This window comes from Macaca fascicularis, chromosome 19, assembly GCF_037993035.2.
Source record: "Macaca fascicularis isolate 582-1 chromosome 19, T2T-MFA8v1.1".
Classification (NCBI taxonomy): domain Eukaryota; kingdom Metazoa; phylum Chordata; class Mammalia; order Primates; family Cercopithecidae; genus Macaca; species Macaca fascicularis.
Window position 1 is genome coordinate 7427620 of NC_088393.1, and position 109306 is coordinate 7536925.

The window sequence follows — 109306 nt, forward strand, 5'->3', positions numbered from 1 at the left end:
GGGAGAGAGAGACAAAAGGGGGCTGCCGGTCAGCACATGTGTTACTCTGTTTTTGTTTTGTTTTGTTTTGGTTTTTGACACAGAGTCTCACTCTGTCACCCAGGCTGGAGTGCAGTGGCGTGATCTCGGCTCACTGCAACCTCTGCCTCCCAGGTTCAAGCGACTCTCCTGCTTCAGTCTCTTGAGTAGCTGGGACTACAGGTGCCTGCCACCACACCCAGTTACTTTTTGTAGTTTTAGTAGAGATGGGGTTTTGCCATGTTGCCCAGGCTGGTCTTGAACTCCTGACCTCAGGTGATCCACCCACCTCGGCCTCCCAGAGTGCTGGGATTACAGGTGTGAGCCACCACGTCTGTCCTCACATGTCTTACTTTTGCTGTGTGACTCCAGGCCAGGCACCACTAGGCAGTGTGTGTGTGTGTGCGCGCGTGTGTGCACGCATATGTGTGTATTTGTAGAGACGGGGTCTCACAATGTTGCCCAGGCTGGTCTCAAATTCCTGGGCTCAACCGATCCTTCAGGCTCCCAAGTGCTGGGATTACAGGCATGAGCCACCCTGCCTAGCCTGTTTGTATGTATTAATTCGCTTTATCTCTGCTTTGCAGATGAGGGAAACTGAGGCACAGAGAAGCAAATTAATTTTAGTCTACATCTCAACTCTTTGCATCCCTCTTTTGCAGGTGGGGAAACTGAGGCACGGAAACGTTAAGTGACTTGCCAAAAGTGTCAAAACTTGGCTGGGTGTGGCGTCTCACCCCTATAATCCCAGCACCTTGGGAGGCTGAGGCAGGAAGGTCCCTTAAACTCAGGAGTTTGAGGCCAGGAGTTCCAGATGAAGTAACATAGGGAGACGCCATCTCTACAAAAAACAAAAAAATTAGCTGGGCATGGTGGCAGGTACCTGTAGTCCCAGCTGCTGGGGAAGCTGAGGTGGGAGGATCGCTCGCACCTGGCAAGTTGAGGATGCAGTGAGCCATGATAGCGCCACTCCAGCCTGGGTGACAGAGTGAGACCCTGTCTCAAAAAAAAAAAAAAAAAAGTGTCCAAACATGCAAATTTGCAAAACCGAGAAACCAAGGCGGCATCTCGTACCTGCTGTGTGCTTCAGTTTCCCTCTCTGTTAAATGGACACATTACTAGCACCTGCTTAGAATGTAATGAATTAATATGTAGAAAGCATGTCATAGCACATAACACAGCATAAGTACTATACGAGAGTTCATTAAATGAATACAACTAGGCCGGGTGCGGTGGCTCATGCCTGTATTCCCAGCACTTTGGGAGGCCGAGGTGGGAGGATCACCTGAGATCAAGAGTTTGAGACCAGCCTGGCCAACATGACAAAACTCCGTCTCTACTAAAAATACAAAAAAAAGTAACCGGGTGTGGTGGTGGGTGCCTGTAATCCCAGCTACTTGGGAGGCTGAGGCAGAAGAATTGCTTGAACCCTGGAGGTGGAGATTGCAGTGAGCCGAGATCATGCCACTGCACTCCAGCCTGGGCGACACAGCGAGACTCTCTCAAAAGTAAATAAATAAATAAATAAAAGAAAATAATAAAATAAATAAAACTGGAAACACGTAGCACTTGTGGCCTATGTTCTGAGCAACTCTGTGAGTAAATAAGGAATGAATGAATGAATACACTGGTATGTATAGCGTTTATCTGGTCTTCCGGAGACGCCCTGACCCCTGCCCCTTGCCAGGATCCAGGGTCCCCCTCACCTGTGAGATGCGCTGCTGGGTTATTCTGGTGAGACCTTCGCTCTGGGGAGAGAGGTCAGAGGTTAGAAACGAAGACAGTGGAGGTAAAAGCCAGCCTTCTACAGGGTCATCGTGTACACCTCCTGGATTCAACCCCACCCCTTCCGGAGTGACCCAAACTTCTGCTTCTCAGGCCTGGGGGAGGGGCACCTGTGAGGATTTGGCCAGTTGTGCAAATCATATTGGGCAATTGACCAAGGGGTGGGGGCAGCGTGGGAATCATCTCGCCTCCTTCCCTGGGACCAGGACCCTGACTCACCTTGTATCAGCTGCTCCCAGGAGCCTCCGTGTCCGTCCTGAAAATGCAGAAGGGGCTTACGGTAAGAACCTGCAGTGGGGCCACGCCCTTGCATTGCTCACACGGCTGTGAGACACGAGGACCGTGGCCACCGACACCACCCTCAGACGCGTACACAGGGCCACATGCACTCACTTGCACACACACACCCCCTGCCTAGCAGCCTGACAACCACCTGGTGCCTCAGTTTCCCTCTATGTAAATAGAGTTATGAATAGTGTCTGCTTGGCATTGAATGAATTAATATATGTAAGGCATTATTACAGTGCTTGGCACATAGTATGCACTAGAGAAGGGTTTAATAGGCTGGCTGCATTGGCTCACGCCTCTAATCCCAGCACTTCGGGAGGCTGAGGCAGGCGGATTACCTGAGGCCAGGAGTTCGAGACCAGCCTGGCCAACACAGTAAAACCCTGTATCTACTAAAACTACAAAAATTAGCTGGGCGTGGCAACGGTGCACGCCTGTAATCCAGCTGCTCCGGAGGCTGAGGCAGGAGAATCGCTTGAACCTGGGAGGTTGCCGTGGGCCCAGATTGTGCCACTGCACTCTAGCCTGGGTGACAGAGTGAGATTCTATCTCAAAAATAAAATAAAATAAAATAAAATAAAATAAAAGGGTTTAATAAATAAGTAACATTGCCCAGTGCGGTGGCTTACACCTGTAATCCCAGCACTTTGGGAGGCCAAAGTGGGAGGATGGCTTGAGGCTAGGAGTTTAAGACCAGTCTGGGCAACATAGCAAGACCTCATCTCTACAAAAAATTTTAAAGATTAGCTGGGCATGGTGGTGGGTGCCTGTAGTCCCAGCTACTTATGAAGCTGGGGCAGGAGCCTTGCTTGAGCCCAGGAGTTTGAGGCTGCAGTGAGCTCTGATCATGCCACTCCACTGTAGCCTGGGCAGCCGAGTAAGACCCAGTCTCTAAGATAAATAAATATGTAATTAAATAAATAAGTAATATTTAAAAATACATGGACAAGGTCAGGTGTGGTAGCTCACACCTGTAATCCCAGCAATTTGGGAGGCTGAGGCAGGCGGATCACCTGAGGTCAGGAGTTCGAGACCAGCCTGGCCAACATGGTGAAACCCCATCTCTACTAAAAATACAAAAATTAGCCGGGCATGGTGGCAGATGCCTGTAATCACAGCTACTACTCAGGAGGCTGAGATAGGAGAATGGCTTGAACCCGGGAGCTGGGGTTGTAGTGAGCCAAGACTGCACCACTGCACTACAGCTTGGGCAATGGGAGAGAAACCTTGTCTCAAAAACAAGAAAATGCGGTCAGCGAGATGGCTGGACACATGGACGCCACCCTTGGGATATAGCAGCTGCCACAGGGCACAGACCTCAACATCGTCACAATGCTTAGAAGACACATGTGGCCTCAGATGTGTGGACATGTGGTTTGTGGTTTATGGATTCATGTGTGTCTATAGACACGGAGACCCAGAGACAAAGACACACAACACAAATACACCGGCTGCAGATAGGCGGGTGTGTGGACGTGTGGGTACACACACATACGTCCACGTGGGTACGTGGACAGGAATGTGTGGCCACGGGATCTAGACCCAGGACACAAAAGGGGCCAAGCCCACATGGGCATGGTGTTGGGCACACACAGACCCCCAGGTGAGGCACACAGACAGGCGGACACGTCCACGGCCAGCTGGAAGCAGCCCGAGAGATTTCCACAGATGGAAATGGTCAGAGAATTAATCTCAGTAGCAGTGATAAGAGTACAGAGAAGGCCGGACACAGTGGCTCGTGCCTGTAATCCCAGCACTTTGGGAGGCTGAGGTGGGTGGATCTCCTGAGGTCGGGAGTTCGAGACCAGCCTGACCAACATGGAGAAACCCCATCTCTACTAAAATTACAAAATTAGCTGGGCATGGTGGTGCGTGCCTGTAATCCCAGCTACTGGGGAGGCTGAGGCAGGAGATTCGCTTGAACCTGGGAGGCGGAGGTCGTGGTGAGCAGAGATCGCGCCATTGCACTCCAGCCTGGGCAACAAGAGTGAAACTCTGTCTCGAAAATAAAAAAGTACAGAAAAAATGCATGTGTGTGTGCACAGGGGTGTGCATGGCAGTGCTGGGGTGTCAGTTCCGACGGGTGGAGCTGGCACTGTCTGGTACCACACACGCCGTAGCATACTTCGTCCCCTATGAAGAGGTTGCCCTTATTTTGTAGATGAAGACACTGAGGTTCAGAGAGGTGAATTCACTTGCCCAAGGCTGGGAGCAGCAACCTGTCAAGCCAGCTGCTCTCAGCCTGTGCCCTGTCCTGCACACACACACACACACAGACATGCAGTGACCCACAGTGACACAGGAGAGCCCCCCTCGCCTCCACCTACTGTCAGCCCCCCGGTCCCACTCACAGGCAGGCGGGTGACCATCTCTCCCAGACGCCAGTGCAGCTGCAGAAGGAACCAGCCTTGGATGGCCAGCCCGGCCCCCATCAGCAACAGCAAGAGACCCAGACCCACCCGGGCCACACTGCACGTCTGTCTCCGGCGGCTTCGTCCCAGCCTCGTGAATGGGATGTCAGTCTGTCCATCCACCACAAACACTGAGGGCCGTACGACACTCTCCTCCATGCCCAAGGTGCCTGGAGCGGGGCTGGCACGCCTGGGTCCTTCAACCTCAGAGGAAACCAAAATTGCTCAACCCTCCTGGGCTGTGCACGCTGCGGACAGACACCCGAGGGCCGCCTTTAGAGCTGGGGTTCAGCCCCACCCCTTCCCCCACTCACCCTCCTCTTCTTCCTGTCCCCTCCGCCCCCGGCCTTGGCCCTGTCTCACTCTCACTCATGCAGACTCTCACACTTTCCAGAGGCTTCTGAAAATGTGACTCAAGTGGCAAGTGCAGTGGGGAGCCCCCAGCTTTCCCTTCCTGGATGCTTCTTTTGCTTGGGGCCACCAAATATTTCCTGAGGACTTTCTGTCCATGCCAGGCTCTGCTCTAGGTGTGGGGAATGCGGCAGTGAACAATGGCGACAAGGTTCCCTGCTTCGATGGTGCTCTTCTCCTGGTGAAGCCAGAGAGACAAGAAACCTCATAAACAAGAAAATAAAATGTTGTGGGTTTGTTTTTGTTTTTGTTTTTGTTTTCTGAGATGGAGTCTCACTCTGTTGCCCAGGCTGGAGTGCAGTGGCATGATCTCAGCTTAGAACAACCTGCACCTCCTGGGTTCAAGTGATTCTCCTGCCTCAGCCTCCCAAGTAGCTGGGATTACAGGTGCGTGCCACCATGCCTGGCTGCTTTTTGGATTTTTAGTAGAGACAGGGTTTCACTGTGTTGGTCAGGCTGGTCTCAAACTCCTGACCTCAAGCGATCCGCCCACCTCAGCCTCCCAAAGTGCTGGGATTACAAACATGAGCCACTGTGCCTGGCCTTCTGTTGTGTTTGGATGTGACAAGTGCAGTGAAAAATATGAGAGTGGAATAAAGGAGTGGATGTGTGCTCTGTGTGTGTGCCTGAGTCTGCATGCATATATGTGTGTGGTGTGTGCATGTGGATGTGTGTATTCAGTTGTGTGCATGCAAGTGTGTATTGTGTACACACTTGCACGTGTGCATGCCTGTGTATGCATACATGTGCTGGCATATAAATGTGTGTGCTCATGTGGGCAGTTGCATGCATACATGTGTGTTGTGCATCTGTGTGCATGGGCATTTGGTCCATGTACCTGCATGCATGTGCACGTGTGTGTATGTGTGTACATGCATCACATGTGCAAGTGGGTGTGCATATATGTGCTGTGTGCAGGTGTGTGCATGCACGTACCTGTGCGTTGGTGCATGTGTGTGTGTGCACGCTTGCACGGGTGTGTGCATGTGAGTGGGGAGGTCCATGTATAAGTGTGCATGCATTCATGTGTGGATTTTAAAAACTGGAACTCATAGTCAGGTGTTAGAACCACTGTTCACCCAGTGAGCTGAGCCTAAGACATGGGAGTCCCTCCCTCTGTCTTGTCCTCACATTCTACCCTGCAGCGAGTCCTGTTCATTCAACCTCCAAACCAGATCTCAAATCCCACCGCCTGTTTCCACCCCTGCCGCTACCACCCTAGCTCGGTGCTATGAATTGAATGTTTGTGTCCGCCCCACCCCAACCTCCAATTTATATGTTGAAGCCCTAATCCCCAGTGTGATGGTGTTAGGTGATGGGACCTTTGGGAGGTAATCAGGTCATGGTGGTGGAGCTCCATGATGGGATCTGTACCAATATAGGAAGAGACATGAGATGTTCACTGCCTCCTCCATGTGAAGATGCAGCAAGAAGGTGGCCGTCTGTAAACCAAGAAGAGAGCCCTCACCAGAACCTCACTGTGCTCTTGGACTTCCAGCCTCTAGAACTATGATAAATAAACGCTTGTCATCTAAGCCATGCAGTCTATGGTATCTTGAGAGCATCCCGAGCTGACTGAGACACTAAGGTACCCTCGTCTCTCGCTTGGACTGTTGCAGTAGCTTCCTCATTAGATGCCTAGATGTCCTGCTTCATCTGTTGCCACTTTAAAATTCACTTTCTACCCTCTATCTACTGTGAGCTCACTTATTTATTTATTTATTTGGATTTTGTTTTGTTGGGGTGAAAAGTCACATAACAAACCCATTTAAAAAATGAGTAACTCGGCTGGGCACGATGGCTCACGCCTGTAATCCCAGCACGGTGTGGGATGGTGGCCACCTACTTGCTGGTGAAAAGTTCTCTGGGGTCTGGGTCCCTGGAGCAGAGAGAGAAACTGACTTTGGTGGACACCCCTCATCCCTGCCAACCCAACCTGCCTGGACCTCCAGGCAACACCCCCTTAGACGGGTCACTCTTTGTCCAGAGAATGTCTCCAGTGGCTGGGAGCAAAGCCTGCCCACCATCCCAGGTGGCCCATCCCAAGCAAACAGGGCATTCCATGCTGGAAATGTCCTCTTTGTTTGATTGATTGAGATAGGGTCTTGCTCTGTTGCCCAGGCTGGTGTGAAGTGATGCAATCACAGCTCATTGCAGCCTTGACCTCCTGGACTCAAGCCATCCACCTCAGCCTCCCAAGTAGCTGGGACCACAGCCACTCACCACCGCACCTGGTTAATTTAAAAAAAAAAAAATTCGTATAATAGATACTGGGTCTCACTATGTTGTCCAGGCTTGTCTAGAACTCCTGGGTTCAAGTGATCCTCTCACCTTGGCCTCTCAAAGTGCTGGGATTACAGGCATGAGCCACTGTGCCTGGATCCTGTCTTGTTTGTTTGTTTGTTTGAGACAGAGTCTCGCTCTGTCGCCCAGGCTGGAGTGCAGTGGTGTAATCTCGGCTCACTGCAAGCTCCGTCTCCCGGGTTCACGCCATTCTCCTGCCTCAGCCTCCCGAGTAGCTGGGACTACAGATGGCCACCACCATGCTTGGCTAATTTTTTTGTATTTTTAGTAGAGACGGGGTTTCACCGTGTTCGCCAGGATGGTCTCGATCTCCTGACCTCGTGATCTGCCCGCCTCGGCCTCCCACAGTGCTAGGATTACAGGTGTGAGCCACTAAGCCCAGCCTCTTTCTTTGTTTTTTTTGTTTGTTTGTTTGTTTTGAGGCAGAGTCTCGCTCTGTCACCCAGGCTGGAGTGCAGTGGTGCCATTTTGGCTCACTGCAACCTCTGTCTCCTGGATTCAAGCAATTTTCCTGCCTCAGCCTCCTGAGTAGCTGGGATTACAGGCACCCACCACCATGCACGGCTAATTTTTGTATTATATGTTGGCCATTATATATGTTGTAACATATATGTGGTATATATATTGGCCAGACTGGTCTCGAACTCCTGACCTCAGGTGATCTGCCCACATCAGCCTCCCAAAGCGCTAGAATTACAGGCATGAGCCACTGCACCTGGCTCCTGTCTTGCTTTGTAAGTATCTTTGTAATATCCTGGATTTTACCTCTCGGCTCTGAAAGCCAAAAACACTTATCTGGCCCTTTATAGATACAGTTTGCTGCCAGCTTGCCCCTGACCTTAGGCTAAGACACCAAGTGACCTTCACTGGGGCCTCTGAGCTTGGGCCCTTGTGCTTTTGCTCACTCTGCCCCAGGCAGACGTCCTGGGTCTTTGCACTTCCTCTTCCTGCTGCTGGGGACTGTCTTCCCTAGATCTCCAAAGCCGGCTCCCCCTGGTCATCTGTGTCTTGACTCAAGAAACTTCTCCTCACAGGAGCCCTCCCTGTATTGGTCAGATGTCTCCTGAGAGACAGAACCGATAGAAGATAGACAGAGATAGAGATGGAGATCTATAGGCTGGGTGTGTTGGCTCACGCCTGTAATCCCAGCACTTCCGGGGCTGAGGCATGTGGATCGCCTGAGGTCGGGAGTTCGAGACCAGCCTGGCCAATATGGGGAAACTCCGTCTCTATCAAAAATACAAAAAAAAAAAAAAAAAAAATTAGCTGACTGTGGTGGCACCCTCCTGTAATCCCAGCTACTCAGGAGGCTGAGGCAGGAGAATCACTTGAACCCGGTAGGCAGAAGTTGCAATGAACTGAGATTGTGCCACTGCACTCCAGACTGAGCAGTGGCATGAGACTCTGTCTCAAAAAAAAAAAAAAAAAGAAAAAGAGATCTGTAGAGACAGACAGAGATACAGAGTCAGAGAAGAGACAGACACGGAAAGCTAGAGAGACAGGGACACAGAGATATAAAGACAGACGGAGAAAAAGAGAGAGACAGAGAGAAGTATAGAGTCAGAGAGAGAGTGTGTGTGACACATTTATTTTAAGAAATTAGCTCACACAATCATGGGAGTTGGCAAGTCTGAAGTCCACAGGACAAGCCAGTTAGGCTGGAGGCTCAGGGCTCGGGTAAGGGGTGGCACTGCAGTCTTAAAGCCTAAAGGCTGGAAATTCAGGCAGAATTTCTAAGTTGCAACCTTGAGGCAAAATTCCTTCTTCAGGAAACTGCGGTGTTTACTCCTTAGACCTGCAACTGATCAGGTGTAACCCACTCACAATACCTAGGCTTATCTCCTGTCCTGAAAGTCAACTGTGGTTGTTGATGTGGTCTGAAAAATACCTTTCTAGCCAGGTGTTGCGGCTCACACCTGTAATCCCAGCACTTAGGGAGGCAGAGGTGGGAGGATTGCTTGAGCCCAGTAGTATAAGACTTGCCTGGGCAATATGGTGAGACCCTGTTCTCAACAAAAAGGAAAAAAAAAAAAAAAAAGACCAAAAAAATAAAGAAATATAAAATACCTTTCTAGCAACATTTAGACTAGTGTTTTACCAAACAACTGGTCACATAGCCTGGCTATGTTATCACATACGTTAGCCCTCAGGCCACTCAATCTAAGAGATCTTCTTAACTGCTGGACCCGTCCCGTGGGTGAACTTTCCTTTTTGGACATCCTCACCATCCAAAATCCATTCCACACTGTCTTCTTTTTTGGGGAGCAGGTGCAGGGGATGGAGTCTCGCTTTGTTGTCCAGGCTGGAGTGCAGTGGTGCCATCTCAGCTCCCTGCAACCTCCACCTCCCGGGTTCACGTGATTCTCCTGCCTCAGCCTCCCGAGTAGTTGGGATTACAGGTGCCTGTATTTTTAGTACACAGGAGGTTTCACCATGTTGGCCAGGCTGGTCTCGAACTCTTGACCTCAAATCATCTGCTCACCTCGGCCTCCCAAAGTGCTGGGCTTACAGGCGTGAGCCACCACGCCCGGCCCCATGCTGCCTTCAAGGGTCCTTTCCTGCTTCCCCTTTTAGAATGTAAGATTCACAAGATCCTATCTGCACCCTTCACAGCCTCAGGTGATAAGTTTTAGTCCAAAAGAAAAGCAAACACAAACAAAAGCCCCAAACACCCCTATATGTTGAAGAAACGAATCAAATGAATCCCAAACAGGAGAAAGCAGGAGTGAAGGCCGGGCACAGTGGCTCACGCCCGTAACCCCAGCACTTTGGGAGGCCAAGGAGGGTGGATGACTTGAGGTCAGCAGTTTGAGACCAGCCTGGCAACATGACGAAACCCTATCTCTACTAAAAATACAAAAAAAATTAGCTGGGCATGGTGGCACACACCTGTAATCTCAGCTACTTGGGAGGCTGAGGCAGGAGAATTGCTTGAACCTCGAGGCGGAGGTTGCAGGGAGCCGAGACCGTGCCACTGCACTGTAGCCTGGGGGACAGAGCAAGACTCCTCTCAAATTCAAAAAAAAAAAAAAAAGAAAGGAGGAATGAATAAGAAAAGAATAAAGAAATGAGAAGAAGGATGTGAAGTAGAGTGGTGGTCTTGGCAGATGTCAGCCGGGATACCCACTGAGTTGCAGGAGGCTTTGGCATTTGGGAGCCTGAGGGTGTAGTGCAGGCTATGCATCTATTTCCCCCATGCCCCTGGAGTTGTGGGGTGTCTGAGGGAAAGAGGCTCTGGAGGCATGACTTTCAGTCTCAGTGGGTGTTTCTTGATGACTTGGTGCAGAGCTGGGAGGCTGCATCCCACTCTCCATACACACACCCTCCCAGTCCCCAGGGGACCAGAGGTGCAGTGAGAGGAGGTGCTCGGGGCCCCGGTCCCCTCTAGCAACAGTGTCCCCGCTCCCCACACTCAAGGCTGCTGCTCCCCACGCAGTGCTGGTGATGCTGTGACCACAGAGCCCCCACACTCCCTCCCTAACTGCTGACTCATGTCTTCCCCTCCCTGGGGCTCCAGCTGGAAACGCTGCCCTGCCCACCAGCCCCCTACTGCCCCCTCTCGGGTGCAGTCACCAGACATGGCTCACCCCAAAGCATTGACTCCTGGCTCAGGCCCATCTAGAAACGGGGTCTGGGAGAGTGAGGTGAGGCTGGAGGAGGGCAGAAGGGATGCAAATGAGGACAGGTGAGGATGCAGGTGAGAGGGCAGAGAAGGACTGCAGGCCGATGGGTCTGGCGAATCTACAAGGATAGATGCCGGGGGAGGTGCATTGCAGAAATGAAACCAATTCTGCAAAATCGTAACTGAGGAAATGATGACGGTGAAAGAAATCAGACCTAACCGACTCCGTCTTACTTCTAAGCTTCAACTGTCCTTGTTCATTCCCGGGCATAGGCCGAACTAACTTTGGGAAGGAATTTAGTTCATGGTTTGGCTCTGAAACAAAATTGATAACAGCCCTTTCCCGAAAAGACTCCCTTTTTGCCTGGGGACCGGTCTGCCTTTGCAGGACTAACAAATTAGCTACAAGATTAGAAATTAACAGTTTAGGGGTCATGTGTCCTCTGGCTCCAAGAGTCTGAACCTCCCCACATTGCTCCTGGGGATAACATCACTATTGCAAAACCTAAGTTCAGTGCTGGCGATATTTTGCAGACCCTGAACTCAATGGATCAGCCGACAGCACCCAGACCAGAAATGTGACCCCTCCAGTTCTGTAATCCCACCCAGGAACGGAAGACAAAAAACCTCACCTCGACCCCCTGTGATTCCAACCTCCATCTCACCAATCAACACGCCTCACTTCCCAAACCCCTACCTGCCAAACTATTATTATTATTATTATTTTGAGATGAAGTCTCGCTCTGTCACCCAGGCTGGAGTGAGTGCAGTGGCGCGATCTCAGCTCACTGCAACCTCCACCTCCCGGGTTCAAGCGATTCTTCTGCCTCAGCCTCCTGAGTAGCTGGGATTACAGGTGTGCACCACCACGCCTGGCTAATTTTTGTATTTTCAGTAGAGACGGGGTTTCATCATGTTGGCCAGGCTGGTCTCGAACTGTTGACCTCAGGTGATCCACCTGCCTCAGCCTCCCAAAGTGTGCGGATTACAGGCGTGAGCCACTGCATCTGGCCCACCAAACTATCTGTAAAAACTCTGATCCCCAAATATTCGGGGAGACTGATTTGAGTAATAACAAAACTCCGGTCTCCTACACAGCTGGCTCTGCGTGAATTACTCTTTCTCCACTGCAACCCCCGTCTGATAAATCAGTTCTGTCTAGGCAGGGGGCAAGGTGAACCCATTGGGCAATGACAGTAAGAAGGCAGGTAAATCTGCAGGTGAGAATGCTGGCAAGAACACAAGAAAATACCTTAAAAAGCGTGCAGGTGAGGACCCAGATGAAGATACAGAGAAAATACACTCGCCGGAGAGGATGTAGGGGGAAACAGGTGAAAATATAGGTAAGAGTGCTATGAAGGTAAAGATACAGGTAAGCTTACAGATTGAGATGTAGGTGTTGGGGCCAGGGGAGGATGCCAGGAAAAAAAAAAAAAAAAGCAAAAACAACCCTGGTGGGGCGCCGTGGCTCACACCTGTAATCCCAGCACTTTGGGAGGCTGAGGTGGGCAGATCACCTGAGGTCAGGAGTTTGAGACCAGTCTGGCCGACATGGTGAAACCCCATCTCTCATAAAAATACAAAAATGAGGCCGGGCGCGGTGGCTCAAGCCTGTAATCTCAGCACTTTGGGAGGCCGAGACGGGCGGATCACGAGGTCAGGAGATCGAGACCATCCTGGCTAACACCGTGAAACCCCGTCTCTACTAAAAAATACAAAAAAACTAGCTGGACGAGGTGGCGGGCGCCTGTAGTCCCAGCTACTTGGGAGGCTGAGGCAGGAGAATGGCATGAACCCGGGAGGCGGAGCTTGCAGTGAGCTGAGATCCGGCCACTGCACTCCAGCCTGGGGGACAGAGCAAGACTCTGTCTCAAAAAAAAAAAAAGAAAAAAAAAAAATACAAAAATGAGCCAGGCGTGGCGGCGTGGGCCTGTAACCAAAGCTATTTGGGAGGCTGAGGCAGGAGAATCGCTTGAACCCAGGAGGCGCGGTCACAGTGAGCTGAGATCGCACCATTGCACTCACCCTGGGCGACAAGAGTGAAACTCCATCGCAGAAAAGAAAAAAACCCCACAGAAACAACAACAAAAACACATACGTGGATACAGCTGAGGGTGCAGAGGAGCGAGCAGGTAAAGATTCAGATGAAAATATTGGTAACATTGGGAGCGGGGAGAACGTTAGGAAAAAGACCTAATGCATCCTGGACTTAGTAACTAGGTAATGGGGGGCTGGGTGTGGTGGCTCACGCCTGTAATCCCAGCACTTTGGGAGGCTGAGGCAGGCGGATCACTTGAGATCAGGAGTTCAAGACCAGCCTGGCCAATATAGTGAAATCTCTACCAAAAATACAAAAATTAGCCAGGCAAGGTGGCAGGTGCCTGTAATCCCAGCTACTCAGGAGGCTGAGGCAGGAGAATCACTTGAACCCGGGAGGTGAAGGTTGAAGTGAGCCAAGGTCGTGTCACTGCACTCCAGCCTGGGCGACAGAGCAAGACTCTGCCTCAAAACACACAAACACACACAAACACAAAACCTAGATGAGGGGTTGATAGGTGCAGGAAAGCGGCATGGCACACTTTACCTATGTAACAAATCTGCACATCCTGCACATGTACCCTGGAACTTAAAATAGTAATAATAATAAAAGAAAAAAATATATTGGTAAGATTATCAGGTGAGGATGCCGGTAAGCGAAGAGGTGAGAACTCAGGCGAAGAGGTTGTGAGCTGCCGGTGAATGTGCAGCTGAAATGGAGGTGAGGTGCAGGTGCATGCTATGTGCAGGTGAGGCAGGTCCGTGGTGCTTGGATAAAGAAGTCAGCACACTGGCAGGTGAACGTCCGGAGAAAACGCAGTGGGAACAGGTGAGGTTTCAGGCAGGATGCAGCTGAGCTGCAGGTGAGGCGGCTGGGGATTTCAGCCTCTTGCTCTCTGGCAAAGAACTCCAGACAACGTGAAATATAACTGAAGCTTTATTGGGAGTGGGGGAATGGGGGTGTGGTCAGTTGGGGCACCCAAAGACAACCATGTTCTCAGTGAAGGTGCCGAGGTCCTGGCATTGTTTCTGGTTCTCTTCATCTTGGCATTCGTCCTCCTCGGGCCAGTGCTCCACCCAGGTGTCCTTCCCGATGATGTAGCTGAGACTGGAGGCAGGAATGGCAGGTCAGGAAGGGGCGTGGTGTGGGCGTGATGCATGGGGGCGTGGCCATTGTGTGGGCGTGGCATGGGCGGGGCAGTCGGACGGTCGCGCGCACGCGCAGGGTGAGTACTCACTTGGGTTTCTCTCCCCAGAAATCGGAGGAGAGACCCCACATGAGGTAGTGTTTCCTCTCCTCCAGCTTCAGGGCTTCCCTGCACTTGATGGGGCTGATGAACGTGCGCTGTTGTCCAACCTGCACCTCATCCGAGCCTGGAGTGGAGGGGAGAGGGAAGAAGCTGAGCCGTGGGGGGGAAGCCAGGGAGAAAGCCGCGGGAGGCAGCGTGCTGAACCTGACCTGACTTGATGATCTGCTCAATGGCCATGATGTACTCGTCAAAGTCATTGGACAGCTGGGACTTGACCAGTCGGGTCTTGTACACTGTGGGGGAGAGGCGAACAGGGTGGGTGGTGGGCTGGGTTGACCATGAGGGGCACCCTGGTTTGCAGGTGCACCCGGGCCCGTGGCTCTCTCCCCCAAGGGAAAGTTGTAGAATCACAGCCAGTCACACTATGGCCCACCCCTCATTACACACACAACCATAGAGGGTCACATGTCACCATCCACACACAGTTGTGCTCATAGACATGCACAGAGGTCACAGCCACCTACAAAGTATAACAGTAACATACTATTCATACTATGCAATGACAGCGACTCATGTGCACAAAATATTGCAGCCTCATGGCCACAGGCATAACCGTGTACACAATCATAGCCACCGAAAACTATGGTCATCTACAGAACTTCAGGACCTCACACTCGCTGCCATCCACAACCACAGCCTCACACAACCATGGCCACACACGCAATGATGCACACAACCACATCCACCTTTCCTTACATAGGCATACCCGGGCCACTCACAGCCATGGTTCCCCACACAATCACGGCCCCTCACAATACCTGCTCACACATACAACACAGTCACCCACGCCCACAGCCTGAAGCCACACCATGACAGCCACACCTACCACCCACCACACAGTTGGACACACACAGCCAAACACACGTGACCCCGCCCATCACCCACTCACCATAGTCCACTCCTGGCTCACAGGCCTTGTCCAGCCGTTCTTCCAGGGTGACTTTGTCATCCAACTTTTGTATGAAGCAATTCTCTGCAAGGTGGGGGTGGAGACAGGGTCTAAGTCCCACTCCTTATCTGGGGCCTGCTGCCCATGGGTGTGGCCAACCCTGGAAGCCTACCCCTCTTGGTATCCCCTGGGTATGACTTTGGGGGTCCCTGGTCATGGGATGGACGACCTGGGGAAGTGTGTCTTGCTCAGTCGCACCTGTTCCCGGCTCCAGGGAACTCACCCTCAGCACAGCGGCACAGCTCATCACGACAGAGCTTGTTCAGCTTTCCATCCTCCTTTTCTGGGTGGTAGAACCGGGTACAGCTTTCCGCTGCAGGCAGATGTGACGCGAAGATGAGAGGATAAGGGTCTCCCTCCCAAGACCATGCCTGGGAGGCCCAGATCCCCAGTTCTCAGTCTTCAGACCTGGAGATGCTAGGTCTTCAACCCCTCAGATCCCTCGGATCCCGAGACCCCCTCTACTTTCTGATCTTTGGGATTCTCAGACCCTTGAGCCTCTTAGACTCTCAACTCACAGAAGGCTGGGACCCTTGGACCCCAAATTCATAGTTTCCTGGGACACTCAGACCTCCAACCCTCATACTCCTGGAATCCTTAGACCCTTATTTTGCAACTCACATATTCCCAGGACCCTGAGACTCCTGAACCCATCAGACCTCCAACTCTCAGATCCCTAGAACCAACTCATAGATTCTTGGGACCCTCAGACCCCTGGGACCTCCAGACTACTAATCCTCAAATCCCTGGACTCCTTAGACCTTCATTCTCAGATCCCCACAATTCATATATACCTGGGACTCTCAGGCCCCTGGAAGCATCAGACCCCAGGCCCTAGTTTGGCTGCTCACCCAGGTTGTAATAGGCGTAGACCTTGACTGCACCAGGCTGGATAAGCTCTACATTAAAATATTGGTGAACTTTGAAAGCTATACAGTCATCCTCAGAGTGTGAGACCTGAGGGGGAAGGAGGAGCTTGGTCAGCGGGGTGATGTGGAAGGGAGTCCAGCATTGGGTCTTGGGAACTGAGGCAGTGGTGGAGAAATTGAAGGATAGAGGAGGAAGTGGCGAAGATGAATGAACAATTCAGCAAATCCATTTACTCTTCTTCCTACACTCACAGCGAGACTACATTTCTCAGCTCCTCTTTCAATTAGGTGTGGCCAGGTGGCTGAACTCTGGCCAACAAATTGCTATCTATACCCATAAAAACAACCCGTACACAATCTTATTTTCATCTAGAATGAAGGAATCCTGCAGAGAACTACAAAGGATCCGAAGCATTGCAGAGTAACAGGATGGAAGGTGCTTGGATCCCTGAGTGACTGCATGAAGCAGAGGGACCCTTCCTTACCTCCCACGCCAACTGGACTTCACATGAGTGAGAAATACAAGTCTGTTGTGTTAAGACCCCATATTCTTAGTGGTTTTGTTTTAGTAGCTATCATTACCTAAGCTGACTAAAATGGGATTGAGGGGCCCTGTGGGTATCAGGAGTTAGCAGGGAGGACATGGGGATAGGAGAATGGGAAGAAATAGAGAAGGGAGAGGAGAAAGCCCAAATCATGGTTGAGATGAAAGAGTAAGAGAATGGCAGATGGAGAGAAAATAACAGAAGACAGGGCAGGTGTGGTGGTTCATGTCTGGAATCCCAGCCTTTTGGGAGGCTGAGGCAGGAAGATCGCTTGAGGCCAGTAGTTTGAGACCAACTTGAGCAACATATCAAGAACCCCATCTCTACAAAAAATAAAACAATCAGCTGGATACTTACACAGAATATTTATGAAGAAACAAGAACAAAAATTCAGCTGGGACCAGGCAGCAGGGGCTTATACCTGTAATCTCAGCACTTCGGGAGGCGGAGGTGGGAGAATCACTTGAGCTCAGGAGTTTAAGACCAGCCTGGGCAGTATAGTGGGACCCCATATCTACAAACTTTTTTTTTTTTTTTTTTAATTCACCGAGCATGGTGGCAGGCACCTGTAATCCCAGCTACTCAGGAGGCAGAGGCAGGAGGATCATGTAAGCCTGGGAGATCAAAATTGCAGAAAAAAAAAAAAAAAAAGAAGCTGGGTACAAGAGCATAATATTTATTTTAAAAAAATTAGCTGGGTGCAGTGTCGCAGGCCTGCAATCCCAGCAACTCAGGGGGCTGAGGCAGGAGGATCCCTTGAGCCCAGGAATTTGACTTTGCAGTGAGCCAGTATCAAGACACTGCACTCCAGCCTGGGTGACAGAGTGAGACCCTGTCTCTTGAAAGAAAGAAAACAACAGAAGAGAGAAATAGATGCAAAAAAAGAAACAAAGGTCAGGATTGGGCAAGGGAACAAGGCAAGAACTTTCTGTCTACAAAGAACTGGAAAAAAAAAAATCCGAAGGGGCTCTTTTTCATTGGTTAAGACTCTGATAAGAAGCTGGAGGAGGTCAATGGTCAGAAGATGAGATGTTTATAGAAGATGCTGGGTTGACCCCCTTATTTTACAAGCTCCTTCCCGTCGCCCAGCAACACAGACCTTGTCTCCTCTAGCCTAGGGCTCGTGTGACCCAGAGACAAAAGCTGAAAGGAAAAGAAAAGACCAGCCAGATAGAGGTCAACGTGCCCATGGAAGCCTCCCAGGGAAGGCTGATGCAGTCTTACCTTGTCCAGGTAGATGATGAGGGTGTTCCTATCGGAGAAGGCTTTGTCCAGCTCATACTTGGAGATGTATCTGTCAACGCCGTTTGCCAGCTGGGGAAAGGTGGAGCCTGTGAAAAATCCCTCCTGGATCCCTCTCCACCTGCAGCCTCTTCCATACCCCAGGCTCCTTTCCACTTATCCCAGCTCCTGAGCCCTTCATACCTGCTTGAGGTCATCTGTGTCTGGAACGAAGCCAGTCATCATGGATATGTCCAGTATAGACATAGTGGCATCCTGGTCTCCCCGGTACCTGGATAGTGCAGAAAGAAGGGCATTGGGTTCCAAGATAGGGTCAGCCCCAACGGTCTGTTCCTGGACAAGGAGGTCTGGTCAGGCACTGAGACCTCCGATTCCCCCACAATAGCACAGAGGGGCATTACAGTTTTTAGGAAACATTTCCCCAAAGGAAATAAAAAGTAAGGTAATGTAATGGTCAAGGCGATTGATTAAGAGCTCAGACTCTGAACCCAACTGCAGGGATTCAAATTCCAGCTCTAAGTAACATTGGATGCATGATTTGACCCCCTCCATGCTTCAGCTCTAGAAAACAAAGGCAAGAATACAGGCGGCCCTCACTTTGCATGATTCAGTTTAATAACACTAGTAGCCCGGTGACATGGTTCACTTTCGGTACCTTGGTATATTGATCATGAGTAGTTGCATATGGTATAAACTCTGTTGCTAACTCTTCAGTCTAGAAATCACTACGTAAATAAAAGATGAGCATCATAATTGAGGGCCAATTACTGTCACTCCTTTCAAAGTCCATCAGTGATTGGTCACTGAGCTTCTGCTCTTCAATTTATGTACAGACAGCAAACTGTGTAGTTGTGTTGCCTCCCTGTCTCCAGGTGGCTAACTCCCATGAGATTTTACAACAATGTATCACCAAAAGAGGGAACTGGCCAACAAAGATAAAAATGCAGCAAAGAAATGAAAAGTGATAATGCCAGAAGTGAACTTCAAAGAAGGCATAAGTGGAGTTATCGAAGAATAGCAGACTGTGGGGATGTTGACCCTGCTGCCATTTGAGAGATAGGTGGCGTACAGGAACTCAGTGAAGGCAAATGTATTAGCATAAATAAGGAAGGTCATGGGGACAAAAAGGATGAAGATGTCCCAGAGGAAAGTTCGTTATAGAATAAAAAGTCACTTTAAGGGAACTCTTGGAGGAATGTTGTGACATGGAAAGCTCGAAGGATAAAATATTGGAAGCTGATCCAAACTTAGAAAGGAGCAAGACAATGTACTAAGGCATAGAAGAGATGTTTACTCCATGTTGTAAATTATACAAAGAGAAGAAAGCAAGCATTTTTTGAACTAAAGCACTCTCTGCAAGTGTCATACAAAAAAAAAAATACACCTTGCATCTCAATGTTCTGATGTTTTAAATTACAGTGTAGTCAAATACTCATCTTACTATGTCTTTCATTTTCCTGTATCTTTATAACTGGCAGTATGATAATTTTAAATGTTATAATAGAAACATTTAGGCTGGGCATAGTGGCTCATGCCTGTAATCCCAAAACCTTGGGAGGCCAAGGCAGAGGAATGCTCAAGGTCAGGAGTTCAAGACCAGCCTGGGCAACACAGTGAGGCCCCGCCTCTAGAAAGAATAAAAAATAAAAATTAGCAAGGTTTCATGGCACACGCCTGTAGTCCCAGCTACTTGAGTGGCTGAGGCGGGAGGATCGCTTGAGCCAGGGAGTTTGAGGTTACAGTGATCTATGATTGTGCCACTGCACTCCAGCCTGGCTGACAGAGCAAGACCCTATCTCTCTCAAAAGAAAACAAGAAAACTTTAAAGGTCATGGAATGATAGTGTACTTTTCTCCATTGATTGCTGCTAAGATGCTTTGACAGTCTCAACTTACATGGTCATTGCTGTGGTCTCACATTGACATGCAAAGCAAGGACTGTCTGTATTCTCTACCTTATGGTGGATACATAGAACAGTATCAGATACACAGTGTACTTGGAAAGTATTGAATATCATGGATATTATTTGCAAGAATTCTTGATAGAGGGATGGCCAAGATGAACCCTGGTGACCTAGCTTCTTACCTGGTACAGATCTCAAGGATCATAGTGTTCTTGGCATCCTGAGGCCTCTTTTCTGGAAACACAGAAGAGAGAAAGATGGGAGAGGGTATACCTGTGTGTTGATTCAGGAGGGGGGAAGAAATTAGAAGAGGGGTAGGAGGAAGGTGACAGATAAGGCCTTGATTCCTTTTACCTGTTTCCGGTGCTGGTTTTATGGTGACCTTGAGGTCGAATTTATTACAGGTGAGTTGACCTTTGGCCTTAGCATGGTACATTGTCACTACCTGGTAAGATGGGAGAGGAGACACAGTGTCATCCCACAGGACTAGGACTACTGAGGACAAGAGGAGATGGTCCCTCTGGGGCACAGGGGCATGGGCCAGGCAGGTGTGGGTTTCTGTTCCTTACCGACAAGGTGCCTTGGCCTTTTCCTTCAGCTGTGACTGTGAAACCCTCATTTTCCTTGGTCTGCAGAGTGAAAAGAGAGAAGACAGCATGTTGGGAATTAAGCCTTCTACTGCCTGTGATGGTCACCTCTCCTCCCTCTTGCTTCCCAGTAAATCCTGGTTGGTGTAGAGGGCGACAGCAAGAGTGAGGAGGGCTTGGCTGGGTGACTGTACCTCTTCTGATCGCAGGAGGCTGGCAGATTCCCAGTGGATACGGTGGATGATCTTGGAGCTGCGACTGGGCAGTTGGAGGGACACATCCAGGTTCAGTTCCTTGTGATCAGGGACATCCTTTTGGTATTGAGCCAAGGCTTGGAACACCATGAAGGTGGCCTAGAACCCACGAGAGAGAAAGATGGTGATCTGGGAGCCTGGGAAAGTGGCTAGAATCCAGTGGGGGATAAAGAGGTTCAAATCAGAGCTGGGACATCAAAAAGTTGCCTAGAACCTACTAGCAAGTGCAGGAGTAATAATTGGAGGTTATTGAACTCTGAGGACATGTTCAGAACTCTCCAAGGGACAGAAACTTACACCAGGACTCAGAGATGCTGAGAACATGTCTAGAATCCACCAGAAAGTCCAGATGTGAGACTGAAGGTCTAGCAACCCTGAGGATGTGGTCTAGACCCATCAAGAGGATAGAGTCAGGCCAGGACTTAGAGACACTGAGAATATGTCTAGAACCCACTCATGAAAAAGAGAATAAAACTGTGGCCAGAGGATACTGAGCATATAATCTACAACCCAAAAATGACACTGTAACACTGAGAACGTGATTGACAGACCACCAGAAAGAAAGGAGGTCAACTGGAGCCTGAAGTTGCTGAAGCCTGAAGTTACTGAAACCATGGCCTAGAACAGGGTTTGCATAATACCCTAGGGTAGCTGGGAACATAGTATAGAGCCTACCAGTGGAACAATATGACATTGGGAGTCTGGTAGACCTGGGAACATGGTCTAGAACCCACCAGCAAGACAGGGTAAGATTGTGAGATAGTAGAACTGAGAACCTGGTCTAGAGCCCACCAGTGAGACAGAGTAACACTGTGAGCCTAGTGGAACTGGAAACCTGGTCTAGAACCCACCAGGTGGAGAGAGAGGCTTAGACCTGAACCTGGGCCCTGAGAACATGATCTAGACACCTGGGGCAAGAAGAAGGCTCAACACACAGCTTGGAGTATCCAGATTGTATTCTAGAACCTATAGATGGGTTTGCAACTAAGAAAACTGATTCTCAATTCCACTCCAATCACACTGGCTCGTGGGAAAGAAGAACTGCCTCGCGGGGCCTCAGTGTGTTCTCTAGGAGGCTGGTGGGAAGCCACAGGAGACAGGGATGCATGTGCCTGGGGGCTGTAGGCCACTTACCTGGGTAGAGCCATAGCCACCACCGTAGTATCTCTGTTCATTGAGCCAACGCACGACGGGAGGCACAAAGTCAAAGTCTTTTAGCTGCAGTAGGGCCAAGAGGGCATAGGATGTGGCCTCCACATTGTAGAGCTGCTGACCAGGCTCCTCCCAGCGGTTCTTATCTGCAAAGAGGATACCCCATCCCCAGTGCTCACTGCTCTGTCCAGCCTGGGGATGGCTCAGAGAAAGCTCAGAAAGAGATGCATGCTAGATTTCCTGGTGTTTGGGTGTCCTGGCTGACATTCAAAGCTCTTAGTTATTTGGCTCCTGCCTTGCCTCTCTCGTTTCATCAACTCTCACTTCTCCCTTTGAAATGAATGCTGAATACGCATTTGTTGAATGAATGATGCAACAAACCTTCTTGTGTGGTTTACAATGAGGACCTGCTAAACCTTAGAACCACGCATCCCAGCTCAGCTCAGGGTTATGCATCCCAGCTTGGTACCTTAGGACTATCCATCCCAGCTTGGCTTAGGGTCATCCATCCCAGCTCAGCTAAAAGCCATGCATCCCAGCTCAGTATCTCCTGCCCTAAACTTCAGCCATGCATCTCCCTTCACCCCTCCAGGCCATCCCTCACCTTTGGCTGTGGTCAGAAATTTGTTGAGAAGAGGTCCCTTCAGCCTGCCCATCTGGGCCAGGGCATAGGCAGCGATGGCCACAGTGTAGGATCTCTGTAGGTTCATGTAGTTGGCTTCAAGGAAGTCTCCTGCTTTAGTGATGCTGCCGGGCAGGCTCTATGAGAAAGAGGATCAGATTCTCTGGTCACGTGGGCATTACTGTCACATTAGTAAGGATCATACGAGCAGCACTTCCTGAGAATCAGGGATTTCTGTCCTTGGGATATATCTGTCTTAGATTTGTCCATTTTTGAGGATTTCCCAGGTATTTTAGCCACCATGAGCTGCCTTGTTGCTGAATATCTATTATGTATCTGGAGAAATCCATGTACCCCATGGTGTGCTGGTAAACGTTTAACAACCAGCTCTCCAGTGGGAGGGTTAACGGATCCTTGGTTTATAATGACTGACAATTTCTGTCGTGTACATACCCCGACCAGGACCAATTTCACGGTGTCAATGTGACATCACTGAACAAAGTGTTGGGGAGACATTCTCCAAATTGTTACTCATAAACTGGTATGGGACAGATTCGGTACACCACTGTGGACACCTCATCCAGTCATTATCATCATCTTCTTCATCATCATAGCTCACACTTACTCTGTGTCATTCAGATAGCCGCACATTTAATCTCATAAAACCTGTTAAGAATACTGAGCCCTGAGAGATGCAGTAATTTTGCAAAGACCACCTAGGAAGTAAGTGGCAGAGTTAGGATCCCAAACCAGCCTTCTGGGGATGGAGGAAGACATGATGTGTACCGTTTCCTCATTTCCATGGTGTAAATACTTCCATCACTGATTTCAAGCTACCAATATGGCATCATTGAATGTAGAGTTGGGAAGAGCTTTGCAGTAGCACAGTATTATATAGCATTTTCACTACACAAATCCAATACACATAAATAACCCCAAGAATATAGATTATGGGAGTAAGGCGTAAGAAGTGATGAGTTTGAGTGTTTCTAACCTTTGTGTTTAATAGAATTTATTTAATTGTAAGTTTTATAACTTAGTTTTTTTGTTTGTTTCATTGGTTGGCTGGGTTTTTTTTTTGTTGTTTGTTTGTTTGTTTTTTTTTGAGACGGAGTCTTGCTCTGGTCCAGGCTGGAATGCAGTGGTGCAAACTCGGCTCACTGCAACCTCTGCCTCCTGGGTTCAAGTGATTCTTGTGCCTTAGCCTCCTGCGTAGCTGGGATTACAGGTGCCCCCTCCACCACGCCCAGTTAATTTTTAGTAGAGAAGGGTTTTTGCCATGTTGGCCAGGCTGGTTTTGAACTCCTGACTTCCAGTGATCTGCAGGCCTTGGCCTCCCAAAGTGCTGGGATTACAGTCTCACTGTGCCCAGCCTAATACTTAGCTTTTAATAATAGTTATATTTAATGACCAGCTTGAAAAATTCCTGTAAATTTAACACTTTTTTTTTTTTTTTTTTTTTTTAAAGATGGATCCTTGCTCTGTTGCCTGGGCTGGAGTGCAGTGGTGTGATCTCCGCTCACTGCAACCTCTGCCTCCCTAGTTCAAGTGATTCTCCTGCCTCAGCCTCTTGAGTAGTTGGGATTACAGCACACTCTTGACCCCAGGAGTCTGGTTTCACAGCCTGTGCTATACTCTACTACAATGCTGCCATGCTGTAGCAGAAACAAATATTTTTTTTTTCCTGCCCACTTCCCTCTCTGACATCCACTCCTTTTGTAAGAACTTCTCCCTTCCATTCACGTGGCCACAGTGGAAGCAGCCATGTCTGCCCACTGAGACCTACTTCCTGTCCTTAGCTGATTGGTCCAGATGTAGTCTTCTGACCCAGGCTGAGCCAATCAGAGTCCTTCCCTGGGAATATAGCGGCCCTAACCTTGATCTGATATGTTCTCTAATTATTGGCCAAGAACAGAATGAGGGACATGGGAGAGAGGAGCAAAGCATCCTGGCAGAGTCCCTGAGGCCACCTTCATCTCCGTATTTGATATCTTTGGACTCTGAACATAAATTCCCCATCAATTTTTGTATAATCTAGGTCACAAGTGTGTTATATCTGGGACAACCCAGAGGCCTAAAAATACAGAGATCATTATTTATTATCCCCATTTTACAGATGCACATACTGAGTGAGGCTTAAGGGTGGAGGTGCCCGTGAGTCAGGATTTGAAGTCAGACGTGGCTGACCCCACAGTCCCCCACCCCCATGCTACTTTCCTTCTCTCTCTCTCTCTCTCTCTCTCTCTCTCTCTTGGCCTTGGTCCCTCTTGGGTGTTAGAGGCAACAGCCCTGTGTTTGTTTTTCTCTTCACTGGCCCCTCCCCCAGGAGTTCGAGACGAGCCTGTCCAACACGGTGAAACCTCATGTCTACTAAAAAGACAAAAAATAGCCAGGTATGGTGGTGGGTGCCTGTAATTCCAGCTGCTCTGGAGACTGAAGCAGGGCAGTCCCGTGAACCCGGGAGGCCAAGGGTGCAGGAGCCAAGATCATGCCACTGCATGGCAGCCTGGGCGACAGAGACTCCATCACAACAAAACAAAATAAAACAAACAAACAAACAAACACAATAAAGCCGACAAAGGCATTCCAGACTCTCAGCGGCCCATCTTTCCAAGCTTCTCTGCTTCAGAATCAAAACCAGAGGAAAAAGAGACAGTGATGAGCCAACGGTTTTCACCGTTTCCTGTTTGGAGTCATGGATCCCTTTGAAAATCACCTGAAAGATCCTCTGGACTAAGGAAACAGTTTCAGCTCTGTATCCCAAGTTTTCTTTAAAGAAGCAGCAAGGATGCAGCTGTACCGATCACGTAGCAATGATGTAGAAAGCACTTTGGGAAATGGGCGGAAAACCCTCTGAAAATGCTAAAGCAGACAGAAAGAATCCCCACCTTTGATTTCTTTGTGCCTCAGTTCTCTCATCTGCAAACTGGGGATAATAAGAGTAACCTACCTTTCAGGCTGCTAAAAGGATTATGAGACTTAACATGTGAAACTATTAGAAGGGGTCTGTATTAGATGAGTTAAGAGCTCAATACATGTTAGGTATTAACATGACTACAGTGATGCCTGTTATTGCACTGGGAGAGCTGCAAATTCCCCGAAGGCAACCTCTCATTCTCCAAGGTGGCTGTGTTCTGCATAGGGTAAGGTAGGGTAGGGTGGGAAGACGGGGGGCACTTACGTTGACCTGCTCCTCGCAAATCTCTTTAGCCTCTTGCAGCGAGATGAGAACAAAGGCCGTGAGGGCCATGTCTTTCTCGTTGGTGTTCCGGAATCCACCCTGGGATGGAGAGCAGAAAGCAAGGATGGGGTCACCGGTATGTCCACACATGCCAGTCATCCCCCCTGCAGATTCAGAATCAGGGGGTCTGGGCAGGACTGAGTGTCTTCTAGGTGTCACCCCGCTACCCCACGGAGGTCAGACTTCTTAGTATTAATTCATGCAATCATTTATCCTTCTGCAAATGTCAATGAAGGGCCTCTGTGCTGGCACAATGGGTCCAGTGGTTTGATCCATCGTAAAACCAGACATAGGCTGTCGCCCTCACAGAACATTTCTCTACTAGGGAAGATGGATATAGTCCACCCAGATCCTCAAGATATATATATACACACACACACACACACACACACACGTGTATATATACACACATATATACACACACACACGTGTATATATACACACATATATACACACACACACGTGTATATATACACACATATATACACACACACACGTGTATATATACACACATATACACACACACACGTATGTATATATACACACATATATACACACACGTGTGTATATATATACACACATATATACACATATATACACACACACACACACACACGTGTATATATATATACACACACATATATATATATAATTTTTTTTTTTTTTTGAGACAGAGTTTTACTCTTGTTGCCCAGGCTGGAGTACAATCGCGCAATCTCGGCTCCCTGCAACCTCTGCCTCCTGGGTTCAAGCAATTTTCCTGCCTCAGCCTCCCAAGTAGCTGGGATTACAGGCATGCACCACCATACCCGGCTAATTTTTTGTATTTAGTAGAGATGGGGTTTCCCATGTTGGTCAGGCTGGTCTCGAACTCCTGACCTCAGGTGATCCACCTGCCTCAGCCTCCCACAGTGCTGGGATTACAGGTGTGAGCCACCGCGCCCAGCCAAGAGATATATACTTATAAAGTGGAGGAGTTCTGTGCAGGGGAAGAGGACATATAGCAGTGAGAATGAAGTGTGGGAGTGTGACCCAGTTGGGGAGGTTGGAAAAAGTGTCCCTGAGGGAGTCAACTGTCACAGAGGGCAGGGATTAGCGTACTAGGTGGCAGAAACCGCATGTGCAAAGGTCCTATAGCACAATAGAGCAAGGCTCCTATGAATGGACGGAGCCTGGAAAGAAAAGAAAGGCTGGGAGGTTGGAAGCCTGAAAGGTGAGACCGAGGCAGTGATTCTCCATCTCAAGCACACATTAGCATCACCTGGAGGAATGGGGGCGCTTTTAAAAACTCACATTCCTAGGCCGGGTGCAGTGGCTCATGCCTGAAATTCCAGCACTTTGGGAGGCCAAGGTGGGCAGATCACCTGAGGCCAGGAGTTTGAGACCATCCTTGCCAACATGGGGAAACCCGGTCTCTACTAAAAATACAAAAATTAGCCGGGCATGGTGGACGGGGCACCTGTAATCCCAGCTACTCAGGAGGCTGAGGCAGGAGAATTGCTTGAACCCGGGAGGTGGAGGTTGCAGTTAGCCGAGATCAGGCCATTGCACTCCAGTCTGGGTGACAAGAGCAAAACTCCATCTCAAACACACATACACACACACACATAAACACACACCCCTCAGATTCCTGGGTCCTGCCCCTAAAATTTCTGATTCAGTGAGTCTGGGGTCCGGTCTCAGAATGTGTTTTGTTTTTGAGACAGGGTCTTGCTCTGTTACCAGCCTGGAGTGCGGTGGCATGATCATGGCTCACTGCAGCCTCGACCTCCTGGGCTCAAGCCATCCTCCTGCCTCGGCCTCCCAAAGCGCTGGGATTATAGGCTTGGGCTGTCAAGCCCAGCCACAAAGTGTGTATTTCTAGTAAGTCATGGGTGCTGCTGCTGCTGCTGCTGCTGGTCTGAGGATCACACTTCGAGAACCAGTGCTCGAAGGAGTTTTGTGTTTAAGAGCCATAGAGGGAGCCACGGGACTTTCTAAGGACTGATGCAACTGGATTTGAAAAAATCACCCCAGCTGCTATGTGATGAGTGTCTGAGAGCCCACAAAAGTGGAGGCCACCAGGATGACGCCCAGGAGGTGGCTTCTACACGGTCTCCAAATAAGGAGGGGCGGGGAGAGTGTTACTTGGACCAGGGGCTGGCCATGAGGATAGAGAGAAGGGGGTGACTCCTGTAACACCATGGGAGAATGCAAGTGTTGATGGATTGAGTGTGAGAAAGGGATTCCCAGGCAGGACCCCTGCACTTGGTTTAATGAAATTCTTAATAATTTCTGAGCGAGGGGCCGTGCATCTTCATTTTGCACTGGGCTTCGCAGGTCTCTGGTTTTTGCAATGCTGGAGTGACGCCTCTGGCTCATTTATCTCCCTGCCCCCACCCCCACCCCAATATTTGCAAAGGGAATTGGGCAGTGGGAACATGGAGGTAGGGGTCTGTCTCGCGTTCATCCTGTGAGACTCAGGAGCCCCTCTCTTCCATTTTGCCTTAAATCCCAGCCTCTTACAGTCATTTCTTGATGTATCACGGGCGCATCCTCCTGGAAGACCCCGTCGGGCTTCTGCTTCTCCAGGATCAGCCATTTAACAGCCCCGCAGAGGACCTGGGAGTCGATGGCAATGAGGTTGACAGCCAGAGAGAAGACCTTGACCACGTAGGCGGTCAGCCTGGGGGTGGGCACAGAGCGTGAGCCAATCGGCTCTGAGATCCAGAGACTGCCATGCCATCCAGCCAATGAGCAGGTGGGGAGGGACCAGGGCTTGGCCCAGTTTGCTTCCTTTGCTTTCCCAGGTCCCAGGACCCAGCTGTTGCGTGCGGTCCGTACTTAAGGATGCTAAATGACCGCTGGCCACTCAGCCAGCGCCTGCCTGGACTCTGCAAGTCCAGGGCTGTTTGGGCAAGGCTGGCCTAGGCGACCATCCCTGGCCAGGGTCCAGGCCCTGCTGGGGGTTGAGGGTGGAGGGTCTGCACAGCCTGAGCTGGCTGTTGGGACTCACCAGGTGCTGGGTGCCCGGTTCAGGAAGGCCGCAAAGGCAGAGCTGGGTTGTCTGAAGGCCAGCTGCTGGGTGTACCCTGCAGGGAAGAGAGAGTAACCCCCCAAAGAGCCGAGGCTGAGCAGAGGGGGCACGCCAGAAAGGGCAGGGGTGGGGTGCAGAGAGGGGACAGGGGCTCAGGGTCGGGGAGGGATTCTGGGAGGAGGGGACCTTAAAGAGAGAAGGACTGAAAGGCGGTGGGGGATCAGAGCGAGGAGGGGGAAGAGTTCTCAGAGGACAAGGGATTCAGAGAGGGGAAGGATCTTGAGGGTGGGGGGCTTTCAGGAAAGGGAGGGGTCGCAGACATGGGGTGGAGTCTCAGGGAAGAGGCATGGCCTGGAGAGGACGTAGGGCCTCAGATGAAAGTGGCTGGGAGAGGAGGTGGGGCCTCACAGGAGGGTTTGGCCTTGAGAAGAGGTGGGGCCTCAGGGGATGGGCTTGGTCTTGAAAAGAGGCAAGGTCTCATGAGCCTGGCCTGGGAGGAGGCAGGGCCTCAGAGGGCGTGGCCTTGAGAAGAGGTGGGGCCTCAAATGTGGGGCGTGGCTAGGAGAGGAGGTGGAGCCTCAGGGGAGAGCGTGGTCTTGAAATGAGGTGGGGTCTTAAGGGAGCGGGGCGCTCGGAAAGGGGTCCCTGGGGTCTCCAAGAGGGGCAGGGAGCCCACCCTTCTTGATGAGCTCCAAGGCCCCCTGCCGCTTCTCCGGGCCGAACTTCTCCCACTGTTCCGTTTCATCCAGGTAATGCACAGCGATGACTGTGGGCGTCATGGTGATCATGTTCTGTTCTCCGCAGCCCGAGGGGGTCACGATGAGGTGCTTCAGCCGTTCCGCATCGATGGCATCCTCTGTCATCTGGGCCACCGGGGTCCCTGCAGCAGGTGGGAAGAGGACGTCGCTCAAGCCGGGTAGGTGACCCAACCTGGGGTGGGGTAAAAAGGATTCCAGCCTCCCAACCAGCCAGGTCGAAGGGGTCAGGGACAGGAGAGTGCTGGGAGGATGTGACTGCGGGGAGGGGAGTCTGCATGGCTGAGTGACTGTTCGGGGGTCTGCACTGTTCAGAGTGGGACGTGCTTCACAAGGTCACCCTGGTCCCTGGGTCTGGTTTCACCAACAGTAAAATAATTCCAGTAACAATATTCAGGAATACTTATATCGCGCTTAATGTTACTTCCCAGATTGTTCTAAGAGAACACCACAGAGTATCTCATTTAATCGTCACACCAGGCTGGGCGTGGTGGCTCAAGTCTGTAATCCCAGCACTTTGGGAGGCCGGGGTGGGTGGATCACCTGAGGTCAAGAGGTCGAGACCAGCCTGACCAATATGATGAAACCCTGTCTCTACTAAAAATACAAAAATTAGCTCGGCATGGTGGTGGGCGCCTGTAGTCCCAGCTACTCGGGAGGCTGAGGCACGAGAATCACTTGAACCCGGGAGGCAGAGGTTTCAGTGAGCCAAGATCGTGCCACTGCACTCTAGCCTGGCGACAGAGCGAGACTCCGCCTCAAAAAAAAAAAAAAAAAATTGTAACGCCAACCCTTGGAGGTAGATACTATTATTCTTCCCCTATCAAAGGTGAAAAAAACCAAGGCTCTTTCCCCAAAGCCTTATAGCTTACAGGTTGCAAGGCCCTTTTTTCTCTAGTCTTCCCTCCTGGGGCAAGAAATGAGCTCCAGAATTTCTGCTCTTGTACTATGTTCCTTGTCTTTTTTTTTTTTTTTTTTTTTTTTTGAGACAGAGTCTGGCTCTGTCGCCCGGGCTGGAGTGCAGTGGCCGGATCTCAGCTCACTGCAAGCTCTGCCTCCCGAGTTTACGCCATTCTCCTGCCTCAGCCTCCCCAGTAGCTGGGACTACAGGCGCCCGCCACCTCGCCCGGCTAGTTTTTTGTATTTTTTAGTAGAGACGGGGTTTCACCGTGTTAGCCAGGATGGTCTCGATCTCCTGACCTCGTGATCCACCCGTCTCGGCCTCCCAAAGTGCTGGGATTACAGGCTTGAGCCACCGCGCCCGGCCTTTTTTTTTTTTTTTTTTGAAACGGAGTCTTCCTCTGCTGCCCAGGCTGGAGTGCAGTGGCAGGATCTGGGCTCACTGCAACCTCCGCCTCCCAGGTTCAAGCTATTATCCTGCTTCAGCCTCCCGAGTAGCTGGGATTATAGGCGTGTGCCACCATGCCCAGCTAGTTTTTGTACTTTTAGTAGAGACAGGGTTTCACCATGTTGGCCAGGCTGCTCTTAAACTCCTGACCTCAGGGGGTCTGCCTGCCTTGGCCTCCCAAAGTGCTGGGATTACAGGCTATTGCTTCTCATTTCAGCTGATTTCCCATCTGAGAAGCACAGAAGTTCTACAAAAAATTAAAATAAAATGATGTATCAGTGAAAGCTCTTTGCTGAACTAAATGCTATCTGGAGGCTTCTATAAAACCGATCATAGCAAATAATATCTGTATCCTTTAAAAAATGTTTAAAAGAGGGAAAACATGATTGGGCGTGATGGCTCACGCCTGTAATCCCAGCACTTTGGGAGGCCGAGGTGGGGGGGGGGATCACGAGGTCAGAAGATTGAGACCATCCTGGCTAACACGGTGAAACCCCATCTCTACTAAAAATTAAAAAAAAAAAAAATTTAGCCAGGCGTGGTGGCGGGCGCCTGTAGTCCCAGCTACTCCGGAGGCTGAGGCAGGAGAATGGTGTGAACCCGGGAGGCGGAGCTTGCAGTGAGCCGAGATCACGCCACTGCACTCTAGCCTGGGTGACACAGCGAGATTCCGTCTCAAAAAAAAAAAAAAAAAAGGGAAAACAGATCACAGATGGGCTGTTCTAGCTGAAGGGGAAGAGAAAGGTGTGGGTTAAACACTTCCAGAATGAGACGGAATTTGACTCCCTCCATGCCCTACTGAGACCCATGGGGTCAGGGTCAAGGGCAGCTCACCTTGCAGGAGAATTCTGGTCTCAGACTCGGTGTCCGGGACTTGGTCACTGAGGTCTGCAGGTGGGACGTCCTCTCTCTGCACTCCTTCTGCAGGGTGAGTGAGAGACACCGATGGCTCTACCTCCCTCCCGCCCTATCCTACCTCGCTAAACCCAGGTCGCTTCCCCCCCTTCACCCTGCCAGCCCCTCAGCCCCTACCCCTGCCGCTGACTCACCCTGGCCCAGGCGTTCTGGATCCAGCGTGCGAACAGCCACAGTTTTGTTCATTCTGATTCCTTCCGGCTACACAGTGTTGGAGGTGGGGGGAGTCGTTGGATGAATAAAAGAACAGACAGACACACAGATGGTCAGCAGGGCACTGTCCTTAGAATTACCCTGGCATAGCCGGGCTTGGTGGCTCATGCCTGTAATCCCAGAACTTTGGGAGGCCGAGGCGGGTGGATCACGAGGTCAGGAGATCAAGACCATCCTGGCTAACACAGTGAAACCCCGTCTCTACTAAAAATACAAAAAAATTAGCCGGGCGTGGTGGCGGACGCCTGTAGTCCCAGCTACTCGGGAGGCTGAGGCAGGAGAATGGCGTAAACCCGGGAGGCAGAGCTTGCAGTGAGCCGAGATCTCGCCACTGCACTCTAGCCTGGGTGACAGAGCGAGATTCCGTCTCAAAAAAAAAAAAAAAAAAAAAAGATTTACCCTAGCATAGGTGTCAAAGCATCTGACCCCAGCCCCTTGCCCCCAGCTGTGTGATTAGGGGCCAGTTACTTAACCTCTCTGTGCCTCAGCTTCCCTCCTTAGCAGGAGGAGGCAATATAAACACCTGCCTATTGTGTTGTGGTGTGAATTTATCAGAAAGTTATAAATCAATAAGGAAATAACATAATCTTTTGAATTCTTTTTTGAAACAGGGTCTCAATACAATAAAATGGAAAAATTAGCCAGGCGTGGTGGCAAATGCCTGTAATCCCAGCTACTCAGGAGGCTGAGGCATGAAAATCGTTGGCCGGGCGCGGTGGCTCAAGCCTGTAATCCCAGCACTTTGGGAGGCCGAGACGGGCGGATCACGAGTTCAGGAGATCGAGACCATCCTGGCTAACACGGTGAAACCCCGTCTCTACTAAAATACAAAAAAAATTAGCCGGGCGAGGTGGCGGGCGCCTGTACTCCCAGCTACTCGGGAGGCTGAGGCAGGAGAATGGCGTAAACCCGGGAGGCGGAGCTTGCAGTGAGCTGAGATCCGGCCACTGCACTCCAGCCTGGGCAACAGAGCTAGACTCCGTCTCAAAAAAAAAAAAAAAAAAAAAAAAAAGAAAATCGCTTGCACTCAGGAGGCAGAAGTTGCAGTGAGCCGAGATCACACCACTGCACTCCAGCCTGGGCAACAGGGTGACACTCTGTCTCAAAAAAGTAATAAATAAATAAATAAAATAATCTTTTGAATTGAATACAAAAAAATTATTGATTGGTGATGGTTGATGAGCTTTTTGGTACCCCCTAAAATTCTAAGCCTGGGATTATCTCACTCACTTTACCGCAATCCTGGCTCTGCTTCTAAAATTCTGGGACTGCCAAATTTCCTAAGCCAGACACTATGATTCTTACTGTCTCAGAGCCTGGATCTGCGACCTGAGTCAATAGTACGAAGACCAGGAACCCTCTCTGAAGGACAAGGGTTTGTGGGTGCCCCAAGCACTCACCACGACCTTCAGGGACTTCCTGACACCGTCACTGATGAAAAAATGGTAGACGGCAGCCTTGACTTCCACTTCCTGCTGGCCGGTCTTTAGGGGCACGATGACATAAGGAACGGACAGCGAGGACTTGGGGGGGATGGTTACGGTCTGCTGGTGACGCCTCTTGGCGGTGGCCAGGCTGCAGAAGGCTGGATTGTGGAGTAGTTCCACCCTCACCTGCCAGGAAGAGGAAGTATCAGGGCAAGTGTGTGTGCAACAGGCTACCTACCCCCTTGCAGGCTCCATGAAGCCTCTGCCACCCTGGGACCCACCTTGAGCTCTTGGTTCTGCCGGTAATTGTAGAGAACAGCTCGGATTTCCACCTGCTCGTTTCGAACAACAGAGTAGGGTAGCCGCAGGTCGATGAAGAAGTCCTGCATTACTGTGACCTCGAAGGGGTCTGCCACACAGATCCCTTCCCGGGCAGAGACAGAACACGGAGTGTTAAGGTCGGGGAGTGGACAAGGCGAGGCTCCTGGATCTCAGCTCTTAGTCCTCACTGCAGGAGCTCTCGCTAACTCAGCCTGTCTTTGCAAAAGCCTATGAACTAAACGCTGTCAATGGTGATAAGTGACAGATGATGGTGGTGGTTGGGAGTTACCATATTTTATTATTATTATTATTATTATTATTTGAGACAGAGCAAGACTCTGTCGCTAGGATGGAGTGCAGTGGCGCCATCTCGGCTCAACGCACCCTCCGCCTCCTGGGTTCAAGCGATTCTCCTGTCTAAGCCTCTCGAGTAGCTGGGACTACAGGCATGCACCACCATGCCCAGCTAATTTTTATATATTTAGTAGAGATGGGCTTTCACCATGTTGGCCAGGATGGTCTCGATCTCTTGACCTCGTGGTCCACCCGCCTCGGCTTCCCAAGTGCTGAGATTACAGGCGTGAGCCACTGCGCCCGGCTGGAGTTACCATTATTTAATGATTTGCATTCTGTTTGTAGTTTGACTCAGAGATCTACATGTAGGAAGAGAAATCTCCAAAATATATCCGCATCTCTGAAATGGCAGCCCCAAGCCGTGGGTGAGAGCTGAGCACTCAAAATGGGGTTTGCTCAAGTGAGAAACTGGATTTGTACTTTTATTTGAATTACTTGTTTTTAAATATATTTAATTTCATTCAGACGTAAACTTTAAACCTGATGATCTAGCTATGTGTGGTGGCTCATGCCTGTAATCACAGCACTTTGGAAGGCTGAGGCGGGAGGATTGCTTGAGCCCAGGAGTTCAAGGCTGCAGTGAGCTATGATCACACCACTGCGCTCCAGCCTGGGCAACAGAGTGAGATCCTGTCTCTGAAACCAAACTCAGTGAAACAAAACAAACAAACAACCAATGCTCATTGTAAATATATGAAACACCATTGAATTGTATATTTTATTATTATTGCTATTCTTTTTTTTTTTGAGACAGGGTCTCGCTCTGTCACCCAGAGTGCGGTAGCATGATCTTGGCTCACTACAACCTCCGTATCCCGGGTTCAAGCAATTCTCCTGCCTCAGCCTCCTGAGTAGCTGTGATTACAGGTACCCACCACCATGCTCTGCTAATTTTTTGTATTTTCAGTAGAGATAGTGTTCACCATGTTGGCCAGGCTGGTCTCGACCTCCTGACCTCAGGTGATCTGCCTGCCTCGGCCTCCCAAAGTGCTGGAATTACATGTGTGAGCCACCATGCTGGACCTGAATTGTACATTTTAAAAGGGTGACATATAGAATGTGAATTAAATCTTAATTTTATTAAAATGATGATTGATTGAGTGGAAAACGTTTAAGCATGTTTGCAACAACTTGGGTATGAGGATCTACCTTTTCTTTTTCTTTCTTTTTTTTGTAGAGACGGGGCTTTGCCATGTTGCCCAGGCTGATCTCGAACTCCTGACCTCAAATGATTTGCCAGCCTCAGCCTCTCAAAGTAATGGGATTATAGCCGTGAGCCATCGCACCTGGCCTGAGAATCTACCTTTTTGAACTGTAAATTTTATGAAACCTAAAATACAGATCAAAGTATTTCCAACAAAAACCTAGCATCCTGGGCTGGGCGCGGTGGCTCACACCTGTAATCCCAGCACTTCGGGAGGCTGAGGAAGGCAGATCGCTTGAGGCCAGGAGTTTGAGACCAGCCTGGCCAACATGGCGACACCCAGTCTCTACTAAAAAAAGGAGACTTAGCATCCTATTTACGCCACTGAACTCCAGCATAGGTGACTGAGCAAGAGCCTGTCTCAGAAAAAGAAGGAAAATCTAGTATCCTAAATGAGATGTACTGAATTGTAAACTACATGCTAGATTTTGAAGACAGTGCAAATAGAAGTAAAATATATCATCAGTAATTTTGATATACTAGTAGATTATTATCAAATCTTAAAAGGTTATGGTCACATTATTAGTGTGATGTGGTTTTGCAACTTTTTACAAAATGTTGAAATGATACTATTTTGGGTATATTTAAATTAAATAGAATGTTTTGTAATAAGTTATGATATGGCATAATTATAAATACATAATCAATAATAAATGATATATCATTTATATTATATAACATCTAATATACATTATATATGTTAATATGTCAATAATAACAAATGATATAATAGTAGTAAATTATAATTATAGATTATAACAAATTAAATTATGATAAATTATGGTTTATTATAATTCATTAAATTATATCAATTAAATTTATTATAAATTATAATACATATATTTTATATATTACACATGTAATATGTATATGTAATATATAATATATATGTAATATGTAGATATGCAATATATTATATATTATGTTATGTAATTATATATTATATTATAATTAAATATTATAAACATATTGCAATTAATAAATATATAAATATTGTAATTAAATTTATAAATTATTCTAAATTATAATAAACCATATAAATTATGGCTTGGGTATAAATAGAATATTTACACTTAATGTGAATTTTAATATATCTACTTTTTAATGATTCAATCTTTTTTCTTTCTCTTTATCAATATATATTTCCTCTCTTGTATCCACTCTTTGACTCAATCTTTCTTCAATTACTTAAATGTTCTGGGAAAAATAAACCTTTCAAATATACATAAAACTTGCACGTAGGTGCACATTTTTCCTCTTGGGGCAGACTCTCCTATGGCTTGACATAGTGCCGATGTCTACTTAAAATGTGGATTGTTTGTCATCCTGGATTTTATTTTTTTGTTTGCATTCCCTTTGATGTTTAAAAAGTATCATACTGGCCAGGTGCAGTGGCTCACGTCTGTAATCCCAGCATTTCAAGAGGCTGAGGCAGGAGGATCACTAGAGCCCAGGAATTGGAGACCAACCTGGGCAACAAAGCAAGACCCCATCTCAAATTAAAATAAATAAATACACACACACACACACACACACACACACACACACACACACATTGCACTAATTGCTACCAAGTGGCAGTTTGGACAAAGAAAATTTTTTTTAAGAAAATAATATTGCATTAAAATACTATTTTTGGCAGAGTACGTTGGTTCACACCTGTAATCCCAGCACTTTGGGAGGCCAAGGTGGGTGGATTGCCTGAGGTTAGGAGTTTGAGACCAGCCTGGGCAACATGGTGAGACCCCATCTCTACTAAACATACAAAAAATGAGCCAGGTGTGGTAGTGCTTGCCTGTAGTCCCAGCTACTTAGGAGGCTGAGGCAAGAGAATTGGTTGAACCCAGGAGGCAGAGGTTGTAGCAAGGCAAGATGGCGCCACTGCACTCCAGCCTGGGCGACAGAGCGAGACTCCATCTCAAAAACAAAAAAAATGCAAAAATTTCCCACACTACACTAATGTAATTTTTTTGGGGGGTGGGCGGTTACTGTTTTGGCATACTCTTAAATTTTGTGCCTGAGGACAGTGCCTCACTCTCTTCACCTGCCTTGCTGTCAGCCATCTGTACCTGACCAGAGCTAGCCAGGGTCTCACATCAGGCTGTAGATGGCGGGGAGAGGACAAGTACCTAGGAATGGGGCCACCCCTTGTCCCCAGTTTGTCATGTTGCCCAGTCTGACCACCAATGTGTTAATCACGTGTTTCATCCTGCTTCCTTTTGTATTTGTATCTTTTCTTTTTTTCCTTTTTGAGATAGGCTTGCTCTGTCACCCAGGCATGAGTGCAGTGGTGCGATCTCGGCTCACCGCAATCTCTGCCTCCTGGGTTCAAGCGATTCTCCTGAATCAGCCTCCCGAGTAGCTGGGACTACAGGTGCCTGCCACAACACCCGGCTAATTTATTGCATTTTCAGTAGCGATGGGGTTTTGCCACGTTACCCAGGCTGGTCTCGAACTCCTGACCTCAGGTGATCTGACCATCTCAGCCTCCCAAAGTGCTGGGATTACAGGGGTGAGCCACTGCGCCCGGCCCCTCATGTATCTTTTCTGAATCACTTTGCCCTCTCTCATGTCCACATCACCTCTGAAAAGTTTCTCTTGTAACTGCCTCTGTAACACTGTCACGGCATGGTGGACTCGTATCTTCATCCACTGATCCAAACCCACAGAATGTACAACACTCTCATGTGAAACTTGGAACTTAGGGTGGAAGTGCTGTGTCCTGGAGGTGCACTGCTCCACTGGGGGTGCTGGCAGGGGGGGAGGCTGTCAATGTGTGGGAACTGGGGGTATGTGGGGAGTCTCTGTACTTTCCCCTGAATTATGCTGTGAACTGAAAAGACTCTCAACAATAAAGTGCACTAAAAGAAAATTACTGCAGTGGCTCATGCCTGTAATCCCAGCACTTTGGGAGGCCAAGGTCGGTGGATCACTTGAGGTCAGGAGTTCGAGACCAGCCTGGCCAACATGGTGAAACCCCATCTCTACTAAAATTACAAAAATTAGCCGGGCATGGTGGTGGGTGCCTGTAATCTCAGCTATTGGGGAGGCTGAGACAGGAGAATCGCTTGAACCTGGGAGGAGGAGGTTGCAGTGAGCTGAGATCGTGCCACTGCACTCCAGCCTGGGTGACAGAGCAAGACTCCTTCAAAAAAAAAAAAAAGAAAAGAAAAGAGAAGAGAAGAGAAGAGAAAAGAAAAGGAGAAAGAAAGAAAGAAAGAAAGAAGAAAAGCATCAATGTTAGAGACGGTACCCTCACCCTGTCTAGCTTTTGACACTGTTAGAGTAGGCAGATAGGCGGAAATGAGCAGGCAGGGGAGCTTTCTGGGAAAAGAAGTCCCAGACAGGCTGCCTACTGATAGCGCTGCTCACTGGCAGTCAGCGAAAGGACGACGGCTGCATTAGCTACATGTGGCCTTGTGGTTGGGGTCCTCCAGCCCTGAAGGGGACTTATCAGGTCCTAGCTGGAAATAACCCTGCTAGGGATTTTCCCTGATGACGAGCATGTGCACTGCTCCGAAAACCCACCCTAGAGTCGTCTTTTGCTCATTATCATAGGTAAAAACACACCCTGGGTGGAGATTTTAGACGCTAATGAGATGTGCCGCGTGCACGCTAGCACGTACAGTCACAGAGCCTGCTCGCCCACATAGACCTCCCAAAACATGCCTGCAAGTGACACCCCCTCATGCCCCTTCATGAAAAATCATGTAAGAGTCTCCTAAAAAGAGTCCACCAGCAGTATCTGCTGCTGGCTCATTCTCTCGAGCAGCCATGTCTGTGTCATCGTTCAGAGCATACTGACACTTTTTATTTATTTAGAGAAGGAGTTTCACTCTTGTTGCCCAGGCTAGAGTGCAGTGGCACAATCTCGGCTCACCGCAACCTCCACCTCCCGGGTTCAAGCGAATCTCCTGCCTCAGCCTCCTGAGTAGCTGAGATTACAGGTGCTCGCTACCCCCTGCCTGGCTAATTGTTTAGTAATTTTAGTAGAGACGGGGTTTCACCGCGTTGGCCAGGCTGGTCTTGAACTCCTGACCTGAAAGTGATTCCCCTGCCTCGGCCTCCCAAATTGCTGGGATTATAGGTGTGAGCCACTGAGCCTGGCCCTGTCTCTTTACATAAGCATTGAGACTACTATTTTTCCAGGGGGACCAGACCAGAGCTGTTTCTTCCTTCAATAAACTCTGCCACTTAACCCTTGCTATGCATCTCTTGGCTGAATTCTTTCTTCCGAGTTAGACAAGAACTAAGGATTCCCGCAGTTCCTGATAATAACACCTCTGTGGTAACCAGGGCAGAGAATAAAGTGCCAAGAAACATAGGGTTCATTGGGTTTGGATAAAATGAGATGACACTCAGACACCCTGGGGTCCCTGCCTCCCTGGGACCAGCCAGCACCCTCGCTCACCTTTCTTGTCTGACAAGCTCACGGCCAGAATCTCCCACGTGGTGATGGAGTCTTTCAAAAATATATTCATGAGCTTCGTGGAGATTCTGGATGGAGAAGAGTTTGGGGCATTAGGAAACGTCATCTAGCAGGGTGGTAGAGGGGGAGAGCTGGGGCAGAGGGATCCCGAGGAACAGGCTGGAAGGGTCTGGGGGTGCCTCCATGTAGGTAACCCAACAAATGATTTTTCTAGGTTGGGCTGTGGGGTTGCACTGTGATTCCAGAGAAGACAAGAGATAGCAGGTGCATGCAAATTAAATGGTCTGGCTGTGGGGTGGGTTGCATGGGGGGTTACCCGGGCCTTACCCGTTTTTCGGTGCCTCTTTCAACTCTTCAATCTTCCACAGCCAACTCTCTGGGAACTCACTTCGGGAAACGATATTCTCTTCTGCGATGATGTCCTCATCCAGGTTACCTGCAGGGGGTTTAGATCTGCATTCAGAACAGACCAGGCCAGGCGCCATGGCTCATGCCTGAAATCCCAGCACTTTGGGAGGCTGAGGTGGGGGGATCACTTGAGGCCAGGAGTTGGAGACCAGCCTGGACAACATGGTGAAACCCCATCTCTACTAAAAATACAAAAATTAGCTGGGCGTGATGACACATGCCTGTGATCCCAGCTACTCTGGAGGCTGAGGCAGAAGAATCGCTTGAACCCAGGAGGTGGAGGTTGCAGTGAGCCGAGATCGCACGACTGCACTCCAGCCTGGGCAACAGAGACAGACTCCATCTCAAAACAACAACAACAACAAAAAACCAAACCAAAACAAACAAACAAAAGAGCCCACCTACTTCCTCAGCAGTCACACCTTTAGATCCTACCTCTGCCCAGGAGGGATTCCTAGCAGCGAAATACATCCCAGACATGGAGAACTGCAGGATGAATTCTCACGAGCCCCAGACACATCTGCCTTGGGAACTACTTCTCCATAAAAAAAAAACCCTAAAAATTATATCCCACAAATGTACTGGTATAAGGACATATACAATGCAGACTGGATTATATTCATTCCTTTCCCTCTGATTTTTAAAGAAATGAAAGCATTTGGCCAGGGACAGTGGCTCACATCTGTAATCCCAGTACTTTGGGAGGCCGAGGCGGGTGGATCACTTCAGGTCAGAAGTTCAAGACCAGCCTGGCCAACATGCCTCTATTAAAACCATGCCTCTATTAAAAATATGAAAATTAGCCAGGCGTGGCAGCGGGTACCTGTAGTCCCAGACACTTGGGAGGCTGGGGCAGGAGAATCACTTGAACCCAGGAGGCGGAGGTTGTAGTGAGCCAAGATTGTGCCACTGCACTCCAGCCTCGGTGACAGAGTGAGACTCCGTCTCGAAAAAAAGATAATAATAAAAGAAAGAAAGCATGTGCACGTGCCTCGAAAGGATCATGGTCCTGAGAAACCGTGTCTGCTTCCTCTAAGGGATTTGTCCATTCTGAACATGACTAGGTGAGCTGAGAACATTCCCAGACCTCGTGCAGAACATGGAAAAAGCAGTGGCCTTTAAAAACCATCTAATACAAAAATTAGCCAGGTGTGATGGCACGCGCCTGTAATCCCAGCTACTCGGGAGGCTGAGGGACGAGAATCGCTTGAACCCAGGAGGCGGAGGTTACAGTGAGCTGAGATTGCATGACTGCACTCCAGCCTGGCAACAGAGCAAGACTCGGTCTCAAAAAAAAATCTCGATAGGCTGGATGTGGTGCTATGATCCCAGCGCTCTGAGAAGCGAAGGTGGAAGGATGGCTTGAGCCCAGGAGTTTGAGACCAGCCTGGGCAACATACTGAGACTCTCTCTCTACAAATAATAATTTAAAAATTAGCTGGGCATGGTGGCATGCACCTGTAGTCCTAGCTACCCAGAAGGCTGAGGCTGAGACAGAAGGACCCCTTGAGCCCAAGATGTTGACGCTGCAGTGAGCTGTGACTGCACCACTGCACTCCAGCCTGGGTGAAAGAGCGAGACCCTGCCTCTAAATAAATATATAAATCAACAAAAGCAGCTTGACACTACCAGCAAGTAAAGGCAATTGGACTCCTCCCCCTGCCCCACCCCATGGGACCTACTCCTGGCCAGGCCCAGGTGACTGGCCCGCGCGTGCTGCCGCCGCAGCTCGGTGATGTAGTTGCAGCAGTCCAGGAAGGCCTTCTTGCACGCCTCGTCCAGGGTGATGTAACGGGTCCGGCGCTGGCATGAGAACCTCATGGGGTTCTCCCGCATACCGTGCTCGCAGCACTTGCGCAGCTCCTTGGGGTACTGACCAACTGCGGGAGCACATTCCCCCAGGCCACACCCTCAGCTGGGGACCGGCAGCAGGAGGGACTCGGGACGGACCCCGGGGAGGACTTCCCCGCCAGGACCTCCCTTCCTCCCTCTCTGGCTCCTGCACGGCCAGGCTCGGGTCTCACAGGGTGGGGTTCAGGGGCAGGAGTGGGTAGGAAAGGCACCCACCTTTGTCCATTCTCTTCTCCGCGAGCTGCACGGAACGGCGTCGGCGGGCGGCTGGCTGTGGGCACTGAAGTTCTGCAGGGCAGGCGGCCGAGAAGAAGATGGCTGAGGCACCTACTAGGTGTCCTCGGTTCACCCCTCACGATCGTGGGAGGTGGGGGTGTTCCTGCTCCCATTTGATGGAAGAGCAAACTAAGGCTCAGAGGGGAGGGGTTTACTTGGTGGTGGTGGAGGCGGGGCTTGAACCCAGGGCCCCAGATTCCAGAGCTCTGCTCCCAGCATCTGGGAGGTGGAGGTGCTGTCTGTCCCTGCACCGGCCCCTGGTGGCGACCTCACCTGCCCTCTGGGCCGTCTGCTGGCCACTGCTGCTCGCAAAGGTCAGGCCTGCATCCGAGAAAACACCAGCGTAATCCTTCCCACTGCCTGGGGTGCAGCCGATGTCTGCCTTCTCCACCACATCCCAGATCTGCGGGGGGCATAGGGGTGGCAGGACGCAGGGAGGCTAGGCTGGCAGTTGGGATCCCCCACATATGCACCTGTGTATCTCTTCCTGAATGACCCCACCCTGTCCTGCTTTCATCCCCCCCATTCCTGCTTCTGCCTTTCCTTTCTCTCTCTTTCCTTCCTTCCTTCCTTCCTTCCTTCCTTCCTTCCTTCCTTCCTTCCTTCCTTCCTTCCCCTTCCTTCCCCTTCCTTCCTTCCCCTTCCTTCCTTCCTTCCTTCCTTCCTTCTTTCCCTTTCTTTCTCTTTCTTTCTTTCTCTCTCTCCTTCCTTCCTCTCTCTCTCTCTTTCTCTCTCTCTCTCTTTCTCTCTCTCTCTCTCTCTCTCTTTCTCTCTCTCTCTCTCTCTCTTTTTTTCTCTCTGTCTCTCTCTCTCTCTTTCTTGATGGAGTCTTTCTCTGTCACCCAGGCTGGAGTGCACTGGTATGATCTCAGCTCACTGTAACCTCCAACTCCCAGGTTCAGGCGATTCTCCTGCCTCTGTCTCCCGAGTAGCTGGGACTACAGATGCACGCCACCATGCCCAGCTAATTTTTGTATTTTTAGTAGAGACGGGGTTTCACCATGTTGGCCAGGCTGGTCTCGAACTCCTGTCCTGAAATGATTCCCCTGTCTTGGCCTCTCAAAGTGCTGGGAGTGAGCCACCATGCCCGGGCTTCTCTTTTCTTTCTTCTTTCTTTCTTTCCCTTCCTTCCTCTCCCTCCCTTCCTCCCTCCCTCCTCCTTTCCTCCTTCTTTCCTTCTCCCTTTCCCTTCCTTCCTTCCTTCCTTCCTTCCTTCCTTCCTTCCTTCCTTCCTTCCTTCCTTCCTTCCTTCCTTCCTTCCTTCCTTCCTTCTTCCCTCCCTCCCTTCCTCTTTCTCTCCTTTCCCTTTCTTTCTCTCTGTTTCTCTCTCTCTCTTCTTTTTTTTTCTCCTTTCTTTCCATTCTTTTTTTTTTTTTTTTTAAAGTTGGGATTTCCCACTGTCACCCAGGCTGGAGTGCAGTGGTGCAATCACAGCTCACTGCAGCCTCAAATTCCTGGGCTCAAGCAATCCTCGAACCTCAGCCTCCTGAGCAGATGGGACTGCAGGCATGTGCCATCATGCCCAGCTATTTTTAAATTTTTCTGTAGAGATAGGGTCTTGCCATTTTGCCCAAGATGGTCTGGAACTCCTGGCCTCAAGTGATCCTACCATCGTGACCTCCCAAAGTACTGGGATTCCAGGCATGAGCCACCACACCCGGCCTCCATTCCAAATCTTATCTCCATTCCCCCTCTGATTCCATCTGCTTTCCCATCCTCACTCCTGATCCCAGGCCAACCCCACCTCCATCTTCATCCCTATTCCGGAAGCCTTCCCCACTGGATGCCCCTGGGCGTACTGCCACCAGCCTCTCAGAGCCCCAGTTGAAAGTGTCCAAGGGCCGGGCGCGGTGGCTCAGGCCTGTAATCCTAGCACTTTGGGAGGCCGAGACGGGTGGATCACGAGGTCAGGAGATCGAGACCATCCTGGCTAACACAGTGAAACTCCGTCTCTACTAAAAATACAAAAAATTAGCCGGGGAGGTGGCGGGCGCCTGCAGTCCCAGCTACTCAGGAGGCTGAGGCAGGAGAATGGCGTGAACCCAGGAGGCGGAGCTTGCAGTGAGCCGAGATAGCGCCACTGCACTCCAGCCTGGGCAACAGAGCGAGACTCCATCTCAAAAAAAATAATAATAATAAAATAAAAATAAAAAATAAAAAATAAAAATAATAAAATAAAAATTAAAAATTAAAAAAAAAAAAAGAAAGTGTCCAAGTCTCAGCCGGCCGCAGTGGCTCACGCCTGTAATCCTAGCACCTTGGGAGGTCAAGGTGGGTGGATCACAAGGTCAAGAGATCGAGACCATCCTGGTCAACATGGTGAAACCCTGTCTTCACTAAAAATACAAAAATTAGCCGCGCATGGTGGCGGGCACCTGTAGTCCCAGCTACTCGGGAAGCTGAGGCAGGAGAATCGCTTGAACCTGGGAGGCAGAGATTGCAGTGAGCCGAGACTGCGCCACTGCACTCCAGCCTGGTGACAGAGAGAGACTCCATCTCAAAAAAAAAAAAAAAAAAAAAAGAAGAAGAAGAAGAAAAAGTCCAGTTCTCTTGACCATCCCCAACTGGAACCCATGTCCAACCTCATTCCCATCTTCAGCTTCAGCCATCTGTGTCTGGTCTGCTCTGATCTCTGCTTTTAGCCCATGCCCCCCACTGTACTGCCCTCTCCAATCCCATCCATCTCCCCCAGCCCCAGCTCTGTGCCTCCGCTTCTTCTCAGCAGCCTTGGGACACTGGTCCTTACCTTACTCTGCGTCAGCTTGTTCTTCTTATTCAGCACAAACACGCCCTTGTCCACAGCCACCAGTCCCACCCGGGCCCCGTGGTCACCCTCTATCTTCAGGGTCATCTGCTGCCCGGGTAAAGGCTGCCTGTCTTCTGACTGGCCGCTTTTTACCACCAGCTGTGGGGAGGGCGGAGATGCAGAAAGAAGTCAGCCCTGGGAGAGAGGAGCACCCGGGATGGAGCGGGTGCTGGGCTACAGTGGAACGACAGAAAGGTTGGGGGGAGCCGTGGGGGTGGGGAGGAGAGAGAGAGAGAGAGAGAAAGGGAAAGAGGGAGGGAGAGAAAGGGAAAGAGAGAGAGGGAGAGAGAGAAAGAAAGGCAGAGACAGGAAGAGAAGGAGAGAGAGAGATGGAAAGACAGAGACAGGAGAGTGACGGGGAGAGAAGGAGAGGGAAAGAGAGAGGGAGAGAAAGAGGGAAAGAAAGAGAAGGAGAGAGGGGGAGAGAGAGAAAGGGAGAGAGTGAGAGAGAGAGGGAAAGAGAGAGGGAGAGAAAGAGAGAGAAGGAGAGGGGGAGAGAGAGAAAGGGAGAGAGAGAGAGAAAGGGAAAGAGAGAGGGAGAGAAAGAGGGGAGAGGGAGGGAAAGGGAAAGAGAGAAACGGAGAGAGAAAAGAGAGAGAGGGAGAGAGAAAAGAGAGAGAGGGAGAGAGAAAAGAGAGAGAGGGAGAGAAAAAGAGAGAAAAGAGAGAGGGAGAGAGAAACGAGAGAGAGGGAGAGAGAGGGAGAGAGAAAAGGAGAGAGATATAGAGAAAGAGAGAGGGAGAGAGAGGCAGAAAGAGGAGAGGGAGAGAGAAGGAAACAGAAATAAAGAGAGAAAGAAAGAGAGATAAAGAGAGAGGGAAAGAGAGATAAAAGGAGAGACAGTTGAGAGAGGGAGAAGAGAAAGGGAGAGGAAGAGGAGAGAGAGAAAGGAGAGAGAAAAGGAGAAAGGGAGAGAGAGAGAAAGAGGAGACAGGGAGACAGAGAGAGAAGGAGTGGGGAGAGGGAAAGAGGGAGGGAGGGAGTCCAGGGCACACTTACCGAGCCCACGCAAGAGTCCTTGACGTCCACCCACACGGAGTCGGCCACCACTTCCCTCTGGCCGTTGGCGCCGATCAGCGTGTAGTAGGCCACCAGGCGGAAGGAAGGGATGAAGTCGGTGGTGATGGACAGGGGCAGCACCACCAGGTCCTGGCCAGGCTCTCGCACCTGGCGTCCCACCTTCAACAGCTTGCCTTTGTTCATAATCTAGGGGGGACAGGCTGGCATCAGGCTGGGGAGGGTGAGTGGGAGGGAGCGCAGGGAGGGATCGGGATGGGGGAAGGGGTCCCAGGGATGTGGAAGAAGCAAGGAGGAGGCAGGGGGCGCTGAGGTTTCCAGGTGGCCACGGACCAGGTAGGTGTAGTAGCGGATCTTGGCCTCCTGGGCGCGGTCCATTCGCAGGAGGAAGTTGACGTTGAGGGTCTCCCCAGGTCTGAGCTCTGCACGTGGCACTGAGAGATGCAGGTAATTGTTGGAGTTGCCCACGGTGCTGTAGGGCTGAGCCTCCATGGTCCTGGTAGCCTGCTCCGCCTCCGAGAGCTCCCGCTTCTTCGTGCGCACCTGGGTGGGGATTAGGATGCATGCTGGTCCCCGCCCAAGGATGCCCACACCCAAATCCCTGAGACCTCGGAACTGGTGGCCTTTCTTGACAAAAGGGACTTGGCAGATGGGATTAAGTGAGGGATCTGGAGATGGAATCATTATTCTGGATGATGTAGGTGGAGCTAATGTAATCATAAGGGTATTTATTAAGGGGGGGCAGGGGAGAGAGGAAAGGAGAGAGAGACAAAGAAGGAGAGAAAGAGGAGAGAGAGAGAGAGGGAGAGAGAGAGTGGAGGGAGGAGAAGAAGAGGAGGAGAGAGGAAAATGTTAGAGGAGAGAGGGAGGGAGATAAAGGAAAAGGAGGGGGAAGAGGATGAGGAGGAGAAGGGAAGAAGAGGAGAGAAGAGAGAGGGAGAAAGAGGGAGAGAAGGAGAGCGGGGAGAGAAGAGGAGAGGATGGGGAAAGAGAGATACAGAGACAGAGAGAAAGGGAGAGATGCTGGAAGATGCTCTGCTGCTGCCGTTAAAGGTGGAGGAAGGGGCCGTGAGCCAGCCTTTAGGGTGCCCTCTCCACACGGCAAAAAGCAAGGGAGTCAACCTTCCCCCAGAGCCAGGACTTCTGACGTCCCAAACTGTAGACCCGTAAATGTGTGTTGCTTCAGATCACTAGGCTGCGGCCATTTGTCATGGCAGCCACAGGAAATTCACGCACATGCTGAGCAGTGAGGGGTAAGTGGGGTGCCCAGCCTGGGAGCTGCAGAGGGACCGGGAGGCCATCTGCAACCTCCACAGCTGTCATGAGACTCGTTTCCCTCCCACTGAGGGCGACAGGGCCACTTCCACGGAAGCCAGGAGGACTGAGACCACCTCACAACAATGGGCCTGTCCCGAACACTGCACAACCCTCCTTGTGAGATTCAGGCTCCTTCCCCCGTGGGAGTGGAAAGACTGCGTGGATGGAGCGCTTCTCCGTGTAAGTGGAAGGAGCAGGGCATGCAAGAGGAAGAGTCCTGTTTCCTGGAACTGTGGACCCGTCTATGCAGACAGCAGGACCCCCACTGTGCAGGAGAGAACCCCTCTATGCAGATGAGAATATCTCTATGCAAATGACAGGACCCCACTGTGCAGGAGAGAACCCCTCTATGCAGATGAGAATATCTCTATGCAAATGACAGGACCCCACTGTGCAGGAGAGAACCCCTCTATGCAAATGAGAATATGTCTATGCAAATGGCAGAACCCCACTGTGCAAACACCAGGACCCCTGTACCGTCTTCCCAGTGGGGGGGTTCTGAGGCTGGGCCCAGACGCACCGTGATGCTCAAGGGCTTCTGGCTGGGGTGTGTGTTGATGCTGAGTTTGGCCACGCCGTCTCCCTGGGTTAGAGACTGCACAGCGTCCTCGCCCTGGACTGCCACGGGGACTCGGTAGGCTGGAGAGCCATCGGGGTTCGTCACGAACACCTGTGATGGGGGGTGCAGGTGGCGGAAGTTCAGGCAGGCTCGGGGTGTGGTCAGTGTTCCTGAAGGGAGGAGGGGGACCCCTTTCCGCCCTGGGTCTCACCATGAGGTCAAAGGGCATTCCTGGTTTGAAGTACTTGGGCGTCTTGGTGAAGTGGATCTGGTAGGGAGAGGTCACGATGGGGATCCCGCTGCGCTCCGCCTGCACCATGTCACTGCCTGAGGGGACCAGCTGTGAGTGTAGGCTCCTGGGCCACCCCTCAGGATAGGAACTCCTCCCTCAGAATGGACCCCACCTTCAGACTAGGCCTCCTCCCTCGGAGTGGAGTCCACTTTCATACTGGGCCTGTGCCCCCCATCAGACTGGACCCCACCTTTATACTGGCCTTGCCTCCTCCATCAGACTGGGCACAGACTTCATACTGGGCCTGTGCCCCTCATCAACCCGGACCCCACCTTTATACTGGCCCTACCTCCCCCATCAGACTGGACCCATCTTTATACTGGCCCTGCCTCCCTCATCAGAGTGGACACAGACTTCAGACCAGACCCCACCTTTATATTGACCTTGCCTCCCCCATCAGACTGGATTCCACCTTCATACTCGGCCTCCCCTCTCAGAGTGGGCCTACCCCATCAGACTGGACCCTACTTTCACTCTGAGCCTCCCTCCTTAGACTAGGCTTTCTCTTCTGAGCTGGCCTCCCCTCTCAGACCGGCCCATTTGATGGTCCTGAGCCTGGCCTTCAGACTGGGCCTCACCTGAGTGCAGGATAACGGTGACAGACACGTACAAGGACTTCCCCACCAGGTCTTCCGGTCGGGGATTCTGCACCCCCTCCAGCAGTACCTTCCGGCTCAGCACGGCGTCTCCTGAGCCATCCTCAATCTGGGAAGGGAGAGGAGGGCTCAGAGGGGAGCGGGCTCAGAGGAGGCGGGACTGGGGGAGGGATCAAAGAGGCGTCTGTCAGTGGTGCTACCTGGATGCGCTTGAGGGATTCAGGCAGGGAAATCCTCTGCTCGCCATCCTGGATCCCGAAGATGACAAAGGCAGTTCCCTCCACTTTCTTTCCATAGAGGAACCTACGGGGCAGACAAGGAGGACTTCAGGTCCGTCCCTCCCGGAGAACGGGATCTCCCCCAGCTTCTCCTGCCAGCGCTGAAGACGGGAGCCCCCAACCCACTGCTGGCCTCTAACTTGGCCCCATCTCTAGCCCCTCATCCGGCCCCATCCCCAGCCCCCACCTTGCCCCACTCCCAGCCCCATGTCTTGCCCCACTCCCAGACCCCCACATGGTCCCACCCCCAGCCCCTCACCTTGCCACACCCCCAGACCTCCACCTGACTCCACCCCCTGGTCCACCTCCACTCCACTCCACCCACCTGGTCCCACACCCAGAGCCCCCCTGACTCCACCCCCAGCCCCTTACCTTACCCCACCTGCAGCCTCCCACCTGGTCCCACACCCCAGTCCCCCACCTGGTCTTCACCTGGTCCCTCACCTGGCCCTTACCTGGCCCCACCCCCAGTCCCTCACCTGGCGGTGATGGTGACCTCCAGGCCCTTCTGGTTATAGATGTAGTAGAATTTCTCTGTAGGCTCCACTATGACCTCGAAACTGGGCAGCACTGGCGGACAGACAGCGTTGCTGGGGGCGGCGCTGGGCCAGGCGTTCTGGGCGCTGCCTCCCCCGGCCCCTCCTCCTCTTACCGTACTCCTTCACCTCAAACTCAGTGGAGAAGACCTGTTGCGGCGAATTTTCATAGTAGGCTCGGATCTTCCACTGGCCCATGCTGTGAGGAGGGCGGATGAGTGGTCTGCTCAGGCCTCGGAGCCCCCCGCTCCCTCTCCTGGGATAGGGGAGCCCTGCGCCCCCTCCTCAAGAGCCTGACATACTTGACGAGTTCCGGAATGTCCCAAGACAAGGGCAAGATGCCAAATTGGTTCTGAGAAGACAAGGAGTCCTGCTTGACCGGGATGCCGTCCGGGTTCTGTGGGAGGCAGAAGGGAAGGATACGGGATAAAATGACTCTTCAGAGGCTGGGCTTAGCCTCTCAGCTCTCCCTGACCTCTGTGTCTGGACATTCTCTGTGCAGTGTCTACTGTGGTTAAGAACAGGGACCCGGGTGGGCGTGGCGGCTCACGCCTGTCATCCCAGCACTCTGGGAGGCTGAGGTGGGCAGACCACCTGAGGTCAGGAGTTCAAGACCAGCCTGGCCAACATGGTGAAACCCTGTCTCTACTAAAAATACACAAATTAGCTGGGCATGGTGGCGGGCATCTGTAATCCCAGCTACTCAGGAGGCTGAGGCAGGAGAATCGCTTGAACCTGGGAGGCGGAGATTGCAGTGAGCCAAGATTGCTCCATGACACTCCAGCCTGGGAGACACAGACTCCGTTTCAAAAAAAGGAAAAAAAGAACAACGACCCGAGTCAGTCAACCTTAAGTTTGAATCCGTACTGTGCCACTTACAAGCTGTGTGACCCTGGGCAAGTTACCTAACCTCTCTGTGCTCAGTGTGAGACTCCAGAAACAGGAGATAATAATGGCACCTACTGTATTAGCTTGGGACATAGTTCGTATGAGTAGGGGCTCATTTCTTCAGTGTCTCTCTGAATACTAATAACTAGTAGTATCATTTCATTTGCTGCCAACATTTAAACAACATGAGACAGCATCGCACCACTGCACTTCAGCCTGGGTGAAAGAGCGAGACCCTATCTCAAAAAATAATTTATTAGGGCGAGTGCGATGGCTCAAGCCTGTAATCCCAGCACTTTGAGAGGCAGAGGTGGGAGGACTGCTCAAGATCAAGGGTTCAAGACCAGCCTGGGAAACATAGGGAGACTCCATCTCTACAAAAAGTTTTAGAAATTAGCTGGATGTGGTGGTGCACGTCTGTGGTCCCAGCTACCCAGGAGGCTGAGACAGGAGGATCGCTTGAGCCCAGGAGGTCAGTGCTGCAGTGAGCTGTGATTGTGCCACTGCACTCCAGCCTGAGCAACAGAATGAGACCCTGTCTCAAAAATAATAATAACGAATGAATGAATAAATAAATTTAAAAGAAACTGTACAGAGGTAACAGGGATCAGGCAAGTGGCATGTCTGAAGGCCGTGAGCTGGCTTTAGGTGTTGAAACACATAAAAGTCTGTTTTGTTTTTTTTTGAGACGGAGTCTCGCTCTGTCGCCCAGGCTGGAGTGCTGTGGCGTGATCTTGGCTCACTGCAGGCTCTGCCTCCTGGGTTCACACCATACTCCTGCCACAGACTCCTGAGTAGCTGGGATTACGGGTGCCCGCCACCACGTCCAGCTAATTTTTTTGTATTTTTAGTAGAGACGGTGTTTCACCGTGTTAGCCAGGATGGTCTCGATCTCCTGACCTCGTGATCTGTCCGCCTCGGCCTCCCAAAGTGCTGGGATCACAGGCGTGAGCCACCATGCCTGGCCAAAATTTGTTTTTCCAGCTTCTGTTGGAAACAAGGAAATTTCTGTGGATAGTGTACTCTGGTTAGCAGGAGACATCTAATTGGAGCTAGGCAACTGTTGTGCCTTTAAAAGAGGTGTGTGGTCTCTGTTCCTCACAGACCGTATCGATCCCTAAATCTAGATAATTTTAAAATTTTTTCTGTGGAGATGGAGTCTCCCTACCTTTCCCAGGCTGGTCTTGAACCCTTGGCCTTGAGCAGTCTTCCCACCTCTGCCTCCCACAGTGTTGGAATTACAGGCTTGAGCCATTGCTTTGCCCCAATTATTTTTTGAGACAGGGTCTCACTCTGTCACCCAGGCTGGAGTGCAGTGGCGCGATCATGACTCACTGCAGCCTGGAATTCCTGGGCTCAAGTGATCCTCCTGCCTCAGCCTCCCGGGGCAGCTGTGACCACAGGCGCGCACCACTACACACAGCTTTTTTTTTTTTTTTTTTTAACTTTTATTTTTTGTAGAGACAGGGTCTGACTCTGTTGCCCAGGCTGGTCTCGGACTCAAGCGATCCTCCCACCTTGGCCTCCCAAAGAGCTGGGATTACAAGTGTGAGCCACTGCCCCTAGCCTTGTATGATTTCAACACATCCTCATGATAATTCTATGAGAACACCCTCCTTCCCCTTCTCTCCTCCCATCCTTCTCGCTTGTTCTGGTAAGTTTTTTATTAAACCAAACTATATGCCAGCTTTGTGCTGAGTTCAGGTGACAAAACCCTGAACGAACATAAAAATTCCTTCCTGGATGGATTTAGGTTCAACAGAGGGTGAGGCGAGGGGAGAAGCAATGATCAAATGAATAAATGTCATTTGCAGGACATGGCAGGAAGGAGGAGTGTGTGTGTGTGTTTGTGTGGGGCATTGGGGGGCGGCGCTCATGGTGGGTATTTGCAACTTTACAGCTTACTCAGAGAGACTTCATTGTAAAATTGAGACATTGTTGACATTGAGCAAAGACTCAGAGGAGGAGAGAGGACAAGCTGTGTGGATATTTGGGAGAAGAGGGTTTTCTTGAGAAGAGGGCACAGCCCGTGCCAAGGCCCCAAGGCAGGACTGCACCTGGGTGTTGGAGGAACAGGGAGGAGGCCCGTGTGGCTGGAGCAGAGTGAGTGAGGGGGAGACGGGGAGGAGGGGAGGGCAGGGAAGGGACAGGGCAGGGTGTGGACTTGTGGACTGCAGGGAGGACTTAGGCTTTGGCCCATAGGAAGGTGGGAGCCATGGAGGGCTATAGCAAGAGGAGGGATGGGCCCTGAGGCAGGTGCTCACAGGCGTCCTCTGGCTGTCATCGGTAGAATAGATGACAGAATTATCTGTCATGATCCCAATATTCAGATGAGGTAACTGAGGCTCAGGAAGGTGAAGTGACCAGGGAGGTTATCTGAAGGCAGAATCCACGGACACCTGCACTGCTCCCTGGGGTCTCCCTGGATCTCCACCTTGTCTCTCGGCCTGTGTGTGTGTGTGTGCCATATGGTGTATTGTGTGGTTGTGTGTTGGGTTGTATGTTGTGTGTGCTATGTTGTGTACATTGTGTTGTGTGGTTGTGTATGTTGTGTGGTTGTGTGTTGTGTGGTTGTGTATGTTCTGTGCTGTGTTTTGTGTGTGTTGTGTGTGTGTGTTATATGATTGTCTTGTGTGGTTGTGTGTTGTGTGTGGTGTGGTTATGTTGTGTTGTGTGTGTTTTGTGTGTATTGCGTGGTTGTGTATGTTGTGTGCATTGTGTTGTGTGTGTTGTGTGGTTATGCACGTTGTGTTGTGTGTATTGTGTTGTGTGTTGTGTTGTGTATGTTGTGTGGTCGTGTATGTTGTGTGTTTGTGTGTGTTGTGTGTGTTGCGTTGTGTGTGTGCATTGTGTGTGCACGTGTCTGCATATCTCTTTGCCTCTGTGTGTGCTGTGTGCTGTATGTGTGTGTGCTGTGTGTGTGTGTGTTGTGTGGGTGTGTGTCTGTATATCTCTTTGCCTCTGTGTCTCTGCCACTGCACCTCTTCCGGTGTGTCTTTCCCTGTCTCTCTCGATCTCTTTGCCTCTCCTGAGCCTGTGCCCCTGCTGCCCCAGGGGCCCCCTCTGGCTGGTACCTCAATGTTGACCACGACCGTCCGGCCCACGGGTAGCAGCTTGTGGTTGACGGTGAAGATCCGACAGAGAACTGGGGAGAGACAAGGAGGCCTGGTGAGACCCTGGCCCGCCCACGCCGGTGCCCCGCCCTCTCCAGCCGCCCGCAGCCTCACCTGTGGAGCCAGGGGTGTAGATGGTCTTGTCTGTCTGGATGAAGAGGTACCCGCTCTGAAGGCTGACCAGTACCACCTTCTCCACCACTTGGGCCCCGAAGGTGGCCTGCACAGTCACGAACTTGTTGTGCCCCTTTTCTGACTTGAACTCCTTGTTGGCTGGGATCTAGGCGTGGGCAAGGCATCGTCAGGGGTCTGTTCCACGGCCCAGTGCCCACGGTCCAGCTTCCGGATCTTGGGCTGGGTCCCTCCTTGCCTGCCCATTATTCTTGGTCTCCCAGGGTGGCCCAGTTTTGGGGAGGGAGGGGCATGTGAAGGAGGTGCCGGGGAGCGGGGGGACCAGGGAGGGGACTCAGAAGGAAGAGCTCACAAGGAAGAGAGAGCTTATAGGAGGAGGGGCTCAGAAGGGGCGGGGACTCAGAAAAGGGGAGGGGCTGACATGGGAGGGGCTCAGAAAGGGTGAGGGACTCAAGTGAGGGAACTTAGAAAGTGGTGGAGACTAAGAGGAGAGGACTTCAGAAGAGGAGACCTTTGAAGGGGCGGGGCTTAGAAAAGGAAGCAATTCAGTGGGAGGGACTTAGAAGGGGTGGAGTCTCAGAGAAGGGAGGGGCTTAGAATGGGAGCAGCCTCATAAGTGGTGGGGTGTCAGGTAAGGGCAGGGCTTAGAAGGGGAGGAGACTCAGAAGGGGTGGGGTCTCAGAAAAGGGTGGGGCTTAGAAGGGGAGGAGACTCAGAAGGGGTGGGGTCTCAGAAAAGGGTGGGGCTTAGAAGGAGAGGCGCCTCCGAAGGGGTGGAGTCTCAGGGAAGGGCAGGGCTTAGAAAGGAAGGAGTCTCAAAAAAGGTGGAGACTCAGGGAACGGAAGGGCTTAGCAGGGGAGGAGACAGAAGGGGAGGGACTCAGAGAAGGGACGGAGCCTCAAAAGGAGTGGAAACTCAGGGAAGGGCAGGGCTTAGAAAGGGAGAAGACAGGTGCCGGGCGTGGGGGGCTCACGCCCGTAATCCCAGCACTTTGGGAGACCGAGGCGGGCGGATCACGAGGTCAGAAGATCGAGACCATCCTGGCTAACACGGTAAAACCCCGTCTCCACTAAAAATACAAAACAATTAGCCGGGCGTAGAGGCAGGCGCCTGTAGTCCCAGCTACTCGGGAGGCTGAGGCAGGAGAATAGCATGAACCCGGGAGGCAGAGCTTGCAGTGAGCCGAGATCGCGCCACTGCACTCCAGCCTGGGTGACAGAGTGAGACTCTGCCTCAAAAATAAATAAATAAATAAAAATAAAGAAAGGGAGAAGACAGAAGGGGAGGGCTCAGAAGGAGGGAGAGTGGGCGTGGCTGTGGGTGTCAGCAGGGTCCTGCACCAGTCTGCACCCACCCTGATGGTGACGCTGCCCATGTGGCTGGTGGCAGGGGTCAGCACGGTCTTCTCACTGGACAGCACCAGTTTTTTGCCTGGGAAGTCGTGGACAGTGACAGTGACCGGAACATCCCCATTCGCGTCATGGGCCTCCAGCACCACGATCTCCTCACTCTCCAGCCGCAAGACGTTGGGGGTGATCATAGAGTACCTGTCGGAGTGGGGCACGCGAGCGGGGCTGTCATTCCCGGGGTGTGAGATGCCAGTCCTCACTGGAGTCAGCACCTGGCACGCTGTCTGCCCCAGCCCCTGGTCCTGGAGAGGATCCAGGGACTGCTGGCGCACTGCCAGTGCCAATATCTGGATCTGAATTCTTCTCTGGGCACTGCCACTGTCTCAACCACATGGGCAGGACAGCAACCACCATGACTCCCACTCTCAGCCAGCTAGGCCTGGCCTTTGAAAGCCTGGGCAACGAGGGGCCATGCATCCCACCAACCCCTGAAGCTCCAAACCAGCGTCAGCAGCTCCTCCAAGTCTCTGGACTTCCAGACCCACAATCCCCTAAATCCACACATGCCCCAAACCCTAAACCTCTACATCTCTAAACACACCAAATACATTAACACTCAAACCCCAGACAGCCTAAACTCTACATACCCAAACCCACATACACCCAAACCTCTAAACCTCAAATCTTAGAGCACCCCAAACCCAGCCTAAACCTCCAACACCCCGGTCCTAATAAATACAACCAATTCCAAATGCCCCAACCATACATGAACCCAAAGTAGCCAATCTTTAAACCCACACTGAAACTTCTAAGTCCCCAAGCTGCAAACTCCCAAATCTTGCAAAGTCCAAACCTCTGAGTCTCCAAGTCACCCCAACCACACCGTCACTGAACACCACATACACCCTAAACCAACAGATGACCTCAATTCCAGAAACATCCCAAATTCCAATTCCACAATACCTGGATTCCACAAACACCCAACCCGTGAACACCCAAAGTCACAGGCAGCACAAATTTATACAAACATTCCCAACCTGCTAACCCCGGAATCCACAAACACCCAAATGCACCCTGAATTCTACAGGGACCTGGACCCCCAAATGGCGGATTCCACCCTAGAAGCAGCCTTGTTTCTGTGTAGAGTCGTAACCACTCACATGGGAGTCGCCAGAGCCAGGGGGAGGTGGATTAGTAGCAGGAGCAGCAGGCTGGGACCTGAGGTGAGTCCCATGGTGCTGGGACAGTGCAGGGTCAGAGGGACAGAGGGACAGAGGGAGAGGATGGGGAGGAGTGAGCAGTGACTGCTGGAGTTGGCTTTTTATCCAGCTCCTGCCTTTCCCCCGCCTCCTCAGTCCCCCCTTCTCCCCATGGCCTCTCCCCTTTCGGGAGCTGCCCCAGATTTCTCAATACCATTTCCTAAGTTTTTCAGTCCCTGGGGCCAACATGTCCGTGGGGTGAGTAACCTGAGGGCATGTTCCTCAGCAGCATGAATGTAGCTGCACCCTGCCCTGGACTCTCCCAGGGTCAGGGCCAGCTGGTGAACACAGACCTTTCTCTGTCGGGCCCACTTTGTAGTGGAAGAACACTAAGGTCTGGAGAACCGCCCCCCGCGGATGTCTTGGACCTCATCCCCAGTTCACTTTTGGCCATGCGTTTATCAGTTGAACCCTTCCTAGGAATCTCTCTGTAGGCTGGGAGTTAGAGCCCCACTTCTAGAGGCTTCCATGCTGAGGGAGGGGAAGTAGGATGGGGGAGGGACAGAGCCCAGCACAGAAACTCCCAGTCTCATGAAATGTTTTCTAGCTCATGTGCAGAGCGGGGGGGGCGGGGGGGGGTGGAAAGAAGAAGAAGAAGAAATGTTTTCCCCAGTGAAACAGAGCTCTGCTTCTTGGAGGGTCAGGGAAAACTTCCTGTAGGAGGGGACATTTCAGATGGGCTTTGAGGTATGTGTAGGAGTTCACTATCCAGGTAAGCTTATTTTCCAAGGAAGCTCCCCTCACTTACCCTTGTCAGGATGCCTGAGTGACTTTGGTGGTGAGAAAAGTCATCACTGAGGAAAGTCCTCATTTCTAGAGCTTTTGTACCTGTCTTATGTCAACATCCTCTTCAGATATTAAATTGTATTGTGTGTGTGTGTGTGTGTGTGTGTGTCTGTGTGTATAATATATTCATATTGATCAACATCTAAAAGGTAGAAATGTGTATAGAGGGAAAGGCAGTCTTCCTCCCACCCCTGTTGACAGCATATTCTTTTTGTTTTTTCCTTTTAAAATTTTTTTCTCATTCTGTCACTTAGGCTAAATTGCAGTGGTGCAATCACAGCTTGCTGCAGCCTCAACCTCCTGGGGTCAAGTGATCATCCTGACTCAACCTTCTGAGTAGCCGAGACTCCATGCCTGGATAATTTTTTTATTTTTGTGGAGATGGGGGTCCCACGATGTTGCCCAGTCCAGTCTTGAACTCTTGGGCTCAAGTGATCCTCCCGTAGCAGCCTCACAAAGTGCTGGTGTGAACCACCATGCCCTGTGGACAGCACATATTACATATTATTCTTCCCGGTCTCTTCAGTTAAATCTTGAGTTTCATTTTGCTTTGTTTTTTTCACGAACAATATACTTCAGAGGCTATTTCACCTCAGTGCACAAAGAACTTCCTCATTCTTACAGGTTACAGGCCTCTTGTTATATTGTGGGAAAGTAACCAGCCTGCTATTTGTTGGGGGATATTTCATTTGTTTTTGAGGGGTTGTTTTAGACAGAGTAGGCTGGAGGGTAGTGGCGCTATCTCAGCTCATTGCACCTGCCACCTCCCGGGTTCAAATAATTCTCCTGCCTCAGCCTCCGGAGTGGCTGAAACTACAGGTGCGCACCACCCCGTCCGACAATTTTTGTATTTTTAGTGGACACGGGGTTTCACCATGTTGGCCAGGCTGGTCTCGAACTCCTGACTTCAAGTGATCCACCCACCTCGGCCTCCCAAAGTGTTGGAATTACAGGCGTGAGCCGCTGTATCCAGCCACCAGCCTCTTATTGATGGACAGACGGACATCTGCGGCTTCACACCAGGCTCTCTGCAGTGAATAAGCTTGAAGCTGCATTATTTTCTAGCTCTGAAACTAGCTGTAATCTTTGGGCAAGCTCCTGATTACCGCCTGATCCTCAGTTTGTTCATGGAAAAGGATACGCTTACCACCTACTTCATAGAGTTGTTGTTGCAATGAAAGGAAATACGTTGGGTCAATCTCTGAATGCATTGGTAATCTTGCTAGATATTGCCAAATTCCCGTGCACAGAAGTTGTATTGATTTACACACTTGCGGGCCGTGCATGAAAAGAACTGTCAGTTTCTCCCACTGCCTCATCACAGGGGCAAACTTGAGGATTTTTGCCAGCCTTGTGGGTGACAACTGGTACCCTGGTGTCATGTTTGTTTGTTTGTTTCTTTTGAGATGGAGTCTTGCTCTGTCGCCCAGGCTGGAGTGCGGTGGCACCATCTCGGCTCACTGCAACCTCTGCTTCCCAGGTTCAAACGATTCTCCTGCCTCAGCCTCCCAAAGAGCTGGGATCACAGGCATGTGCCACCACACCTGGCTAATTTATGTATTTATTTATTTATTTTGTATTTTTAGTAGAGACAGGGTTTCGCCATGTTGGCCAGGCTGGTCTCAGACTCCTGACCTCAGGTGATCCACCCGCCTTGGCCTCCCAGAGCGCTGGGATTATAGGTGTGAGCCACCACACCCCGGTGGCCGGTGTCATCTTAACTGGCATTCCTCTGATGGTCAGCAGCATTGCTGTCCAGGCATAGGAGGTGGATGGTGAAGGCAGGAGAAGGGTCTGTGGGTAGGGCCCCCTTATCCCTAGAGAGGCGGTTTCTGAAACCTCATTGAAGGGGTTAATGGGGAGTTTTCTCTGATTTCCTGTAAACCACGTTCCTTTCCGTGCCAGGGGTAGGGGGAGGCGTGGAGCATGAGAGCAAACCTGGCGTCTGTCTGCACTGATTGCAACACACTCTTTGGAAGAGGAGGAGGAGGAGGAGGAGAGAGTATGAAAACACCTGCTTGCTCTCCAGAATTGGGGTTCAGCTTTTGAAACTGCATCCGCTTGTCAGGCGCAGTGGCTCACGCCTGTCATCCCAGCACTTTGGGAGGCCGAGGCAGGCAGATCACCTGAGGCCAGGAGTTGGAGACCAGGCTGGCCAACATGGCGAAACCCCATCTTTACTAAAAATACAAAAAGTAGCTGGGCATGGTGGTGGGTGCCTGTAATCCCAGGTACTCGGGAGGCTGAGGCAGGAGAATCTTTTGAACCCAGGAGGTAGAGGTTGCAGTGAGCTGAGATTGCACCAATGCGCTCCAGCCTGGGTGAAAGAGAGAGACCCTGTTGCCAAAAAATAAAAAATAAAAAAATAATAAAAAAAGAAAGACACTGGATCTTCCAATTGCCCCATTCCATCTTCTATCCCCCACTTTCTCCTCAAGCCACCCCGTTTCCTGGTTTCATTCTAGACTCAAGCATTTGGCCTTGTGGTTTGACAACCTTGAGAAGGAATTCCTGTCTGGCTTCTGTCTAGCGGCAAACCTGGGTTCCTCTTTTCTCTGAGCCTCGGTTAATCCAACTAAACAATGGGACTGAAGATAGTTCTGGTAGTTGTGACAATTAAAGAAGCCAGGATGCCTAGAAGCCACCAGGCTCAGAGGGGCAGATGTGGTGGTTCATGCCTGTAATGCCAGCACTTTGGGAGGCTGAGGCTGGGGGATCACTGGAGGTCAGGGGTTCGAGACCAGCCTGGCCAACATGGTGAAACCCTGTTTCTACTAAAAAATACAAAAATTAGCTGGCTAGGCACAGTGGCTTACGCCTGTCATCCCAGCATTTTGGGAGGCCAAGGCGGATGGATCACCTGAGGTCAGGAGTTCAAGACCAGCCTGGGCAACATGGTGAAACCTCATCTCTACTAAAAATACAAAAACTAACCAGGCATGGTGGCTGGCACCTGTAATCCCAGCTATTGGAGAGGCTGAGACAGGAGAATCACTTGAACCTGGAAGGTAGAGGTTGCAGTGAGCGGAGATCATGCCACTGCACTCCATCCTGGGCGACAAGAGCGACACTCTGTCTCAAAACAAACAAACAAACAACAACAAAAAAAAATTATCTGGGCATGATGGCAGGTGCCTGTAATCCCAGCTACTCGGGAGTCTGAGCCCGGAGGATCACTTGAACCTGGGAAGGGTCTGGCCCTACCCTGACCTCCAAGAAGTGACCAGAGGGGAGGGGCAGGATGAGAAGTGAGGGGGTTGGAGGCTGGAGCGGATGGCAGCCTGCTGGGAGGGAGGGAGGGAGATGAGATGGGGAATTCTTCAGAACCTCGTGACTTTTTCTGGGAGACGTGCATTTGTGTCCAGAGTTTGATAGGGGGATAGTGCACAAAGATGAGCCCGCAGGGGAGGGAGAGAAGGAGGTCTGGGTGTGCACTGGGGTACTTTCCATTTGCATGTCCACCCAGCCCAGCATTCCGGGAATCCAGGAGGGGAGTTCGGCCACCCGAGCTAAACATTCATGGGTTATCTGGAAGCTACATATACTGAAAAAGTGTTTGTTATTTATCTGAAATTCAAATGTAACTGAGCGTCCCGTATTCTGTTTGGCAATTCTCGCCGGGGTGCAAGGGGAAAATGAGAAGGGGCCGGGGTACGGTGACTCATGCTTGTAATCCAGCACTTTCGGGAGGCTGAGGTGAGAGCATCATTTGAGCCCAGGAGTTCGAGACCAGCCTGAGACATATAGTGAGACTTCGTCTCTACAATTGAAAAAAAAAAAAAAAATTAGCGGGGCATGTTGGCGTGCCTGCAGTCCCAGCTCCTCAGGAGGCTGAGGCAGGAGGAGTTAGAGGTTATAGTGAGTTATGACTGCACCACTGCCCCCCAGCCTGGATGACAGAGCAAGACTCTGTCTCCAAAAAAAAAAAAAAAAAAAAAAGGAAAGACAAAGAAGAAAGAAGGAAAATGGGAAGAAGGAAGTGGGAATGATTTCTGGGTGGCGGACCCAGGTGCCCCCGCCTCACACCTGCCTGAGTTCACTTACTGCCCACTATACCCCATCCCTCCCCTTCCCCCAACAAAGGGGCAACCAGGCCTGGGAGCAGCTGGGAAACCCCCTATCCCACCGTCTAATTCCAGGTTGAGGTGACTGCTTTTCTAGAATTTTTCTCCAGGACCCACAGCCAGGCCATCCCCTTCTCCCACTCTATTACTGATTAATTCAAATTAACCTTGACCTGGCTGAATCAATCTATCTGCCTGGCAACAATGGCTCTTTCCCTCCTCTCGCTCTTGTACTCAGCAGAAACTAGCTGGGGCCCTATGGACTCCAGCCCTGGGAAAATGGACAGCAGTGGGTTTTGATTCCAGCTCTGCAGGGCCCCTGGGAAGGTCCAGCCCCTCCTCCCAGCCTTGGTTCCTAATCTGTCAACTGGAGATCCACAGCCTAGAGCCTCCTTTCTAGTCTTGGAATGAAAGTCCCGAGTGGCACCCGGGAAACAAACCATAGCCCAGTGCCCTGCACGTACTGAGTGCTCAGTACACTTGAATTGGGTTTTTTTTTTTTTTTTTTTTTTTTTTTTTTGAGACAGAGTCTTGCTGTCGTTGGTCGGGGCAGGAGTGTAATGGCGCGATCTTGGCTCGCTGCAACCTCTGCCGCCCGGGTTCTAGCAATTCTCCTGCCTCAGCCTCTCAAGTAGCTGAGATTACAGGCACCTGCCACCACACCCGGCTAATTTTTGTATTTTTAGTAGAGATGGGGTTTCACCATGTTGGCCAGGCTGGTCTTGAACTCCTGAAGAACTGTATTTTTATTTTTGCTAACACCCGCGTCTTCTACCCCAGCCTTGCATGGGTGATGGTCCCACCAGGCTTCCAAGATGGACTCCTCACTTCTTCTCATTCCCAGAATTTACCTGCTGGCCAAGCCTCTGCCTGGAATCTCCCAGTTCATCCTCCCTCTCCACACCTGTGATCTCTGCAGAGGTGAGGACCTCTGCCCCAGCTTCCTCCCTACCAGCCCATTTACTCTGAAGCAGCTAGAGACTCTTTACTTTTATTTTATTTTATTTTATTTATTTATTTATTTATTTTTGGTGAGACGGAGTCTCGCTCTGTCGCCCAGGCTGGAGTGCAATGGCGCGATCTCGGCTCACTGCAACCTCCACCTCCCTGGTTCAAGCAATTCTGCTGCCTCAGCCTCTTGAGTAGCTGGGATTACAGGCACCAGCCACCACGCCTGGCTCATTTTTTGTATTTTTGGTAGGGATGGGGTTTCACTATGTTGGCCAGGCTGGCTGGTCTTGAACTCCTGACCTCAAATGATCTGCCCACCTGGGCCTCCCAAAGTGTTGGGATTACAGGCGTGAGCCACCGCGCCCAGCCATATTTTATTCTTTTCAAAACAGGGTCTGGCCCTGTCACTCAGGCTGGAGTGGTGCAATCATAGCCCACTCTGGCCTCAAACTCCTGGGTTGAAGCAATCCTCCCGCCTCAGCCTCCTGAGTAGCTGGGACAAGGTGCACGTCACCATGCCTGGCTTGGCGACTCCTTCCTTTCTAAAATCCACCTTTGGGCCGGGCATGGTGGCTCATGCCTATAATTCTGGCACTTTGGGAGGCCAAGATGGGTGGATCGCTTGTGGCCAGGATTTTGAGACCAACCTGACCAACATGGTGAAACCCCATCTCTACTACAAATACAAAATTAGCCAGGCATGGTGGCACATGCCTGTAATCCCAGCTACTAGGGAGGCTGAGTCAGGAGAATTAATTGAACCCAGGAGGTGGAGGTTGCAGTGAGCTGAGATCACACTATTGCACTCTAACCTGGGTGACAGGGCAAGACTGTGTCTCAAACAACAACAAAAACGCTACCTTTGTATTCCTTTGACCAATCGTGATGTATAACACAGGAATGCACACTCATGTTCACAAACGCCTATGAGATGTGCGTGGTGGCAACTTGTCTATTTCACGTATTTTAACCCTTGTTTACACCACATGCTGTAGGTACTATCATTGCCCCATTTTACAGATGAAAAAACAGAGGCTTCGGCCGCTTGCCCGAGATCCTGCGGCTGGTAAGTGTCGGAATCTGAACTCAGACAGCTGGGCTGTATAGAGAGCGTGCTCTTAAACTGTGTGAGTTCTTAACTGCTGCAGCAAAAGATGACTGCAAACTCGGTGGCTTAAAACAACATGTTTATTTTCTTACAGTTCTGGAGGTCAGACGTCTAAAATCAAGGTGTCAACAGGACTGCGTTCCTTTCTGGAGGAAACAGGTGAACCCATTTCCTTGCCTTTTTCAGCGTCTAGCAACCGCCTACATTCCTTGGCTTGTGGCCCCTTCCTTGCAATCACTGCAGCCTCTGCCTCTGTCACTGTGTCTCCTTCTCTAACTCTGACCCTCCCACCTGGCTCTTATTTTTTTTATTTTTTATTTTTTGAGACAGAGTTTCACTCTTGTTGCCCAGGCTGGAGTACAATGGCGTGATCTCGCTCACTGCAACCTCCGCCTCCCAGGTTCAAGCGATTATCCTGCCTCAGCCTCCCAAGTAGCTGGGATTACAGGCGTGTACCACCATGCCCAGCTAATATTTTGTATTTTTAGTAGAGACAGGGTTTCACCATGTTGGCCAGCCTGGTTTCAAACTCACGACCTCAGGTGATCCTTGGCTTCCCAAAATGCTGGGATTACAGGCATAAGCCACCATGCCCGGCCTCCACCTCCCTCTTATAAAGACCCTTGTGATGATATTGGGCATATCCAGATAATCCGAGATACCCCCCCACCCTGCACACACACACACACACATTTTAATAGCCTTAATCCCACGCACAAAGTCCCTTTTGCTGTGTGATAGAACATATATCCACAGGCCTTGGGGATTTGGACATGCACATCTTTTTTTTTTTTTTTTTTTTTTTTGAGACAGGTCTCTCGCTCTGTCACCCAGGCTGGAGTGCAGTGGTGCGATTTCAGCTCACCACAACCTCTGCCTCCTGGATTCAGGTGGTTCTCCTGCCTCAGCCTCCTGAGTAGCTGGGATTACAGGTGCCCACCACCATGCCCAGCTAATTTTTGTATTTTTAGTACAGATGGGGTTTCACCGTGTTGCCCAGGCTGGTCTCAAACTCCTGACGTGTGATCCGTCTGCCTAGGCCTCCCAAAGAGCTGGGATTACAGGTGTGAGCCACCACGCCGGCTGGATGTGCCCATCTTTGAGGGGACGTATGACTCAGCTGACCGCAGCAGGCACATGCCGTCTCTCTGGCCGTGCTCCTCCCTGCTTTAAATTCCTCTATGGCTCCTGTGGACCCCTGGATGAAGCCCCTTGTGCCTGCCTGTCCTTAGGCCTCTGCCAGCTTCTCTCACCCTCCTCCTGCCCCCTCCAGCCTTGGGGGCCATCCCAGCCTTCCCCGCCGTGTTCATGTAACTTCCCCAGTCTGCAATGCCTCCCACTTCCTTCTTTGTCTGACCGGGCTATTTATTCATCTGGGCCCCAGCTATATTTGTTTCTGCTTACAGGAAACCTTCACCCCAGCCCTGTTCCGTGCCTCTGTCCCATGCTTGTGGTCTCCAGCGAGGAAGGCTTCTCTGAGCTTCAAAAGGCATTCTGGGTGCTCTAGTTGAAGGGCAGGTGAGTCGGGGGTGGAGACCCATCTTGGGAGCCTACCCTTAACTGTGTGCACAAGTGGATCTCTAATTCCACGGTTGCCCCTCAAGATTCAGGGCTGGTTCCCTAGAAGTCAGGCCGAGGCTGTGCAGCTGGGCGCTGTGCCAAGCCAGACACCTCTTATTGTATGTGATACTCAACACTTAGGAGGCCCCATGTTATATGCGAGGAAACAGAGAGGGTAAGCCAGTAATCCAGGGTCACACAGCAAATGCTAACAGGCTGAGAGGTTTGGTCCCAGGGAGTCTAGCTACAGAGCAGCAATGCACACAGTCGGTGTCTGGCTTTGAGCCCAGAGTCTCCCATTCACTCATTAGCTGTGTGACCTCAGGGAGGTTTCTTATCCTCTCTGTGCCTCACAGGCTTTTTAACAAATTAAAATCCACAGAAGCCTTAATATACAGTGTGGCATAGCAATCACTCTGTGTTACCTCATATTATTTTTTCTTTTCTTGAGATGGGGTCTTGCTTGTTGCCCCAGCTGGGCTTTAACTCCTGGGCTTGAGTGATACTCCTGCATTGCCCTCCCGAGTAGCTGGAACTACTACAGGCACTTGTCACTGTGCCTGGTTAGCTTCTATCATTATTGTTTTTGAGATGGAGTCTTGTTCTGTTGCCCAGGCTGGAGTGCAGTGGTACGATCTCTGCTCATTGCAACCTCTGCCTCCCTGGCTCAAGCGATTCTCCCATTTCAGGCTCCTGAGTAAGCTGGAATTACAGGCGCCTGCCACCAGGCCTATTTTTAGTAGAGACAGGGTTTCATCATGTTGACCAGGCTGGTCTCGAACTCCTGACCTCAAACGATCTGTCTGCCTTGGCCTCCCAAAGTGCTGGGATTACAGGCGTAAGCCACCACACCCGGCCTATTCCTTCTTTTCCTCTGTAGCCTGAGCCACTTGGGTGTCTTCAAATCCCCGTTTTCCCCTCGCCCCCAGCTTTCATGCCTGCGGTTCCCTCATCGGGGCATGAGCTCTTCCACCACGTTTCTACCGACCTCTCCTGACCCCCACGGCTGGGTCAGGGCCCGGTGCAGTCCCCGACACGGCGCTGATGGTCCAGTGATGGCCCTGCCAGGTGACATGTCCCTCTGCCTGACCCCCACCCTGGGCACTGGGAGCCCCTCAAGGGCTGGGACCAGGTGGGTCTTGGAGACTGCTCCGTCCCAACGCCTGGCTTTGGGCCCTGCATGCAGCTGTTACTAAATAAGTATTTATTGAATGTGCAAAGACACGGACCCTCTGCGCCCCCCACACACAGCGAAAACAGGTTTCTACATTGTAAACACAACCTCCGTGTAGACCCCAGCCCCCAAAAAGGCAAGACACCGGCGTAGCCAAACAGATTGGTCATTATTGTACATATAGCTGGAAGGGAGGGGTGGTCCCGGAGTGAGGACAGGGCTGCCCAATACTTGGGGGGAGGAAGGGACTCTTCTTCCAAATGGGCTTGTCCGGGAACCGGGGTCCCGGGGAGCTGGGCGCCTGGTCCACATGGACCCCCTCCACCTCCCCACATACGCTGTGGAAGAAGGGCAGGAGTAGAAATGCTGGGGGAGAAGGATCCTTTGGTCTGAGATGTGGAGGTGATCATAACAGTTCCCGCCCGCTGGCTGTTTTGTTGACTTTGGAGAGGCCTTCCCGGAACCCAGAGTCGGTCATTCTGGGGGCAGACAGCAAGGAGGCGTCCAGCGCTGCAGGGCAGCAGGCGCCGCCCACCCACCCCCTACGGCAGCCCAGGCCCTACTCTTCTACCCCAATCACCTAGGCCCCGCCCCCGCCACAGCAGCCCTGGCCCCGCCCACCCTACCCTGAACCACTCAGGCCCCACCCACCTCACCCCCACAGTAGCCCAGGCCCCACCCATTCTACCCCCAACTACCTAGGCCCCGCCCACCCCGCCCCCAGAGCAGCCTTGGGTGTCGCCCTAGCGGCCCTAACCCCACCCCCAGCTCAGCCTGGCCTTAGGCACTCCACAGCTGTCCAGTCTCCACCTGCACAGCTGCCCTGGCTGCCCCCATCTCCCCTCCATCCCTCCTCAACAGCAGGCTCTGCCCTAACACTGTCCCTAGGGCTGCTACAGTCCCTCCCCCCTGCCCACCCTGCCCTGAGAGCTGCCCGCCCCCTACTCCGCCCCTAGAGCCACCAGCCCTGCCATGGTGCCCGGCTCACACTTGCTCCATCTGAACATCCTCCTCGTCCTCCTGGGGCAGCTGCAGGTACGGGTTGTCCCCTGTGGGCTGGAACTTGTAGCCCGTGAGCACGAAGAAGGCCAGGGTGGAGCCTTCCACCAAGAGCTGGGGGACAGGACAGAGCGGGGGTGTCAGGCTCATGCCCCCCTCACCGCGGCTGCCCTCCTGTCCCACCCGGGCCTCAGGCTCACCTGGTATAGCCACTGCCACTGAAAGGGGACAGCCACCTGCAGCAGGATGGCGATGATGCGGGTGAAGTAGACATAGCAGATGACCTGCAGGGGTGCAAGCAGGCGTGGGGCTGGACTGCAGGGGCACGGGCAGGCGTGGGGCCAGGACTGCAGGGGCGCGGGCAGGCGTGGGGCTGGATTGATGGACCACGGGCTGGGGCGTCTGGGTGGGGGCCTCGGGATGGGGCAGCGGCCGAGGGGCTGGGGTGGGCGTGCAGCAGGTCGGTAATCGCCCTAAACTCCCCGTGAGCGAGGCGGGCTCCTACCATGACATAGTAATGCCGGAACAGCTTCAGCTTGGCCAGGTTCACCGCCACTGAGGGTGGGCACAGAGAGGGGGGTCAGGGGAGACTGAAGGTGGGAGGGAGGCAAGGGGGCTGGGGGCTGGGGGCTGGGAGAGGGGACAAACAGAACATCTGAGGGAGTGTCCAACGAGCAGAAAGTCTAGAGGGGACATTAGGTGGGGCAGAAGTCTAGAGGGGACATTAGGTGGGGCAGAAGTCTAGAGGGGACATTAGGTGGGGCAGAAGTCTAGAGGGGACATTAGGTGGGGCAGAAGTCTAGAGGGGACATTAGGTGGAGCAGAAAGTCTGGAGGGACATTAGGTGGGGCAGAAAGGCCGAAGGGGGAGATCAGAGAGGAGGGAAGGGCCCCCCAATGGGGCGGAGAGGCCAGATAGAGGCATCTGGGGGGGAAGAGAGGCCAGACTGGGGCGTCCAGGGAGGCAGAGGCCTGGGGGCTGGGCAGAGAGGCCAGGTAGGGCATCCAAGAGGCAGAAAGAAGGGCCTGGGGCAGGAAGAGGGCCATGAGCAGAGGGCCCACAGGTGCAGGGCCTCACCCTTCCCGTCTGTGCCAGACGCATCCTGGAGATGCCGGATGGACCTGGGACAAGTGGAGGACACAGGGTGCGGTCAGCACAGACATCGCCCATGTGCACAGGGCAGGGCCTCAGCCGGGGGCAGGGTCCTCACCAGACTACGGGGAACAGGATGGCGCCGCAGCAGATGAGATCCACCAGGAACAAAATCTCCTTCCACAGCACGTAGTCGCTGGCGCCCTCCTCGCGGGACTCGATGACGATGTAGGCCACGTTGGCCAGGACCTGCGCAGGTGGCGGGGGTGGGTGGGCACTGCCCGGCGCGCTCCCCTCTGCCCCCACCGCCCTGTGCAGCCCTCCCCACCCTGCTCCGGAGGCCGCTCCATCTGCACCTGCATGGAGATCACGATCCCAAAGACTTTCTTCTCCTTATCCGACAGGACGCACTTGATGAAGGCCCAGCCTGAGCCGATCAGGGCGATGGTGATGAAGAGAAGAGCACCCTTCAGCCTGGGGGGGCAGGGGACGGTGTGATGATGAGGTGGGGGGCCCGCCCTCCCCTGCCTGCCTCCCCCCAGCTGCCAGGCAGAGCGGGCGCACTCACAGGCGGGTGATGTAGTGCATGACGGCAAGGCCTTCGATGGGATGGCCCTGGCTGTTGATGAAGTAGTAGTTGATCTGGGGGTGGACGGACAGACGGACAGTGAGGCACACGGAGGGGTGGGAGGCTGGTGGTGGTGGTGGGGGCAGGATTAGGAACACAGACCGTCACCATCAGATGGGTGGTCAGAAAGGTGAATAATGAGGACGGTGGGTGGGACTCAAAACTGGTAATTGGGGCTGAAAAAATGGAGGGAACGGTCACAGTTGGAAGGGTGAATGGTTGGACAATCAATGAGACGGACGGTCACAGCTGAACCAAGGGACAGTGACGGACAGAGCTGCCCAGCAGGACTGGCGGACAGAGGGGACGGGCGGCTGGCCACACTGGTAAAACGGGTGGACACGTGGAGAGCTGGTGGATGGCCCTCCCACAAGCCCCGGGTCTGCAGAGATTTGGGGGATGGCCCAGATGGTCTCTTCCTCCCGGCCCACCCCCCGCTGCCCCCCGGTGCAAGGCTCTCACGCTGTGGAAGAGGAGAGAGATGCTCTTGGTGAAGGCCAAGGCCGCCATGAGCCAGTGGATCTTGAAGACGCTATACCTGGTGGGAGGGTCAGGGAGAGATGGGGTGGGGGCATCAGCAGGGCATAGGGATGGGGGTCTGGTGAAGGGACAGGGGGGACCCCCAGGGGCAGGGGCATTACATGTTCCTGCAGAGGACGGACACCCAGAAGATGGCGGCGGCCAGGAAGCAGGCGGACATGACCAGGTAGAGCTTGAAAAGGGGTATCTCCGCCGCCGACAGGAAGCCATCGGGGTTCTTCTCCCGGATCATCACCTGGGGAGGGGACAGTGGTGGGCGGCGGTGGCAGCGGCACAGCCTGACCTCTGGCCTGGGAGAGCAGCGAGTGGGGGTCTCCTGCTCTCCCACTTTCTACTGGGCCACTCATCCACTCTGAGCCTCAGTTGGCCCCATCTCCCAAATGGGTATAACAGCTCCTACTCCGCATCCGGGAGAGCTGGGAGAAGCTAAGTGGGGTGTGGTGCTCCAGGCCCGCAGTGGGTGCTCCCTGGCCCTGCTGTCCTCCCCTCCGCTCACCGTGATGTCGAATGGATGCTCCTTTCCCGGCACTGAATTGTTGCAGTTGTGGAAGTTCAGGCTGTACTGGCCTTCTTCCGCCTGAGAGCCGACCACCACGTGGAACTGGGCGGGGGAGAGAGGAGGGCTCAGCCTGGGGGTCCCGTGCTCTGGGGACACAGTAGGGCTGCAGGAGGGCTCAGCCTGGGGGTCCCATGCTCTGGGGACACAGTAGGGCCGCAGGAGGGCTCAGCCTGGGGGTCCCGTGCTCTGGGGTGACGGTAGGGCCGCAGGAGGGATCAGCCTGGGGGTCCCGTGCTCTGGGGTGACGGTAGGGCCGCAGGAGGGATTAGCCTGGGGGTCCCGTGCTCTGGGGTGACGGTAGGGCCGCAGGAGGGATCAGCCTGGGGGTCCCGTGCTCTGGGGTGACGGTAGGGCCGCAGGAGGGCTCAGCCTGGGGGTCCCGTGCTCTGGGGTGATGGCAGGGCCGCAGGAGGGCTCAGCTTGGGGGTCCCGTGCTCTGGGGACACAGTAGGGCTGCAGGAGGGCTCAGCCTGGGGGTCCCGTGCTCTGGGGTGACGGTAGGGCCGCAGGAGGGATCAGCCTGGGGGTCCCGTGCTCTGGGGTGACGGTAGGGCCGCAGGAGGGATCAGCCTGGGGGTCCCGTGCTCTGGGGTGACGGTAGGGCCGCAGGCGCTGCAGACACTCACACTGAAGTTATAGGAGTTGTTGAGGTGGCTCAGGCCTAACACCAGCTCCTTGTCCTTCCCGCTAGGACCCTGAAGGGACAGAGCCCCTCCATCAGCTGGCTCTGGGTCCCCGCAGGGCCCTGGGGTGTGCCATCTTCCCTCCCGCCCCACCTCCCTGAAACCTGAGGCACTGCGGGTGTGGACTTGGGCTTGCTGGCTGCAGCGGTCCCTCCTGTAAGAGACCAGGCAGTGATTTCAAGAGATGGATGGATAGAGGGGCGGCAGGAAAATGGGATGGGGGGTGCACAGGGCGGACCTGCCCATCCACCCCTGCCTGCACAGCCAGCCTGACTCACCGCCATCCACCTTGCGGGGGACTGTGGCCTGTGGCTTTGGGAGCCCTGGTTCGGAGGGCGCTTCGGGGAGGAGCCCGGGAAAGATAAACAACTTCTTCTGCTCTCCATACTTCCGCACCTGGACCCTGCGGGGAGGGTGGGGTGCGGCATGAGGCTGGGGGGCCGAACCTGGCTCAGGCACACAAGCCCAGACAAAGGACTCAGTGGCCTCTGGCACCCTCTTGCGGGGCGGGGGTCCAGCCGAGTCAGCTATCACTGAGTTTCAGCCTTTGGTTCCCACTGGTCAAGGCGGCAACCGCCTTCCTGTGCTGCCTGCACCAGCAATTATTTGTCATTTCCCATGACATCAATCTACTCTTTTTCTCTTTTCTTTAGAGACAGGGTCTCGCTCTGTCGCCCAGGCTGGAGCGCTGTGGTACAGTCGCAGCTCACTGCAGCCTCAGATTCCTAGCATCAGGCAGTTCTCCCACCTCAGCCTCCGGAGTAGATGGGACCACAGGCACGTATCACCACCGTGCTTGGCTGATTTTTAAATTTTCTATAGAGACGGGGTCTCCCTATGTTGCCCAGGCTGGTCTTGTTTTCCTGGCTTCAAGTGATTCTCCTGGCTCAGCCAGCCTCCCAAAGCACTGGAATTAATGGTATGAGCCACTGTGGCCAACCCCACTGTGTAATAATAATAATGATAATAGACAGGCTCTTGATCTGTCATCAAGACTGGAGTACAGCAGTGCAATCTTGGCTCACTGCAACCTCCACCTCCCCAGCTCAGGCGATCCTCTCACCTCAGCTTCCAGAGTAGCTGGGACTACAGGCGTGCACCACCCTGCCTGGCTAATTCCTGTATATTTTTTGTTGGTAAAGAACGTTTTGCCATGTTGCCCAGGCTGGTCTACAATTCCCGGGCCCAAGCAATCCGTTTACGTTGGCCTCCCAAAGTGCTGGGATTACACACATGGGCCATCGCCCGGCCCTAAGTATATTATTTAAAAATAAAGCATTTTGTCTACAGAAAAGCAACATGGTTTTGTCAGACCCTGGCCCCAGGCTGCCTGGCTCCAAATCCCAGTTCCTGGGACTCAGTTTTCTCATCTGAAGAGCAGAGATGATCACAGGATAAGGAATCGATGAGTTAATGTGTTAAAGCTCCAGGACACGGCCTGGCAAACCAGAAGCACTCAACATGTGCGAACAATTGTTATTCCTTCTCACAACAGCCCTCTGTATCCGGGCCTTCTGCCCTGAGACACCAACATCCTCTGAGTCCCTCTCTCCTTCCTTCCAATAATCAGAAGACTTGAAGGCAAAACTAAAAAGTAAGTGGTGTTCTCTCTCTGCTTCTCATCCCACCTGATCAGCCCAGGTGCCTGTGGGCATCACACAGGGAAACGCAGAGGAAGGATCTGAACGATCCCCCGGTCCCCAACTCACTGCAGATCCTTGGTGTTGATGAGGAACAGGACCAGGAAGCTGCTACTGTTTTTCTGGAGAGGGCAGTCCTGGAAATCCCGGGTCTAGGCGGGTGGGGAGGAGGGAGTCTTGGTTACTCCTCCCCTGGCCCAGCTCCACCCTGTCTCCCTCCCTGTCCACCCAGGGGCTCTTCCTGCTCCTGCCTCTGAGAAAGAACAGGGGCCTTTGGGTTACAGGTGCAGAGGACAGACCCCACCCCCTCCAGCCCCTTCTCCCATCTTCCCCATTCCCTCCACTCACTGAATAGGAGTGAACTCTGCCAGATCGAACCCGGCTGAGACTGAACCCCACCTGGTGGATGGAAAAAAAAGGGGAGGGTGTGAGGGACAGTAGAGAACTCCCAGCTATCCCTTTCAGTAACAATAGAAACCTAACCTCACATTTACTGAACACCTAATGTGTGCTAGATCCCACACACTCTCTCTTTTTTTTTTCAGAGTTGGGGTGGTGGGTGGACCTCATTCTGTTTCTCAAGCTGGAATACAGTGGCAGGATCATAGCTCACTGCAGCCTCGAACTCCCGGGTCCAAACGATCCTCTCACCTCAGCCTCCCGACTGGTTGGGACTACAGGTACACCTCACCATGCCTGGCTAATTTTGTAGAGACGGGGGTTCTCACTGTGTTGCCCAGGCTGGTCTTGAACTCCTGGCCTCAGGCAATCCTCCCACCTTGGCCTCCCAAAGTGCTAGGACTACAAAGCCCGAGCCACCCGCCCTGCCTGTCCCCCACGTCTTAAGAAAAGTGCCTAGCACATCCTGTTTAAGACATCAGTATTCCCAGTTACAGATGAGGAAACAGGCTCAGAGAGATCACGGGACTTGCACAAGATTACATGGGTAGAGGCAGAGCTGGGAACCCAGAACCAGGGGATTGCATCCTGCTCTCCTTTAGCAAACTCCTCAAGGTCCCTCACCAGCAGGGACTTCTCTTCTGCCTCCCGGAGGCCCAGCCGCAGGAGGCTCAACTCCACCTCCAGGGAGCCGTTGGTGTAGAAACCGAAGTTGTTCAGCTGGATGTCTGCTCGCTTCTCCCCCTGCCGGAGACCAACGAGGCAGAGGCAGTTCAGACCTCTGCCCAGCCCCAGGAGTCTGGCACGAGGATCCCCCGAAGGGCCTCCTGGTACCCCTCTGTTTAGGAAAGGCCCGGAGGATGACAAGAGAAAGTTGAGAGGGACTTCCTCCCTGCAGGGAAAGGGTGGTCCTGCATTCTCCGACTTCTCTTCTGAACCCAGGAACAGAGATCCTGGGGCACGTGGAAGTCCCCCCACTGGGATAAGCACAACCCAGAGAACAGTTATTCACCTCGGAGGGCCTGGCCACCTTCCGGAAGAACTTTTAGATTCCAGTTGAGCTCCCAGCAACATTTCAACGGAACCCCCCCAATCCCATTAAGTGCCCCGAGGACCCCACTCTATAGCACCCCCCCAGGACCCCGCTGTGCGGCTTCAGGGTCTTTAGCGCCCCAAAAGTGATTCCAAGAATTTAAAGGACTAAGACCCAACCGGGGGGGAGGGGGTGTAGTCCCCAAGAGATGGAGCCACGCCCCCGAAGGGAGGGGCCCGACCCTAGCGATGCGGGCCCGGCAACTCCATCCGGAGAACGGAAGGGGATCCCGGGACGAGACCACTCCGGGCCCGGAAACGGGGGGCGCCGGACCACTCCATCCCGCGTCGGGGGCGGGGGAGGGCGGACGAGACCACTCCAAGCCAGGGGGCTTCTCCGAGACAAAGTTGCGCCCCCGACCCCAGACCCTCACGCGGCGGGCCTCACCGTCAGCGCCAGCCGGTGGATGCGCCCGGAGCAGCCGCCCAACAGCAACAGCAGAAGTAGCCGCTGCCCCCACCTCCCGCGGCCGAGCCCCCTCCTCTCGCTCACTGCCATCTCTGGAGCCACCGCCTCCCCGACTCCGCCTCTGGCGCCCAAGCCCGCCCACCGATGAGCCAATCGCCGCACGGCGGGACCCGGTGCTTCGGGATTTCCAGTCTTCCAGCCAATCAACAATTGCCTCTCCGCAAGGCCGCCTACTTACGACACCCGATGGACAGCACCAATTCCGAATGGGTGTGCCGACAACGCTTAACCCCCGCGCTCACTCTCACCAATCGCTATAAAGATTGTCCAGGATGTGATTTAATGAGCAGTTTATCTAACCAATTGTCATGGATCTGATATCCGGCCCTTGAAGCGGAATTTCTCCACCCAGTCTTAACGGTCCGGGACTACATTACCCAGAATGCAGCGGGAGCAGACAAGGGCAACAAGGCATTAAATAAACTACATTTCCCAGTATCGTCAAGGAAGGACTTCCTCTTCTTGCCTTAGGGATGTGGCTCCCAGCCAGAGCTCAGGCTTTTGGTAAACACACGCATCTGTTCAGGCCTGACCTGTTTTCCTAATCTTCCTGGTCCACAGAGAGGCCTAAAGCTGGCCTCTGGTTAAAGTTTGACTCTAGGATGACCTATGACCTCAGGCTGAGACCCCAGCCTTAGGTTAAGCCTTTTATTCCAGAGTGAGGCAATTGGAGACCCACCCCCAGATTACAGGCTAGACCGGACTCCGGGCTGAACTCTGACCCCAGGTGAACTCCCCCTGCAAGTTGAGTCCCAACTTCAGCCTGAAATTCTGACATCCCCTCGTCCCCCACACCACACACTGAGGCTTCATCTCTGGTTTAGGCCACCGATCTGGACTAGTTCTGACTCCAGATTGGACCTGACCCCTTACTGGGTTTCTAATCCTTCTGGTTAAGCCTCTGGCCTCAGTTTGAGACCCTATCCCCACCGTGGTGCTGACCTGGGTTGAACCCCAATTCCAATTTGTATCTCTGAGCAGAGGTGAACTCAGAACTTTGCTAGGCTGAGCCCCCATTTCAGACGAGCCACTAAACTCACTGGGTTCAGTTGCCCAACTGCAATCAGTCATTTTCTAGCTCAGAAGCCACCAGCAGGTGGGGCCAGGTCCCAGCAGAGACATCAGTCCCAGTGTGGGCTCCCAAAGCTCTCCTGGGCTCACCTGTATCTCTCTGTCCTGGGAGCCTGGGTGCTCTTGTGTAAGGGGAACGTATCCCCAAGGGCCCCCCTGCAAGACGCCCCGCCTTCTCTGTAGCTACAGAGAAAGCGCCAAAGGCCGGAGAGAATGGGGGTGGGAATCCCTAGTGCCTCCTCTTTCATCCCAGCACCTCAAAGGGATTTACAAGGTGTGAACAGACTTTTATGGGAGAGGTGACAGACTTCCCTTCTCCACGGCCCAGATGTCCCAGATGTCGGGGGGAGGGGCGGAGGCGGAATCTCAGGGGCAGTACTGATAATTAAACCAGATTAAACCTTCATGGATGGGACTGGAAAATGGGCAGATGCAGGCGCTAACTGGAAGGCAGCTGGGGAAGGGCCTGGGCCTGGCGCCCCAAGGACAGCCCGTCCTCAGTTTCCCAGCGGAGACTGGGGGAGGGAAGGCAGGATGCGGTGCGGGAGCTAATGGACCCGGCCTTGGCGGAGGCGCGTCCTGGGTTGGATCGAAGCCCTCTCATCCGCCCTGTGGCCGGAGGGACCAGACCATTAGTGGGACGAACCTAGACGCCTGGAGCCGGGCCGGCTTGCAAGAACGGGGTGACCTCAGGTTGCCTCTGCAACGGGGTTGAGGAAGGACTTATTGAGTTTGGGGTTTTAGCATCTTGGCCCTTTAAGGAATAATTGCGGGGAAAGGGGAAAAGGAGATAGGAAGAACCGTTTGGAGTGGGGAAGGAAGATGAGAGGACGAGAGGCACCCCGGGGATTTGGAAAAATGGGTGGGGGTTCTTTAAGGGGTCCAGCGGAGTCGAGTGGCAACGTTTCTTTAAAAGGGGGCGGAGCGTCCGTTGGGCCCCGCCCCCGAAGCGCAGGACTAGGGCTCCGCGCGGGCGGGGGCGTGGCACAGCGTGCAGAGGGGCGTGGAAGGGTCTGGGGTGGGCCGGGCGGGGTGGGGCGGGGCCAGGCGCACCGCCCTCGGCTGAGTCTCCCCGGGGAGGGCGGAGGGCGGCGGGCGGCGGGCGGCGGGGACCGGGTGCGGTGGTGGCTGCGGCGGCGGCGGCGGCGGGAGCAGCATGGATTGGGGCACTGAGCTGTGGGTAAGTCCAATCGGCCTGCCTCTAAGTTCCCCTTTGCTGGGGTCCAGGTACCCCCCTTTTGTCCCCAGTGTATCTTAGAGGGGGCTCCGCGCCTTCCACTTCCACCAACCCCTGGGTCCCCGCCCTCCACCCTCCGCCCTCTCTCGGAGTGTATCTGGGAGTCTCAGCACGCTCAGGGGCGAAGGGCAACTTTGCCGAACCGGCATGGGGAAACTGAGGCACAGAGTTGCGAGTGAGGCGGGCAGAAGGAATCCTGGGGCCCGGCCGGGGCGGCTGGGAGAGGTCACCTATTTTGGGCTCCCTGGCCGGGCAGGCGGCTTATCTTACGGCCCCTGGGTCCCTGCCCGTCGTCCGCCTGTCAGGCTGGGAGGGGGGAGGGGACCCTCTGGTCACCCTCATCCCCACCCACGTGGGACCTAGAAGTCCTGACCGCCCTTTCCCTCGCCTTTAATCAACACCTAGGGGCTGGGGACGCTCATGGAGGGGAAGCGGGATGCTAAGCTCGGCCTAATCCCCCTCCCTGGCTTCCCCAGGCCCAGGGCGGGATCGCTCCCTGGTCGCCTATAACCTCAGCCCTGGAAGCCCCAGAAATTTCCCCCTATCCTAGCCGGACCTCTGACCCCTCCCCTTCCTGGGGGTGGTGGAATCCCTGAGTTCTCAGTGCAGCGGGGGTAACCAGACCGCCACTCCCTCCTCCAACTCTGCGATTTCTTTTGGATGTGTAGTGGGGTCAGTGGGGGAAATTGAGTCACCCATTGGGGGATCCCGGGAAGCAAGGAGATTCAGGGAACCTGGTGCCTGCCCCCTGGCCACTCAGGGGCCCCCAGTCTGCGAGGAACCCTGCCCCTCTGGCCTTGACTCACGCCGGGCCGGCCGGATTTTCCGGAATCCGGGGGGATTAGGGGAGCCCGAGCTGGGGGAGTGGCCCTGTCCCCTTCCACGCCCCTCTTGGCGGTCCTATGTCGGAGACCCCTGTCTCCCGGCCGGGGTGGCTGGGCCCTGGGCGCTGTTCTCCGGCCCTTCCCGGGAAGGGGAGGGGGTTCCCGCCAGTTTCCTGCCTCCCCCCGCGCCACGCCGGGGCGGCGCCGGGAAGCCACTCCTAGGAACGCAGAGCCTTGGAGCTCCCTGGGAGTCTGGTCGGCGGGCTGTGGGGTCCCAAGATCGTGACCCCGGCTCCTCTCTCCTCCTCCCCCACCATGTCCCCTGTCAGGATCAGTTCGAGGTGCTCGAGCGCCACACGCAGTGGGGGCTGGACCTGTTGGACAGATACGTAAAGTTCGTGAAAGAACGCACCGAAGTGGAACAGGCTTACGCCAAACAACTGCGGTGAGACCCTGGGGTGGACGCTACGGAGGACGCGCCTGGGGCGAGGGGGAGCGGTGGGAGGACTGCGGGCTCAGCCCTCCTACCTCTGTCTCCCCTTAGGAGCCTGGTGAAAAAATATCTGCCCAAGAGACCTGCCAAGGATGATCCCGAGTCCAAGTAAGGTTGGAGAGGGGCTGCAGGGCTAGATTGGTGGGGGAGGGCGGTGCGTGGGTCTCACTTCCCCTCCCTCAGCTGGGACACCCCACACCGCTCCTCTCACTTCCCCCTCTAGAGGTGAGAGCAAGGATGAAAGATGCGGGATTATCTAGGTTGGAATCCTGAGTCCACTACTATGTAGATGAATTGCTTTGGGCTTGTGATTCAGGGTTTCTGCCACTATTTTCCTTAACTGTTAAATACAAAGGCCCCAGCAGTTACAAAACCAGTAACTTTGGGCAGATGACTTAAAGTTTTGCGCCTCTGTTTTTCTCATCTGTAAAATGGGATGATGACGATTCCTCCAGCTTTGTAGGTCTTGCATGAACACGAGCTGAGTTAATGTGTTAAAACGGTGTGCAGTCCATATTAAATGCCATCAGGAGCATTTGACTTTACTTTGAGTCCCCAATTCCAAAATCCAAAAAGCCCTGGAAATCAAGTTGCTTTGGTCACTTGTTTGGTGGCAGTCTCTGACCTGAACTAACTTTTTGTTAATTGTAGTTTTCTTTTTTTTTTTTTTTTAAGACAGAGGCTCACTCTGTCACCCAGGCTGGAGTGCAGTGGCACCATCTCAGCTCACGGAAACTTCCGCCTCCCAGGTTCAAGTGATTCTCCTGCCTCAGCCTCCCTAGTAGCTGGGATTACAGTCACCTGCCACCATGCCCAGCTAATTTTAATATTTTCAGTAGAGACAGGGTTTCACCATGTTAGCCCGGCTGGTAATTGTAGTTTTGACTTTTATCCCACTTAGTGTGAATGTTAACACCTCTCATTGTAAAAAAAAAAAAAAAAAAAAAAAAGGGCTGGGCGCGGTGGCTTACACCTGTAATCCCAGCACCTTGGGAGGCCTAGGCAGGTGGATCACTTGAGGTCAGGAGTTCAAGACCAGCCTGGCCGATGTGGTGAAATCTTGTCTCTTCTAAAAATACAAACATTAGCCAGGTGTTGTGGTGGGTGCCTATAATCCCAGCTACTCGGGAGGCTAAGGCATGAGAATCGCTTGAACCCGGGAGGTGGAGGTTGCAGTGAGCTGAGATCGCACCACTGCACTTCAGCCTGGGCAACCGACTGTCTCAAAAAAAAAAAAAAAAAAAAGAAGATACGGTGTTTGATTACAAAATGATGTCCCCAACCCCACTGAAATGATGCATAAAAGGTGGTGTAAGCCTTGTACACCATCTTTATTTTATTTATTTATATTTTTTGAGACAGAGTCTCGCTCCGTCACCCAGGCTGGAGTGCAGTGGCACAATCTTGGCTCGCTGCAACCTCCTCCTCTCTGGTTCAAGCAATTCTCCTGCCTCAGCCTCCTGAGTAGCTGGGATTACAGGCACATGCCACCATACCCGGCTAATTTTTTGTAATTTTAGTAGAGACAGGGTTTCACCGTGTTAGCCAGGATGGTCTTGATCTCTTGACCTCAGTATACCATCTTTAAAAACTGGAAAATTCTGTGTTCCAAAATACATTCGAGGTCCAGTGCAGTGGCTCACACCTGTACTCCCAGCACTTTGGGAGGGTGAGGCGGGAACAGGCGGAGTTCGGGGGGATTGGAGTTTGAGACCTCATCTCAAAAAAAAAAAAAAAAAAATTAGTCAGGTATGGTGGCGTGTGGCTGTGGTCCCAGCTATTTGGGAGCCTGAGGTGGGAGGATCACTTGAGCCCAGGAGTTTGAGGCTGCAGTGAGACACGATTATGCCACTGCACTGCAGCCTGGGTGACAGCAAGACCCTGTCTCAAAAAAAAAAAAAAAAAAAAATTCTACTCAAAGGTTGGGGTTAAGGAATATGGACCACAACTTGTCATTGCTTCAAGGATTAAATTCTTGGGGCTTAACCCTTTTCCACCTGGAGGTGCGTCCTGGGGCATCAGCCTATTTGGGGGGCCTGACTCCCTGTTCCCCGATTCTCATCCTACCCCAGATTCAGCCAGCAACAGTCCTTCGTACAGATTCTCCAGGAGGTGAATGACTTTGCAGGCCAGCGGGAGTTGGTGGCCGAGAACCTCAGTGTCCGTGTCTGTCTTGAGCTGACCAAGTACTCACAAGAGATGAAACAGGAGAGGAAGATGGTGAGGAACTCCCCTCCGATTCAGGTTTTGGGAAGGGCTCCTGCTGGAACTCTGGCGAGCCTTATCGCTCTTCTTTCTGTAGCACTTCCAAGAAGGGCGGCGGGCCCAGCAGCAGCTGGAAAACGGCTTCAAACAGCTGGAGAATGTGAGTTTGCAGAGGTGGCAGTGACTGTGGCCCGGAGGCACGGGGGTCAGGGTTGCAGATCCTGGAGTCAGGGACCTGCCCTCTTTGTCAGACCTGGTCCTTCCCTGCCCCATAGGCTTCTAGTACGCCCTTGTCCCCTACTTACTGGTTGACATCCCAACAATCCCTGAAACCTTGGTTTCCCACCCTGCTGTCTTTGGGAGGGTGGCTCCCTCACTCTGGTTCTGTCCCCTACCCTACACAGAGTAAGCGTAAATTTGAGCGGGACTGCCGGGAGGCAGAGAAGGCAGCCCAGACTGCTGAACGGCTAGACCAGGATATCAACGCCACCAAGGCTGACGTGGAGAAGGTGTGTGAGGGGGTGGCGGGGTCTGGGACAAGCTTAGGGGGTCCGGGTGGGACGTGACCAGAACCTGGTAGTACCTTCCACCTCCTCATTCCTCAGGCCAAGCAGCAAGCCCACCTTCGGAGTCATATGGCCGAAGAAAGCAAAAACGAATATGCAGCTCAACTGCAGCGCTTCAACCGAGACCAAGCCCACTTCTATTTTTCACAGATGCCCCAGATATTTGATGTGAGTGCTCCCAGTTCTCAGACCTACCTTCCCAAAAGCCCCCAAATGTTAGCCAACTCCTGCACATTCGTCAAAACCCCAGCTGCAATGTCCCAGTCCCTAGATTGAAAGGGAATCAGAAACCTATCATAACAGCGAGCTGTGCTTTTAATCAGCTGTTCTTCCTGCTGGGCATGCCTTTTACTTGTTTGTTTATTTACTTCTATAGAGAGATGGGGCCTGGCTCTGTCACCCAGGCAGGAGTGCAGTGGCGCAATCACAGCTCACTGCAGCCTGGAACCCCTGGGCTCAAGCAAGGTTTCTTTCCTTTTGAAATTCCTACTTATTATTTTAAGCTCCACCTCTAACAACCTCTCTGAAAGGTCTCGAATTTCCCCTCTCCTGTTTCAATCTAGTGCTCCATTCTCTGTCCCATCCCAGGCCCTGGAAGTATCAGGGCTGGTTCTGCTTTTTCTTCAAATCCCTGCTCCTTTGTCTCCTCCTTTGAGAAGCCTTTGCTGACCCCCTAGGCAGGCGTCCCCCTCTGAGATCCCCCTGGCACTGTGTCGCTCCCCAACCACACTGGGCTGGAGTCTCTTCTCTTCCTGACTCTGTCTTCCCCTCCAGACTGGCTTGGGGTTGGGGCCAGCGTGGAGTGCGATCATATTTGCAGAGTGAATCACTGTGCTTCTAGTCCCTCTGTTAGCACCCCTGAGCCACCCTTGTCCCCGTCCCTACAGAAGCTCCAAGACATGGATGAACGCAGGGCCACCCGCCTGGGTGCCGGGTATGGGCTCCTGTCGGAGGCCGAGCTGGAGGTGGTGCCCATCATCGCCAAGTGCTTGGAGGGCATGAAGGTGGCTGCAAATGCTGTGGATCCCAAGAACGTGGGTGCCTGGTCTGGGTCCAGTGGGCCATGGGAAGGGCGGAGGGAAGTCCCCATACGCTGGTCACTTGACTACTCATCCACTGTCCCCCTCCCCCAGGACTCCCAAGTCCTTATAGAGCTGCACAAGTCAGGTTTTGCCCGCCCGGGCGACGTGGAATTCGAGGACTTCAGCCAGCCCATGAACCGTGCACCCTCGGACAGCAGTCTGGGCACCCCCTCGGAAGGACGACCGGAGCTCCGAGGCCCAGGCCGCATCCGCACCAAGCGCTGGCCCTTTGGCAAGAAGAACAAGGTGGGGGCCGGGACCCTTGGGATGGTGGGGGAGAAGGACAGTGAGGTGGGGACAGTGGGGCCCCTGTTGAGTCAGCCCCAGCCGCCTGAACGCCGAGTCCCGGGCAGGAATTTTCCTCTTGGCTGCCAGCCCGGGCTGGAGGGAAGGAAGGCGGGCGGGCCGCTTGGCCTGGGAGTCCCCCGAGGCGAAGGCGGGGGCAGGGTGGGGAGGTCTGTGGCGTTTGTCTGCTGCTTCTCGGGATGCTGGGAGAAAACCTGCTGGTGGAATTCAGAGCTGGCCTGAGGGCTGGTGACACCATCCCTGGGGACTCCCCGAGTTTCTCTCTCCATCCTGCTGATGGGACTCCGGGAGCTGCCCTGCACGTCCTGGTTTCTTGGGTTTTTGGATTTTAATATACCTTAGCACCCTTGGTTTATACCTTTGATTTATACTCTGGGTCCCTCTTGACTTACACTCTCATACCTCTCCTTGACTTCCACCTGCGATCCCCGAGCTTAAACCTCTGACGCCGCTAACCCCTCTCATTTTCCTGCCTTCCACTCCCTCTCAGCTTGTGGTTTTATTTTTGTTTATCTTTTGTGTCCTCCGTGGCCTCACACCTGTCTGAGACCTCGATTCCTGCATGCGTCTTCTAGACTGTCAGCCCAGAAAGCTAAGTGGACAGAGATACATGGGTCTGCCTGCCTCCTGGACCCATGCTTGCTCCCGGACATAACATTCCAGAGACCTAGGAGATACCGGGGGTGTGAGAGTTCTGGCTTTTGGGCTTACAGTTCAACGTCCTCCCCGCCACCTTCCAAATGTTTTTGTGTCGCTCCTGCATGCGTTTTCTCTGTGTGATTGTGTATCTTGAGTTGTGGTTTTCTTACCGTTTTTTTCTTTCTCCATTTTGTTTTTCCTTTTTTCTTTTCGCGTCCATCCGTCCATCCGTGCATCCATTCCTCCGTCCATTCGTCCTCATTTTCTACATCCTCCTACACCCCCCTACCCCTTCAACCTATCCCCCTCCCCGGCCCCCTCCGGTAGCCTCGCCCCCCACCCCTCTCCCCCCTGGGGGGTCCCGTACCCTCGGCATTGCCTAACGGACCCCCGTCCCCCCGCTCCGGCCGTGACCCCTTGGCCATACTGAGCGAGATCAGTAAGTCGGTCAAACCGAGGCTAGCATCCTTCCGCAGCCTTCGAGGCAGCCGTGGGGTAAGTGAGGCCTCGGGGCAGGAGAAGGTGGTGGCCCTAGCCTGCCCAGCGGCGGGTGGCGGGACCCTGGGCTCGCTTCCTGCCGCTGGCTGGGCCCCTCTTCCCTGGTTGCCCAACCCAGACCCGCTTTGCTTTGTGCATGGCCTCGCTGCCAAGAACCATGGCTGGGGAAGGAAGTGAAATATCTCAGAAGGGTGCAGAGTCTGGCAGCCTAGACTCCTTGATCCCAAATTCAGCCCTCTACCCACCTTGCAGACAGTGGTGACCGAGGATTTTAGCCATTTGCCCCCAGAGCAGCAGCGAAAGCGGCTTCAACAGCAGTTAGAAGAACGCAGTCGTGAACTTCAGAAGGAGGTTGACCAGAGGTAAGGTGGTGGGGTGGGGAAGGGCAGGCAAGAAACGTGATAAAATAGTAGATGATTTCCATTTATTTATTTATTTTTTAATTTTATTCTATTTTATTTTTATTTTGTGACAGGGTCTTACCCTGTTGTCCAGGCTGGAGTGCAATGCCATGATCTCAGCACACTGCAGTCTCCACATCCCAGGTTCAAGCAATTCCTGTGCCTCAGCCTGCTGATTAGCTAGGACCACAGGCATGCACCACCACGCCCAGCTAATTTTTATATTTTTAGTAGAGGCGGGGGTTTCCCCATATTGGCCAAGCTGGTCTTGAACTCCTGGCCTCAGTTGATCTGCCTGCCTTGGCCTCCCATAGTGCTGGGCTTATAGGCACGAGCCAGTGCCCTGGTCTGTAAATGAATGACATTTAAGTGGTACTCAAAGATCTCCCCAACAATCCCAAGGCCCTGACAGTTTTACAGGTGATTCCTACCACACTTACGAGAAACAGTTACTTCTTGGCCAGGTGCAGTGGCTCACGCCTGCAATCCCAGCATTTTGGGAGGTTGAGTCAGGAGGATCACCTGAGCCTAGGAGCTTGAGACCTGCCTGGGTAACAGAGACCCCATTTCTAGCAAAAATAAAAAAATTAGCTGGGTGTGGTGGTTTGTGTCTATAGTCCCAGCCACTTGGGAGGCTGAGGTGGGAGGATGGCTTAAGCCTGGGAAATTGAGACTGCAGTGAGCTGTGATTGCACCACTTGCACCTCAGCCTGGGTGTCAGAGTGAGACCCTGTCTCAAAAAGAAAAAAAGAAACAGTTGCTTCTTGTCTTATACAAGTCATTCCAGCAAACAGAAAAAGAGTGAAAGCTGTCAGCCTCTTTAGGCTGACGAATCCTGATTCCCAAATCAATGGCCAAGAATTCAAGAAGATAAAATCGAGGGCTCGTTTTACCTTATTTATGATAATAGATGCAAAATCCTAGCCAAGCAAATCCAGTGTTTAAAAAATAATACATCACTTTGGGAGGCCAAGGCGGGTAGATCACTTGAGGTCAGGAGTTTGAGACCAGCCTGACCAACATGGTGGTCTCTACTAAATGGTTTGTCTCTACTAAAAATACAAAAACTAGATCGAGACCATCCTGGCTAACATGGTGAAACCCTGTCTCTACTAAAAATACAAAAATTAGCCAGGTGTGGTGGCGAACACTTGTAGTCCCAGCTACTCGGGAGGCTGAGGCAGGAGAATGGCATGAACCCGGGAGGTGGAGCTTGCAGTGAGCCGAGATTGCGCCACTGCGCTCCATCCTGGGTGACAGAGCGAGACTCCGTCTCAAAAAAACAAACAAACAAAATACAAAAACTATCTGGGCATAGTGGCACGTGCCTGTAATTCCAGCTACTTGGGAGGCTGAGGTGGAGAATTTCTTGAACCTGGGAGGTGGAGGTTGCAGTGAGTTAAGATTGCGCCACTGCACTCCAGCCTGGGTGATACAGCGAGTCTCTACCTCAAATAATAATAGTAATAATACATTAGCCGAGTGTGGTGGCTCATGCCTATAAGCCCAGCACTTTGAGAGGCTTGGTAGAAGGATCGCTTGAGCTTAGGAGTTCAAGGCCAGCCTGGGCAACACAGTAAAACCCCATCTCTTAAAAAAAAGAAGAAGAAAAACCCAAATAAATTAAAAAAAAAAAAAAAAAAAAAAAAAGAAAAAAGCCACCATTCGTTGGGTTTTATCCCAATAATGCAAAGATGGTTCAATATCAAAAAATGTATCCATCTAGCTCACCACATTAATTGGCTAAAAGAAAAAAAAAGCAGCCTATGGTTATCTAACAGCTCAAACACTTAAAATATTCACAATAAAAAAATCTGCCAGATTAAAAAAAAAATCTTTACTCACTCTTTCCAAGCAACAAAATCCTCTTTCCAGTCCTGTTACATAATAGGAATGACGTTTGCCACTTGCAAACAGGCAGCCAAATTATATTTTGCCATTTGCATGTAACCTCTTGGACAGAATGGCTTTTATTGGTGTAAAGTTCCATTCAGAACTCTCTAGTTCCTGGGTTTTTACGGTGGAGGGATTAAGGGTGCATGTTCTAGAGTCACGACAAACTGAACTTGATTTCCAGCTTCATCTCTGAGGTCTTGGGCAGCTTGTTTCACCTTTTAATTCCTCAGTTTCTTCATCTGTAAAATGGGTCAGGTATTAGAACTGGAAATGAAGTTGGCCAGGTGCAGTGGCTTACACGTGTAATCCAAGCACTTTGGGAGGCCAAGGCAGGCAGATGGCTTGAGGCCAGGAGTTTGAGACCAGCTTGGCCAACGTATGGAAATCCTGTCTCTACTAAAAATATAAAAATTAGCCAGGCATGGTGGCGTGCGCCTGTAGTCCCAGCTACTCTGGAGGCTGAGGCACAAGAGTCACTTGATCCCGGGAGGCGCAGGTTGCAGTGAGCCGAGATTGCGCCACTGCACTCCATCCTGGGCGACAGAGTGAGACTGTGTCTCAGAAAAAGATAAAAAATAACTGGAAGGAAGTTGAGCTCAGATCTGGTCTTTTCCAAAGGTCTATTATAGTCATGACTACCTGTATGTACAGACATAGAGGAGACGGATGAGAAACTAATGATAATGATAACAGTATTTATTAGTCACTTACTGTATTCTAGGCACTATTCTAAACAGTGTACATGGATTTATTCGAATTCTCAAGTTTTCCTGAGAGATTGCATGCAGACTTAAGATCCTGTTTTGTTTAGTGTTATATTTATTTATTTTTTCCCCACCGCCTCCTTCCCCTCGTTTTTTTTTTTTATTTTTTTAAATTGTTTTAATTTTTTACTAGAGACAGGTCTCACACTGTTGCCCAGGCTGGTCTTGAACTCCTGGCCTCAAGTGATCCTTCCACTTCAGCCTCCCAAAATAATGCTGGAATTACAGATGTGAGCCACCGTGGCCAGCCCAGTGTTATATTTTTGATGCTTAGAATAGTACCCATATGCAGTAGGTACTCAATATGTATATGAGTAATAGTGAGGACTTACTAGGTATCAGGCATTGTATTAATCCTCACAATGACCCACATGAGATAGTTGGATCATTATCTCCATTTCCAAGATAAGCAAACAGCATCAGGGGTTCAATGATTTAAGCCAAGCTCACACAACTAGGAAATACTCAAACTGAGATTCGAACCCAGGCAGTCGGGCACTAGTATTTGCATCCTCAACCATTGTCATGCCTTGCTATTTGCTCCTTGATGCAAAACTCCTGTATTTTGCTTGTTAAATCACATGGAGCCTGGTGACTCATGCCTCTAATCCCAGCACTTTGGGAGGCTGAGGCAGGAGGATCCCTTGAACTCAGAAGTTTGAGACCAGCCTGGGCAACATAGCCAGACCCCATCTCTACTAAAAATTATTGAAAAAAAAATCAGGCGAGTGTGGTGATGCGGGCCTGTAGTCCCAATTACTCAGGAGACTGAGGCAGGAGTATCCCTTGAGCGCGGGAGGTCAAGGTTGCAGTGAGCCATGATGGCACCACTGCACACCAGCCTGGGGAAGGAGTCAGAGCAAGACCCTGACTCAAACGAAACAAAACAGCAACAAAAAAGCTCACAAGGAGCTATGTTTTCCTGTCTGCCTCTCTCGCTTGTCATAGGGAAGCCCTAAAGAAAATGAAGGATGTCTATGAGAAGACACCCCAGATGGGAGACCCTGCCAGCTTGGAGCCCCAGATCGCTGAAACCCTGAGCAACATCGAACGGCTGAAATTGGACGTGCAGAAGTATGAGGTCAGAAAAGACCCTGGGGAGTGGCGGGAGCCAGCGTGCCTGGCTGAGTCACTGCCGGGTGGGGGTAGCGGTGGGGTCCGGGGGTCGGGGATAGGGGAGGTGTTCGGAGCTGGGGGTCTCCAACTGTTTTCCATCACAGCCTTGGCTGTGCATGGGTGATGTCAGGGAACCTCTGAGTCCAGAGTGGGCTGACCCCAGAGCTCTGCCCTGGCACGATTTTGCCGTCCCCTCCTCCCAGGCGTGGCTGGCAGAAGCTGAAAGTCGAGTCCTTAGCAACCGGGGAGACAGCCTGAGCCGGCACACCCGGCCTCCCGACCCCCCTGCTAGCGCCCCACCAGACAGCAGCAGCAACAGCGGATCACAAGACACCAAGGAGAGGTGAGGGGTGACGCCAGAGTGAGTCTGTTCCCAGGGTCCCAGGGGGGCGTGTCTTTATCTGCCGAGTTCTCCCCAAACAGCTCTGAAGAGCCTCCCTCAGAAGAGAGCCAGGATACCCCCATTTACACGGAGTTTGATGAGGATTTCGAGGAGGAACCCACATCGCCCATAGGTCACTGTGTGGCCATCTACCACTTTGAAGGTGAGAATGGCCAGAGTGGGCTTGGTGGGGATGGGCGGCAGTGTCTCTAGCTAGGTTCAGTTTAAATTTGCCTAAAGCAGGGCTGGGCGGGTGGCTCAGGCTTGTAATCCCAGCAGTTTGGGAGGCTGAGGCAGGCAGATCACTTGAGGTCAAGCATTCCAGACCAGTCTGGCGAACATGTTGAAACCCCATCTCTACTAAAAATACAAAAATTAGCCAGGTGCGGTGGCGCACGCCTGTGATCCCAACTACTCAGGAGGCTGAGGCAGGAGAATCCCTTGAACCCAGGAAGCGGAGGTTGCAGGGAGCTGAGATCGCGCCATTGCACTCCAGCCTGGGCGACAGAACGAGACTCAGTCTCAGAAATAAAAAATAAAAATAATACATTTGCCTAAAGCAGATCTGGGCCCACCCCCACCCCCATCACAGGGTCCAGCGAGGGCACCATCTCTATGGCCGAGGGTGAGGACCTCAGTCTTATGGAAGAAGACAAAGGGGACGGCTGGACCCGGGTCAGGCGGAAAGAGGGAGGCGAGGGCTACGTGCCCACCTCCTACCTGCGAGTCACACTCAATTGAACCCTGCCAGAGGCGGGAAGACGGGGGGCTGTCGGCTGCTGCTTCTGGGCCACGGGGGGCCCCAGGACCTATGCACTTTATTTCTGACCCCGTGGCTTCGGCTGAGACCTGTGTAACCTGCTGCCCCCTCCATCCCCAACCCAATTCCACCTGTCACTCCGGACGGACCCGCTGTGCCTTCTGCCATCGTTCCACCATTGATGTACATACTCATGTTTTACATCTTTTCTTCCTGCCGCTCGGCTCCGGCCATTTTGTTTTATACAAAAATGGAAAAAAAAAAAAAAAAAAAGAAATTACATAAAGTTCCTGGAGTCGGTGCCTTATTAGAGGATTTAGATACTGGGACTGGAAGGATCTAACACCACGTTTCTTACAGGCCACACAGGCAACAAGGAAGGGAAGGTGATCTTGGGCACACCTTGGGTCAACCCTGCCCCCTTCTGGAAGTTGGCCTATATCATTGTCAGTGGGTGTCTGCTTGGGACTCAGGTAGGGAGAAGGATACCAAGTTTCCTTTTCTTTTTCTTTTTTCTTTTTGAGACAGCCTTACGCGGTTGCCCAGGCTGGAGTGCAGTGGCGGAATCTCAGCTCACTGCAGACTCCACCTCCCGGGTTCAAGCAGTTCTGCCTCAGCCTCCCAAGTAGCTGGGATTACAGGTGCACACCACCACGCCCAGCTAATTTTTTGTATTTTCTGTAGAGGCAGGGTTTTGCCATGTTGGCCAGGCTGGTCTCGAACTCCTGACCTCAAGTGATCCATCCACCTCGGCCTCCCAAAGTGCTGGGATTATGGGTGTGAGCTACCGCGCCCGGCCGGGACACCAAGTTTCATCCCTTCTGAATGCAGTGCAGCTTCTGAGAATGGGTAGCACTTATTGAGGACCTACTGTGTGCCAGGCATTCTCCACCTGCGGTCTCATTCCCAGCCACAATTCTTAGAAAGTACACAGCCTCAACTTTTACATTTTGTAAAAGTTTTTTATTTTTCAGTTTTTGTAGAGATGAGGTCTCACCATGTTGCCCTGGCTGGTCTTGAACTCCTGGCCTCAAGCCTTCCTTCCGCCTCGGCCTCCCAAAGTGCTGAGATTACAGGCCTGAGCTGCTGCACAGCCATGATTTTGTTAAAGGCAGACACAGAGAGGTGAAGTGATCTGCTAGAAATCACAGCTTTTAAGAAGCGGAGTCACATTTGAACTCTGGCCTCTGATGCCAGGTCTGCAGGTCACATGTTCACCATGCCCCGGATGACCCTGACTGCCCTCCCCACCTCTGCTGTGAGGCACAGGGCAGGTTTCCGCCTGAGGACGTGAGGAGCCTGGGACGACTCCTTTGGTCTCTTCCGGGGTCTTCAAAAACCTGGGGGTCCCGGGTGTGAAGAAAGGGGTCTGCGCTCTCAGCTGTCAGGCTCCAGGCGCTGTGACAGGACGCCGAGGACGCGCTGGAACTTCTCAAAGCGTTCAGCGCGCGGAGCTCCCGCGCCCCGGCTACCCCAGAGCAGCCTCCGCAGGAAGCCGGTGGTCAGGGCCTCCCTCAGCTCTGGGTTAGGCCGGAATCCTGGAAACAAGGTCAGGTGGGCTGGGGGCGGGGCCCAGGCGCCCGCCTCGCCCCTCCCAACCTCCCGCACCTGCCTTTCCCCTGAGGACTTTGACCCAACAGCGGCCCGGGAGGGACTTGCCCCACCTGCGGGATGACTAGGCGGGGTCAGAGGGGAGGGGGCTTCCAGCCCTCTGCAGGAATGGGGGTGGGGTGCCTGAGGGGCTCTACTAGAGTGCAAGGGGGTGGCCTGTTCCAGGTGCCAGATCCTGGGGGTCCCGCCTTAGGGGCTGTGCCTGGACGTGGGTCTGCACCGGTGGCGGGATCCCAGGTTGTCGGGGAAGGTGGGGGATCTTGTCGGCTGGGCTGCCCTAGGATAGGAGGGAGGAATCGTTTGGAGGGAGCAGGGCGTTCCTCGAGATCGGGATCCCTGGGGTGCGGGATCGTTCTAGGTGGGAAGGGGGAGTGGGGACCCGCGGAGGTGGCTCTGGGGGCAGGACAGCCCGCTTTGAGGTAGACGGCCCTGTTCCTATCAATACCGCTGGAAGCAGCGTTTGCTTGGGGTGAGAACCTTCCTGGAGTGGAGACGTCCCAGTTTGGGTGGGGCTCCGGGAGGCGTGGCGAGAGGCTCCCTTCCTGGGACAGGTTGGGTTTGGGGGTCCGGCCAGAGCTTGCCGGATCTGAAGTCTGCAGTACAGAGCAGAGGGAACGCTCACCTCGCAGGCGCTGGGCTGCCACCTTGCGGAATTTGGGTGCGTCCCGGGCCATGTGACGCGCCCCGTGCAGGGTGCGCAACAGCCGCTCGCAGCTCTCATCCAGCGGACCTGCGACTTCCTCGCCCTCCAGCAGGCGCACCATGGGTGCCACGTGCGGCAGCGCCACCTCGCCGGGGTCGCAGGGTCCTGCGGAGGGGGAGGGTCTGATCTGGGTTTGGGGCTGTAGATAGGGCATGGGGCAGAGATGGAACCTAGGACAGATGCAAGGGCGGGGCTTAGGATTGAGCGACAGCGGGGTCTGTGGACAGGGGCCAGGATCACAAGCCCCGTATGGGGGGCGGGGTCTATGGCGAAGGGGCGGGGCCTAGGGAAAGGGGCTGGGATCAAGGCTGGTAAGGGGGCGTGGCCTAGGAAAAGTCTCGTGTGGAGGGCAGGGCCTAGAACTGATGTAGGAACAGGGCATAGGACTAGATTAAGATTTCTGTTAAATTTGGTCTGGGCCCCCGGAGGATGCCAAGCCCCAGACCTTCACTCACCAGCGCCCTCATCCAGAGCCCGCATCAGCGGCTTCAGCTCCTGTTCAAAGGCCAGCGCAGCCTCCGTGTGGCTCCTTCGGAGCTGGCGCCACGTGTGCTCCAACCGGGACACCTGGGAGAAGAGACCTGCGCATGCCTCCTCTCCTGTCTTCCCACTCACCCGCACTCCAGCTTCCTCCACTCCCTGCTCCGCACGAACCTGGGGCATGAGCAGGGCGCCCATGACCGCAGCCAGCCCAGGCAGGTCCCCCGCTGCCCCTGGCCGCAGCGCCAGCGCCAGCTCTACCAGGCCCCTCAGTGCGGCTGCGCGCTCCTCCAGCGGCCCCGAGCAGCCCAGCACTGCCAGTGCCCCGGCCAGCGCCAGTGTCTCATGCCTGCAGAAGCGGAGGGCAAGGGTCTGGGGGCAGTGGGGAGGTTTGTAATGCAGGGGTGAGGGGGGATAGGATGTGGCATTGCCCCATCTCCCTTCTTCCCTGGGGAACCATGAGTGGGGAGTTGTTTGGAGACTTTCGGAAGTCGGGGGGAATTGGCCTTCCCCAGCCAAGATTCCAAGCGGCTGGCTCACCTCTCTAGCAGTTCCAACCTCAAGCGACATCCATGGGGAAGAGTGAGCAGCTCCAGGCCAGATGAGACCCCCATGTTGTCCCGCTGAACCCTGGTCACTCCCAGGAGGCCTGTGGCCTGCGGAAGGGAATGGGGAAGTCAGGTGAAGTGTGATTATGTAGGTATGGTGGGGTCTTGCCCTGGGCCTGGGGAGGAGCATCTCAGCAGGTGACCCACCTGGCAGTCTACCAATAGCAAGTGAAGGGCAGTGCTCCCAGGATGGTGTTCCAGGAACAGGCCACGGAGAGTATGCAGGACTTGGGGTTCCAGGGGCCGATTCTGGGGGCCCAGGAGGCAGGAGGGGGTATCAGGGGGGCAGAAAGAGATCTCAGCCCGTGGTCTTGTAAAACATCTGTTCTCTTCCTCCTCATCCTCCTCGGCCTCCCACCATGGGGCCTCTGGCTCTGGGCAGCTTTGGCTCAGGGACGTTCCCTGGACACAGGGTACTCGGGGCACCAGCTCGCAGTACGTTGGGGGACGTTCAGAGGCTTCAGGAAGTTCGAAGGAGGGTGTCCGGGGAGGCTTCGCTGGTGCCTTGGCTTGAAGCTGCCCATCGGAGGCTCTGAGACTGTTGGCAACAGTTCCCAGGGGAGCAGGGGCCTTCAGCAACACGGGGTCACTGCCAGTTCGGGGCAAGGCAGATACGGGCATGGCGAAGGCTTCTGGAGATCATACAAGAGGGGCCAATGGGAATACACAGAGAAGATTGCTGAATGGGCGGGGGTGAGAGCTTCATGGGCTACTACCCACCTGATCCATCCACTCATTCCAATAATGGGGTATCCCAACCTATCCAGGGGCAGTTTTGAATTTCAACAACCTCAACAGTAGAAATGCTAACATGCTTACACATGGTTGGAAAACTTTGGCATCTCTATCGTTCTGTAAATTCTTTTAAAAAAATTTTTATTTTATTTTATAGAGATGGGATCTCACTCAGTTGCCCAGACTGGTGGACTGGTGTGGAATTCCTAGTCTCAAGCAAGCCTCCCTCCTTGGCCTCCCAAAGTGCTGGGATCACAGGCATGAGCCACCTTGCCTGACCCTATGAATTCTGAATACTACATTTTAAATTTGAATTCTTTGTTTTTGCCCCTCTGACTGAAAGATGGTAAGCAGTGACCCCACGAAATTAAATTTTTTTTCAAAGGAAAGGATGAAGGTGGTGGTTGATGCCTGTAATCTCAGCATTTTGGGAGGAGTCAAGGTGAGAGGATCGCTTGAGGCTGGGGATTCCAGACCAGTCTGGGCAACATAACAAGATCTTGTCTCTACAAAAAGTTAGAAAATTAGCTGGTATGATGGCATGCACCTGTGGTCCCAGCTACTTGGGAGGCTGAGGTGGGAGGATCACTTGAGCCAGAGGCTGCAGTGAGGTATGACTGCACCACTGCACTCCAGCTTGGATGACAGAGTGAGACCCTATCTCGAAAAAAAAAAAAGATATCTATGTATCTATAATTAAGTATAGATATATCTCTCTATGTCATATCTATACAGATAGATATCTATATATTATATAAATATATAATATATACTTAAGTATATAAAAATTAACATTAAATATATAATGTTGCCCTATATATTATATATAATTACATTTATATATGATAGATATTTTACTTTTCTTTTTTATGATAATATATATAATATCTCTCCATAGATATATCTATATAAATATATATAATTAATACAGATATCTATAGAGAGGCAGAAAGTATAAAAAATTCACAACCAAACCATGTATGGTATGACACTCAGATAAGTATCAAAGAAACCAAGCTTATTAAACTTTCTTTTTCTTTTTTTTCTTTTTTATTTCTTCTAAACAAACAAAAAAGCAACAACAACAAAAAACAGGATACACGTGCAGAATGTGTAGGTTGGTTACACGAGTATCCGTGTGCCATGGTGGTTTTTGCTGCACCTACTGGATCCCTCCTCTCAGTCCCCTCCCCTCATCCTAAACTTTTAAATGATGTCATTTGTAAGTTGGTGGCATGTTGACCTCCTGGACTATTAGTACTTAAAACTGTACTAAGACTTTTGGGAGACTGTATTTACCATGCCTTTGAATAGGCTCTTTTCTAGGAACTTGAAACCATCCAACAGTGCCTGGCTCACTCTGAGTTAATTAAGGTCCAAAGTGCTCACTGTAGCTGAAAAATCCTCAGAATCTGAGTCCCAGGGTCTCTCTCTCTGACTCTCCCCTCATTCCCTCTGCTTCAGCTACACTCATCTGTCCCTCCTTCCCTCCCTCCCTCCCTCCCTTCATTCCTTCCTTCCTTTCTTTTCTTTCTTGACGGAGTCTCACTCTGTCACCAGGCTGGAGTGCAGTGGCGCCATTTCAGCTTATTGCAACCTCTGCCTCCCAGGTTGAAGTGATTCTCCTGCTTCAGCCTCCTGAGTAGCTGGGACTACAGGCACCACCACACTCAGCTAATTTTTGTATTTTTAGTAGAGATGGGGTTTCACCATGTTGACCAGGATAGTCTTGATCTTGACCTCGTGATCCGCCTGCCTCGGCCTCCCAAAGTGCTGGGATTACAGGCATAAGCCACTGCACCCGGCCCTTTCTTTTCTTCTTTCTTTTAAAATTTGAGACAGGGTCTCACCCTCTGTGGCCCAGGCTGGAGTGCAATGGTGCAATCACGGCTCACTGCAGCCTTGACTTCCTGGGCTCAAGTATCCTCCTGCTTCAACCTTCCAAGTAGCTAGGACCACAGGGGTGCAACATTACGCCCAGCTACCCACTTATTTTTTGGTTGAATGAACAGCTTAAATTTTTTTTATTTTTATTTTTTTGAGACGGAGTCTCGCTCTGTCGCCCAGGCTGGAGTGCAGTGGCGTGATCTTGGCTCACTGCAAGCTCCGCCTCCCGGGTTCACACCATTCTCCTGCCCCAGCCTCCTGAGTAGCTGGGACTACAGGCGTCGCCACCTCGCCCGGCTAGTTTTTTGAAGTTTTAGTAGAGACAGGGTTTCACCGTGTTACTCAGGAGGGTCTCGATCTTCTGACCTTGTGATCTGCCCGCCTGGGCCTCCCAAAGTGCTGGGATTACAGATGTGAGCCACTGTGCCTGGCCTAACATCTTAAATTCTTGTTCTGCCCCGAGAGCCTTTGCACTGCCTCTTCCTCCTGCCTGGTTATCCCCCAGTTATCCACCTTGTTCCCTCCCTCATTTCCTTCAATTTTATTTTTTTCTGCAATGGGGCCTTTCCTGTCTACTATTTAAAATTGCTTGCCTGGGTGCAATGGCTCACGCCTGTAATCCCAGCACTTTGGGAGTTCGAGGTAGGTAGATCGCCTAAGGTCAGGAGTTTGAAGACCAGCCTGACCAAAATGGTGAAACTCCATCTCTACTAAAAATACAAAATTAGCAGGGCATGGTGCACATGCCTGTAATCTCAGCTACTCAGGAGGCTGAGGCAGGAGAATTGGTTGAACCCAGGAGGTGGAGGTTGCAGTGAGTTGATATTGCGCCATTGCACTCCAGCCTGGGCAACAAGAGCAAAACTCTATCTCAAAAATAAATAAACAAATAAACAAACAGACAAACAAATATAAAATAAAATTACAATACATATCTCCATCTTTATAGTCCCTATCTCCCTTACTCTGTTTTTTGTTTGTTTTGGTTTTTTTGAGACAGAGTCTCACTCTGTCGCCCAGGCTGGAGTGCGGTGGCGTAATCTCGGCTCACTGCAACCTCCACCTCCCAGGTTCAAGCAATTCTCCTGCCTCAGCCTCCTGAGTAGCTGGGATTACAGGCATATGCCACCACACCTGGCTAATTTTTTTTTTTTTTTTTAGTAGAGATGCGTTTTCACCATGTTGGCGAGGCTAGTCTCGAACTCCTGACCTCAAGTGATCCACCCACCTCGGCCTCCCAAAGTGCTAGGATTACAGACCTGAGCCACCTCACCCTTCCCTTGCTGTTTTATTATTATTTATTATTTATTTTTTATTTTTTTGAGACAGAGTCTCACTCTGTTGTCTAGGCTGGAGTGCAATGGCGCGATCTTGGCTCATGGCAACCTCCGCCTCCTGGGTTCAAGCAATTCTCATGCCTCAGCCTCCTGACTAGCTGGGATTACAGGCGTGCACCACCACACCCGGCTAATTTTTGTAGTTTTAGTAGAGACAGGGTTTCTCCATGTTGGCCAGGCTGGTCTCGAACTCCTGACTTCAGGTGATCCACCCACCTCGGCCTCCCAAAGTGCTGGGGATTACAGGCCTGAGCCACTGTGCCTGGCCTTCCCTTACTGTGTTTTGATTTTCAACTTGAAGCAAACAAAATTGCCTTATTTCTGTGGTTCCTGGTTTGTTGTCCTTTCATAGACTGTTGGCTCCCACCGGGCAGGTATCTTTGTGTCTTTCTGGTTCACTGATGTATCCTAGCCCTCTGTGCAGGGCCTGGGATGCAGGAAGGGCTCATGTTGAATGGGGTTGGGAGAAGGATGGGAAAAAAGGAGCATGAGGGGGCATTCAGGTGAGTCTTCCTTTAGGTAAGACTGTCAGACTCAACTGCTTTGAGGAACTTACCCTGGATGGAGAGGAGCCATTCAGGAAAAAATTAGGGGAATGAGAATGTTTGTGTCACTGGTGGAAATGTAAAGTACAAAGGCCCCAAGGCAGGAATAAAAGCCTGAGGGTTCGAACAACTGCAAGGAGGGCTGTGTGACTAGCATGAGGAGGGTATGTAGCAGAAGTTGTTAGCAAGGTAAGCTGTGGTCAGAACAGGTACAGCTCCTTGGAATAATTGTAAACACCCTTTTTTTTTTTTTTTTTTTTTTTGAGATGGAGTTTTGTTCTGTCACCCAGGCTGGAGTGCAGTGGCATCATCTCGGCTCACTGCAACCTTCGCCTCCCGGGTTCAAGCAATTCTCCTGCTGCAGCCTCCCGAGTAGCTGGGATTACAGGTGCATGCCACCATGCTCGGCTAATTTTGTGTTTTTAGTGGAGATGGAGTTTCACCACGTTGGCCAGACCTCAAATGATCCACCAGCCTCGGCCTCCCAAAGTGCTGGGATGACAGGCATGAGCCACTGTGCTCAGCCTTGTAAACACACATTTTAAGCACCCACAAAGTCCCTGAGTGTTTCAAGTCATCGCGATTGTCATCATTTTCTAAAGCAAGAAATTGAGGCTCCAACAGGTTCCTGCACCTGACTAAGATCTCTTAGGCGGTGAGTTGCAAAGCCAATCCCTGAACCACAGGCCGTTCTGGTAGACACTCACCTATCCCAGTGGGGTCTTCTCTTGACTGTCCCATATGTGCCAAATCTGCAGGCTGACTGTTGCTCCACTTCCTTGCCCTGGGGGACAGAGTGGGAGAGACCTGTAGTCCCCACCTAAGCAGAGTGTCCCTCACCAATATCTGGAAAACCCTGTGTCCAGTTACTCTGTACCAGTGAGTCTCAACCACCCAAGGTGACCTACGTCCAGGGGACTCTTAGCAACGTGTGGAGACATCTTTAGTTGTCACGACTAGTAGCATCTAGTTGGATGGAGCTCAGAAATGCTGCTCAACATCCTACGATGCACACGACATCTCCACCTCCTCCCCCACAACTAAAAACGTTCGGGCCTCAAAACTCAACCAAGGCCAGGCGCGGTGGCTCACACCTGTAATCCCAGCACTATGGGAGGCCGAGGCGGGTGGATCACTTCAGGTCGGGAGTTTGAGACCAGCCTGGCCAACAGGGTGAAACCCTGTCTCTACTAAAAATACAAAAAATTAGCCTGGCGTGGTGGCTCATGCCTGTAATCCCAGCACTTTGGGAGGCCGAGGCAGGTGGATCACTTGAGGTCAGGAGTTTGAGACCAGCCTGGCCAACATGGTGAAACCCTGTTTCTACTAAAAATACGAAAAATTAGCTAGCATGGTGGTGCACTCCCGTAATCCCAGCTACTCGGGAAGCTGAGACAGGAGAATCGCTTAAACCCGGGAGGCGGAGGTTGCAGTGAGCTGAGATCGTGCCATTGCACTCCAGCCTGGGCAACAGAGTGAGACTTTGACTCAAGAAAGAAATAAAAAACAAAAAAATAAAAAAATTAGCTGGGCGTGGTGGTGCACTCCTGTAATCCCAGCTACTTGGGAGGCTGAGGCAGGAGAATCGCTTGAACCTGAGAGGTGGAGGTTGCAGTGAGCTGAGATCACACCACTGCACTCCAGCCTGGGCAACAGAGTGAGACTCAGTCTAAAAAAAAAAAAAAGAAAGTCAACCATAGAGTTGGAAAACCCTGAGAGTGCTGGGTGTTCTTAAGGAGGCAGGGAGACTGTGAGTACCTGAGAGGCTCTGTCCGAGCTGGGCCATCCATCAGGGTGTCCTCGCTAAAGCTGCGTCGCAGAGGCCTCTGCCAAGTCACAGGCCTGGAGACCACAGCCCCTGTGGCCTGGGACAGTGGGCGCCTGCCTGTCACATAACTGTGAACCAGAGCGGGCATGCTGGGGAACTGCTCATCCTCCAGCTGAAAGAGAGCTGTGGGTCGGCCTGGCCGGGGACGCAGGGCCACACGAAACACCTCGAAATGGAGGGCTGAGCCCCGCCAGCGGCAGGAGATCACGGGGTGGCCCCCACGAGACCCAGAGGCACGAACCAGGAAGTCACCATCTTGCTGAAGAAGAGCTTCAGCCTTCTGTGGATGGAGGTCAGGGGGCAGAGGAATTAAGAATGAGCCCAGAGCAGTGGTTAATGGTGTCTCCCCCCATCATCACCCCCACCACCCAAGAAAAGCTACCCCAGTGAAACTTCTGTGGCAGACAAAGACTGGGAAGTTTCACACCAAGTTCTGTCCCCTATTCTGCTGGCACCTATGTAGACTACATTTCCCAGGCTCCCTTGCAGCTAGGGTTGTCATGTGATAACTGGCCAATGGGATGTGGGGTAGAAGGGCTATGGGAAATATCCAGACCTGGTCCATAAAACCCTCCTGCACAGTCTTGTAGGTTCTGTCCCCTATCTGTCAGCTGATATCCCCAAAGCCCTGAGGGATGACAGAACTACATGATACACTTGGCTCCCGACTGATTTATGGAGCTTTGCATCTCCACTTCTCAACCACCTTGGACTATGACATTAACATATTGACTGTGTTTAGCTGGTGATATATTGGGAATGTTTGTAACTAGCCACTAGGTGATGCTGACCGATGCAACATCCAATTTGGTAAATGCACTGGGCTTGTTATGCAAATATGGCTTCAAGAGACGCCATTAGCTGGATGCTTCCAGATTGGGGCCCCCTCTTTTATAAACATTTGCAAGCAGTCTTATGCTAGCTGTGGTGGCTGGTGTCAGAATAGGGTAGGAAGGGTGGGGCACAGTGGTTCACACCTGTAATGCCAGCACTTTGGGAGGCTGAGGCAGGCAGATTACTTGACATCAGGAGTTTGAGACCAGCCTGGGCAACATGGCAAAACCCTGTCTTTACCAAAAAATATAAAAATTAGCTGGGCGTGGTGGTGTGCACCTGTCATTCCAGCTACTCAGGAGGCTGAGGTGGGAGAATTGCTTGAACCCAGGAGGCAGAGGTTGCAGTGAACCGAGACGGAGCCATTGCATTCCAGCATGGGTGACAGAGCGAGATCATGTCCCCAAAAAAAAAAAAAAAAAAAAAAAATGGTGTGGGGCAGCAGGCAGAAAGGCCAGGACCCCAGAGACAGGCAAAGTAGAGGTGAATGTGGAGTCTGGGCACTGAATAATAGATGTAGCAGACACACGTGTAACCCTTACTATATGTCAAGCACTGCTTTAAATGTAAAGGGTATTAACTCCTGTAATTCCTGTAACAAGGGTGGTAGGTATTATTATACCTTTTTTCTTTTTTTTTCTTTGAGACGGAGTTTTACTCTTGGTGCCCAGGCTGGAGTGCAATGGCACGATCTCGGCTCACTGCAACCTCTGCCTCCCAGGTTCAAGCGATTCTCCTGTCTCAGCCTCCTGAGTAGCTGGGATTACAGGCACGTGCCACCATGCTCGGCTAATTTTTTGTATTTTTAGTAGAGATGGGGTTTCATAATATTGGTCAGGCTGGTCTCGAACTGCTGACCTCAGGTGATCCACCTGCCTCGGCCTCCCAAAGTGCTGGGATTACAGGCATGAGTGACCATGCCTGGCCCATTTTTTTTTCCAGCCTTTTTTTTTTTTTTTTTTTTGAGTCAAGATCTCTCTCGATTGCCCAGGCTGAGTGCAGTGGAGCAATCATGGCTCACCCACAGCCTTGACCTCCTGGGCTTAAGCAATCCTCCCATCTCAGCCTCCTGAGTAGTTGGGACAACAGTTACATGCCACCTATGCCTGGCTAATTTTTGTATTTTTTCTTTTTTTTTGTAGAGACAGAGTTCTGCTATGTTGCCCAGACTGGTTTGGGACTCCTAACCTCAAGTGATCCTCCTGCCTCAGCCTCCCAAAGTGCTGGGATTACAAGCATGAGCCAACATGCCTGGCCTGCTATCCCTATGTTAAAGATGGGGAGACTGAGGCCCAGAGAGGTCAAATACCCTGCCCAAGGTCACACACAATATAAGTTGTAGGGTTTGGATTTGAACCTAGGGTGTCTGGGTCTAGATTATGGGCTTTTAACTTTTTTTTTTTTTTTTTTTTTGAGACGGAGTCTCTGTCTGTGGCCCGGGCTGGAGTGCAGTGGCCGGATCTCGGCTCACTGCAAGCTCCGCCTCCCGGGTTCACACCAATTCTCCTGCCTCAGCCTCCCGAGCAGCTGGGACTACAGGCGCCCGCCACCATGCCCGGCTAATTTTTTTTATTTTTAGTAGAGACGGGGTTTCACCGTGTTAGCCAGGATGGTCTCGATCTCCTGACCTCGTGATCCACCCGCCTTGGCCTCCCAAAGTGCTGGGATTACAGGCTTGAGCCACCGCGCCCGGCCCGGGCTTTTAACTATTAAGCTATACTGCTTCTCATGATTTCATTAGATGCTCAGGGTCCCAGAATTTTTGGAGGTGACAACTGAGTTTCAGATGGAGGTGGGAGCCTCAGATTTATTTGTTTGTTTATTTATGTTTTTGACAGAGTCTTACTCTGTCACCCAGTCTGGAGTGCAGTGGCACAATTTTGGCTCACTACAACCTCTGCCTCCTGGGTTCAAGAGATTCTCCTGCCTCAGCCTCCCAAGTAGCTGGGACTACAGGCGCATACCACCACGTCTGGCTAATTTTGGTATTTTTAGTAGAGATGTGGTTTCACCATGTTGTTCAGGCTGGTCTTGAACTCCTGACTTCAAGTGATCCACCTGCCTTGGCCTCTCAAAGTGTTAGGATTACAGGCGTGAGCCACCATGCCTGGCTCAGGAGCCTCAGATTTAGAGGGAAATACCAGGAGGTAGATGGAGTTCAGAGGGAGAGACAACCTGAGCCAAGAGTGGTTTGGGGGGCATTAGGACTCTCCTTAAGCTTCATCACCAATCTCATCATCCCAAAGAAAGTGATAATTTAAATATAGTGACAGTCCCCAACCAGCCAACCTTCAAGACAGTCCCCAGCCCTCTGCCATCTGTCCCAGTAGACCTTGGCACTAAGTCCCTCATCCAGGGACCCAGGAGTCCTCAGCAAGGGTGGGAGAGACTCCCCACCAGATGGTGCCGAGGCCTTGCTGTGGGTGGTACCTGGCGGGACAGGAGGCCGTGGTACCAGGGTTGGCCAGCAAGGTCTTCTCCATCCTGTGGCACCTGCATGGAGCTCTTGGGGACAGAGGGTTCAAGGGCTGAGCTCTGCACTTGCAACAGGCCTCAGTCTTCCACATCTGTAAAATGGGAATAATTAGCCCTGCTTGAGTGTCTGGGTCAGCTTCTTCTATCCTCTTCTTAATTTTGGAGACAGCTCCATCAAATCTTTTTTTTTTTTTTTTTTTTTTGAGACAGAGTTTCATTCTGTCACCCAGGCTGGAGCGCAATGGTGTGATCTTGGCTCACTGCAACCTCTGCCTCCTGGGTTCAAGCGATTCTCCTGCCTTAGCCTCCCAAGTAGCTGGGATTACAAGCATGCACCACCACACCCAGCTAATTTATTTTTATTATTATTATTTTTTGTATTTTTAGTAGAGACAGGGTTTCTCCATGTTGGCCAGGCTGGTCTTGAACTCCTGACTTCAGGTGATCCACCCGCCTCAGCCTCCCCAAAGTGCTGGGATTACAGGCACAAGCCACCGCACCCAGACTTTTTTTACATTTAAAGAGAGAGGTCTCACTGTGGTGCCCAGGCTGGAGTGCAGTGCCTATTCACAGGTGTGATCATAGCACACTTTAGCCTTGAATTCCTGGGCTCAAGGAATCCTCTAGCCTCAGCCTCTCAAGTAGTGGAGATGACAGATGTCACCATCGTGCCTGTTCCAAATATAATGCAATTTTTATGAAGAAAGAAACATGACTGATGATGACATCATGCCACCCCATCTTGCAGAAATGTAATTAATGAATTCACTGAACCCACATTTATTGAGCACCTATGGGGTCCCAGGCTCTGTTCTAGTCCCTAGAGACATAGCATTGAACAAAACCGATGGAAATCTCTGGTCTTGGGAACTGACATTCTACTGGGGAGAGGCACTTCAGAAATGAACTAGATGATGGTGTACATGAGTGAGTTCTAGACAAAAAAACTAAACCGTGGATGGGATATAATGAAAGTACAGGTGCTGGGGTGAACACTTTTTTTTTTTTTTTTTGAGACAGGGTCTTGCTTTGTTGCCCAGGCTGGAGTGCGGTGGTGCAATCACAGCTCATTGCAGCCTTGACCTCCTGGGCTCAAGTGATCCTCCCACTCATCCTTCTGAGTAGCTGGGACTACGAGCATGGGCCACTGTACCTGGCTAATTTTTTTTTTTTTTTGAGACCGAGTCTCACTCTGTTGCCCAGGCTGGAGTGCAGTGGTGTGATCTCAACTCACTGAAACTTCCACCTCCTGGGTTCAGGCAATTCTTGTGCCTCAGCCTCCTGAGTAGCTGGGACTACAGGCATGTGACACCATGCCTGGCTAATTTAAAAAAATTTTTTTTTTTTTTTTGAGACGGAGTCTCGCTCTGCCGCCCAGGCTGGAGTGCAGTGGCCAGATCTCGGCTCACTGCAAGCTTTGCCTCCCGGGTTCACGCCATTCTCCTGCCTCAGCCTCCTGAGTAGCTGGGACTACAGGCGCCCGCCACCTCGCCCAGCTAGTTTTTTTTTTGTATTTTTTTAGTAGAGACGGGGTTTCACCGTGTTAGCCAGGATGGTCTCGATCTCCTGACCTCGTGATCCGCCCGTCTCGGCCTCCCAAAGTGCTGGGATTACAGGCTTGAGCCACCGTGCCTGGCCTTTTTTTTTTTTTTTTGAGATGGAGTCTCACTCTGTCACCCAGGCTGAAGTGCAGTGGTCGGATCTCAGCTCACTGCAAGCTCCACCTCCCAGGTTTACGCCATTCTCCTGCCTCAGCCTCCCGAGTAGCTGGGACTACAGGCGCCTGCCACCTCGCCTGGCTAGTTTTTTGTATTTTTTTAGTAGAGACGGGGGTTTCACCGTGTTAGCCAGGATGGTCTCGATCTCCTGACCTCGTGATCGGCCCGTCTCGGCCTCCCAAAGTGCTGGGATTACAGGCTTGAGCCTGTAGTAGTAGAGATGGGGTTTCTCCATGTTGGCCAGGCTGCTCTCGAACTCCTGACCTCAGGTGATCCAGCTGCCTCAGCCTCCCAAAGCACTAGGATTACCAGCATGAGCCACTGTGCCTGGCCATGCCTGGCTAATTTATATATATATATATATATTTTTTAAAAAATATATATATATATATATTTTTAAATATATATATATATATATATATATCGGGTCTTGCCATGTTGCCCAGGCTGGGTGAACATTTTTGACTATGTGGCCAGGGAAGGTCTCATTGAGTAAAGTCTGGAAGGAATTCTGGGGAGTGTGCCAGGTGACTGGGTGAAAAAACATCCCAATCAGGGGGAATTTAACTTACAAAGGTCCATGGCTTCTCGGCAACCTATGCGCACACTCAGAGGTTCTCAGGATAGGTGCAAATCTAACCCCTATTTTTTGCTTTAGAATGCAGCACTGGCGGGGCCAGGCGCAGTGGCTCACTCTTGTAATCCTAGCACTTTGGGAGGTAGAGGCGGGTGGATCATCCGAGGTCAAGAGTTTGAGACCAGCCTGGCCAACACAGTGAAACCCCGTCTCTACTAAAAATACAAAAATTAGCCAGGCATGGTGGTAGTCCCAGCTACTCAGGAGGCTGAGGCGAGAGAATCGCTTGAACCCGGGAGGTGGATCCTGCAGTAAGCCGAGATCACACCACTGTACTCCAACCTGGGCGACCAAGCAAGACTCCATCTCGGGGGGGAAAAAAAATGTAACCCAGGGTTAAGATTTTTAGAAGGTCACATTTTGTAGCAATGTCAGCAAACAGCAATGTTGCCTTTGCAGGTCCTTGTATTTCAGAGCCCATATATTTGGTCATCATGATGATCGAATTTAGATCTCAGACATTTTGGTAGTTTCCTGATAATCTCACAGGCCTCAGGGCCAGTGTGTCTCAGGTGTCTGTCTGGTGGGGGAGATTTCTCTGAATGGTCCAGAAGGAGATAATCTGCTTCTTACTCTCCTGCAAGCTCTCCCCGCAGCCCTGCAAAGTCTTCTGGGTCTGGTAGGGTCTGCAGAGAAATTTCTGTCTCCTGAGTCAGCAGGAAGTTCCCAGACTAGCCCGAGGTGGCTTTAGGGGAGGAGCTCTGGGCAGGGAGCCAGCTGCCCGTGCCGCATACCTGAAGCCAGGTGTGTCTTTGGAATGCCTTTGCACTTCCTGTTTGTCACCTGGACCAGGGCTAGCCTCGGTCTCAGAGTCTCCCAACCCCAAGTTCCTGCCTTGTGTCTCCCTTAGTGAGAGTGAAGTTGAGTCAATGGCAAGGTTCTGGTTAGTTTGGGGACACAGGGTGGCCATAGGTCAGCCAAAGGCCAACTAAGTCATTCTCCTGCCTCTGAGTCCTTTGGGATCATTTATTCGGGCACAGAAGAGAAGGGGGCAGAGTCAGGCATCAGACCAAGCATGGGGAGAGGAGAGGGAATTATTCATGTTCCAGTTGGATCATAAACATGTGTCCACGTGTGGGGAGGGATGTGGAGGGTGGGAACCACCAGCACAGGCGATACAAACACAGATGTATGCAGGACTCGCTTTTGACATTGGACGAACATTGCTGGAGCACTTGCTGTGCACCAGGCTCTGTTCTAGAACCTAGAGATACAGTGACTAAGGAGATTAAAGCCTGGCACCGCCCTACCCTCCAGAGCTTGCAGTCAGCTGGGCAAGAGAGACCACAAACAAGCGCGAGATGAATGGAGAAGACAGACCATTTCTAAGAGTTATCAATGAAAGTGATAAGCCAGGGAGATGTGATAAAGGAGGCTGGACAGGACAACCTCTCCTATAAAGTGACATTGGAACTGAGACCTCAGTACAGAAGGAGGCAGTTAGGCAAAGATTTCGAGGAGTCGTCTGGGTGAGGGGTACAGTAAGGGCAAAGGCCTGGAGGTGAGGTGGACTTGCTTTTTATATTTTACATCATCAAGGCGCATGGTGTAGCCGGAATACCATGAGCAAGGAGCAGATAGGAGGGCAGCGATGTTAGAGAGATCAGGAGGAGAGCCCGGGCAGAAACTGGTAGACTTTGAATTTTAATCTCTACTGCCCAAGGGTTTTAAGTAAAGGAGGAGCCCGATCTGATTCGCCGTTTAAAAGGATCACTCAGGCAAAAATGGAAACAATGGCTTTCTGTGCTGCACAGGAAATACACTTAGGGGATCACGCCCAGGTGAGCCCGGGCACACCGACACGCGTAATGCACAGCGACCCACTCATTCGCGAGGCGACCTCTTCTACCCCAGATCCTCCCTGCGAGCCGATGGCCCCACCTGGAAAGAGAGGACGCCCCATCCCAATAATCTTGGTTCTGGATCTGCCCTGGGGCTCCACTCACCTAGGCAGGACCCGCGGGGCTCCCACGAGGCTGGGACCAGGCGGAAGCTGAGGCTCTGCGGGCTCGGGGCTGCTGTCACCCCCGCCCTCCACGTTGCCACCGCCCCAGCCTTCCGAGACCACACCTAGTGGGAACCCAGCCCAGTTACCTGACCACGGCTCCTGCAGGCCCCGCCCCCTGCAGGCCCCGCCTCAAACTAACTTCCCAGGCTCTTGCTCCGCCCCCTTGAAACAATTTTTTTTGCTTCTAGCCACGCCCCCTGTGCGTGGCACTGCTTTCTCCATAGAACCGGCCCACTAGGGGAGCACTGCGCATCTTTTCCTGTCAATGGCCCCGCCCCTTGTACATAGCCACGCCCACCCGAGTGACTACGCCCACTCGCAACCACCTCCTTCTTAGCCCCGCCCCTTAAGGAAATAGAACAAATTTCATCCCAACGTTCCCGCCCCTTAGAACCCGGCCTCTCCCTTCCACCCAGGCGGCCCCAAGCACCCATGGTCCTTTGGTACCAGGGTGGGGTGGGGTGGGGTATCTCTCTCCCTTCCCCGCCAAGGCTCTGGGTCAGGGCAGGGCAACTCCCTCGGGCTCTTACGCCAGGCTGGGGTAGCTGCGGCGGCTGTGACGTAAGGAGGGGTGCGCTTCCTCCAGACCGCCCTCCTGGATTTTCCGGAAAGAAGCCCCATTTGGGTGGCGGGTTTTGTGGAGAGATATCCGGGAAAACGCGACAGCTTCCTTCAGTGACAGCACGCTGGAGGGGGGCGGGACTTTGGGGGAGGTGGAAGGCAAATCATTCAGGTGGTTTCCTAGGTGGGAGGAAGGGTAGGGGGGACTTCCATCATGATGCCTGGAGATGAACAAGAGAAAAGGTGACAGGGACCTAGTGCAAGAGAGAGGACGCTTTGGCCACGTTTATTGATAAGTTCCTCATATTAACATCAGTCTTGTCTTGTAGAGACGGTGTCTTGCTATATTGCCCAGACTAGAGCGCAGTGGCCTGATCATAGCTCACCGTAGCCTCAACTTCCTGGGCTGAAGCGATTCTCCTGCTTTAGCCTTCCAAGCAACTGAGGCTAAAGGTGCACACCACCACGCTCAGCTAATTTTATTTTATTTTTTTGTAGAGATGGGGTCTTAGTATGCTGCCCAGGCTCTGGAACTCCTGGGCTCATGCGATCTTCCTGCCTTGGCCTCCCAGAGCGCTGGGATTACAGACATGAGCCACTGTGCTTGAGCCAGTAACCACAGTCTGAAAAGCAGTAGCAGCAGCTAACATTTATTGAGCACTTACTGTATACCAGGGCTGTTCTGTCAACTCGCTTTTTTTTTTTTCTTTTTGAGATGGAGTTTCACCCTCGTTGCCCAGACTGGAGTGCAGTGGTAGCAATCTCAGCTCACTGCAACCTCCACCTCCCAGGTTCAAGCGATTCTCCTGCTGCAGCCTCCCGAGTAGCTGGGATTACAGGCTAATTTTTGTATTTTTGGTAGAGACGGGGTTTCACCATGTTGGCCAGAGTGGTCTCAAACTCTTGACCTCATGTGATTCACTTGCCTCGGCCTCCCAAAGTGCTGGGGTTACAGGTGTGAGGCCTCTATTTTACTTTTCAAACAGACCACCCTGTAAGGGTGATAGGTAGTATTTTCATCACTTCCATTTTCCAGCTGGAGACACTGAGGCACAAGGCAGCTAAACCATTTGCCCAAGTTAACCTGGCTTGTAAGTGGTAGAGGCGAGAATCAAACCCGGAGCTCCGGAGTTTCATCCTGTCTGCCTCCCTTTCAATCTTCGCATGCCTACTTTCTCCAGGATGCTGCTTTGCAGTGAAAGTTACTCACCCACCATTTTGCAGATGAGGAAATTGAGACCTAGAGGGCCAAGGATGCTTGGGGATGAAAAGTTTTGATGCTGTAGGGTTGCAAAGCAGGGAATTTCCAGACTGGGCTCCCCCCACCGGCCCTGGCCAATGTGGAAGAGACTCCAAGCTCAAGAGCAGAAGAACGTTTCTTCCTTATCTCCCATCGGTCTAGTATTGGTACAGTCAGAGGCTATGGGCCTGTCCAGGTCTAGCGCCTCCTCGTGGTTATAATAATTTAAAAAGAGGGCCCAGTACTTTGGGAGGCGGAGGTGGGCAGATCACCTGAGGTCAGGAGTTTGAGACCAGCCTGACCAACATGGTAAAACCCTGTCTCTACTAAAAATTCAAAATTAGCTGGGTGTGGTGGCGTGCGCCTGTAATCCCAGCTACTGGGGAGGCTGAGGCAGGAGAATCACTTGAACCCGGGAGGCGGAGGTTGCCGTGAGCTGAGATGCACCACTGCACTCCAGCCTGGTCAATAGAGCAAGACAAAAAAAAAAAAAAAAAGACACTATTGCAGTCTATAAGGAGAGGGATGTTGGTTGCTTGGATTTGGGTGGTGGCCATGGACATGATGATAAAGGGATGGATTTGGGATAAATGTCAGGTGCAGTCAATAGAGCTTTCAGTTATTCATTCAACACGTATTTACGAGGCATGCATATGTGCCAGGTGCTGCATAAGAGAGGGGTCAGTAGTGAACCAAAGAGACACAAATTCCTGAATAGACAATAAAGAAACAAGGATGACCGGGCGTCATGGCCCACATCTGTAATCCCAGTGCTTTGGGAAGCCGAGATGGGAGGATTGCTTGAGGCCAGGAGTTCAAGACCAGCTTGGGCAACATAGTAAGAGCCCCTCTCTGCAAAAAAGTTTAAAATTAGCCAGGCACAGTGGCACAAGCCTGTAGTTCCAGCTACTTGGGGGTCTGAGGCGGGAGGATCACTTGAGCCCAGGAGCTTGAGGCTGCAGTAAGCTATGATCATGCCACTGCACTCCAGCCTGGGTGACAGAAGAAAGAGGCTGGGCACAGTGACTCAAGCCCATAATCCCAGCACTTTGGAAGGCCAAGGCGGGCAGATTACTTGAGGTCAGGAGTTTGAGACCAGCCTGGCCAACATGCTGAAAACCTGTCTGTGAAAATACAAAAATTACCTGGGCATGGTGGTAGGTGCCAGTAATCCCAGCTGCCTGGGAGGCTGAGGTGGGGGAGAACCTGGGAGGCGGAGCTTGCAATGAGCTGAGATCATGCCACTGCACTCCAACTTGGGTGACAGAATGAAACCCTGTCAAAAAAGAGAAAGAGAAAGAGAGAGAGAGAGAAAGAAAGAAAGAAAGAAAGAAAGAAAGAAAGAAAGAAAGAAAGAGAGAAAGAGAGAAAGAAAGAGAAAGAAAGAGAAAGAAAGAGAAAGAAAGAAAAAGAAAGAAAGGAAGGAAGGAAGGGAGAAAGAAGGAGAGAAAGAGAAAGAGAGGGAGAGAGAAACAGAGAGAGAAAGAGAAAGAAAGAAAGAAAGAAACAAACAAACAAACAAACAAAGAAAGAAAGACAGGGCACGGTGGCTCACGCCTGTAATCCCAGCACTTTGGGAGGCTGAGGCGGGTGGATCACCTGAGGTCAGGAGTTCGAGACCAGCCTGACCAACATGGAGAAACCCTGTCTCTACTAAAAATACAAAATTAGCTGGGTGTGGTGACGCATGCCTGTAATCTCAGCTACTTGGGAAGCTGAGACAGGAGAATCGCTTGAGCCCAGGAGACGGAGGTTGTGGTGAGCTGAGATTGTGCCACTGCACTCCAGCCTGGGCAATGAGAGTGAAACTCAGTCTCAAAAGGAAAAAAAGAAAAAGAAAGAAAAGAACAGAAAGAAAGAAAAATAAAGAAAGAAAGAAAAGAAAGGAAGAAAGAGAAAGGAAGGA

At 52.1% G+C, this 109306-nt stretch overlaps 5 protein-coding genes and 2 long non-coding RNA genes across 44 annotated transcripts in view; 3 read left to right on the plus strand and 4 right to left on the minus strand.

Moving 5' to 3' along the window:
* Positions 1 to 4752, minus strand: part of TNFSF14 (TNF superfamily member 14) — an 8118-nt gene extending 3366 nt beyond the window's left edge. Inside the window, exons 1-3 of one of the 2 annotated variants that reach the window (XM_065536459.2) lie at positions 4551 to 4752; positions 2023 to 2059; positions 1725 to 1766 (exon numbers count right to left, since the gene is read on the minus strand). In XM_065536459.2, the coding sequence (XP_065392531.1) occupies positions 1725 to 1766; positions 2023 to 2059; positions 4551 to 4661 (190 nt within the window). In that variant the 5' untranslated portion in view covers positions 4662 to 4752. Of the gene's footprint in view, positions 1 to 1724; positions 1767 to 2022; positions 2060 to 4442 lie in introns of both variants that reach the window. The other variant, XM_045380697.3, reaches the window with a different exon arrangement.
* A 9043-nt stretch (positions 4753 to 13795) lies between these two features.
* C3 (complement C3) lies at positions 13796 to 56245 on the minus strand. The gene is made up of 41 exons (XM_005587719.5): positions 56111 to 56245; positions 54956 to 55148; positions 53584 to 53749; positions 53431 to 53501; positions 49771 to 49865; positions 49585 to 49667; positions 49412 to 49502; positions 48855 to 48957; positions 48637 to 48763; positions 47978 to 48093; positions 47728 to 47877; positions 46224 to 46433; positions 45873 to 46079; positions 44814 to 44972; positions 42341 to 42470; positions 42008 to 42079; positions 41623 to 41820; positions 39860 to 39968; positions 39515 to 39600; positions 33506 to 33648; positions 33198 to 33410; positions 31719 to 31785; positions 31504 to 31590; positions 29243 to 29446; positions 28546 to 28621; positions 28056 to 28215; positions 25491 to 25589; positions 22292 to 22448; positions 21670 to 21833; positions 20476 to 20634; positions 20264 to 20323; positions 20049 to 20139; positions 19877 to 19928; positions 17975 to 18062; positions 17774 to 17863; positions 15987 to 16092; positions 15359 to 15448; positions 15076 to 15159; positions 14336 to 14419; positions 14115 to 14250; positions 13796 to 13984 (listed from the first exon to the last, which is right to left on the minus strand). The coding sequence occupies exons 1-41, from the start codon at positions 56182 to 56184 to the stop codon at positions 13843 to 13845; spliced, it is 4992 nt and encodes a 1663-aa protein (XP_005587776.3). The 5' UTR covers positions 56185 to 56245; the 3' UTR covers positions 13796 to 13842.
* On the plus strand, positions 54529 to 65746 carry LOC135968437 (uncharacterized). Its single transcript, XR_010583242.2, has 6 exons — positions 54529 to 54653; positions 61840 to 61980; positions 63006 to 63076; positions 63213 to 63277; positions 64525 to 64636; positions 65608 to 65746. It is a non-coding gene; the product is annotated as an uncharacterized lncRNA (long non-coding RNA).
* A 256-nt stretch (positions 65747 to 66002) lies between these two features.
* Positions 66003 to 73987, minus strand: GPR108 (G protein-coupled receptor 108). 4 transcript variants are annotated; one of them, XM_005587725.4, is made up of 18 exons: positions 73873 to 73987; positions 73017 to 73136; positions 72342 to 72392; positions 72063 to 72145; positions 70632 to 70756; positions 70458 to 70507; positions 70297 to 70365; positions 69608 to 69712; positions 69213 to 69346; positions 69034 to 69109; positions 68512 to 68585; positions 68300 to 68417; positions 68062 to 68192; positions 67929 to 67972; positions 67357 to 67406; positions 67052 to 67135; positions 66841 to 66965; positions 66003 to 66331 (listed from the first exon to the last, which is right to left on the minus strand). In XM_005587725.4, exons 1-18 carry the CDS (start codon positions 73981 to 73983, stop codon positions 66259 to 66261), a joined length of 1623 nt encoding a protein of 540 aa, XP_005587782.3. In that variant the 5' UTR covers positions 73984 to 73987; the 3' UTR covers positions 66003 to 66258. The 4 variants fall into 4 exon arrangements, with proteins under 4 accessions (XP_005587782.3, XP_073881700.1, XP_015296239.3 ...); XM_074025599.1 differs by having other exon boundaries at positions 71982 to 72145; XM_015440753.3 differs by lacking the exon at positions 73873 to 73987 and adding an exon at positions 73405 to 73716.
* LOC135968438 (uncharacterized) lies at positions 71814 to 74398 on the plus strand. The gene is made up of 2 exons (XR_010583243.2): positions 71814 to 71947; positions 72539 to 74398. It is a non-coding gene; the product is annotated as an uncharacterized lncRNA (long non-coding RNA).
* Positions 74399 to 76107: 1709 nt separating this feature from the next.
* Positions 76108 to 88479, plus strand: TRIP10 (thyroid hormone receptor interactor 10). 5 transcript variants are annotated; one of them, XR_012428286.1, is made up of 15 exons: positions 76108 to 76204; positions 77415 to 77530; positions 77630 to 77686; positions 79651 to 79798; positions 79881 to 79943; positions 80188 to 80292; positions 80389 to 80517; positions 81237 to 81383; positions 81483 to 81677; positions 82853 to 82871; positions 83127 to 83236; positions 86884 to 87016; positions 87255 to 87394; positions 87475 to 87596; positions 88026 to 88479. XR_012428286.1 is itself a non-coding variant. In XM_065535188.2 (15 exons), exons 1-15 carry the CDS (start codon positions 76181 to 76183, stop codon positions 88172 to 88174), a joined length of 1806 nt encoding a protein of 601 aa, XP_065391260.1. In that variant the 5' UTR covers positions 76108 to 76180; the 3' UTR covers positions 88175 to 88479. The 5 variants fall into 5 exon arrangements, 4 of the variants coding, with proteins under 4 accessions (XP_065391260.1, XP_065391261.1, XP_073881686.1 ...); XM_065535188.2 differs by having other exon boundaries at positions 82704 to 82871; XM_074025585.1 differs by lacking the exon at positions 76108 to 76204 and adding an exon at positions 76864 to 76933 and having other exon boundaries at positions 82704 to 82871.
* Positions 88480 to 89134: 655 nt separating this feature from the next.
* SH2D3A (SH2 domain containing 3A) lies at positions 89135 to 105663 on the minus strand. 30 transcript variants are annotated; one of them, XR_006694485.2, is made up of 11 exons: positions 105538 to 105663; positions 101192 to 101328; positions 97858 to 98207; positions 96807 to 96883; positions 91743 to 92227; positions 91528 to 91643; positions 91162 to 91336; positions 90963 to 91074; positions 90427 to 90612; positions 89445 to 89731; positions 89135 to 89328 (listed from the first exon to the last, which is right to left on the minus strand). XR_006694485.2 is itself a non-coding variant. In XM_045380700.2 (10 exons), the coding sequence occupies exons 2-10, from the start codon at positions 101258 to 101260 to the stop codon at positions 89571 to 89573; spliced, it is 1731 nt and encodes a 576-aa protein (XP_045236635.2). In that variant the 5' UTR covers positions 101261 to 101328; positions 105538 to 105663; the 3' UTR covers positions 89135 to 89570. The 30 variants fall into 30 exon arrangements, 19 of the variants coding, with proteins under 19 accessions (XP_045236635.2, XP_045236633.2, XP_045236636.2 ...); XR_010583241.1 differs by having other exon boundaries at positions 89135 to 89331; XR_012428288.1 differs by having other exon boundaries at positions 89445 to 90081.
* Between the last annotated feature and the right edge of the window lie 3643 nt (positions 105664 to 109306).

Coding starts and splice junctions, on each gene's coding strand:
- C3 (XM_005587719.5), bottom strand. CDS start 56,184: ATGGGACTCACCTCAGGTCCCAGCCTGCTGCTCCTGCTACTAATCCAC. Junction 48,094..48,636: donor CACCGTTATCCTGCACTCAG/GTGAGGCCCAGT, acceptor TGGTCCCCTCAG/GCAGTGACATGGTGCAGGCG. Junction 17,864..17,974: donor ACACAGATGACCTCAAGCAG/GTATGAAGGGCT, acceptor ACCTTTCCCCAG/CTGGCAAACGGCGTTGACAG.
- GPR108 (XM_005587725.4), bottom strand. CDS start 73,983: ATGGCAGTGAGCGAGAGGAGGGGGCTCGGCCGCGGGAGGTGGGGGCAG. Junction 70,508..70,631: donor CCCCCGCAAGGTGGATGGCG/GTGAGTCAGGCT, acceptor GGTCTCTTACAG/GAGGGACCGCTGCAGCCAGC. Junction 70,366..70,457: donor CCACACCCGCAGTGCCTCAG/GTTTCAGGGAGG, acceptor CTGTCCCTTCAG/GGTCCTAGCGGGAAGGACAA.
- TRIP10 (XM_065535188.2), top strand. CDS start 76,181: ATGGATTGGGGCACTGAGCTGTGG. Junction 81,678..82,703: donor CCTTTGGCAAGAAGAACAAG/GTGGGGGCCGGG, acceptor CCCCTCCGGTAG/CCTCGCCCCCCACCCCTCTC. Junction 87,017..87,254: donor TGGACGTGCAGAAGTATGAG/GTCAGAAAAGAC, acceptor CCCTCCTCCCAG/GCGTGGCTGGCAGAAGCTGA.
- SH2D3A (XM_045380699.3), bottom strand. CDS start 101,260: ATGCAGGTGCCACAGGATGGAGAAGACCTTGCTGGCCAACCCTGGTAC. Junction 91,644..91,742: donor TGCTATTGGTAGACTGCCAG/GTGGGTCACCTG, acceptor TCCCTTCCGCAG/GCCACAGGCCTCCTGGGAGT. Junction 91,337..91,527: donor AGGTTGGAACTGCTAGAGAG/GTGAGCCAGCCG, acceptor CCGCTTCTGCAG/GCATGAGACACTGGCGCTGG.